We start from the raw sequence: 121,896 nt of genomic DNA, 5'->3' as shown, positions 1-121,896 counted from the left end.
TTCCCAAAAATCTAACACATCTACTATTTTCTTTATTATCATATAATCAAAAACTTTAAAATCACGATCTAGCAAATTATAAAATCATGTAGCACAATAATATATTATTTTTAAAACGCATGCTTTTTTAGCAATTTATAAATTAAAAGCTTTTGCAAAACCAGATGAAATCTGTTTAGAATCTGAAAAATACCTGTGAGTCGCAGGCTCGCAGCAGTAAAAAGCCTCCGTTTATACTGGGCCGCTGTAACAAGGCAATATTGTAATTACATGGAACCAAAGATACCGATTATGTAATAATAAATTCAACCCAAAATTTCACATCACTCGTACGATCAAGACTCGCTGCGCTAATTCAATCTCATACTCTCTGAAATTAGGGCTTTTTAAATCGCTCAATCTTTGTTTAATTCAATTTTCGTACAGTCTCCTCAAGCTATCACACACACCTCTGTGCATAATTTTTTTCCAATTTTAGTTTCCCCAATTTTCAAAAATTAGGGTTTAAGATTGGGAAATTGGGAGTTGATGTAGTGATTTTCGATTTGAATTTGCGATGAATTTGCATACGCACCGTATGTCCGCCCAAGGCGGCGGCGGCGCGGCGGCGGTGCCGGTTTTGAATGGGAGTAGTAATAGTAATCCGCAGATACAAGCTTCAGGTGGTGGTCATGTTAATTTGGAGCCTGATTATGTGAGTGCACGAAGATTTATGACTACTAAAATGTAAGCCTCTCACTCATAAACTTTCGATTATTTAATTACTCATCTGTTTGTGTTTAAATGGACTGAGCTGACTTGTTGATTGGTGTAAGTGTTTCTACTTGTGGATAACGAGCTGTATCTGTTTTATTTTAGTAAACGTGGATGTATGCGGCCACGTGGTAAGTTTACTCGTAATGTGATGTGTTGAGCCCGTGATTACTACTATTTTTGCGGTTGGTAGCTGTTACAGATTAGAGAGAGGAAATGTAGTTAATGATATGCCGACAGAAGTTCTTGTATAGATGATCAATGCGCGAGTTAGCTTCAATTTGGAATTTTGCGACCTGTTCATGTTATAATAGTTGATAGTTCATCCTTTGCTATATGATGTTAATTAATTTATATCGACCGACTTTTTTCTGCCACACACGTGTTTTATTTCTGGTGAGTAATGTTATTAATTGATCTCTATCATTTTTGTTTTATAGCTATGAGTTCCTGATGCGTCGACAGCCACAAGCCAATGATAGAACTACAAGGAAGGTGCTTGATGTAGTAAAACGTTTAGAGGAAGGTCTATTCAGGAATGCTACCACAAAGGTTTAATAGTTATACCTATGCCTTGTGTTTTCAGTCTGTAATTGATTGTTAATACTAACTTTACATGTGTACTGAATTCTGCCCTCTTTTTATATTATATTGAGAGGAATGCGTCTTGATACTTATACATATGGAAACTTAATGTGTTTTTATGCTGTCAACATGTTTTTGATGCAGTGATGTCATGATTTGTATTAATTATGAGATGTAACTTTATTTCCATCGTATATAGGAGGAGTACATGAACTTGGAGACCTTGGAGAATCGTCTTCGGATATTAATTAGAAGAGAACCTATGAATAATCCCAGCCAGCAATATTCTCACCAACATATCAATTCTTCATCTTCTACCAGTACGATGATTCCAACTCCTGGCATGCCTCAAAGCGGAAATTCAAGCTTGATGCATGCATCATCCGTGGATAGTTCCTTGATCGCCTCCGGTGGTTCTAATAGTATTGCATCATCCACTGTAAACACAGGAAGCTTCTTGCCCACTGGGAATACAACATCTGGAGGCATGCACGGTGGATCCTTCAATGGATTATCTGGTACTTTTAAACTTTTGTTACCGCTCTAGTGCATTATGGTACTAATTCCTCCTGCCATTTACCGTAACAGAACCCAATTCTGCAGGTTCGTTGCCGCATGGATATCAGCAGTCCCCTTCTACATTTTCAATTAGTTCCGGTGGCAATATCATTGGTTCATCGGTTGGTGGACAGAGAATTGCAAGCCAAATGATACCCACTCCTGGATTTAATAGTTCCAACAATATAAACAGCAATAATTCTAATGACATGAATAATAATAATTATAATCAGCCTGTCATGAATCTGGATTCTAATAATATGGCGTATTCAACTGTCGAAACTACAATTGCAGCACAACCTCTGCAACAGAAGAATCAAATTGGTGGCCAAAACAGCCGCATATTGCACAACCTCGGCAGTCAAATTGGTGGTGGTATTAGGTCTGGTGTGCAACAGAAATATGGACTGTCAAGTGGGTCCTTGACTACTGGTTTAGGGACGATTGGGAACAATATCCAAATTTCAAAAGGTCCTGGAATCTCTGAGGGCTACATAAATGCCCCACTCTATGGCAACTCATCAAAATTGTTGCAGCATGATCAACATCAGCGACAAATATCTCAGGGTACCTTTCTAAACACTGCCCCCTTGCGATTTGTGATTGCAAGGGTAGTGGATGAAATCTCACAGTGACATGTTTGATCAGTATTTAAGGTGTTGAGATATATGTTAATTACTTTTATCTGTCAATGTATCCCTTTGTTGGTAGGTGTTGGATATGGGAGCTGCACTGCTGATTCCTCCACTTCAGGAAGCATTTATTGCCCTGTAACATCTGCTGAGTTATCGGGAAGTAATCAGGATATAAATCAAGTAAGTTTAGATTATGCTCTAAAACTGAATTTTCCTTCGCTGACTAGTTGGTCAAAATTAATCTCTACATGAGAAAAGATGATTTTTAGTCTTCACATCCACGAATATTATGCATTTTAATCAACACAACTAATTACAGCAACTGCCTCATCATTTACAGCAACAGCGATTTCTTCAACAGCAAAGACAACACAACCTCCGTCAGCAGCAACATGTTTTACTAAAAAATGAAGCAAGTCAAGGTCAGATGACATCCAATGTGGCTGGTCAAGTAAAGTGCGAGCCTGGGATAGAGCGCCAAGCAGAATCCTTGCACTCTCAGTTCTCTGGACAGTTCCAGTCATCCGAAGTACAATACCAGAACCTATCTGAAGACCAATCGGTTGTTAATAAATCACTTTCTCTTCCACCTAGTTCTCAGGAGATTTATTCAGCTCAGACTCAAACGGTGGAAGAGATGCAACAAAGTGTACATCAGCCACCATTTCTTACTGATTCTTGTGATGAGTTCACTAGTAATGATGGAGTTCCATCAGAGAGAGTATTACATGGTCAGTGGCGTTCTAGATCCCAAGATGGACCTCATGTGATGCAAAGCTTCTCTATCTCCAAAGAGCATCATATTCAGGGGGACTTTAGTCAGAGAACATCTGGGCAAGGTGATGCTCTGCAAAATAACCTATCTTCAGGGGGGTCAATTATGTGTCAAAATGTTGCTAATAGAACAGCAGATCCTCGTAGTGGTAATGGTTCTGCTCTTAAATATGGTAATGCAAACTGTGACCGGCAGTTCAAGAACCAGCTAAGGTGGTTATTATTCTTGCGGCATGCTCGTGCATGTAATGCCCCGAAGGGGAGATGTCCAGAGAAATATTGTGTTGCTGCCCAAGAACTGCTGCGACATGTGGATGGATGCTTTCTAGCTCGGTGTCCAAATCCTCGGTGCCCCATGACCAAAAGATTAATTGAACATCACAAGAAGTGCAAGCATCCAGAATGCCCTGTGTGCATCCCAGTGAAGAACTATATAATGATGCATATCAAGGCACGTGCACATCAGGATTCCAAGTCCAGTTTTCCTTCGTCAATAAATGGTTCTTGCAACACTTATGATACCAGAGATGCTCTGAGCAGATTAAATATGAGTCAGTCTGTTGTTTCAACCTCAGAAGATCTGCAACCATCTTTGAAACGCATGAAGATCGAGCAGCAGCCATCACAATCTAATGCCTCCGAACGTGAAAGCTGTGCTCCACCAGTTTCCTCTATCAGTGAACCTCATGTTCCACAGGACATCCTAAATGGGGAAAGCCAAACAGTTGACACTTGTGGGGTAATAAAAACTGAGGTTGCAGAAATTAAGATAGAAAATCTTTCAAGTTCTGCTCGTGGAAGTCCCGGTGTTCTTGAGATGAAGAATGAAAACATTGATAAAACCTTCGTCCGGGTGGAAGATAGTGATTCTGCTATCACAAGTGATCCTGTTGGCTTTCCTAAGGAAGAAAGTATCAAGACTGAGAAAGAAGTTGCTGCTGCTAACCATTCACTTGTGACATTACCCAATGAAAATGTGGCTGCAACCAAGTCTGGGAAGCCAAATATACAGGGAGTATCCTTGACTGAACTGTTTACTCCTGAACAAGTTCGGGAGCATATCAAAGGTCTCAGGCAGTGGGTTGGCCAGGTCAGTATATAGCTGAGATACGTTATCCGAAGAACTTGGCTAATTCTTTATCTTTTTTAAAAATATGGAATATTTGGTAGACGCAATTGCACATTTCTTTAGCTAGGAATTTTTTAGTCCTTTTAAAATGAAGAATATACTTGAAAAAGAGTCATAGGAACATACCCCAATAAGAAGAAGAGGGAAAATAGAGGTATAAAGAGAATGAAAAGCTTCATTAGTTGTTCTTTTAGGTATAGAACAGTCCTTTGTGTTTTGAAAATTTTCCCAGGTGAAAAATATCTTTTAGTATCACTAACTATGCACTCTTTTTTAAACATGGTAAGACAACTAGTTATATATGGAATTGATGAGATTACATTTTGAAGATCATAGAACTTGTTAAGTAAGCAAGATACAAATTATTCTCCTCGTTTGAATCTAATAAAATAAGGTTACTTGTGTAGCAACTGTCCTTGCAACTACTGTAATTGTCTAGAACTTATTGGATTGTTGGACTTCATGGGCTACAGGTGCATGCATATTGATTGAATCACTGCCTTTTAGATTGTGCAAGGAGTGAGCTTAGGTCCTTTGCTATGTATTCATACTCTGTCATGATTTTTGTAGAAAGATTTGGTGTATTTAAAAACCCAGTACAGTGTATGAAGGTATAATCTATACTCTATACAGTTCCATGTCATTGTAACAAGTTAAAAACTGACTCAAAATTAGAAAAACAGTTTAAAGTTAAAATGGGCAGGAGGTACTTTATTAAACTACTTATTTTATTTTTGGTGAATACCATCATTCACTTGTACAACTAATAGATTTTTCTAGAAGAGAGCTCCGTGCTTTTTACTCTGAAATACATGTTTTTATGTATTTCCAAATTGAAAAAAGAGTTCTATTTTTCTTTTTTTTATTGACAGAGTAAAGCGAAGGCAGAAAAGAATCAAGCGATGGAGAATTCAATGAGTGAAAACTCTTGTCAGCTATGTGCTGTTGAGAAACTTACTTTTGAACCACCACCAATATATTGCACACCATGTGGTGCACGCATTAAAAGAAACGCAATGTATTACACCATTGGAACAGGTGATACACGACACTACTTCTGCATCCCGTGCCATAACGACTCCCGTGGGGAAACAATTATTGCTGATGGAACTTCTATTCCCAAGGCAAGATTAGAGAAGAAGAAAAATGATGAAGATACTGAAGAATGGGTATGATATGTGCACTTTCATCTTATACTAATCTGTTCTTGGCACCAGTTTGCCCAAATTTAGACATCAAGCTTTTACAACTTTGTGCAGTGGGTTCAATGCGACAAGTGTGAAGCTTGGCAACATCAAATTTGTGCGCTGTTTAATGGGCGGAGAAACGATGGTGGTCAGGCTGAGTATACTTGCCCAAACTGCTATATTGCAGAAGTAGAAAGAGGGGAGCGTATGCCCTTGCCACAGAGTGCTGTTCTTGGAGCTAAAGATTTGCCTAGGACAATTCTCAGTGATCATATAGAGCAAAGATTATTCAAACGATTGAAGCAGGAGAGGATGGAAAGGGCAAGGGTGCAGGGGAAATCTTATGATGAGGTCTTTCACTTAAGTTGCTTTTTATTTTTTACTGCTGTGCTGCTGTGGTTACATATCTTTAGTTGATTGTTGATGAAGGATGACTTTCATTTTTAGATGATTGATGTACTTTATTGCATTGCTGCCTTCTAAACTGTATGCAGCTAAATATTTGTGCATACAAGAGGCTTAGTTAGAGTATGAATATAAATATGCATTCTTTATCATACCACTAGTACCACTAGTCTGCTATTGAAAGCACATATTTTCCTTGACTCCAATTAATTTTTTTTTCCTCCTCAACTAGTGTTATATAAATTTTGCAGCATGAACTACAATGGAAAGCTACACGCATCCTTAATCAAGATGATTATTTCATTTTATCGCACGCATTTTTAATTTTTTTTTCCTCATGGAGATAATCAAGCAAGGTTTTAGGCAGGAGTGATAGAGGGAGGGGACGGGGATTAGGAATTGGCTTGTGGAGTTGTCCTAACCAGTACATGCCTGTCCTAATTAGCAGATCTTATGTTTCTACCACCTACTTATGGTTGGCTGGATTAGTAACATATTACCTTTTTAATATGCTCTGAAATCCTTTCGTTGTGTTATACCAGGTTCCGGGAGCAGACTTCCTAGTTATTAGAGTTGTGTCATCTGTGGACAAGAAGTTGGACGTGAAGCCAAGGTTCCTTGACATTTTTCAGGAAGAGAATTACCCAACAGAGTTTGGGTATAAGTCAAAGGTACCGATGAATTATGCGAAAAATTTATGACCTTGATACTCCTGCAGAGTATAATTTTTTGGTCTCACTAAAATTTACAAGTCTTCCAGGTAGTTTTGCTGTTTCAGAAAATTGAAGGCGTGGAAGTGTGCCTATTTGGCATGTATGTTCAAGAATTTGGAGCAGAGTGTCAGCAGCCAAATCATCGCCGTGTTTATTTATCTTACCTGGATTCTGTAAAGTACTTTAGGCCGGAGATTAGAACTGTGACGGGGGAGGCCCTTCGCACATTTGTTTACCATGAAATCCTGGCAAGTATTTTGCTCAAGTTATTGCATGCTTTGATTTGTAGTAGCAATTTGCTGTTGTGATGTTTTTTTTTTTGGCTGATATTTTTATTTATTAAGAGTGCACCAGAAAACTTGGTTGATTCTATGATAAAAAAAAACTTTGTTGTCACTTTAAAAAAAAAAAAAAAAAATCTTTTGGGCAGTACTGTATCAAGTTAGCTGGCTTCAATGTATTAGTCCCACTATCTCACTGACTTCTTATACACTTACAATAAGTATAGCTTGTTTCAAATATCTTCCCTTGTGTCTAAGTTTAATATTAGTTCATTACTTCATTTAGGGTTTACTTGGCTAAAATATACCCATTTTAAGTATTCCTTGAAATTTGGGAAGTCAGGAGTCTAGATTATGTAATCAGTACCATAGTTAATAGAGTAGCCTTTTTAGGACCAGAAAATTGCGTGCAAATTATCACGTTTGTTATTCCACTGTTTCAAATCTAAATGTTGGACTTAAACAAATATTGACCTTATATTCTATGACCAATAATAAAATATGGAGCTTCCAACCTCATATAAGTGTGTGTGTGTGTGTGTGTGTGTTTGTGTGACTGTGTGTGCAGACAATGTTGTTTGATGATCCATACACCTAGTTTTTTATAAACACCTAAATAACAAGGATTGCTCAAGTCCTATGAAATTCTTGTGATCTTATATTATTTGATTAGTATATGAGTTTGCACCATTTTGTACCCACCTTTGCCCACATGTAATGTTATGAACAATTGCAATAATGTTATCTGATTCTCCTTTCAGATTGGGTACCTAGAATATTGTAAGAAACGTGGTTTTACTAGTTGCTATATATGGGCATGTCCTCCACTGAAGGGTGAAGATTATATTTTATATTGCCATCCGGAAATTCAGAAGACCCCAAAATCAGATAAGCTACGGGAATGGTGAGCTCACAAATCTATTAATGACAGATCTCAGTTTCTCTCAAGTTTAATTCGGTATACAATTCTTGACAAAAGAATAAAGCTGTATACAATTAAAGTGTATAATTATATTTCTGTTTTTTGTAACAGGTATTTATCAATGTTGAGAAAAGCCGCCAAGGAAGATATTGTAGTAGAGCTAACTAATTTGTATGACCATTTCTTCGTTCCTAATGTTGGTGAATGCAAAGCTAAAGTAACTGCAGCTCGACTACCATATTTTGATGGAGACTATTGGCCTGGTGCTGCTGAGGACATTATATATCAGCTTCAACAGGAGGAGGATGGAAGAAAACTTCATAAGAGGGGATTGACAAAAAAAACTATTTCAAAAAGAGCTCTAAAAGCGTTTGGTCAAGCTGATCTGTCTGGAAATGCATCGAAGGATCTTTTACTGATGCACAGAGTAATCAAAACATACTTTTCCTTATTATTGTCGATAGTCTCTAGGAAGTGGGTTTTATATAATGATTCCTAATAATCTTCTTTTGTTATTGTTCACATTGTTTCTTGAGCTGTACAATTCTTCTTATGGGATCCCACAAGATTGAAATTATTCTTGTTATTTAATAATTAGTAAATATCTTAAGTTCTTATATACAGATATTTTTTTCTTACTCCAAACATATTATCTTATAGTTCATCATTCTCACTTTATGTTCACATTTTGTAGCTTGGTGAAACAATTAGCCCGATGAAGGAAGATTTCATCATGGTTCACTTGCAGCACTCATGCAGTCACTGCTGCATTCAGATGGCATCTGGAAATCGTTGGGTTTGCAACCAGTGCAAAAATTTTCAGCTATGTGATAAGTAAGAATCTGACCTGACTTTGTATTAGTTCTTTTGTTGACTTGCTGTATTAGTCAAATAATCTAGAATTTGTTTTAGAATGTCCACTTGGTTGTCCATATTGACTATATCACACGACCCGAATATTATTATATTATTTTACATATATACAGTATTATGACAGTATTATGTATTATCACTTATAATGTTGTAGTCGCAAGTCCATAGCACCACTAACAGTAATAGTAAAGTCCACTCAACATAGCACAACCAAAATTTAGAAACCCTAGCATTTTGTATCCTAGCCGTGACCATCATATATGAAGCAGTGACCACTGACCAGATCACATTCCATACATATGTCACTAACCTGCAATTACCCCCCCCCCCCCCACTTAAGCTTTCACTATCTATATTTACTAATTACCAACATGCAAGTATATTTTAATATCAGATCTACATATATCTGTGTGTTTTTGTATGTGTCCAAGGTGCATATCTGCGTCTTAATGATCTGGTAATATTAAATGAGGTAGGTTATTAGATATCTGTTTGGCACAAAAAACCGGTCCCTGCTATGGCTCACATTCTGGGATTAATGTGATTCATGTCGGTTTGAGTTTGACGCAATCTCTTTTTATTTGTGTCAAACTCGTCATTTTTGGTTATTTTGGATCGGCATCAGGCCGGGTTCAGGTTGGGATTTTCATCCCGCTTCAGTTTGGGTTTACCAAAAAATAGGACCTCGCACGAACCCGATCCACTACCCAATATTACCATCACTAGAGTGTATTATGGGGTCAGGGTTTGAAACTCCATTCCAAGCTGCTTGTTGCTTTGACTTTGTTTTATGAATTGCAGATGCCTAATATCTAGTTGTTGTATACTAGCTTTGATACAAAACCTCTATGATAATATTCAATTACTGATTCGCTATATGATATGTCTGTGATTCTTGAGATCACATGAAAAAGAGTAGCATCACATGGAGTCGTGGAACATATTCAAGTGCACGATTCGGGTTTCTAGGGATTATTACCTTTTGATAACTTGAGTTGAGCCCTTTTTATTTGGACACTTCAAGAATCATAGACTGAAATTTTAGCATGCTTTTCTGATTTTATTTATTTAATATTTTACTGTCATATAGGTGTTATGAAGTTGAGCGAAACTTGGATGAGCGTGATAGACATCCTATTAGTAATCAAAGAGACTCGCATATGCTTCATCCAGTAAGTTCTCCGTGGTTTCAAATTTTGTGCAAATTTTTCTGTTTTTTCTTTGTAATTCATGTCTGGTTAAACAAAAATTTTCAGGTTGAAATTGAAGGTGTGCCCGTCGATACTAAGGATAAAGATGAGATTCTTGAGAGTGAGTTCTTCGATACGCGACAGGCATTTCTTAGTCTTTGTCAAGGAAATCATTATCAGTATGATACCTTGCGCCGTGCCAAACATTCCTCAATGATGGTCCTTTACCATCTCCACAATCCTACTGCTCCTGCTTTTGTTACAACATGTAATGTATGTCATCTTGACATAGAAGCTGGTCAAGGTTGGCGCTGTGAAACCTGCCCTGATTTTGACGTATGCAATGCGTGCTATCAAAAGGATGGGGGCATCGATCATCCTCATAAATTGACTAATCATCCTTCCTTAGCAGAACGTGATGCACAAAATAAAGAAGCCAGGCAACTACGTGTTCTCCAGGTAGACAACAGCATATTTACAGTTAGCATAGTTCACGTGAACTCTTTATAGAAAATGAGGGTCACGTTTGTAGGAAATCATGCCATGTAGTAGAAAATAATAGTATTGGATAAGGCTATTTAGTTAATTAAGCAGTAATTTAAATTATAAATGAAGTATCTTTTATCTGATTTAACATTCATGAGTTCTCAATGTTTTCTAGAACTTTCCAGAAAATAGTTTTAAAAGTGGATGTCTCAAGGTGATAGTCTTTAGAAGTATACTTAGGGTCTACATACATCTCAACCTACTTCCACGTGGAACTTATTAGGCATGTTAGCTTTTATTATATGTATCAAATAGTATATCCTCAATTTAGAATTTTGGTATATGCTCTGAAATTGTAGAGCTTCAAACATGTTATAACTTGTTTTACCTGGTATTGTATATGGCGTTATTATTTCCTATTTGAAGTTAATAAATTGGTCATTGCTATACATGCTATCTGCGCATAAAGTGTAAGGGTAAATATTTGAGGGAAGCTGAACAGGACATTAATCCAGGTGGTTGGCTTAAATTATACAGTATATGGTTCTAAGTTTCTAACCGTTTCTAAGTTGAATTTTACATTTTCTCTATGCATTATTAATTATTAGACTCTTGTAGATCAAATAATTTCTACTGGTTCTATTTATGAAAATCCCCAGCGCCCCTTCCCCCCGAGGAATTTCTGGATTCACCAATAATGAAAGCATGCAGTAGTTTTGTGAGCTGTTTTAATATGTGCACATAACTCCTGCCTCCTAGTTATATTGATTATAATTTATAAGTATTCATGACTGTCAATATATGGGGACTGAGTTGATTTTATTCACTATTGCAGCTTAGAAAAATGCTTGATCTTCTGGTGCATGCATCTCAGTGCCGTTCCGCACAATGCCAATATCCAAATTGTCGCAAGGTGAAAGGTCTTTTCCGGCACGGAATACAATGCAAAACTCGTGCTTCTGGTGGTTGTGTTCTTTGTAAAAAGATGTGGTATCTACTTCAACTTCATGCTCGAGCATGCAAAGAATCTGAATGTCACGTTCCCCGCTGCAGGTGTGTAGATTGAAACTTTTCCTTTATCTTATGGATTTTTGTACTGCCCTGTATATCCCTAGTGAGTCGAAGTTAAAAGTTTTGGCATCTGTTGGAAAAATAAACTAGAATACCTTAAGATTTATATTAGAGTGTATTCACTGTCTAAAAAACTATCTACTTTATCATCAAACACTGAAATATATTGACATGCAGAGATTTAAAGGAACATTTAAAAAGGCTTCAGCAGCAGTCTGATAGTCGGCGACGAGCCGCTGTGATGGAGATGATGAGGCAACGAGCTGCTGAGGTTGCTGGAAATCCTTGATGTTAAAGATGTGAATAAATATTAATGTTCAGGGTTCAAGTATAAAGAGTGATAAAGGGAGGCATAGTTGTGTTGAAGACATGTGTTGCTTACCATCCAGGCAGCAAGGAACAAAAGTGTTTGTTGCTAATGGGGAACCAGGAAAGAAGTGAAAGGCAAGAACATGTACAGAGCAGCTGCAATGACGAACAATTCATTCATTTGCAGTTGCCGTGTCCTTCACTTGCTACAGCGTTGTGAAGATTGCGGCAAGTGTTTGTTTTTTTGGCCATTGATTTATATCTTTTTAAATCTTTAAAATATATTCTCATCCGGCCTTGATGACCGGTGTACTTGTAACAGTATGTATCTGTATCAGGAAGGAGGGAGGCTTGTTGAGTTGTTTTTCATTTCTTATTTATTTTTGGTTTTTCTATACAATATATCTCCCTCCTTCCAAAGTTCCATATCGGATCATGTAACATACAATTTTGTTGAGTTATTATACCTTTAGTTTTGTTTTGGACATCAAAAATATACCAGTTTTTCTGTTTATTTATTCATATGCATACTAAGGTACAGAATATGGGTGACAGGGACCAAACAGTTCTATCTTTATTCTTTTGTGGCAAAGATAGGCGTATTACAGGACACCTTGGTCTGCCTAAAAACTTGTAAATCGGACTAATCAAGTTTTATCTTTAAAAATAAAATTCTAAATACAATTTCATCCTAGAAGTTTAAGTGCTTCAGTTAGTGTCTTTTTAAACCTAGCAAGATCAATCTTCATGTTCTGCCCATCAATGTACAGAGCTCTGCCAGCTTGATAGTCATTATACAAGACCCGGGTCGGGTCGGTAATAACAGGGTGGTCTCGTTTGTAAGAATTGATAAGTGAACTTTCTTCAGGTTCAATCTTGTACTCCAGGTAATGCACTCCCATATCAGAAGCTGGCTCACCGAAATAAGCACCTGATGCCCAGTCAAGCCCCAGCGGCACCACCTGCACCATAACAGCTCCGGCCGGCAAGAACACTTCATTAGCGAGGCCTGCACCGTGAGCTCCAACCATCACGCTACACGAGCTCACAAGTTTTGCAAATTTTGCCAGATTCGCCATCCTTTTTGGCTTTGCGACGATCACTTGAAACCCCGATGTTCTCATCATATCCACTAACTGGTTTTCGTTCAAAAATGTCCTTGAATGTTGTCGCGATATAAGCAAGAGATTAGGCTTTGTGATCGCAGAAACATTTTGCGCCTTTAGTCTGTAGGTTTGCCTCAGAAAATTCCTGAAGTCTTCCATGAAGTAGCCTCTGGGGATCTCACTTGAATTAAACCCTAAAAATTCATGAAACTTCAGCCCCACAACAGCTCCTGGAAAACAATGGACGATGCTTCTATTTGCAGCCGGATTTATCACTTCATAACGCGATAACTTGGAGAGAAGGCGGCCATATCTACTCACAAACGAAGCCTTGTGGTCAGTAACGACGAACTGGACATGTGATTGAAACTGAAAAGAAGTGAGGAACAAAGGGATGATGATTTCATTCATTTCATGGAACAAATTTCCAGTAAAACCACTCGTCGAAAACAACACTGCTGGAACATCATGATTGTAGTGACAGCCTTGTTTTACAGAGCTATTTTCCTGAGAAAGTATCTCAACTGGTGTCACGGATTTTAGAAGATCCGCGTCTTCTTGCCTAGCATATGGCCTGACAATAGTTCTCTCCCCTGCAGATTGGCTCGATTCGTATACCACGCTGACTCCTGTTGATCCTGAGTTGATAATCTTTACTGGTTTGTTAACCACACAAACAAGGGAGTGAGCTGCAGAATCACAGGCTAAACCGCTTGATTCAAACTCGCTTCTCTGCTCTTCTGTTTCAATCAACAAAAATAATCAAATTATGGATACTTATCTTTCTTAGTACACAATTCCAAGAATCACCAATCAGCTACTAAATTGTGTGCGCGTGTGAATTAATCATCAAAAAATTAAAATTCGCGTACTATCATCTTGAACCGGACCTGGAACGAGCCTCGATAAAAGTACTTCCAGGGAAGAGTCTTGCTTCTGCAATTCATGTTGCAGAGATTCAGATTTTCCCTCATCGAAAAGTATAGTTTCTTCAGAAATATTCGAGTTTTTTGACTTGCTAACTAGTACTTCTGCTGGTGCTGGCTCCGGGGCACTTGTAATATTACTCGAATATGCATGGAGATCAGCGTTACTCTTCCACAAGCGTTGCTTCCCTGTAATCCCAACCAAATATATAATCAATATTTTACGAAATCAGAATATCATGTAAGATAAATCGCACGTACATGGCATAATCTGCGCGGCCTCAAAAGCAAAAAACTCCGTGTAGACGAGATGAATCACGAGAAAGAGGATGAAGACCACCCGGGCTGCGCTGTAAAGCAGCAGACGAGCCTCCTTCATCTCTGGAATAGTCGAACAACAATCTCTGCAATGTTCTTTTGTTCCTGTAGTTCATAATTAGTTATATATGTCTTCAACATCTTATACTAGTCATTAGTTTATTTACATAAACAAGCCAAGTTTTATTCGTACTGGCTTAACTTAAAAACTTGACTAGGGCAGAAGCCTTGAATCGGTTCCAATGAATTTCCGCAAAACGACTTCAAATTATATCTCAAATTCTTTTCGAATGATTTTAATTGGATGATTTATATGTATACAGAAAGTCTCATTATTATTAATGTCAGTGAAATCAATCATATGTTACGAATTAAGATTTAGATAAAAAAAAATTGAGAATATTTTCGAATACTTAGCATTTTTCTTTAATTGGTATGTTGATATTTTTTTTTAACTGTGATGCACCGGATTAGAAATTGTCACATTTTTCAAATTTAAATTCCTTTCGAGTTGTCTAGCGATGAACAAATTTACTGAAATCTAACAGTTGAGTCTGCATCGTTGATTTGTGGTAGTTAGGACTTAATTTTCATATTAATTATAAATATGGTAACGCAGGGTCATTGTCGTATGTCAAAACATTTTTTATTCAAAGAAAGGGTTCTTTCTGTAATTAGACACTATTTCTTAAATTACAGAGTATGATCATGCGCAATCAAGAGATATGTTCCTACAAATTAGAGAAAGCTGATTACAAGATAATTACAGAAAGTTAATTAGAAAAAGATGATGATGAGTTGTATACTGTTGATAAGGAGCTATCAATCTTAAATAATTAGAGACCACTTTAAAACAAATGGAATTTGAAGTTTTGCACCCAGGAAAAGAATGTCGTTGTTTTACATTCACAACCACAGCATATTTGTGGAGAAAAAGTTGATCAAGTTGCGCATATTGGAAAGGAAAAAAGATATATAAACAAGAGATGCATGCACAATTAGATTAAGACCGGATATTTTCTCAGCTAGTGACTAACGGCCGCGCTCAAGAGAGAATTGGTGCTTATATAGATTCATAGAATGACAAAGGTCCTGCTGCGATTTTTAAGATTTAAATATAAATACATATTTTTTTCATCATTTTGTGTGTTTAAAAATAATTTTAAAATATAATACATAGACATTGATATTTTTTATGTGTGAAATTCTGTTGCTGAATCTTCACGAATACGAAATAAGAAATAATGGAAATGTTCTATGATTCTATCTATAATGGTTCTTTTCTTGCCCATGATCCTCCCGGTGACTAAATCATTCTATATATCATTTATCTGAGTGGGACTTGCTCGATCTCATTAATCCACTTTGAATTCACTGGAATCTCTCCGAACAGGCGAACAAGTCTCGCCAGGGCTTCATCCAAGCTCAAATACAAATACCGAATTATCAAACATTACTTTAAATTCTAATTACAAATCCTTGATGTTTGTTTGAATTAAAATGTGCCGTATTTTTCTTTCAAAAGAAAATGTGCCGTATTTTACATGTGAATTTTGTGCATATCTGATTTAAATGAATTAATTAGAGTCAATTGATATATATTCTAAAAGTATATTTTATAGTATAATTCATAAAACATATATTATATGTTTATTTAAAAAATCTTGAAAAAATAAATTAAGAAAAGTCAGCTACCGGAAAATAGAGGAAGGAAAAGCGAGAGGCAGAACGACTAACATAAGTAACATCAAACAAATTCAAATTATTTGATGAATATATGTATATATATTCTTTTCTTGCAGAATATTTTTACTTTTTTTAACAATAGAAGAGGATTCGTACAGACATCACTGTCCAATCGCTCCGACCAACTAAACCGACAAATATACTATGTCATAGATATATTTTTTTCCAAACTTTTAGTGTAGAAAAATAAACTGAAACTCATTCAACAACTTGTTAATTTATAAGATTCGATTTCATTCAGAATGTAAAGTTTTTGTGATGAATGATGGAATCGTTCTGACTATACAATAGTAATGTTTTATGGTCGATTTGTTTGATATAAATCTCGCCGACTATCATAAGTTTAAGGGGTAATTTAAATTGCATCATCAATTTCATGATCAGTAATATATTAACGTGTTAAGTGAACGTGATTGAATATAAGCAGTAAGTTCTATTCACCCCTGTTACTGTATAAATTTAACTTAAAACACGTTTCATATTTATTTTTTTTGATAAAACACGTTTCATATTTATATAATGTTTCTCAAAGTACTTATTTAACACTTAACAAATATTTAATATATATTTTTATAAAATTAAACACCCGCGTACTAAAATATATATATTAGTTATGAATTATGATTGACACAATATGTATACGAAATCGGGAGTAGTCTGATAGCCATGTCCATGTGCCCCGCACACGGCACACCCGTGAAGACAAAAAATGGGAAATACAGATTGCACAGGACACGCTGCATGTGGTTCAAATTGGCCCTTTTTTAACGAGTTGGGTGAGGAGAAAAGGTTTACGAAAATATAATTTAGTTTTCTTATGATTATTTATAATATTAAACACCCGCGTACTATTGAGTGCGTAAATTGTGCCTCTTCATTGAGGGCGTTAATTGGGCCTTATTTAAGGGCGTTAATTGTGTCTTAATTAAGGATATTAATATTTTATTATTATGCCTTAATTAAGAGCTTAATTGTCTCAATCATGAGTTATCATGATTGTGGGAATATTTTGATGTAATTTGTTAAATATATCGACTTATATTTCTTCTTGTTTTCTTGTTTTATTTTCAGGATTATTGGAAGAAGACCGGTTTTCTTTTCGGACATTAAAGTTTTATTGTCTAAATTTCCCCGGTCATCTTGCATGTCCGACGGTTAGATAATAAGCTTTCTTGAATGAAAGAATTATCACGGTGAATTGCCGATTCTCGTTGAGATTTATTCTCATTTTCAAAAAAAAAAAAAAAAAAAAAAAAACACCCGCGTACTAAATTATCCCTGATCATAAGTATTATATAAAATTAATTTATAACCAAGCTATATAAATTATCTTGTTGGTAATTTTATTACTAGAATAGTATACCTGTTGTGATTATATGATGAATCACTATAAACTTTAAAGTTTAATGCTATATTGACGGATGACAATATTATGTTATATATTAAAATATATTAATTTTAACTAATAAAAATAATCAGTATTTAATATATCAATTTGAAAAGTAACGGGCCTCTCCATATTTTTTCATTTTCAATTCTCAAGGTCAATTATTGTTAATTTTCTCACATAAATGAAGTGGTCTTTTGTAAAGTGGTCAATCCATACTGATAGTATTCAACAAATTTAACACTCAATGTTGGGATAATGAAAGGTTTTTTTTTTTTTTTTTTTGAGAGGGTGAAAAGTAATACTTAAAATCTCCTTCAAAGAAAATTGATGGCCCAGGTTATGTATGTCCTCCCAATAAAACCTGATCCAGTAGTCTTGGACTGGACCTTGTGGAGAAGTCCAGTATTATATGTTACGTGAAACTTAGATGTTTATATAAACTTTATCGCTTGGGTTCTCTCCAATAACTATAAGCTATAGCCTATATATCACTTTGATTATCATATTGCGCTGGTTCATCTATGCGCCCTGTATACAAAAGTTGTTAATCGTTGAAGCATATAGACTGAGGGTCGCGCGAGAACCAATGAATCACAGAACCTTATATTTTTCATAAGTTTTCAGAATCTAAATTTAAATACATATCTTTTTGTATGTGTGTCCAAAAACAATTTTAAAATATAATATATAAATAACCCTAACTAATGTTTTTCTTCATTCGAAGTTCTGCCGCAGAAATCTAACTAATACTAGAAATGCAGAACTCTAACTAATACTAGAAATAAATTAATAGTTCTAAGGGTTCTTCCCTGATGATTCCATCTGAAACATGACCCTATACATTAATGTTTAAACAATCAAAATGAAATTAGAATAAGTCAAATGTACATAATTTAGTGCTTATCTACTTACAGGCATACACTACACATCGTTTATAACATCAATTGTGATATCTAAATTTATGTTTTTTTTGAGATTTTTTTTGTGAATGTTATTTTGATTCATAAGACAATAAATTTATATTATATGGTGAAATAATTACATATAATTTAAAAAATAATTAATTTTAATACTTTTCAGCTCTTTAATCGATTTTTGAACAATATTATTACCGTTTAAATCCGATTTCCATTCCTTACGTCACTAGCTAAAACTAATAACATAAAGTAATCGTATGAAACACATGTTTCATACCCATAATTCCATAAAGCTGTGCATTACAATTATTTCAAATTACTGTATAAAATAACTATATAAAATTTAAAATATTTTTTAAATTAATCTTAATAAATAATCATAATTAATTTCTAATCATTTAATTAATTTTTGGACAATATTATCTCCGTTTAAATCCCATTTCCATTTATTGCGTCACCAGCTAAAACTAGTAACATAACGTAATTGTATGAAACATGCATGTTTCATACCCATATAGCTGTGCATTACAATAATTTCAATTGACTGTATATTTTACTATGTGAGAATAATAGATCAATTGCTAGGCGTTAAAACCCCCCTTCATGATTCGTGCTGCACGAAGAGCTGATGTTGTATCAGGAATTGAGCAGCATTGGTTGCTTTTTGTTGGGGGCATGTCTCCGTTAATATGCGTAACGATATGTCAGAATGTGAACTGGGCTCCCCCACGGCGAGGTTCACGTGGGCAGACACGGATATTTCATATTTCTTCTGATTTCCTGGAATATACTCTATCCTATAATACACGTTTAAGGATCCAAATCTGGTAGGATTCATGTTTAAGAACTCTAATTGTAATTAGTGAAAATTAGAAGGAAACGTGCAGAAAAAAGAAAAAAAGAAGAATAAATGGCATATTTAGTTTTATTTCCTTCGTTTCCATTTATTTTAATCAAATATAATAATATAAACATATAAAAATAAGTTATTTTTAGACGTTAAGAATTTAAATAGAAGGATATCATTATAAATCTATACCTTTTTTGTGTTTATTTCCTTTTAAAATGCTCTACGCCGGTTGCTTGTCTCATATATAAAGCGTTACCTTCAAATGAACAAAATTCAGCTCGTACTATTATTCTTGTTAATTTTTTTTTCGATTTTCAAATCTATTTTTACAGATAATGAAAGTTTGAAATCCAAAAGAGCCTACCTAACTTTAAGCTTCTACAACAATTAATTAAGTTTAAAATTCAATTAAAAATAAAAGTAATCATAACCAAAGTGTTAATGAAAATCAGAATTCATATATACAGTTTGATTGGTAAACTCTTAAGATTTCTAAAATACATAAAAAATATATATAAAATACAAAATTGATGATATAATTCTTCAGCTCAATTACAACATAAATCAAAATTAAATTTTGATTTATGATTAATGAGTAAGATTAACGAAAATCTTAATATCAATCCCGCGCACATGATGAATTTCATTTTCGACTCCAATTATCACTGACGATTCAAACGCCTGTAAATCCAGATCAAATTAAAAATACTTGGCCGTACAGCGTACAACAAAATTTATTATATTTACCTTAATAAAAATACTCAAATTACATTTTAAATATATGACCAATATGAGGTAATTTAAATATACGACCAATATCATTGCTTAAAAAAATAAATAAATCATATAATTGCTTGTTTGAAAAAGTCTCCAAACGACTATAAAACGCGTGAAGAAGAGTGCAGCTCTATTCACCTCTCATCGCCTGCCCAATCCAACCACCACCAACCCACCCATCCTCCGATCGAACCCTCGCTCCATCACCAAATCCACCAAAATTCTGATAGTCAGCGGGGCTAAAGCCCAGGCCAGCCAAGTTGCAGACATCACGGCTATATACAGAGCTAATCGTCTCCTTGTTCATGTCCGCTCTCTACGTCGCAAGGGTTGTTTGACTATTTTCACGAATCCTTCGCCGCACGGCGGTCGTGGTGCTCTCCCCTCTGCCGGCGGCACCCCCTCCGATCTCCTCTTCCTCGCCGGCGGCGGTCATCTCTTTTCCTTAGTGTAGATTTATTGTTATTGTTATTATTATATTTGTTTTGAAGTTCTATACCTAATATAAAATCTGTGCACGGTTAAAAAAAGATATCTCTGTTTGTTTGGTTGATTAGTATAATTTTGTGTGAAAATATATTAATTGAATGGAGATGTTGAGGATTAAGAGAGTGCCCACCATTGTGTCGAATTATCAAAAGGAAGAGGGGGAGGAGGGTGCTTGTCGTGTCGGGTGTGGGCGGAATTGTCTCAACACGTGTTGCCTCCAAGGTATTTGTTGAATTTGTGTATTTTTGAAGTTGTTTTTGTTTTATGCTTAAAATTCGGTTTATGATGGCGATGATTTTAGTGGAATTTAGGGGCTGATTGATGATGTTTTGTTCTGATTAGGGGCAAAGCTACCGTTGTATGCATTTAAGAGGGTTAACAAGTGTGGTAATAGAGGGGGATCTTCTGCTGAAGAATACAAGGAGCCTCCGGTTGCTTTTCTGGATTCTCTCATCATTGGGGAGGTATTTATATAGTCCTATCTGTTAGTCTTTTTTTTGCCCTTCCAATTTATTGCTTTAGGGTATAATAACTGAAAAAGTGTGCTGATGAGCGGAATGTTTAGTCATTTTTATGAAGAAAGGAGTTGATTTTGACCAGATCTGACTTGTTAATTTAAAATAACTACAATTCAAGCACGCCCATTGCGAGGAAGATTTACATCACAAATTCTAGAAGAAAATGATTTAATTTCACGAGATTTTTAAATGAGACCGAGTGTATTGTTTACTGTATACTACTAGAATTTGCAAATCTTAGACAATTTTATTTTCTCCTTAAATGATATATAGTGCTTCTTTGGTTCACAGTAGGAATCAATTCCCATGTAAATTGTACGTCCTTGCCTCCTTGCTGTTAATTCCTATATAGAGTTCCTGGGAAGTTGGAAATTGTGTTAGGTTAATATATAGAGATCTGCACTTCCATTTTTGTTTAAATTACTACAGGGGTTAGGTAGGGGAAGCCCATTTTCGTTATTAGTTAGGAATATATACCACTTCCAAGAAAGTTCAACTTCCCCGGTTTATACCAACCAAACAACAGTAATATTTTTCGCTTCCTAGGAATTATAACTTTCTTGTTATTATTATGTAAACCAAACGAGTACTATATTTAGTAACTGCTATTAATTTGAGTTAAGTTTTTTATTTAACGCGTCTCGCTTTGTGCTTCGGCTCTGAGTGCCTGGAGCTTTGTTGAGCATTTCACTTATTAATACTTGAGGTAATTATTTATACTCTTGCAGTGGGAAGATCGTGTTCAGAAGGGGCTTTTTCGCTACGATGTTACTGCCTGTGAAACCAAGGTCGTGTCCTTTTTTCTTTAGCATTTAGGAAATTTAGGTTTATCACTAGTACTTGATGAAATATGATGTTTGTAAAGACTCAATTCATTTTATATATCCGGACAGGTCATTCCAGGAAATTATGGTTTTATAGCTCAGCTGAATGAGGGTCGTCACCTCAAGAAGAGGCCAACTGAATTTAGAGTCGATAAGGTTTTGCAGCCATTTGATGGGAGCAAATTTAATTTTACTAAAGTTGGGCAGGAAGAGGTGCTTTTCCAGTTCAAAGCAAGTGAGGAGGATGAAATTCACTTCTTTCCAGATGCTTCCATTGATGTTGGAAACTCTCCAAGTGTTGTTGCTATTAATGTAAGTTGCTCTGCCTAAGTGTCTATCCCACTTTTCTAGTGTCAGTGCCTCTTGCATAATTGACTTTTTATTTTTCCATAACATAACAGGTTAGTCCTATCGAATACGGGCATGTGCTTCTGATTCCCCATGTTCTTGAATGTTTGCCACAAAGGATTGACCATGAAAGCTTCTTGCTTGCACTTTACATGGCAGCAGAAGCCGGAAGCCCATACTTTCGGTTGGGTTACAATAGCTTGGGTGCATTTGCTACCATAAATCATCTTCACTTCCAGGTCACCCAAGTTTTTAAAACTGTAACGGAGTGCTTCATATGTGAAGTGTCATATTGATTGGTGAATTTTTGCAGTTAATGCTGAATTCCTGATCTTTTATGTGACAGGCTTATTACCTGGCCGTGCCATTTCCTATTGAGAAGGCATCTACTAGAAAAGTTATGAACTTGGATGATGGGGTTGAAATTTCTGAATTGTTGGGCTATCCTGTCCGAGGTCTTGTGTTTGAGGGTCTCTGTACCTTGGAGGATTTGTCGACTGCAGTCTCTGATGCTTGCATTTGCCTTCAGAACAGTAATATACCCTACAATGTTCTTATCTCAGACTCTGGAAGGCGTGTCTTTCTCCTTCCTCAGGTACATATAGTCACTACATCCGATTTTATACTGTGCTCAGTCATTAATTTATTTTGTTATTTTCTTTATTTTATCCTCAATTCTGCTAACCTGTCAGTGCATTGTATAATAAGCAGTGTTATGCTGAGAGACAGGCTCTTGGCGAAGTGAGTCCTGAGCTTCTGGACACCCAAGTTAATCCTGCAGTCTGGGAAATTAGCGGCCACATGGTCTTAAAAAGGAAGGAGGACTATGAGGAGGCGTCTGAGGAGAAAGCTTGGAGACTGCTTGCCGAGGTATCCCTATCAGAAGAGAGGTTCAAAGAAGTGAAAGATATTATATTTGACGCAGTCTCTTCTGCTGCAAATGAAAATGAACTGATCTCACAAAATGATCAAGAACATCATACTAATCAGGAGTCTGGTACCCATAACAATGGTTCCAGCGCTGCTTTGGTTTCACATGAATGCCTAGTTCTGCATTAAGCTCTGGGGTTAAAGAAGAACTGATCAGTGGTATTATGTAAATTAGGTGACTACGTCAGGGCTGGAGTATATACAAAAACTCCTCATTACGAGTCCTTAAATAAAGCGACTGTTGCAGTTTTGCTGCATAATGTATGTAATATCTTCATACTGTGGCTTGTTGGATTTGGCGGTGCTGTCATGCTGTGTAAAATACTTATTTACCATTGGATTACCTGCTCTTAACTCTAAAGAGCTCATTGATGTAATATATGCTTTGCATCTCAAGTTCTTCTTTTCTAAAGTAAACTGGGATGGGTATGAATTTCCTTTCAGGCTTTCACTAGTGAGTTGGATATGGATGATATACAATTTTTTTATATTTAAAATCTGTATTATGCGATTAAAGTTCAACCACTCTGTTTACAAACTGGGAGACTTTGGCTTGTCCATTCATGCAATTTTTTGCATGTAAAAACTATGAATTACTATTGACTTTTAAAAACCGTTTCAAACCAAATTACTATCTATCTTATCAAAAAGAAAAACAATCTAAATTATGTGATCTATAATCTATTACTATAACATTAGTGTCCTTATTACAATACTTGCTATGCCCTCAGTTATTTCTGCACTTTATATTTCTTATGAGTATTATGTTTTGAATTTTAACTTTTTAAATAATATACAGATAATAGATTTTATTTGTTAAAATAACATTCAAAAAAAATAGTCAAAGATATTTTTTCTTACATGTGTCAAAAATTAAAAGTACATGACAAATAGAGTATTAGTAACACGTCAGAAAATTGATATAATATTATTATATGTATATTTCAATTATTAATCACAAAGGACTTCAAAATGGAGAGAGTGAAGACATAGTTTTTCTAGTTGAAACTTGAAAACATATATAATTTAATAAATACACATTTTCCTTTTTTATATATACGGTCCCGAATACTATCTTTCTCATTTTAACCGCTGGACCGTCGGATGGCCGATGAATACTATTTATATATTATTTTTTGATTTAAATTCACCTTCTTTTTTTTTGAAAGGAGATTTAAATTCACCTTAAAATAAACATAAGAAAAGGCAAATTTTATATACGGTTTTTAAATTATAAATAACGAAAAGGCGCACTCAGAAACCCTGCAGAAGAACCTCACGCCACTCGCTCAACTCAGCAACCAATTCGGCGGCAACTCGACTCAGTCCGAGAAGAAAGAGACACAGGTCTCCAATCTATACTTACACTACTTATACACACACACACAAATATATATGCTTAATTGTATCTAATGCTTTTACATGATTATAAAATTTTAATCTTATAACTTTTTAATTACTTATAATAATACAACTCTTTCGTACAAATTGCTGTTTGTAAATCAGTTGTTATAGATAGTAAGTGTAAAATTACACAGCTGCTTATAAACGTTAATTGTTGATTATTATTTCTTTTGATTAATAATGCAGATTTAAATTGTGATAAATTGTTTAATTGTTATAATGCAAATGATATTGTTAATTAACTATGGATGATACTCATTTCAGGTGTTTGTTAATTCTGTAATATCCATGGCTACTGCTGCTTCGTATTCGTATTCAGCATCTTCAATGAGTAAGGTTATGCCTTTTCGCGGAGCAAAAGGAGGTTATCGTAATGAGTTTTTGTGCAGTCAGTCGAAGTTTTTGAGGCAGACAGTTGAGTCTAAGTCGATGTTTTTGTCTGCTGATAATAAGTACTCGAGGAGTCGAATGCAAATCAGGGCAATGAGTGTTGACAAGGCTCCTTCGTTCTCCACGGGGAATAAGTTTCAGCTGAATGATATTCTTGAAGCTCAGCAGTTTGACAGGGATACTCTTACTGCGATATTTGATGTTGCTCGTGAGATGGAGAAGATTGAGATTAACTCGCCAGGCAGTCAGATTCTTAAGGGATATCTCATGGCCACACTTTTCTATGAGCCTTCAACGAGGACTAGGCTTTCGTTTGAGTCGTCTATGAAACGATTAGGCGGAGAAGTTTTGACCACGGAAAATGCACGGGAATATTCATCAGCAGCGAAAGGAGAGACACTAGAAGGTACCCTTTTGTATTTTATATATTATTGCAGTTATGTTAAGTTTGCCAATCCAAGTTAACACTGTAAAATTAAGATAAGAACAACACTTTTAAATATCATGTAGAGCTTTGGAGATGATTAGAATTCAAGACATATCATCAGACCATATATCTGTTAATTCTAATATGGGTTCAAACTGTGCAGATACTATAAGGACAGTTGAAGGGTATGCCGATATAATTGTGATGAGGCACTTTGAGAGTGGTGCTGCCAAAAGAGCTGCAAATACAGCTAGTATTCCTGTTATTAATGCTGGGGATGGTCCAGGACAGCACCCAACTCAAGTATAGAAATCTTCTCTTTCCTTTAAAATATATAGTGCCTCTACTATCACATTTATTGAACTGTTTTGCTTTCAGTTTAGTGTGATATTTTCCACAATTTTTTTGGAAGGTAAAAGGTTCTGGTTCAAAGGTTGATGTAATCTTTGTATAAAGAATATGTTATAGTCTGAAAGTTAATAAGTCTTGTAGGAGGTCTGTCTTTTGACGGTCTAATGAAGAATATGTATGAACTTGATTTTTCGTTCAAAAGTATATGTTTATGTGTTTTCACATTAAAATCTAGGGAGAAGGCCAAATAATGTTTTGTTAATGCTTAGATTGTAATAAAGTTATGAAGGAGAGAATAGAAAAGAAAATTGTCAGAATGGTCTAAGTCATGTGAAGGAGTACTAAATTTGGAAACATATAGTATGTCAGATAGTTAGCTTTATGTTTCTACTTTCTCCGTTTACTAATTACATGTGTTGAATGTGAATTAGGCTCTTCTAGATGTTTACACGATTGAAAGGGAATTAGGTAAACTTGAAGGTATTAAAGTTGGATTAGTTGGAGATCTTGCGAATGGGAGGACAGTTCGCTCACTTGCATATCTGCTCTCCAAGTACCCAAATGTAAAGATCTACTTCGTTTCTCCTGAGGTGGTGAAAATGAAGGTAGGAAAAAAAATGCTGAGGCACTTCCTTTTTGTTCAAATTATCAAACTCTAGTTCTTTTTTGCTCAACTAACCACTTATGAGCATGCATTTTATCAAACTGATACAAGATAAAAGTGAGATATAAAATATTTGGAAAATAATATAATGTTTTAGTTTGACTACCGTTTTTTTTTTTTCAGGATGACATAAAAATGTATCTCACCTCAAAAGGTGTTGAATGGGAAGAAAGTGCTGATCTTATGGAAGTGGCTTCCACCTGTGATGTAGTTTATCAAACTCGCATTCAGCGAGAACGATTTGGAGAGAGAACTAATGATTATGAAAAAGCTCGAGGCAAATACATAGTTGATAAGGCAGTCTTGGGTGTGATGCAGAAGCATGCAGTGATCATGCATCCTCTCCCCAGGCTTGACGAGGTTGGTCTTTAATTCTATAACCCTCAGTTTAAAAGTTTCATCAACTTTTCATTATTCACAATATTATCGTGCTTGTAGATAACTGTGGATGTTGACGAGGATCCAAGAGCCGCATACTTCAGACAGGCAAAAAATGGTCTATATATTCGAATGGCTCTGCTAAAGCTTCTACTTGTTGGTTGGTGAGAGGGGTGATTTCTCATCAATCTGCATTAACATTTATCTCGTTAAAACTTCCCAAGTTCTGGTTATTTGCAGTGTATGAGATTTTTTGAAATGGCATTTGCGTTACTTTCTGCAACCATCATTCTCAATGTTTTGTGAGACATGTTTGTCCTCATTATTGTTTGTTAGGAGATTCCTTACTAGCTAGAAGTAGCCTAGGTTTAATTGCTTGAAAAAAATACTTTTATTTTTGGTGGCTTGCAAGTGATTTCAAGTATAGTCTGTTAACGCTTTGTGGGCCAGATATTTTATTTTTAAAGTTTTGAAGTATACAGAATCAAGTCTCGATTTTTAAAACCAAATGTTTTAATAATTGTCATGGAAGACTTCAGTATAGTCTCAATTTTTAAAACCATCGAGGCTTGCATACAAGAAGCCCATTCGCCTCCTCCATAAGCTCAACTTCAGATCGTTATAGACAGTTACAACATGGTGCTTTGATACCATGTTATAATTTGGTGCTCTAATACCACGTTACATGTTGCTCTGATACCATTTCTTGATACCCCTTTTTGACTGCTAAGCATGCTCTCTTGATATTGTTTGCTTTGAGTCCACCCCCACGGATTTGTTTCTGGGTGCACCCCAAAAGGCATGGTACTTTGATGCCACCAATGGTATGTTTGATTTAGATTTTTGTAGAATGAGATTGGTATTTTAATGTCTTACACACGGTGTTAAAATTTTATAGAAAGTTAAACACTAAATAAAGAGATATTGTTTCAAGACCCGCCACAAATATTATCCCTCGAGTATTGTCGTAGTATTTGAATGTGTATATCCACACTTTATAAAATTTCTATGCACCGAAAATTCTATTGGTGTACATGTACAATGCTACAAGTTAGGTGTGTATGCATTAAATTAATAAGTGATGTATATTTCCCTATTTGTCAAACTATATGCACTATTTGTCAAACTATAGTCCATTTTTCTGCGACGATCCAAGATCTCAATTTAATGTTATGGATTAAATATCTTCACATATAGTCCAGATTATGATCTACTACTCCATATTTTGCCAGAACAAACCTTGATAGACCCAAATTTGCTACAATTTGTGTAGATCTTATAACCATCAATAGTCTGATAGATTCGGTCTATAATCTAAGGGATCGCCATGGCGATTCTAAATGAACTCACAGACTCTCTTGTGAGTTAAATTCTCATAAGGCTCCCCGTCAAATCTCTGATGGGGTGCATACGTGTTTGCAAATCTTGGTACAATTTAATTAGTGATCCGTGCTTCATCCGTTCACATCTGAGTCAAAAATCGGCTGATGAGAAAGAGTATCTTGCCACTGGATTCTTAAGGGATCGTTATATCGATGAATATTACTCATTTCGGTGCAAGGAAACCTTTCTTGAAAAGTTGAAAGTAAACTTTCCAATGTCATGATCAGCATGGTCTTTCAAAATAGCAGGTTGTTGTAATGGTCTTCTTTTGATGTTAAACCTTAATGGCTATGATTCTGATATGTACTTGTGGAATCCTAGCATAGGAAAATATAAGCTTCTCCCAAGTGCTCATGCTACATGTAAAAATAAATATCGTTACGAAGGTATTGGGTTAGCCTTCCTTCCAGAGGTCTGTGACTACAGAGTTATCAGAATTTTGAACTTTTTATTTGATGATTCTAGCATTGTTGAGATCTACTCACTGAGAACAAATTTGTGGACAAGAATTGAAACTCCTGTTATGCGGCTTATGCCCATTTATAAGTGTCCATTATCAGCTGTCTTTGTGAACCCCTGTTTCTACTGGGTTGGGTCAAAGCATCATGACAAACATTGGACTGACTTTTAGTATCATTCGATATGAAGTCTGAGACCTTCGAAGCTACAAGTTTGCCTGTTTCTTGTTTTGATCATGGGAGTCCGGAATGGTCTCTTGCAGTGTTTCAAGAATCCCTGTATTCGTTTGCTTTAACTTTTGGTGAAGGTTGGAGCTTATTGAAGAAGAACGGAAATTGTGGTCTTGGTATGGATTGGTTAAAAATATGTACATTTCAGGACTTGAACCGATTGCCCATAGGATTTATGAAGAACGGGGATGTTATAATGGAAAATGCGGAAAATAAGGTATCTCTACAAGACCCCAGAAATGAGAGTGGTCCAAGGAACACTGGATGCGTGATTGGATGGGGAACAAGATCTTCAGAAGTATATAATTACTCCCCGAGTCTTGCGTTACTCAATCATAAAAATGAGGGGTTTAGTCACATGTTCAGGATTGTCTACATGGGGCGATAGGTACCGTCTTCTTACTTTTTCAATAAAATGCATCATTTGTATGTATTCTATGCTTTTCCTTTAGTTTTCTTGATAAATTTGTTAATCCTGCTTATTATATTTGTTAAATTTAGGAATTAGGTCCATATAGGCTTCAGTTTTGACCTAATTTGCTGTTTGAAAGGCTACTTATTTCTCCTTTTCTTGCCACTTATCTCACATAAATAAATTCCTGAAACTGATAAAGTTATGTGACATGTATTTGCTGGGCAAAAAAATAGAAGTAATGGGATTATGGTTTTTGACCAAGTTTGTTATTAGTATTGTAAAGCCCGAGTCGTTTGAACATGGTGCCGAACAGGGGTGGTAATTTCGGGTAATGGGTTGGGTTGTCTTACCCGATCCAGTTTTTTGGTCAGCCCGCACTTGACCCGAACCCGAAACGGGTCGAAAATTTCAACCCGAACCCGATGTATTTAGTATCCGATTAACCCGAAATTGACCCAAATTTTAATTAAAATCAATTATGCAATTATATAAATTATATTTCATTAAAATATATTAAAAATATAAATAATTTTTTAATTAGATTAGAAGTGGATAATTTTATTAAATGATATATAAATATTTAACAAATGAATGTATTGTCCAATATAAATTTATATATTATACATAATACATTATATATAAAAATATTTCGGGTCGGGTTCGGGTAGACTAGGTCAACTCGAACCGACCCGAGTTTTTCGGTTAAAATTTACCAAACCCAAACCCGACCCGAAATATAAAAATCCTAACCCTAATTTGTATTTTTTTCGAGTCGGGTTTGTGTCGGTTTTCGGGATTTTGCTACCCCTTGTCCTGAACAAGTAGGGTAACAAATTTGTCATCTTGGTAAAACGAACATTAATGTTGTTGAATAAAATTTCAATTTGTGGCGGGTTGACCGATGATAGACATTTGATTTTTTTGTGGAGAATCAGTTTCCTTATATGCTTCTCTTTGTGATGTTTACGGATGGATATATATAATGATTATTCTCGTGAAGTTGTTATAGTTTCCTTCTGGTGACATTGATCTATAATTTGTGTATGTGCGAGTGCAAAACACGGCAGGGTGAGAATCAAGTGTAGGTGTAGATGCAACAGTTTGGGATGGAAAAGTCTAAAGATATGTTAGCTATTATTTTTTCTTGAATAATGATTTGATTGAGAACCTTATAGAGATAATACGTAAGATGGATTTGGCCTTGCTAATCTACAGTTTGTAAAAGTTCATTCCCAATATAAGCTGTATAGATGCATTTGGCCTTGCTAATTTTATGTCAATTTATTATTTCTTCAGCAAAATCAAAAGGTTTGACAAATTATGTCAATGTTTTGGCTTTCTTAAGCACGTATTCTAGTGAACAATTAATATTTTCACAGCAGCGTCCCTCTTGAAATAGTGATTTCATGTAATAGCTTTAAAGCATAACAATCCTAAAGATCGAACGAGTGGCTGATTCATATAGTTCAGTTTCACCGAAAAACATGATATCTCTTCAATAGGTCACTCAGAACATCACACACGAGGCATGAATCCTGAACCTCCAGGTAAAGGAGGCAAGGGTGATGCCTCCAGAGCAAGAGCTCTTTGGTCAATAACTGTATTCTTGTTTCTTAATGTTTGGAGAAGGTGAACTAACAGATTTATATAGTCATCTGTGCAGGTAGAACTTGCAGGTCAGTATAGGGAGTTTCAGGAGCAAAGCTTGGGTCCATGCAGGTGGCTCGAACTTCTGCAATTGTTTTCATTTATTTTATTACTATCCAATAAGCACGACTGTAATGTTCTTAGGGGTGACACTGAACACTCTAAAGCTGCAGTTGTTTAATTTATTGTTATCTAGGAGAAGTCTTATTTGAGACATTCTGTCAGTTTCAGTGTCTTGCTTACCAAAGTGCATATATCTGGACCTGATTATATTTGCACAGAAGGTTTTATCATGTACGCAAAACTTTGTTGGTACTTATTTCCTTTTATTCTATATACCTAGTCCTTTGCATCACTATTCTGAAACTCAGATCAACCTGTTTGGAGCAGCCATGGGTTTCTGTTGGACCTTGCTGGTATACATCCACTTTGCATAACAAGAGACTAACATCAAAGTATGTTAGTCAGTTTTTTTTTTTTTTTGGCCAATTTATATCTCCATTAAAGTGGATGGTTTATTTCTATCGAAAAAGGGTTGATATATTGGTATATTGTGTTGGAATTTTTCATATATTGATAATGTCCCCTGTAATAAAATTTGATTTATGATGCAAATCACAAAAAAAATGTATTGATGAAAGTGGTGATTTGAATATGAATCCCTACTGATTTATGTGTAATTTGCATCAGACACCTGGCTTAACTATACAAATTATCAAAAAGAAAATTCTTTTGCGAATTTAATTTTTTTGTTTTCACTTGGTCACTAGTATGTATAATTGATCCGGAAGTTGTTAAAAATCCGAATCAGCAAGATCGTATAATTATATTAAACCAATCGGTTTTTGGCTTGTTTTTCTGCTCAGTTATTCACTGGACAATTGCTTGATGTTCATTTTCTGTAACACGCCTATCACTTTTAATGCAATGCTTCAATTTTGTGCACTATGGAGAAACTTGTAGACAAGCTGTACTGTTATTAAACTGTTTAGTTTGGTTTTGGAAGAAATGATATGAAATTTGAATTATGCTATGAGATAGATTTATAAAATTATTCTCCCTGTATTAAAAATCACACCCATAATTTTATATATCATTCCATTCCTTACCCTACACCCGTAATCCTATATACTAAAATCACACCAATAATGCTATACTAGAAATCACACCTCTAATTACCACACCAATAATCCTATATTAGATATCACAAAAGTAATACTCAATTCCCTCCTATCCTTAATTTCTTTTCAGATCTTTTTAGAGCAATTTTGCATTCACTCGAGATTTTTCAAAACTTCTCTATTAACTCTATCTTTGTCATCTATTTTTAGTCATTTCATTCTCCCAACCAAACACAACATAAACATTTTAGCAAAATAAGCCACAAGCACGCATTTAGATGTCAACTGGTCAAGTGCAAACATTCCGTGCCTTGAGATACTAGAAATGCATGGAAAATGTACAAGGTGATTAATGAGAAACAACTGAGCTAAGAAGCATTAAAATAGGCAAATTAACCAACAACCAACAAACACTACGAAATTAGTAATTACAGAATGGCAGATCTATTCAGCATTAGCTTCTAAATTCAGATATAAACATTGGGTTCTAGGAAATATTAAAGGAGAAATTTGCCTGCTTCACATTCTTCTACCTAAATTAGCCCACTGATATCACTACAGTCTACAGCACCCAAAACACTTCTGGACGAACTATTCCACCTCTCCATCTACTGGTCTTCACCATCTGAATTGTCGTCTTGGTCATTCCTTGATGCCTGTATGAAGAACTTCATCACATACAATGCAAGGATTTTTTCTTTTGACAGAAAGATTATAAAATTATCATTTCTACATGCGGTTTCGCGAATTTTGAAGAAGACTGCTATGTACCAAGTCAAAATCCAAACCGCAGAGGAAATTTACTAGTAATGATTTACAAAAACTGAAAGAAACCAAGAACAATAGTATAATATAACCTTTATTTTACATAAGAAACAGGATTGACTTCTTGACTTCTATCCAAATATCTTTTTAAGTTACTTGTGTCATGCTGCAAGAAGTTGATTGATATATAACTGAGACACTGCCCTTTATTCTTAAAGGGTTCTCACTATATAGCAAAAAGAAAATGGAGAAGGAAGTAGCTTCTCATCAAATTTACAGTTTAACCGATAAAGCCTAATTCCTGAAATTTGAATGTACATTTCATATTGCTTACCCTCCAACCCAAAGAACAAATAAAATAAAAACCCATCCTGGAAAAAAGTGAACCATATACAACCAAAATGAGGAAACAAAAATAAGGAAGGATGCTTTAACCTTTTTGGGGGAACAAGAAGATATACAATCTAAAGTGACATCAACCAAAGTGATTTTGATATGCGATCTTTATATATAGTAAGTGAAATCGAAAATATAATATAGGAATTTAAACAGATGCCTGTAGTGTCACCTGGCTCACTTCCATGAAGAGACTGTCAATATCCTGCTTTCTAAAGATACCACCTTTCCTGGCAGTTTCTCTTGGTGAAGATTGGGAGTTCTTGCTTGTTACAGATTCATCTTTTCCTCTTTTGTCAACCTCCTTCTTCAAATCATCTACGCCGACAATCTGCAGATAAAAAATTTAAGTACACACAACTCACTCGAAATAAGACTAACACACTATATGCATGGTTGTCACGTGGATAAGTTGAGGCGAGTCCAGCTTATCGACTAGTTACGACTAGTCGAAAAGTCAACAATAATTAATTAAATGATATATATTAATATATATCTTACATACGTGGCTTCCTATAACAAAATTCTAACACTCCAATTCTCATATGTATATCAATCACAAAATAGATATATTAATTACAAACATATCTTTTTCCCCCTTTCATGTACAGACATTAACACACTGACTGTATCAATATATAAACAAATTTATAAACATATTATATTGAGTTTTAATCAACTTATGCATACATAAACACATACACACACAAAGATCTATACACTTAGATTAACATGTTGATTATTGCTGATTTTGAGCAGGTTCGTAGATTTTTTTTTCATTTTAATTTTTGATTGAATTTTGTACTCGTCGACCAAGTCGACCGACTAGTCGACAATTCGCAACTCGACTAGTCATCGACTAGTCGCAACTAGTTGAGCGCCGTGACAACAATGACTACATGTTAAGTTCTCAAAACCCCTATCTGGCAGCACACAGAAGTCGTGCTAGGTAACCCATACAAGGAAACACATCAAAGTTACTTCTATAATAACCTCATGTTTCCCATTTAAACAATCTTCACACAATCACAACCACAGACACACAATCTTGAACATAACAAAAAAGAGAATGGAAAATCCAGGTCTATTTCGTATACATAAGTAACTCTATAATCTAGTGTTGCAAATGCCCCATAAATTCATGATCCATGACCCACATCAAATGCTACCAAACCTAAGCTTATACTTTTTAAACTATGATAAAATTAATCACTACAACCAGTTCACCACACAACATGCAAGCAAGAAGGGCTATGCTTAAAATACATGCACCAAATCTCCCCTCCTAACCTGCTAAAACATTTCTCATACAAACTCCATCTTTTCGGTAAGATATATACTCCCTCTGCGCCTTAGGTTGTTTATCTTGAGACCCTTAAAGAAACAAGAGGGATGGGATGTAACTTTTAAGCTAAAGAACATGTACCCAACTCCCAAGCAACAATATCACCAATTTATCAATTAATTTTTTTCTTAAATTAACCACAATAATGAATAAACTAATAAAACCCTAAAGAAAACAAAACCCATTTGCTAAAATATAAAAAGGGGGGCAAAGTAAAGCTCACCGGAGCGTAGCGAAATTTTCGGCGAGGAAGCTCCTGCTCAGGCTTGACAGGCTTATCAGTAGTTGCAGAAACTGGGGTCCACCTGCAGAGGAGCAAAGAAGGAGCGTTGTTGTTGTGGTGGTGATGGTGGGACCTGGAGTGAGAAACAGGGGAGGAGACATGGACCCACTGCTTCTTCCACTTTCTGACAGGGCCGGTGAAGACAGGAGCGGAGCCGCCGTAGCGGGATGAAGCGCGGCCGAGTCGTGAACTCACTCCTTCCATTTGTTGTTGAGTTTCGAGGGTTTGGCTTAGTTCTTGTCTGAATGATTGTGTAATGGAACTGGGGAAGTACCTGGTACTATGTGAATAAAGTGATATTAAGGTTGCTTTCCTTTGCCTTGTGTGTGTATGATTATAAATTGGCAGAAATTTTAATAAATTGGAAATCTGAATTAATTGTTTAACGTGATTCTGGATTTATTGGGATCTTTTTGATAAATCAAAAAATTAAAATTTAAGTCAGAGTTTAATAAATAAACTGATGAAATAATTTTTATGAATTAATCCGGAATTTTTCGAAGTTTTAGAACGTTCTGATAGATAAAAGTTATTAAGAATTACCTTTACAAGTAGAATTTATCCCCAAATATCTCAAGAATTATTATTATAAATGATAATATTTAATAATTATATAAAATTAAAAGTTTTCATCTGCCTCCGGCAAATTCTATTTGTCTTATAAAATGGAGAAATGTTGTATGAGACTACTTCAAATTTTACAAAATGGAAAATAAAACTAACAAAACTATCTATTTATCTCAGAGTTTCTGAAATTGCATTCTAAATTATTCATCAATGATTGGACTTTAACATTTGGAAGTGATTTGCTCTACCAAATTTCTGTGTAGCTAACATATTATCACCATAAAACTCGGTAAACTTTTTACACCAGTTCAGACTTGAAAATCAAATTTGAAATTACATTGTCATACCATTTGTGAAAGCTCATAACTAGCATTCTTTGACATGCTTGATGGAAACTCATCAACATCATAAACTGAATTGTTCTTTGACATCTGATACTTCTCTCCATCATCCCACAATGCATAAGCTATCTCCCCATGCACTGCTTCATCTCCGATTTCGAGTTCCTCTTCACTCATTCTAAGCGGAACAATGAGCTTAATGAACAAACAGATCACACTTGTTGTCACTATGTTGAGGCACACTATGAATGCTATTCCTAAAAGCTGAACCCCCATTTGTTTGAAGCCTGCTGCTCTGCGGCCTGTCTGGAGGCCATACGCGAGGCCAATGTATTTTTCCCAGTCAGGTACTAGGAAGAAGAGGCGGCTGAGTTTAGGCACAGCAAAGAAGCCGGTGAGGATGCCTCCTAGAGCCCCGGCTATGGCATGCGTGTGGAGGACTGCAAAGGTGTCGTCGACTTGATTTAGTAGGGGTATTTTGTGGTGGAGTATCATCATTGTGTACCAAGGAACACTTCCTGAAATTAGTCCCATTATAATTGCAGCCCAGCATTGTACAACTCCTGCCAGGTTTATTACAAAATCAAACATTTGGCACTAGAATGTTAACAGTATCGCAGAAATTTACTGAGAGCATGTTTGGCTGAGTTTAAAATTGTGACTTATGACTTGACGTAACTTAATGTGATAAGCTGGGAGTTTCAAATGTTTGTTTGTGTAATTTTGAGTTATTAATGATTTATGGGTTATTAAAAATGTAATAAGAAAAATAAAAAGAATAGAACGTGCACGTACCAGCAGCCGGAGTGATGCAGACCAGACCAGTGATCATGCCCTGCAAAGCCCCGATGATAGAAGGCTTGCCAAAGACGGAGAAGTCAAGAATAAGCCAGGTGATGAGGCTGGTTGCTGTGCATACATGGGTATTGAGGGCAGCTAGTGCGGAGTCTGTACTTGCCACGTAGGGAGCACCACCGTTGAACCCTGTCCACCCCATCCATAGCAGGCCTGCGCCTGCCAGCATCATCAGTACATTGTTCGGAGGGAACCTCTCTCTGTCCCTTCTACTCCTAGGTCCGACCTATTATTCACATAATAAGTAGATAAATATCTTGTCGATAAGATTTACAAGAAAATTCATACTGCAATAAACAAACAGACACACAACTTCGAATCAAATTGACCAAATTTTGACTAGTATAAGAAAATTTTAACAAATAATAACATTATAAGGTATATTTGATCTACTTAGAAATGTATTTTTCACTTTCTAAAAATTATGAAAGAATAAATTTTTTATTTACGGTCAACATTAGGCAATTTGACTGATCAAAAGTCAAACAAGACTATTATTTTGAGACGGAGGGAGTACTCTCTAAGGTAGATCTGCCGTGTGTGAGCTTGCATTTGAACATTGTAACTGTAATTCATGTCTTATTATATCTAAATTACTGAAGAGTTCTGGTTTGAATGGTTACCCAACAAGCGGCAGTGAATCCAGCGACACCAGCAGATAGATGAATGACATAACCGCCAGCAAAATCAATGACCCCGAGTTTCGCCAACCATCCATCAGGACACCATATACTATAAGCTCCAATAGTATACGAAAAAGTAAGCCATAAAGGCACAAACAACATCCATGCTACAAAATTCATTCTCCCTAAGAGTGCACCAGCTATCAAAACCAAAGTTATTGCAGCAAACATGAACTGAAACAAGACCATTGTAGCATTAGGAAAGTACCCCAAAAACGCTTGGTCTAGTAAAAACTTTTGGTCTAAAGTAACATGGTCTGGTTTTCCCAGAAACTCCACAAGATTTTGGCCAAATGCCATCTGAAAACCCCATCCGACCCAACAAATCATCACGGCTGCAAAGGCGTATAAGGCCATGAAAGCAGAGTTTATAGCCCATTTCTTTTTGACCATGCCTCCGTAGAGGATCATCAGCCCAGGGACAGTCTGCAGACCAACTAGTGTAGCTGCAGTGAGCTGCCAAGCGTTGTCGCCCTTGTTCATCCATTCTGGACTTGCTTCATCTGCTGCCAGATTCGAAGGGAACTCCATAATTGTATTACAAATTTGTATTTAGGCTATCAGCCTATAGATATTTGGCAAAAACCTTAATGAGGAAACAGAAAGAGGTATCGAAAGATGTTTCCTCTTGCACAAATTCACTCTATAGGCAAAGACTAAAGAGTATCACTTCTGATCAAAATAAAATGTGGGAAATTTACATGAAGATAGCAAATGGCAAATTTCCAGAATCTAGTGCATGGTGGTTTAATACTGTATATTTGTCTAGGGATCGATATCGATATATAAGTTCCTTAGCCGGCATATAAATTTAATTGTAGTATAACTGTATGGAGGCAGATTGTCAGCTTATGTTGTTCTCTAGTCCATAATTTCTTTGAAAATGATATAATTAGCAAATTAGATCCCCTTCTTGTTAGTTTAACACCTGCAGTTAACTAACTCTTGACCTGGTATCAGCCTCTTGAACAGTACTGAGTGTATTTTTAATCTGTATAATCAAGACTTGGAAGCATCGCCTTGTTTTTACAAGTGCATGTCTCTGTCCAGAAGACAACACTTATGCAAGTACGTTTTAGTAATTCTGGAGTCTTGATTCATGCAGGTAGGCTATTGTAAAATTATGATGGTGCATAAATTTACTCCCCATTTTTTTTTATATGACGCTTTGACTTTTGGCACACAGTGCTTTGACCGGATAGTTAAAAATATTAGTTTTTGAATTTTTTTTTCCTGAATATATATAATCAATATTTTTTTTCAGAAAAAGAAAATTCAAAAAATAATATTTTTAACTACTCGGTCAAAACACTTAAAAATATGTGCCAAAAGTCAAAGCGTTATATAAAAAAATAGAGGAAGTAGTACATTTTCGTTAGCCCATTTCTTAAGATAGTAACTTCACATAGTTAAAATTAACCGGGGAAAAAAGTCAAATCTTGATGCCACTATTCCGTAATATCACCAAATTAATTAAATTCCCGATTATTCAATTAAGTTGAAAAATATTTATTTTTGTGATATGTAAGAAGTCCGCTTAAAGTCAAAAAATAACTCAGAAACTGACTTAAAACCAAAAATTAGTTTTAACTTTTTTTTGTCTTGATACTTTTAAATTTATTTTGATAAAAATTATTCATAAGTCATAAATTGTCCAAAAATCATTTTTATTTTTATTTTTTTTTCATCTTTATTATTATATTTTTAATAGTCAATAAGTCATAGTAAACCAAAAAATCAAAAATTTTCGAACAGATATTTTAAATTTCCCATTTGTTATATTAAATTATATTAAATTATAAATTATAATTTTAAAATCCGTCAAACGGGCTTGACGGGCTCTGGAGGGTCCTGAGAGGACATGCATGGATTGAGTCCGGTTCATATTAAAAAGTGGATATCTTATAACTTTGATGGACCGAAAGTTTTGGGCTACACAAGACGCGTGTGATGGTTTTGCATTCGGTGTAATAGCAGTCTTAGCCAGTCCATTTATCTGAGCATTACCAGTTTATATAAGGCCCAACACACTACACAGACTTGCGGAACCCCTTTTCATATCAGCAGTATTATTATTAGCAAAATGGCAAAAAATAGTAATAATTATACAAATTGCATATATTTTTTAAACGGAACGGAACTGTATATATTCTTAACAAAAAAGGATATTCATGTTTCGGTAGCTCTGTTTCTGAAAGACTGAAACCATGTTTTGCTGGTTACAATTTGTTATTGGAAATGTTGGGCAGTTTAAAATAAATTTTCAATCTTCTTTTCAAATTTTAGTTTATAATACTACATGATTTGTTGCGCTTATATTACTAATAATAAAAATGTAACTCAACATAAATCACTTAATTAAAATAATCATTTATATACGTGTTATTTGAAAAAATTAAAAATATGTAACGCTATTTTTTATTATTTAACTCAGAATATTGGATCAATTTCTTAAGACCGCGGTTACAATTTTTTGACTTTGTCTATCACTGTTTTAGAAAAAGAAGTACCTGAGGATCATTTATAATTTTTTTCAAAACTAGAGAAAAACGTTTTTAGAGAAAATTTTAAAAATTTCTTTCGGTATATTTTCTATTTCCTAGTAAAAAGTTAAAATATCCTTTGCTAGGTAATTACTACTTAATGCCACGTGTGTGAAACGGTAAAATTTGTCTCAATCGCGGGCGTTAAGTGTTCACATCCAAAATTCAAAATCTCAAGGACAATTATACTCTCTCTGTTTATGTTCAAAACCGACACACACAGAAACCCACACTCTTATAATTCTCTCACTTTCAGACCGTAACGCTCAGATCTGTCTCAGACTAACTAGCCCCAAATCAGTCCACCATTTTTCTGTAAGTTCTCTCTCTCTCTCACCCTTCTTTCTTGTTTTCTCTCCCAAACAAAATTGCTAGAACTCTTGATTCTGGGTTTATGTTTATTATACATAAACCCTTTTGGGGTTTTACAAATTCGTGTGTCTTTTATTTGAAATTCCCACTTTCTTGATTTTTTTAATTGCCAACATCTTCTTTTCTTAAAACATCTTGTTTTCTTGTTCAGGGTTTGAATCTTTTTGGAAGACAAGATATATAGGTGTTTTAATGTGTTTAATTTTTTGTAAAAAATCTTGTTTCTTGAAATTTGATGTGCTGCAAGTTGCTTTTCTTGAAATTTAATTGTACCCCTTTTGTGTGAATTTCACTGTTTATTTGTGCGGAATTTTTGTTATGTATGTGTGTGTGTGTGAGAATTTATATGGTGCATATTATTTCTAGTGCAATTGTGGTGGTTATCGCAGTTAAAATTCAGTTATATTAGACAGACTGCCCCAGAATTAGATTTTGAAAAACATGATATAATGAATTTAGCGCGGACTTTAACAATGATTGGTTTGCTGTATATTAAAGTAAAGTATATGAACCTGAATTTTTCGTTTTTATTTTTTTGGTTACTTATTGTGATCGACATAAAAGGGGTTCTTAAAATATAACTAATGGTTAGTTTGTAGTCACAAGTAATGGCGGCAGTGGAAGCTCCAAATATTCTTGTTGGAGAAACAACTTGTAATTCTTTGCTGCAGCAGTTGCAGGTAATACATGTTCCAGACTCAGTAATTGTTCCCTGTACGATTTGTAGCTTTGTAAAATAGTAATATTACTTAAATTGTTTCTCAATGCAGCGTATCTGGGATGAGGTTGGTGAAAGTGATAAGGAAAGGGACAAGATGCTTCTTCAGTTAGAACAAGAGTGCTTGGATGTATACAAAAGAAAGGTCGACTTGGCTGCAAAGTCAAGGGCGAAGCTACTCCAGGCACTGGCAAATGCCAGAGTTGAGCTAACAAGTCTCCTGGCAGCACTTGGAGAGAAGACTTTTGTTGGAATTGTGAGTCGACATGTACTTGCCTGATGGAAATTGTTCTTCTTTACCTTTATGTCTACAAGAACTGGAAATAGCTTCCAAAACAACATAAAACAGTTTAGAAAACAGACCCCTTGATGTGATATGGTTTTAGCAACTAATAATCAGAAATGTTCTTTTGTTTAATTTGCAGTCTGACAAGACCTCAGGGACAATCAAGGAACAACTTTCAGCAATAGCACCTGCACTAGAACAACTCTGGAAACAAAAAGATAAGAGAATTAAAGAGTTCGCAGATGTCCAGTCTCAGATACAGAAGATATGTGATGAAATTGCTGGGACTACCGAGCATGTTGGGACCCCTGCAGTTGATGAGTCTGATCTATCTCTAAAAAAATTAGATGAGTTCCGTGCCCAGCTTTTAGAACTGCAAACAGAAAAGGTAAGTCATCATAGATGACATTTATATGCTACACCAGCTTTTAAATCAAATAGGATAATTACTGTTCTATGTTCATGTTGTTTGGCAGAGTGAGAGACTCAATAAGGTCCTTGAATTTGTTAGCACTGTGCATGATCTTTGTGCTGTCCTTGGGATGGACTTCTACGGTACTGTGACTGAAGTTCATCCAAGCCTTAAAGACTCTGGTGGTGTGCAATCTAAAAGCATAAGCAATGACACCTTATCTCGGTTATCTAAGACCGTGTTATCCCTGCAAGAAGATAAGCAAAAAAGGCTGCATAAGGTAGCCACATTCATGCTTGATTTTTTTCATCAACTGCACTTTTTTTGCATGATGAATTGTCACTGAGGTTCAATTGTCTTTTTAGAATTATTTTCTTTTAACAGATTGTTCAATTTATTGTTGAGTCTAGAACGATACCTTTTTTGCTCCATTTGGAGATGGTGCTAAACTTCAGAAAATAGCAAGACCTTGGCGAGATTCGGAGCATATTTTTTCCCTTTGTTATCGAGCAACAGATATATAATGTTATCAAGGCCTTCTAATCATGTATACAATCCTTGTCCAACTAACAATGAGTCCAATATGTTATGATCTGGTAATTGAGTATGCTGAGTTATACAGTATATGATTATTGTCCTTTAAAGGATTTTTTTATATTAAAGGGATGGGCACTTTTTTTTTTTTCGGGGGGGGGGGGGGGGGGGGGGGGGTTGATTATAATATCAAATCAAGTCCGGAAAAAAGCAATAATGCTTAAAGGAAAATTCTCCTTGCAAACAAGCTTTACTCCTATATCAACTGAACCTAGTCGATTATACAGATTTCAGCTGTGTAGTCATCTGATATATCTTTCTTCTACAGCTTCAACGATTGGCAACACAGCTAACTGATCTTTGGAATCTGATGGATACCTCAGCTGAAGAGCAAAGCTTGTTTAATCATGTTACATGCAACATATCAGCTTCAGTTAATGAGGTCACCAATCCGGGAGCTCTTGCTCTGGATCTGATTGAGCAGGTATTTCAGGCTCCCAACCTTGTAGAATTAGGGCTCAAGCTTTCAGTATAATAGGACAGTTGAAGATTGTATATTTTAACCTGTCAGGCCGAAGTGGAAGTTCAAAGACTCGATCAACTAAAAGCTAGCAGGATGAAGGAAATTTCTTTCAAAAAGCAAGCTGAACTTGAAGAAATATATGCTCGTGCTCATGTAGAGGTTGATACTGAGGCTGCTCGTGGGAAAATTTTGGCCTTAATTGATTCTGGGAATGTTGAGCCTTCCCAGTTACTAGCTGACATGGACAATCAGATTGTAAAAGCAAAAGAGGTGGCTTCCAGCAGAAAAGACATACTGGATAAAGTGGAAAAATGGATGTCAGCTTGTGAAGAAGAGAGTTGGCTTGAAGACTATATGATGGTATATTTTTTGTTGACTCCATCTGCAGCATTTACAGTATTGCTAGTGTTATATGATCATATGCAGTCGGTAATTTCTGAAATGGCTTAGGATCACAAATATTTAATACTGGGTCTGCAAGGCCATTTCAGCGATCAGGTATTTAAGATAGTGCATTAGTGACAATCATTATTAAAAAAAAACAGAAAATGTAAAGAATGGATGTGGGTTGTTACATTTATGCTGTCTTTTTAATTGTTACATGGCATCAACTCCAACCTGTCTGGCTTATGTAATCAAGTTTCCAACTCCAGCATAACTTAAAGAAGACAATCATAGCTTTAATATCACTTATCATCTGTCTTTGCTTTGATAGGATGACAACAGGTATAACGCGAGCAGAGGTGCACACTTAAATCTCAAGCGTGCTGAAAAAGCTCGGATCTTGGTTAACAAAATCCCAGGTACTGGATAGTTTGAACCTGATTTCAGATATTTATACTCAGGATCCTTTTTAGGAATTACCTATGCTGTTTCATAATGGGGGAACTGGTGCTTTATATTATGGTTTGTTTTTTGTGACTGCAGCTCTTGTCGAAACATTGGTTGCCAAGACACATGCTTGGGAAGAAGAACAGGGGTTAACATTCACTTATGATGGAGTTCCTCTACTTGAAATGCTCGATGAGTATGCAATGCTCAGGCATGACAGAGAAGAAGAGAAAAGAAGGATGAGGGTCAGTCTTAGCTCTTTCATTGTAATTAAAAGGAAAAAATTCTGACAAATTCCTGTGTTTTCAAAAGCTTCAGCTTTATCAGTGGTGCTCAAAATTTTCTGATTGGTGTTGTACAGGATCAGAAGAAGTTCCATGAACAGATGAACACAGAACAGGAGGCAATTTTTGGTTCAAAGCCTAGCCCAGCACGGCCACTCAGCACAAAGAAGGTGATGGCCCTACGTGCAAATGGGAATGCAACACCTAGCAGAAGATTGTCAAGCGCCCAGCAAAACCTGTCAAGGTCCATTAATAAAGACAGGAAGAGGGACATGAGGCCGGTTGCTCCTGTGAATTATGTTTCTCTATTGAAAGAGGATGCTACCTCCTGCATTTCTGGCACCGAGCCCCTTCCAAGTACTCCTTAATAGTTCAGCATGTGAGATAAATAGGTTTATAGTCCTGCGATAACCAATTGTTATGGCTAGTTTAGTTGCTGTAGTGGAGGGACTCCTTGGGATACATAGTTAAACAGGTAGTGATTGGGAGTAAAGAGACCGGGTTTACTTTAATATATGGGAGAGATTTTATTCTCATTTCTGTAGTCAGACCAGCACCTGGATATCTATATACTTAGCATTTGCAGTTTATGTCAATGCAATACATGTCGGTTTGATACTAAATTTCCTTTATCAGACTTCCTATTTAGATCAGTCCTCAATAAAAGAGTTGAAATTCTATAAAGATATAGAGCCGGAAATTATCATAGATGGGTCCAGGTCTTTGACATCGTATATTAATAGCATACGTTCAACGGAAAAAAAATATTGGACAGCTTAACTCTAAGTTTTTAATGTATACAAGGGGTCCAGCACATTTTTCCCGCTAGACGTATGCAACTATCATTCGTATGTTCTGGACCATCTGTCATCACAGACATACATGGTCACACTCTATGAAGAAAAAAAGTAACGTTGATAGGTCAGAGAGCTGTTCTTGCTCATGAAACTTTCAATGTCATGAACAGGTAGTATCTTGTTAAAGAAAGAAAATCAGGTTTACAGTCAAGTATGGACCTGTTGATGTCTAATACCAGGACCAGCAGATCATCGAGCAATTTTTTAAGTTTTTACTTTTTGTAAACGAAACCGACTAACCGAGCTGGTAAGCTGTTAAGATCCACGTCTGATACAATTACAGGTCAACAGATAATACCCCATGAAAAGGGCTAGCTTCCAAATGTGAATTTTTATTGAAAATTTCGCTATCTGCAGCTGTTTTACAGGAACTAGTCTCTGCCTGTCTGCGGTATTGCAGCTTTATGTTTGAAATGGTTTCTGTATTCTTCTGAGAATGAGTAAACTGCCTAACAAGTTTAACTAGGTTGCTTTCATCATCCATATGTACTTGTGCGGTAGGGTTGTTACATAAGTTAAAGACTTCATTGTTGTATGATTTCTATTTCGGTGAACTCATTCAAAGACTTGATTTTATAAGCCGGCCTGCACAATTTTTAATTCATCTTTAGTCAGCATCTTGTTTCGCATTAACAAAATCAGAGTTATATAAGCTTATCAGCAATGGAAAATCCGACAAAGCTTTGTCTTGAACTAGAATGTATCTTGTTTCTATGCATGCTTGCGTTTCAGAAGGTCTCTATCTCTGACTTCTCAATCCATCTTGATTCAGAGTGAACCTTTATATGTTCCCTATGATTTGGACCTTGACACAGAAAAGCTAAAGAATCAACCCTCTGGTTTACATTTCTTGATCATGTTTAGGGCGAAGAAAGGGAAAAAGGATTCGGGCTTGAGCAGTCCCAGGAAACTTGAGCAGAAGGCGCCTAAAGGATCAGCAGCCCCTGTTTCCAATGGACGGAGAAGCATGAGCGTATCAGCATCAATTATCGGGTTTATAAAGCCTAGATACTCATTCTGGGAGAGCAAGAAGAGTAAAAAGGATCCGGTACCTCAGCCTAAAGTAGAAGAATCAGTGCAGAACATACGTGATCGGAACCTAAAGGAATGGATTTTGAGTTCACCACGTACAAATGCTTCAGCTTCCAGCAACAGCAAGCAATCCTCAACCTCAGGGAGAGTCCACCCCTCGTTTGAGGACACCGTTGAGGATACCACGCCCAGAATCCTGCCTAGAGATACCTTCTGTTTGGAGGGTTCGAGATTGCAGTCAATTGATGATGATGAGGAAGTGGAAGAAAATAATTCAACTGAGGATACCGCCCCTGAAATCCTGCCTAGAGATGCCTTCTGTCTAGAGGGTTCGAAATTGCAGTCAATTAATGATGATGAGGAAGTGGAAGAGAATGATTCAAAAATGAGCCCAAGCGCGAAAAGAAATAGAAAAGTGAGATTTAAGCTCCCTCAAGTGGTTGATATCTTCGTACTTGATTCAGCAGATGGGTATTACTTCTCTAAATGAGATACGAACCCCCCCTCCCCAATTCTTCTAAATTTATCTATGAATCTCTTTTCTGTTCTGCTGATTACTGTATTTGTAAAGTTCTGCACATGAAATCTATTTGTTTCTTGATGAATGTACCGAGTCACTTGGCCTAATAAAAGCAAAACAAACTTAAAGTGTGTGTTGTCTAAGGCCTGGAGTTCTTAAAGTTCACAACATGAAACTTTTCTTTTAGTGCTAGTAGTCTCTTCATGCATGCAATAGTTCAGGATACAAGTGAAGCTTCATATGAATCGATAAGAAAAACAAATACGAAGACCAATAAATGTCTCTAAGGAAGGAGAGGATACTGATTCTTCAATTTATATATCAGATACATAAACTGATATCACTGATCGATTACACAGAAAGAGCTAAAGAGGAAGTAAGTGATGTAACCGATCTACGGGTTTCTAACAAGCTTTATTTTACCCAATTACAATAAGTAAGAGTTAAACCACGCAATTACAATTAAGCAGCAAACTGAAAAGTGTATGTTGTTTATAGTTATGTAAAAGAAAGCGAAGCCACTATATGAAAGAACTGTAACTGCTCCAGAATCTGATTAGCACTAGCCGTGGCTCGGCTTTGGACCCGGGAAAAGAGGTCATGGCTAAGGGACTCACCAATGTGTGCATCAACTAGTACACCACAGACACTCCTGCAAGAGTTGGCTAAGGCGCGGCCAACTTCATTGGCGTCTTCAGGTTGGCTTACGACGAGGGGGCTTCCTCCTCTGAATACTTCCAGCTTGTTGATGGCGAATGAGCCCTCGGCCTCCACCACTTCCTTGAAGTCTTGGAGGCTTGGCGCGTACACTGGAATGTTGAAGCTGTCTCTTTTTTCGGTACTAATCAGGCCCTGTTTCAGTTAAAGTAAAATTAGATAAATGATTATGCGGTCTATGAATGATACGTTTTAGTCTGAGAACACTGACAACAATATCGTTCTACACTTTTCAATAGTGCAAAACAATTGTTCTCACTGTTCTCGAATTAAGAGGCATGAGATAAGAGAGATGATTAGAAATAAGTAGTGAGGACCTCAAGAACAAGATCATTCCAAGCGTCCTGAAAGTGAGTCCCGAAAAGAAGGCCGGCCCCACCTTGGTCGGTGGGGTTCACGGAGGTGCGGCCCAGGCAGACCAGAAACATGGAACCCCCTCTCCGCATCTCGCATTTTCTTGACGACAAAAAGTCACTTAAATCAGACTGCCACCGCTTTCTATAGGCCACCGCTGTGCTCTCTTTGGCGCCCTGTATGAATACCTTCCCTTCGTTGTATGCCGCTGATCTCTTGTCCATCACACTCTCCGGTACCTTCATTCCATTCAAAATCACTTCAATTACTTTAAATCATGCATGCATCATGTAACATTTGAGTTGACAATTTAATGCACACTGGACCCAATAATCCAATCTCGAAGAGCTGGTAATTTTGGTATACATTAACAACGGACCCAATAATCCAGTCTCGAAGAGCTGGTAATTTTGGTATATTAACACCGGACCCAATAATCCACTCTCGAACTAATAATTTTGGTATATACTCCTTCCGTACCAGCAGATTCTTTACAGTTTCCTCTTTGGGATGTCCCATCCAATTGTTTACATTTCAAAACTTACCAAAAATAGTAAATGGGTCCCACCACTTCCCAACTTTTCTTCCCTTTTCACACTACTTTTACTTACTTTTCACACTACTTTTACTCCACCAACTCTCTTTTATACATTAAAAATTAATGGGCCCCACCACTTCACCCACTTTTCTTTCTCTTTCCCACTACTTTATACATATTTCTTAACCTCCGTGCCCAAACCAAACGTAAAGAATTGGCTGGGACGGAGGAAGTATTAGTTATTGACGTGTACCGATTATAAGGGTAAAAAACATCTTATTTGAATTGACCCGTGAATAAACCAGAATTGCAAGACAGTCGGGACTAAAATATGTAACGATAATTTTTGGAAGTAAAATTGTGCAATATAGGATAAAAAAGTGGAGAATAAGTAGTAACCTGCGATAGCCAGTGCAAAGAGAAAGCCGAGTAGAAGAAGTCGACGGAAGCCGAGGGAAAAAGACGACGGTGAAAAGAACCTGGAACCGCGGCGGCAAAGTAAGAGCGGTGCGCATCGGAAGCCAGGCACTCCTCCATGCTGCTGCCTCCATGGTTCGCCAGAGGAGGTAGGAGCTGGAAGAGAGTGTTGAAGTCGTTAGAAGGGAGGTCGGAGAAGAAAGCCGAGAACTCCGGCGGCTCCACGCCGGAGGCCTCAAAGCGCTTGATCATGTGTTTTACGATGACATCAATCATGTATATAGTGTTGCTTCCACATGAGCATCCCAAGTCCACCACCACAAAGCAGGGAACTTTATTTATTTCGACTCCATCTAGGGTTTCTCTCAGAAGGTGAAGCATTGATCTTGCATGTTGAGCCTGCGTAACAAATTAACAACACATGCATGATTTTACATAATGATATATATTTATCGTTACAAGCGATGAATGACCTCTTGATGAGATGGTATCACGTACCTGAGCTTGGGAGTTGTTGGCATAGCTAGCCTCTCCCTTGCCACCTTTCATGCTAAACATTCTCTCGAGCTTAATATTCTTGGAAACAACTAAATTAATATTGTCTGCTGAAGGAGCCATGTTAGAGGATGCTGGAGATGATGTGAGGCTGGAACAAGGTAGAAATAGTTGGATACTTATAGAGCAAGAGATGTGTACGTAATATGTGATGTACAGTGTCAGATATTTTCTGTAATTTCTATTTTAAAAATTAAATTAAAGTAGGGGATATTAATGGCATCTTTGATCTATAGTTAAAAGCTGTTCCGGTTACTTTTTATTTATTTATTGTGTTTAATGTCTTTATTGATTACATTTCTGTTATATAACTAGGTATTTGTTTGGACTTCTTATATATGCCATTCACTCTACTTAAATTTTATTTATTTATTTTTATTAAATGAAAGAGGGTAGTATATATACTCGTGCATGTACTTTAGTCATGTTCGTTTCACTATTAATGAGTTTAAATCGAAATCTTTATCTCCTGTTATAATATTTTGGATAATAATTTGATTATATGAGATTCAAAACCCATTATCACCGCTCATATAATATAATACATTTAGAGCAAGTCCACTGGGAGCTAAAGTGGGTGTTATTGCCATAATATAGTATCCAAGAAAAAAATGCAACTCCAATGGGATGCTATATTTAGATGCAAAATAGCAAAATGTTATACTTGTGCTAAATATAGAACCAAGTATAGATGTTGCTATTGCTATAATTCAAGAAAAAAATGCAACTCCAATGGGATGCTATATTTAGATGTTATGTATATGTATAAGAGGGTAGTTGAAGGTTAGTTAAATATACATCTAATTGGTTCTATTTTGAATCTACCCATTGGACTATAAATTCTATTTTAACTCCAAAAACTACTTTTTGGTTTCAAATTATAACAATAGCTATACACATTTTAGCATCACCATTGGACTTGCTCTTACAAATAAACAAGTTCCAATTTTTATTTTTTAGTAACCAAAAATTTGATATCTATATATTTTTCCCTGCTCATCAGATAATATAAAGTCGAAATATGATTTTGTTGAATTTGATATCTATATATTTTTCCAGCGTAGGATTGCACAATTTATTTTTGATTTTTAAATTTATAATCCAAATCCGTTCCGATATGTTTTTCACCTTTTGTGCGGTCTTAAATAAGAGAAAATAGTTACTTTTGAAAAGAATAAAATGTAAAAGAAAAAAGAGAAAAAAGACTAAAATCAGATTTTATTACTTTCTTCAGTTGATGTATATATGTTTGGGATCGATGCCGTTGATGTATATATATTTCGGATTGAGGGCTTGATACGTATATTCAAATTTTTATAAATTTAAATTGATAATTTATTTTAAATTGTATCTGCATAAAAATTTAATATTTATTTTTTATTTAAAACTAAAAAATTTTAAAAAGAATAATTTAAAAGAATTATATGAATATGAGGGTGGGACTTGGGAGGGAGTATCCCATACTATACCCATTATGTATTTTAGGTTATACTGTAATTTAAGAAGGAATATCAAACGGTTGGATAACTCAGTGGTTAAGATTTCATTTGTGAGGTCATAAGCCATATTTGTAAAAGAAAAAAAGTACGCCAAAGAAATTGGGTGATAGGGTAAGAACACATGTACATATATAGGCAACAAGAAAACAGCAGGCCCAAGATTGACGCCGAATGATGATAATCTGTATCTCCGGCCAATCATGTTGCCGGACTCCGACATTCATGACAGGGACAGATTAGGGGAATCATGGGCTTTTAAGCCCATTTGTTAGGCTTTATCATTTCATTTTTTCTTCTTTCTGTACTGTGTTTATCTCCGCGCTCTCATCCTACGACTTCGCCACATGACACAAACAAACAATCTAGTGCAAGCATATTTTTTTACCATGATTATCACATATCACCCTGTTATGTATTTTAACACTTTTGCTTTTAATTTTCTTAACCACCATTTCAACCCAAAAGACATTTTTGTAATAAAGAATTTAAGTATCTTGTCCCTCGTCAACTAAATCTTTGAAAAGTTGCTGGACAAATTATGCATCATTGTCGGATTAATATTATATATCAATTAGTTACGTTGCTTCAGTTTGATTACGGGACTGACAGTTATTAAACAAATCAAGATACTCAAAAGGACGTAGCTAGGTGTATGATTTATAAATATTTTATTTATCTTACGTTATTTATCTTTATTTATCTTAAGGCTAATAATCATCATCTAATCCGCTTTATTGATGCTCTAGTAATCATACTACGCTAGGTTAATCTAAGTTACTAAATTTTACACACTTGATTGTTACTAGTTAGTTTTAGTGGGTAGGCTTGAATGCTTAATCAACTAGACTATATGCAAGAGCTTTCTTTTTAGAGCCCTCGAATCTAGTTGTTACTTGGTAGCATAATCCTTATTATTTCCTAGAAACTGATAAATTATTTGTAAATTCAATCATGAAATTAGGTAACCTTTTGAAAAGCATGGTTACCGGACCTAATGAGTTGATCTACTGATTTAGGATTAATCGAAAATCGGGGAATAATCGAGAGGATTAATCGTAGTGAAAATCAGATGTATTTTAATATTAAAATATTATTTTATTTAGTTATTATTGTATTTGTTATTTATTTATAAATATATTTTTACTATATCATAAATTCTATAATTGCTCATATTTAAAATGATATAGTATTTTAATAAATTACTATATAAATTTTGATTAAAAAAACTTTATAAGAATTAATCGGACTTCAAAAAAGTTCTTTTTTATGAAAGTAGCTATCATCTTTTCAACACAAAATAATATATATTAAATAGTATAATAAATATAATATAATATATATGTATATTATATATTTATTTATTTTTCAATTTTTGAAATCTGATTAATTCTTATAAGTTTATATTATATATTTATTTATTTATTGTCGAATTCCCTCTTAATTCGCTTCTGTGACCTATATCTAGCCTTATATACGATACGAGTCAAAGGTCCACAGCGGCGTGATAGTCGCCGGTTCACGAAATACAAGGCCGGACCCTATTTCACTCCAACTTTTATCTTCAACATGAAGCCTGTGTTGAAAAGATGATAAGCTACTTTCATAGCCATCCACCAGATCTTGTTAGCTCTGCATATACTTAAATCATCCATAATTATTTCCATCAAAACGGACAAATGCTGGATAACATGTACTATCTATGTCAATGCTGCATGTTACTCCTACTACATTCTTTAAACGAAATGATTGCAGAATCTTCAAATAATCACGGCAAATTTAGCAGTTACAACGGACTTTGACCACATTTCTCGAGTTTCAGCTGTGTTAATTAGCAAAAGAGATGGGTAACTCAAGAGTAAACTGTAAAAGTGGTCAAAAGAGAGATCCTGGAGTCGTTTCAGGACTTGTAGACTAGTACTATACTTTACCAAAGTATGACAGTTTTTCAAAATTTAACGATAATTGGACCCGCCGATTCGTAAAGGATTCAAACAAGGAATTTTTTGGATGAGTTGGCTAGATAGATTTTAGTTGCTATTGTCGATCTCCATAGTTTAGAGTATCTTATCTAACGTCGTGTCGAAGAATTGAATCCGAAAACCTTTGTTTTGATATCACGTTAAGTAATTTCTTTTAAAATATTAGCATACAGAAGATTTGGATAAAAAAATATTATGTTGAGCAATCAGTTATTCTAAAACACTAAAAGTGTCGGGAAAGACTCAACTGAATCTTATATTTTTCATCGATTTTGAAATCTCGCTATGTTTCTAAAGCGTTTGTTATCTTTGGCCTTGAGAATTTGCCTTTTTCTTTTGTACCAGGACTTATAGACCGTAACACTAGCATTTATGCCTGTGTTAAAAATAGATAAAGAGTAAAGAAGACAGTAAATTGGGAGAGTTTTACTCAAATAAAGGGGGCCAAGGGCAGGTGAAAAACGAAAGAAGACTTTTAATCAAAGGAATGGTCAAGTCATTGTCAAGCAAGTCGTAAAAGGAACACACCACCTTTTATTCAGGAAACATATTTATGATTTTGGTTCTGGATTCATCAGGCAAAGCTCTATCACCTACTGTGCCTCAAACTTTTCTTGTCATCAAACAACTTAGCACTAGTACTCTCTATAACTATAGCAAATCACTACTTAACTAACTATTTCTGCACCCTATAGGAACGAAGTCCTAGATACACATTTATTATCTCCTTCTTTAGGTGAAGCCTAGTTCACCACTCTTTCCAGGTCGTTTCCAGATTGTATTCATCAGGGGAACATCTCTGCAACAATCAAGCAAGCACCATAGAAAATTACTGATAAACCGTACTCCAAATATATTGAAATTTTATGAAAATTAGTCACTAAACATGATATCAAAGTTCAGGTGTCGAATTTAGGGATATTGACCCTTATCAGTTAATATCACAATTTTCACGAAAATTGTCTCAATATCATTGTCAGAGAAGATGACCTTGACCCACCATTTTGTAATCCAAAACGCTCGATCGTGCAATGTTTATCCTCTTTTCCAAAATTGTAATCCAAAACGCTCGATCGTGCAATGTTTATCCTCTTTTCCTTCGTAACACATTTTCAAACCCTAACATTTTTTTTTATGTAGGATCGTCCTCCTAAAACGTCATGTCGTGTTACGTTTTGTACAGATACGCGACACCATCTAGCGTTTTCTTTCAAAAATCAAAACACTAGATTATCCAACGTTAATAAATGACATTTTGGGTCATTTCTCTTGATTATGTTACTTTGGGTATTATTTATAAATTTTGTGAAATCTTGATCTTTTCTCCCTTTATTTTAGTCATTTTTCTTTTTCATATTTCCAGAGTGTTGTTAAAGTTGGTTATACGGTGTACCACACAAAAGAGTGAATAATTATGAGAAGAAGATGATGATATTGTCCCGAACAGCCCCAGAGGTTATCCAAAACTCTCGTTTTGTATAAGCTTCATGCCCCGACAACGTAATTATACAATCCGGATAGATGTCACGTTAAAAACAGGCAAGCCTTTAAGCTCTGCACTGTCCATCTCTTTCACAAGTACATGTACATGCATAGAATACAAGCAACAGCCTCTCCCCGTGGAATGTCGAGTCTTGAGCTTTGATAAAGAGAAGAGTATTTGAGTGTATTTAATTTTAAAAACGAAAAATTATGTACATAAATGGGATTAATCTATCTTTGTCAAAGAGAACGAGTAGACGAGAATTATAAAAAGAAAATTATATGCACAAATATCGATTATTAGGTAATAGACTTTAATTGAAAGCTAAGTAGGTTATGGGAATCAGGGAAGCTAATTAGATAGATTTTGCATTATTCCGATGTGTTGAAATCGGCTACCATTACCCGGCTTCTTGTACTCCACATGTTTTTTCTTGTGTCAATCATTTGTTTATTTACTTGACTGCTTTCGGGCTGCATTAACATGTGATGATGTTTATTTTATGTGTGTATCGAGCAGAGGTGGCCAAATGAACGAGTTATCGGCATTCTGAAAACAGGTTCGAGATATTTATATCGGTAATCGGTAATAATTATAATGTATAATTAGTTGCTGTTCATAATATATAGCATATAATTATGTAAAATAGTTATACATTGTAAATTTAGGGGTGGCAATATCGAACCCGCAACCTGATTTACTGAGACAAAACTCAAAAGTGACCCGAAAATCATCCGATTGACACAAAATAGACCCGAAATGACTCGAAGTGACCCGAAATTAGAATTTCGTTTCTAATAACTTCAATTTTCAGATTTTATTTAATTTTAAATGATTTTAACTTGACCTGATTGCTGACACGACCCGTTACCCGAAATTGTCACCCATAATTTAATTACACAACCAGGATGTTAAATAACTAAACTGTGTATACTTCACAATATATTTGAATATGGCTCGATGATCGTTGATTCAATAATTATCTGGTTGAGCTTCAACTCGGAAGATTAGAGTTCTTTTATCAAGCCCAACGTGAGTTGCAGTACTCGCTAGGACTTTCATATCTCTTTTTTTTTAGTTAGAATATAATGATTAGTCTTATTTATTCTTTAATGGAGTTAAATTGAACTATAAAATATATGAACTTCGGACATATGCAGCGGCTAGGTAAAACGTCGAGCACATCAAATTTTACTCGTATACATTTTACAGATGGATCAAATTCAAACTTTTTAGTTGGGTATGAGTGAGTGAGCAGAAACCCAAATTTTGGTTTGGTTGTTCGTCCGCTGCCAGAATATTCGATTGTTAATAATAATATAGATTCAGCGAAGAATGTGTTGGTCGAGACAAATGAATTCAAACAATTTATCTTTAAATAACAATGTAACTCTCCTGTATATCCATCAAAATTTTAGGATCAAACTGGGAAATTCGCTAATAATATATCCTAACTCGTTACTCGTATGACAGGGACCTGAGTCTTTTAATTTATTTCTTGTTAGAATATCAATTCAAATTTTGTAGTTGAATTCAATTTAATCGCGTTCGACTCGATACCATTTTACTTAGTCGAGAACAAGAACGGCACGGAGCGATTATAATATCAAAAAAGTTACCAGATCCCGTAAAGTTGTGTTGACAAAGATAATAAGGCTTCCATATCATCATGTATTAGTATATCTCGGCTCTACAGTACTCTGCGCCAATCTAATGCAATTCCTCCCAACCAAGATGCAACCCCGTTTATTTTTTTATTATTTTACTACAATAGGGCTTCAGGTACAGATCTTGCAATTGTTTGGTGCAAACTTGCAAATATTTTCGAAAGCAGGGCTATCTTATTATCTTATGATATAAAAAGAGGAATAAGAAAACAATAGTAGTTTTTTAAATTGGGAAGAATGCAATTGAGAGAGAGAGAGGGGGAGATTAAAATTGAGAAGAATGAAATTGAGAGGCAGGAATGGAGAGTTTTTAGAGAGAGCGATTGTGTCTCAAAACTTCTGTCACTCCATCCGCGCAGGGGCAGAGAACCCGTCGCAGGCTCCGGGGGGGTTTTTAAAATTGAGAGGCAGGAATGAAGAGTTTTTAGAGAGAGCGATGGTATAAAATCTAACGAAACGAATGGAGGTGAGGGAGGAAGAGGGGGTGGGATAATAAAGCATTGCATTCCGTCTATATTAGTTCTCAGCCAAGACTGCCAAATTGCAAAACTACAGGCAATAACTAGATAGCGGATGGTAGAGCTTATCTTCAAAGTCAAGTTCATTTATCATCTAGCAAAGTAAAATAGTCACAGAAAACATCTTTTGGTATCAGCTATAAAATTTCTATGTAATGACAGACTCTAAGCACTACATGAGACATTAATAATAATCTATTTAAAATGTACAACTAAAAAAGACAATTGCAGACTACAAATTTGAAGCTACATTTGGTACAAGATAATGAGTACTGGAAACTCCAGTAACCTCCACGAAGCCTCCCCGCAATGTGTCGTTCCATCAAGAATCTACAGAAAGTAGTCAAATTTTATATTCATTGTACATACACAAAACCATAAGAGTTCAAATAACCCTACTAAGAGACTAAAACAATGATAACATATGCCAGAGTAGAATGCATTTCATAAACACAGCGAACAAGTTTGTAAGTTTACAAGTACCAAATTGCCATAACTTTGATTCACTATGACCAAGCGAGTAAAGGTTCTGATTATCTAATTACGAAGGCTTATTTTGAATATATATGATGAACGATAGGCACACACATTAATAATCCTGACTATAGGAAGTTGAATATGTCATACATGTTAGTATTTCTACGCGCCATCTTACAGCACAACTGCACAAGCACAATTGGGATATGGCAAAAAGTTAATAATAAAATTAGGGTAACTTTAAGGACATCTATATGTTGCGACTAGTTCAAGGTAGTTAAAATTGTTTATAAACATAATATGAAATATGTACGGCAAACTATTTAGAATGCAAATATCTTGTAAAGGTATCAATATTATTTCATCCATGTTTACAGCTAAACAAATAAATGAAAATGTTTTCTTAGAGAACATGTTTACTATTAACTGATTAATCTCCCTGCAAGCATTATCAAAACCTCATGTATAAGTAAGTCTTTCAACGAAGATGATTAGACTCTAGACATCCACTGTCAACTTACATCAAGATTAGGATGAGGACTCTGAGGCCAGGATCTAGTGGCATGCATGGTTAAATTATACAACTGTACTACACATTGGGAGTACTTGATACTTGATAGAAGCCTAGAGCAAGGCAGCAGTAGCATGCTAACGAGAATGTAAGAACACGAGATATTGTGTCAGGTTGTACCAAAAAATGAGTTCTCAATATATAGACCAGTTTGATTTTAGAAAAACAAATGAGTTTTTGATATTGTGCTGGGGAATAATGAATTTGCCAAGAGTTTGAACAGAATATAGACCAGTTTGATTTGAAAAATACACTTTTTCCTGAATGATATACCACATACTGGTGCTTGCGTTTGATTCATTATCAGTGATTTATTAAATCAGCATTCTTCAACATAATCAATTACTGGAATGATGGTAAAGCCGACAACAGAAACGGGGCTGCTAATTATAGGTAGTTCAGTACCTGATACAGTTGTGGAGGCCGCCGAGTAGCAAATTAAATAACATTAAAACTTTGCGGCCTAGATGTGCAACTAAATCAACTGGTAACATCACGGAAAAGCCCTTTCCGTTCATCAAAGAACCATCTGAGAGAGAGAGAGAGGTGGTAATAGATTAGTAAACAGAGGAGACAAGATAAAAAAAAATTGCAATATTTAGTTAATTTCAAAAAAAAATACAAAAAAATTGTTCTGGATAATCAATTTATATAATTGATAAAGGAGTTCTTCTCTGTTGTATAAGATTATATAATTTGTTACCGATATCATAAATACATATCACTATAAAAGATTAAATTTTAGAGAAGGAATATTAGGAATTTAATAATTAGATGTTCAGAGAAAAGGTAAACAATTTAGAATATTCTATATTTACAAAGTTAACAAGCACTTACAGAAGCACAGTGCTGAAGTTAAATGAAACAAACAAGATTTAATATCTAGCAATAGCCTCTTAATTCAACTTTTCCACTCCTAGAATATCAACTACAAAAGTAAATAATTTGTCAACAAATTTTCCCTTTGTTTATCTGTTTCACCATTCTTATCTGAGTTCAGCTCATCATGTCCATTTTCTCTAGCTTACCTAGTACCATTTCAAGATTTCAAAGTAAATATTTTAGTCTGTATTTTGCACACTTGCTTAACCCATATTTGTACTGGATCGACACCTGAAAAATCCACAGAAAGAAACAGCAACTTACTTGCAAACAAAAAGGGGCTGTAGTCTACCACTGGCTTCCATCCCTAGACGAATTTTCCTTTGATTTTCTTCAGCAAAGAGTCGTGGTGGAAGAACTTTACAGGGTCCTTCAATCAAACCAGCCTTTAATGCAGTATCATGATTAGACTCATATACCTAAAAAATTGACAAGTTGCGCACGATCAATCAAACATGATGCACTTCTCTGTGAATATGCCGGCTTACTTTCAGATTGTCATAGATTCTAAATATCATAGTCATACCAGTTTTACAAGAAACATGTCAAAAACAATTTAAAGAGGATCACCAGCTCTCCATTTAACGGATAAGTCTAAACTTAAAATACCAACAACATAAAAGCCTGGCCAAGTACACATCAAGTCAAGGGCCAAGAGCCTCGATAGTCGATACCAACAGAAACTATAGTATTCACTTGTAGCCATAGTGTCTAGGATCTCATTCAAAATATGTAGACAGACTGCTATGCTAGGTTTCTGGATCTCAAATTACATTTTATAATATTAATACATGTTATTTTATGAGACTGATACAAAAAAAAAAAAAAAGGCATAAAATGCAGGAGAAGAAACACCTGCAAACCTACTCTTGTTTCAGACTTCCAGCCTAGGGCATATGATACGGATATGGTATATAGCATGCTTAAAAAGCAGACAATGTATATAACCTATATATTAGACGATGCTGAACTCTATTCATTATATTCCTACTATGTCAAGCCTTCCAAGACAAACAAACCAAAAAGGCATATTAAATTGAGGATTCACCCTAACTGTATACTTGGAAAAATTCATAAGATCACTCTTTCCAAACAAAGCACATCTACTATCTTACTTACTGACCTCGTTATTATCAGGAGCAAATGGGCGACCAACAGCCTTAGGCAGATCCACAGGAAAGTAGCACCTGGATGCAATAACCCACGTTGATCTTGTTTTGCTATCCTCCCACATACTCTGCAGGCAAACAAGCTTGAATGAATACAGAAGAAATATAACATGGTTTTTACCATCAATTCAAGGCAAGAAATCTGAATTCAATCAGCCGACAAAGGACATATTCAATCTACGTATTCATACTCTAAAAAATGGCAGGGAGACAAGTAAACTGCAGCAGAAATAGGACAGAGTATATACCCTTACAACAGCGACAACATTGCACATGATAACATCAGACTTTAAACCAAAAAGTTCTAACATGAAGTCATTACTGGCATTATTCTCGATAAATGAGGCTAATTTAAATTACCTACAATCTGTTGTAACCAATAAAAGCCTAACATCATGTCTCTCATCACAATAACAAATATATGTCATTACAGAAATAGCTTACCTGAAGCTTAAAGGGTGTCAATATGTTGTCCTGTAAACGAAATAATGCATGATCATGAACTTTATACACGACCCCTTTAATAGAGCAAGACTGGTAATAAGTCTTCTCCTCCACCACGTTAAGTATATCGCCAATCCAGTTAACTTGATGCAAACCATCAGAAAACGCAACATCTTGCTTATTAGGCCCAGAACTGGTTTCAGAAATTTTAACGTGATTAGCATGCAGGGTTCCTTGCTCATCTCGCCTAGCTCCATGAACAATTTCAGAGCCAGATTTATTCAAGTCCTTGACCTTAGAGTTGATGCCAGGAAAATTTGTTGTCGGGTTCACGGAGTTACTAGAGATATTCTCGACTGTCTGAGGGTCTGCCGGAGGATATGAAGCAGATTGAGCAATTACTTTCTTGTCATATGATACTTCATTTGATGAGCCAACAGATTTAATACAGGAATCTGCTGAGGTTTTCATCACATCAGTTGAAACAAGACCAGAAAAATTGTCATCAGTTTCTTTATGCATTACTCTTTTATCTGTCATCTCCGTGCCAGCTGCAAAAGATTTAGTAGTGTTGTCCATAGTACCACCAGGAGCATCTTGTATACCAGACTTCCCATTTCCAGTTACCTTCCCAACAGCCGCTCCCAGTTTGTTGTCTTGAGATATGTCAACTGTTGCAGCATTAGAAGTCACCTTGGGTGCAGTTATTGCATTTCTCAAGACACGGCCATATTTAGGGGGTAAAGCTTTGCCATTGGTTAAAGACAAACACTTTGCACAGTGCCACTCGCCTCTAGGAATTGACTTTTGATTGTTAATCTTAAGGCACTTTAAATGATAACCTTTTTCACAACCGTCACAGACTAAAACATTGTCAACCTCGAGCGAAATAAGCTTGCACAGTTGACAAGCCAAAGACTTGTTCATGTAATCCCTTGAAGGTGAAGCCCAAGTAGGACGCTCATGAAGTGTCGGTTGTAACAGCTTCTGGACTAAATTGGCGATATCAGTGTGCTTACTTTTCAAAGAAAGGGCATGCCCAGGTCCAGTCCTCTGCTGAATATGTTGTGGTTGCACAGATGTCTGATTAGTAATTGATTTCGAGACTTTAGGTACCGCTCGTGACATCTTAGCAGCTTCCTCGACCTTTTTAGAAGCATTACGTGCATTACTGTCTGCTGCATTTTTGGCTGACATCGTAGATTGCAGTGGTTGCACAGACCAAGATACAGGCCTACTATGATTACCAGAAGAATTAACTGCAAAGTAACACCATTATATGAATTAGAAAAGCATCAATGCACAGATGGGCAGCTATAAAAATTAAAATTAATAGATAAACAGCTGCTAGAAACATTTAAATATTTTGCAATTAACATACTCTAGATAAAGATATGCTTGCATGTTAATCTAAGATATTCATGCAATTACCAAAAAAAGATGTATATATTCTATTTTGCGAGAGAAAAACAAATGTTAGTACATTACCTTGAACTTGTGAAGTGTAGGCACCACTAAAATGAGGTCTAGGCAATGCTGATGACGAAGAATCCCTTCCAACATTGCTGCCAGGTGTTTCACCAAGAACCAGAGGTCTTACTTCACTAGTAGGCAGTTGATATGGCAAAGCTGTTGAGTTCGCTGCAGAAACTCGAGCCAACTGGGAAGCAGGTTGGAGGCCTACAGAAGCAGTTGACGCTTGACCTGGTTTCTGTGAAGTTAACATTCGAACAGCATGAGACGATCCACTTTCAGATGCTGGGCCAGGATTTTTTTGCAACTTCTGCGATGAATATGAAGCAGAATGTACAGCAAACTCCTCTGATTTTCCCATCTGAGATTCGAGGCAAGAAGCTAACGTCAAAGTACAAAAATATAATACTACCACTGCACCAATATAGTAGACTTAATCGAATAATGGATGAAAACTGACTAGAATAATTTAGACAGAAATTTAAAATCCCTGCGACCATGCTTTCTTAATTAGAAACACGAGGTCAGCTGGTATAAAATTATCAAACTGTTGCCACAGCCAGGGCCCATTATGTTTAAAACTTTAAACAGTAAAAGGGAATTGACTCTATGCGTTTGATGCTAGCATTACATTAACACAGATTACAAGCGTCTAAATAAGTACTCGGCGAGAAATTAATTACAAGCATATATATATACAAATGATAATATATGCACAACTTCAATAGTGCAAAAGGAGAATAGAAGTGGAGAGGTTACGAAGTCTCGTTTTATGAAGCAGATACACGCACTATTACCTGAACTCTTCACTTTGTCTCAAGTACTCGCAGCAAACACTCACTATTACCTGAACTCTTCATTTTGTCTCAAGTACTCGTGGCAAACACTCGACGATTACACATGGGGGATGGAAATGGACACTCTACTCACTTTAGGCAAAAATATGTAGAATTTCAAATATGGGATTTGTATCCATTTAGAACACTTCTACCCGAGTCCGGGTAACAAAGGAAAAACAATCATATGAGTGACTGAAGCCTGGTCAAGAGAATAATCAGATATAATTACACAACTCGGTTTGATAATTAACCACGAAACATTCATTTGGCTGTTACAAACTCAAACATGTTCATTCTACAAGATTATAAAATCCTCTTCATCGTGGTTCACAATATTCTTAATTAAAATCTATTATGATCCTCGTATTGTTCCTTTATTCCTCAAAGATCTACTCCGCCTCAACAAGATGCATTTCAAATGATGTGCTGCTGACCTTTGACCTTGACGGTCCATGGGATGCTGAACTAGAATAATATTCTTTAATCTCAATCTTTCCTTATTTTAAACATAGTCTTTTAGTTTTCATCTTGATTTATCTTTATTAACTGTTAAAGTCTTATTTACTCTGCCAAAATACTTTTTGTGTCTTGAGACTTCTAATATAATTTTGATGATTGTCAATAAAATCAGTCAATTTTAATAAAGAGGGATCATGCTTTGCAACACACATAAGCACTCTCACTTAAGCTCAGTCACGTTGCTTCACCAAAACAATGCGATGACAGCTCTTTTCACTTCACAGCACTTTTAGTAACTATGGGCAGAAGGCTTCACAAGTTTTTCAAAAAACGACAACAAATCCACTACTGGACCTGGTTGGGCTCATCAGGCCAACTGGACGATGAGTAGGCTACCAATTAAAAATTTAAATACTTGGTATTAAGGAGCATATAAGAAATTTAAAAAGCCCAGCCCAAGGCTATTACAAATATCAATATACCTCACATATATGATTATAAAATATGATTAAACATGTATTCTGTTCTTAAAACACCTTTACAACCCCTCGCCAGCCCTCTCTCTGGCTCCTCACCTCTGATCGGCAACCTGCGTCGATATTCCAGTACGACTGGGCACTCTTATTTAATTACTATGAACCCTATTCTCAATTTTGTTACTTAATTGGATTAAATTGATCAAAGATTTGCTACTCCAGCCACCTCTGCAATCCCCCGACAAGTCTCTTTGGCTTCTCGCAGCTGAGCAGTCCTCAGATTTCACGTGATTACCAGGTAGTTTCTAATCTAATTACCATCACTATTCTCATATTTGATGTTTGTGCTTCCATTAATAATTCCTATATTGGACACTTATAAGTACAAGAGAAGTTAGGGTTTTCAAGAGCTTCTTGATCTATCGGTCACATGTTGTAATTTACTTGACTCTGTTTGGCTAGGGCTATATTAATCTCCGATTCATATTTTATCGACCAGTCTTTCCTAATTGACATTTTTGTTGAAAAACAATTCTTTTGTAATTAATTTTGATGCAAGCCAATTGCCCCTGGAAACTTAAAACTAAATTACACATGTAAGATGTACTTGCCCAGCGTACAAAACCGATTCATAAAAAAAAAAAACCCACTCAAACATTCATACCGGTATAGTGGAATTAAATAAAACATTTCATTTCATTCATCGCAGACACCAAACTCTCACTCCCGCCACTAAACCCAATTTAAATAAAACAATATAGTAACCTTAACCAAAACCAGACATGCCAAAAATTAAATTCAAATAACAGCACATAACAAAATAACAATAACCTCACCTTTTCTTGAGTGAGCTTCAATTTCTGAGCAATAGGAACATTAGGTGCCCGAAACCCTAACATCTGTTCATTCATCTTACTAAGGCCAAGATCATCCATAACCACACCAAATGCCTCCCTTGGAAACACATCTTTCGGCTTAAATTCCCGACAAACCTCCGCCAATTTCCCTCTAGCTTCACTCATCATCTCAACTTCCGCCTCCGTCGGACTCCTTCCTCCCCTCATTTTCCCCAAAGTCTCCAACACCAGCACAATCTCCGCCACTCTCTTCAAATTCCCCCTCACTTCGCCCCCATTCCTCGGCTTCTTCCCCGCCCTACCCTCCGCATCATCACCCCCAGTCCCCGCTCTCTTCTCACCGACACGCACACTCAAATCCTCAGATCGCACCTCACTACCTCCCACAATCTCCATCAATCACGCCAATTCACAGAAACATCACCTCAAAAACCCTCTTTTTCACCGCTTTCCGACAAAATCGAGCAAAAAACCCTAGAAAACCACGCAAAAACCTGCAAAACGGAGAGAAATAAGCAGCCATGGCGAAAGAAATAGAATAGAAACCCTAGAGAGAGAAAGAGAGGGAGAGAGTGAGGAGAATAGAGAGGTAAAAAGAAGAACGAGAAATTACGAAATATAGATCCGTTAATTATATTTATATATAGCTTGATAAATTTATATATACCTTATTTGCGGGTTAATTCGAAACGAGAGAGATTTGAAGCAGAGAGACAGAGAGAGTTAGGCACAAACTTGAGCGGAGAGAGAGAGGACTTGCTTACTATACTATGTGTATTTTTTAAGAGAGAAGTGCTCGTTTATATATTTTTTTTAATGTATTTTCACTTTAATTTCATTCACGAACTTTCCCGAATGTGTCATACGTTACACGATCATTTTAAATTAATAAAATTGTGAAAAATCGAACGAGGTTGCATAGGATGGTACTACCGGACATCAATGTTTAACCACCTCTATTTATTCATATTCATATGTGACTAATAGTAAAATTGGTTTGGAAGATGCTTAATTTTGCATATGAAATGCTTGACATATAGTCTTTTAGTTATGAACACATTTCCAGTAAAAAAAAAAGTATGAACACTTTTCAAAATTTTGTGATTTTAAAATTTTCAAAATATTTAAATAATATTTATATATTACTATATACATGGACTTTTGAGAGTAGCTCTCATTCATCTCATGAATGTATAGTGTATTACATACAATTATTACTGGTGAGAAATTATAAAAAAAAATGAACAAAACAAGACCGATACATGATATAAAGTTTGATTATTTTTTTAAACGTTTTTCATTAACTATTATAATCATATTTTAATTAATACTTGTGATTCAGTAAATAACTAAACACTATAAATAAGTTGTTCTATACTTATCACAAACTTATTTTTAGGGCATTTTAAAATATAGTTTAATAACATTTATATATTAATATTTGAATTGAATTCTCAAAATATAAACAAAATATTATATATTTATATCATCCACAGTCAAGAAAACTTATAAAAATTGAACATTTGTGAAGACTTTAATAAATATGTCAACTCGTAACTGGTTTATAAAAATTAGTGATTAACTAATACTCTAATTATTATCAGTTAATCACATCTCCTTTTTTAAACGCACTTAGGCGGTAGCCTGCAAACTAAGTAAAACGCAGTTAAGTGATAGACTCTTATGACAACTCGGTCAAATTCCGAGATTTTTTCAAAAATCGGGTCAATTCCTGAACTCCGAATCCGAAAAAAAGTCGAAATAAACTGGCCTAACTGCAACAACTTGGGTAATCCACAAACCCACCACCGGCCCCATCATGATTTGTTGGTGCAATTAGTAGTAATACTTATGTTTATCACAAATTCTCCCCCTTCGAGAGTCGAACCTGTAATTAAGAGGATACGAGTCCCCTCTTTAACCAGAATCAACCCTTGCGGGCGGTTAATGACATTTTGTTCGGTGTAAATGGAATTACACTGGAATGATGACAACAAAAGATTTTCTAAAAATTGATCAATAATCAAATTAATTAGTCAAAAAATATATAAAAAATATAAATATAATAAGAAAATTCAGTGTTTGGAAAAAAACTAAAAGTATAAAAACTTCATTTAATAAAAAGAGGGTATAAAAAAGTGCAGTGTTGTAGAATTAAAAATATTTTAACAATTTTAAATCAATTTAATATATCATACATATAAATTTAGTATTTATTTATATCATATAATTGATATTTGTTTGGCGGATAAATTAAAAGTTAATATTGCTTTATTTGTCATATTCATTTTACATGTAATTGATGTTATTCAAGCTATATATAAATTTATTTTGAATTTAGAAAATTATGTAATATTGAATATAATAAATAATATAACATTTATTCAGTGGGTTAATTATATAATTGGGCGCTCACTTCACACCGATATATCATCCATGACACTCTCGAATTTTCGTTCTCATTTGAAATATTGTTTTCAGAAATTGTATCAGTCTTAAAAAATAAAACGTTAAATTTGAAAACAAATCGACAGCTTGGGAAGTGTTACTCATTTGACTTCAACATAGTAGGCTGTAGAGATTACGTGAGTACGGTTAATTGAATTTCCGCGTTCAAAAAATGGGTAAAATTGACGGTGGGAAGAGATGGGTTGTGAAGAACCCTGATAATCCATATGCAGTCATTTTCTGGACGTGAAAATTCAACTAATCGTATCTACATAATCTCTATAACCTACTGTGTTAAAACCCCGTGATTAACACTTCTCAAAGTATCGATTTTATTTTCAAATTTAATATTTTATTTTTAAAACTGATACAATTTCTAAAAACGGTGGTTGAAATGAGACCGAAGATTCGAGAGTGTCCCGGATGATATATTGGTGTGAAGTGAGTGCCCAATTAGATAATTAACCCTTTATTCAATCCAGTAACTCTATTTTAACATTTTAAAATTTTAAACTTAAATTTTATTAGTTTTATGTCAATAATACACGTCCTATTCTTGACTAAAATTTTAAGATTATCCATCTTAAAATATAAAAGTTAAAAAAGTTAATTTTATTGGTTTTATGTCAATAATACACATCCTATTCTTGAATAAGAAACAAGAACACAATACTTATCGTAATATACAATATCCGTTATAATCAGTGTTGTAAAAAGCGGGAATCGGACTTAGTCGGTGAAGGCACCGTCCAGCGATTAATCGGATAATCGGAGATTAATCGGAGTGATTAATCGGATCATTAATCGTAATCAATTTAATATTATTTTTTAAATCATATATATATATATATATATATTAATATAATTATATATAGTATAAATTTATAGCCATATAAGATCAAAAGATTAATGATTTTTTGTAACACAAAACATGTCTTTATATACATACACAAGTCCAGTCATCTCATATATAAACTTGAATTTGATTAAATCTGTGAAGAAAGATATTATAAATTTATGTAATTAGAGATTATGAGCTAATCTTGAAAGAGAGAAAGGTAATAAAAACAACTTTAATTTCCGTGTTTTGTCATTTTCGTGCCTTTTTGTTTTATTTAAACTTAAATTTCAAATTTTAAATTTTTTTTACTTTCGATTTTTAAATTTTTTAAATTCACCGATTTTTGACCGATTTTTTCCGATTAATCCCGATTTTGACCGATTAATCCCGATTTTCAGAAAAAAACGCTTTTTTCACCGATTAACGCTTAATCGAGACGGTGGCCGACCGAACAGCGATTAATCGGCGATTAATCCCGATTAATCGCCGACTTTTAGAACACTGGTTATAATAGATTAAAAATATTTTAAACCACAGTAAAAGTGATACGCACGGTGCGCGTATAAATAAATAAATAATTAAATAAATAAGCCGATAATAATTGAAAATTTTATAAAAGTTAATAATAGAAAAATAAAAAAATTTTGTAAGCTTGCTTTCGTTTTGTGGGCAAGGGTACAACGTAACAGTTAAAGCACTCTTTCTCTCTCTTTCAATTCATCTCACATCCCATCTTTCCGCTTTCTCTCTCTACACATACACATATACATATACATATAGAGAGAGAGGAGAACGCAGGCGCAAGGAATTGAATCGATCGTCCTCGAAATCCGTGATATTTGCTTACTCTCTGGTAATATGATTCACTTGTATGTTTTTATTCCCTCAATTATGTTCTTAATTTCTTGTTTATCTCCTAATTTTATATAATTCTTGATCTAATGTGTTTTTACATGTATTCATGTTTTGTTTGTGTGGATATGATCTTAATTTAGTTGAGTATGTATGTGTGTGATCTTGTGCGTGTATATCAGGTCTTGATTTGTGTAGATTTGTGTATGTGTGCAGAATTGAGTATAAAATCGAGCTAATAGTACCGGATTATGAGCTGCCTCGGTGTTGAGATATAATTTTAAGTGAATTATTAGGTCGTACTGGATTATGTGATACCTCGGCGTCGATATATAATTTTAAGCGAATTATTAGGTCACGGCGTTTTAGATTTTAAATATGTTTACACAAATATGATTGAGTAATCATATAATTGCCCTTTCTATAATGTTTGGTAGGTGATCACGACTCACTAGTACTTAAGTGGTAGGTAATCATGTGTTTATATATTTTGCTTCTTTATTGCGATGATATATTGATACATGACAGTAGGCATTGCTGAAGTTGTAAACAGTCAACGTTGAACATCTGGCTCCTATCGTTGATGGTTTGTATTACTTTGACGAGCGTTAAATGCTATGGATGTATTGGTACTTGGTAGTGAGTTTAACTAGACAATAGCTGCTTTTGATAAACTCCTCTGGCTTACTAAAAATGAATAAAAATGAAAAAGGAAAACCCTAAAGTTGAAATCCATATCTTTTTATTTGAAGTGCAAATATCTCAATCATCTGCTAGTCAACATTATCGAGAATCAAGAAGTGGCCAAACAGCGGGAAAAGTCTTACTAGTGTTAGAAGAGTTTTAGAGTTTTTTCTCACCTCCCGCTATACACAAAAGCATGTCAACTATCAGTGTCATCAAGATGTATCTACTTTATTCTTCCTAAACCCTCATCACAAATATTAGCAGAATGGGTCTTGACGGTCTGATCAGGAGAGACGTGATGCATTTGCTTCACTTTGTGGTTGGTTGACTTTATTGTTTGCAACATGGACATGCTAAGTGAGAATGCCAGTTGTCAATGGTTAGCGGGGACAAATTACAAGATAATGTGCAAACATTACAAGATAATATTGAAGTGGCATAAATTTGAGTTTTTTGTTTGCCTTTTGCGCATCGTGTTATGTGCTGTTAGTTGTTTTCTTGATAGGACAAGCAGTTATCCTGTTGCGAAGTAGACATAAATATCTCTCATGTTACATTTGGTTTTTATATCTTTCACATGTTCATAGTCTATTCTTTAATGTTTTGTAATTTTTTTCCAGATCAATGGCTTCATCCATGGATTCATGGCCGAGGGAGTATAATGAAGCAGTAAAACTAGCTGATGATATATCTGGCATGATCTCTGAAAAGAGTTCGATGCCGACATCTGGGCCAGAAGCACAACGCCATTCTTCTGCAATTAGAAGGAAAATTACGATATTAGGAACTAGACTTGATAGCCTACAGTCTTTACTGTCGAAGATTCCAGGAAAACCACTGTAAGTATGGTCATCATATACACTTATTGTACTACGAGGAATGCTATTGCAGTTAGTTTAAAGTTTCAATTATTAGTGAAGTTCCCATTCTTGTTTTTTATATTCTATATTACTGAGAATCTTATCTATTTAGGTTACACATTAAGAGTTATTTGGATCTATTGGGCTGGGTTTGTTCAACTAAGAAAGGCAGGGAAATGCGTAGTTGTTAGGCCCATGATTTATATTGTAGGGGAGGGACATCTTACTAGTGCTACTATTGATAGCTGACTTGTCCACATGTATTCGTTTACAAACCCCTAAAACATCTGCACAGTGGTTGAACCCCTTAGCAAAAAATATCAGATAAGAATTTTATGTGGACGGTGAATGCCTTGTATTTTCAACTAGATATAGGGATCTGATTTCTTCCATGTTTACTGGTCATCTTTTTTTTTTCCCCCTTGTTTTGGTTTCCAACAAAACTGAGAATTGGCCTCGTAAGCTGGGTTATCATCCTGTGGTTTTAATATTGTTCATTTAAGAATGAAAGTAAGTTAATGCAACATGTTTTTGTGAATATCAAGTTATAAACATTACACATGTTACTTCTTTTCAGCTCGTATATTATATATGTGTTTGTATCTTAACATTTCTTAGTGCGAGTACAAATATATGTTCCATCATTATTGTCCCTACTCCCTTGAGATATACGCTGTTAAAGTTTTAAATTAATGTACACAGAACAGACAAAGAGATGAATCGGCGGAAGGACATGCTTGCAAATTTGAGATCTAAGGTAAACCAGATGGCGTCGACTTTGAATATGTCAAACTTTGCCAATAGGGACAGCTTGCTGGGGTCAGAAACTAAACCAGTTGATGCTATGAGCAGAGCATCTGGTTTAGATAACCATGGTGTTGTAGGTCTCCAGCGCCAAATCATGAGAGGCAAGTGCTTAACGATTTTCAGAATGAGTGATGCAGGATCTTTATACTCAGCGCTTAGAACTTTATACAGAACAGCTTAGAAACTTAATACTAGAATATAGAGTAAAAATGAACTGATTTATGAAAGAAAGGGAGAATAAACTAGGCCTCACACCTAGATTACTTAGGTCTCACACCCAAGAAAGTAATAGAACTCAGGTCTCACACCCAAGAAGAGTAATAAAACTTAATTCATTCCAATCTGCCTCAAACAAACTGAGTACAAGAATTTATAGCTCCCTTTGGAACTTTCTAGCTGAATAACATTTAAGTATTCAATTCAAAGGACCTTCAGACTTCTAAGAGACTTTTAGACTTGTTTGACTAATAGACTTAGGCTTTAGGACTTCTTCATTAATTAATCATGAACTTAGTATTTTCTAGAACATTTCAATTATATCTTGGAACCTTCTGCCTAGTATTTTCTGGAACATTTCAATTATTTCCTGGAACCTTCTGCCTTCTTGAATATGTTTTCCCATACTTTCTTGAATTTACATCATTTCTCCCCGGCTTGGAAAAACTCGGCTCCGACGAGTTGAAAGAGTGATACTTGTTATAGAGATCAGGATCCAAACGTTGAAATTCCTCATCAGAGATCCATGTACAGTCCGACCAAGGTTTATCCTTCCATTTAACCAAATATTTCTGATAACCGCTGTTCCGAGTAGAAACAATAGTTGTATCCACTATATCGTCAATCTCGTCACGGACATTTGAAGCAGGAGGTAGGCGAAGTGGAGGAATAGATTTAGTAGGGTCACTATGTCCGTGATAAATAGTTAAGTCTTCAACATTAAAGATGTTGCTAATTCCCATGTCAGCCGGAAGATCTAGAACGTAAGCGTTGGAATTAATTTTATGGCTGATTGTATATGGTCCCACCCTTCTGTACTGCAACTTTTTGTATTTGCCATTGGGAAAGCGTTCAGGCCGAATGCGTACCATAACCTGATCTCCAACCTCATATTCAGTGTTTTTACGATGCAAATCTGCCTGAGTTTTGTATTTAGCATTACTGGCCGATATTTTGTGACGAACATCAGCATGAATTTGCTGAATATGTTCAGCAAAAGCTTCTGCATCTGCACTGTGACGGCCAGATATAGGTAAAGGGGCCAGATCAATTGGTTTCTTAGGCTGCATACCTAACACAATCTCAAAAGGACTGCGGCCTGTAGTTCGGTTGACGGAACTGTTGTACTCGAACTCAGCCATTGCTAAAATCTGGTCCCAAGTTGTGAGTTTATCTTCAACCAAGCAACGCAGTAGATTCCCCAAACTCCTATTAACAACTTCTGTCTGCCCGTCGGTTTGAGGGTGATAGGCAGAAGAAAATTTTAATTGTGTATTCATCAACCTCCACAATGTTCGCCAAAAATAGCTGGTAAATTTCGTGTCTCGATCTGACACTATAGTCTTTGGCAACCCGTGTAGCCGAACAATCTCCTTGAAAAATAACTTTGCAATGTGGACTGCATCTAACGTCTTCGAACATGGAATGAAATGCGCCATCTTGGAGAATCGGTCGACAACCACGTAGATTGAGTCATGTCCTCGAGCAGTTTTTGGTAAGCCAAGTATGAAATCCATGCTTAAGTCTTGCCAAGGTTCGTGAGGGGTCGGAAGTGGCATATATAATCCTGAAACATTCTTTGTTCCTTTGGCCATTTGACATATACGACACTGAGAAACAACAACAGCTACATCATGCTTTAAACGTGGCCAAAAGAATCTCTCTTCAACCATGGCTACTGTTTTGTCTCTTCCGAAATGACCACGACCATGTAATTCCTGAATAATCTGTTCACGAACTGAAGTAGATGGTAGACAAAGACGATGCCCTTTGAATAAATAACCATCTCGTAAAGAAAAAACAGAGTGTTGTTGTCCGGTAGTTATGCTGGAATAGACATCCTGAAAATCTTTACATGATGGATATTCCTCCTTAAGCCTTTCGAAGCCTACTACCTTGACAGATAACGTATTCATAACATAAATTACTCGGCTAAGAGCATCAGCCGCCTTATTCTCCACCCCAGCTTTATGTTTTATAACAAATGCATATTCTTGCAAGAACTCAACCCACTTGCCATGCTTCTGGTTAAGCTTCTTTTGACTGTTAAGATGTTTAAGAGCTTCATGATCAGAATATAGCACAAACTCTTTGTGAATAAGATAGTGACGCCAATATCTTAGTGCTTGCACTAATGCATAAAATTCTTTCTCGTAGGTAGTATATTTCAGCTTAGCTTCACTGAGCTTTTCACTGAAAAATGCTACCGGATGTCCTTCTTGGCTGAGTACTCCTCCAATTCCAACATGTGAAGCATCACATGCAACTTCGAACACCTTTGTAAAATCTGGCAGCCTTAGAACCGGGGCTTGAGTCATGCACTCCTTAATCTTCACAAAAGCGTTGGAAGCTGCCAATGTCCACTTAAATTGCCCCTTCTTCATACAATCTGTAATTGGAGCCATTATAGTGCTGAAATTTTTAATAAAACGCCGGTAAAAGGTTGCTAGTCCATGAAAACTCCTTGCCTCATGTAATGATTGTGGTACTGGCCAATTGATAATGGCTGCCACTTTCTCTGGATCTGCTGCCACGCCATCAGAAGAAACAACAAATCCCAAAAATACAACGTTGCTTGTCATAAAAGAACACTTTTTCATGTTGATGTAGAGTTTTTCTTGCCGTAGGACTCGTAGAACACGTCTTAGATGAGAGAGGTGCTCCTCCTTGGTCTTGCTATATATTAAAATATCATCAAAATACACAACCAAAAATTTTCCGATGAAAGGCTGAAATATTTGTGTCATTATCCTCATAAATGTGCTAGGAGCATTGCATAAGCCAAAGGGCAAGACCAACCATTCATAAAGCCCATCTTTGGTTTTAAATGCAGTCTTCCATTCATCTCCGGGCCGAATTCGGATTTGATGGTAGCCACTCCTTAGATCCACCTTTGTAAAGATGGTAGCACCTGCCATCATATCAAGCAAATCATCGAGCCGTGGTATTGGGAAGCGATACTTAACAGTAATTTTGTTAATTGCACGGCTATCTATACACATGCGCCAACTTCCATCCTTCTTTGGTGTTAAAAGAGCCGGGACTGCACATGGACTTAGGCTCTCTCGAATGAATCCTTTTGACAAGAGAGCTTCCACCTGCTTCTTGAGTTCAGCATGTTCTGAGGGATTCATTCGGTAGGCTGGAAGATTTGGAAGTTGTGCTCCCGGGACCAGATCAATTGCATGTTGTATATTGCGCATCGGAGGTAAAGCATCAGGTAGTTCATCAGGAGCAATATCTGAAAAGTCTTGCAACAATGTTTTAATCTCACCTGGTAATTCTTTGGCTGTCGAGTCCTTATTCTGGCTTATCTGCTTGATCACCATTCCATAAATAACTCCAGTTTCATTGCTTTCGCGCAAGAACTTCTTCTTTGTTAGCAACTGAAGGACCCTTTTCTCCTTTTTAAATGGCTGATCTGATGTAGTTACTGCAGAAGTTGAGTCAAGTAACTTCTGATCTGTTTTAGATTCTGAAGTTTTTGGCCTGATTTTCTTCATCTTCTTCAGTTCTTCGGAACTTTTAGGATAAAGTGTAATCTTATTACCTTCCCAGAAGAAATGAAAGGTATTCTCCTTGCCACAATGATAGACATCATAATCGAATAACCATGGTCGTCCAAGTAAAATGTGCGTCACATTCATGGGTACAACATCACAATGAATAGAATCTTTGTAACGACCACACATTATTGGAACTAGGCAGCGTTTACTTACCGGAATGGATGTATTATCGATCCAAGCAACATGATAGGGCTGAGGATGTGGCTCTGTAGGAAGTTTTAGTCGTTCCACTGCCGAGGCTGAAATTACATTCATGCAGCTTCCGCTATCAATCACCAGCTTAAGTAACTCATTTTTACAAGTTACTAGTGTTTGAAATATTGTTGTTCTTCTCCAATCCGCCTCCTTAACCTTTGGAGCAGCAAGTATGCGTCGAACAACCATATTCAAAGGGTTTTCCTCGTCTGAATCAGCCAAGTCATCAGCATTGAATTGGGGAGTTTCTTCACCATCTTCGTTTTCAGGCACTTCGTTTTCTTTTGACTCTTCTTCTGAAACACCTATATGCAGATTGTTCCTGGTGGGACATTGATAAGCCTTGTGTCCCTTGCCTTCACATCTAAAACAACGATCACTGTTGTCTGCACCCTTTCCTCTCCCCCCTTCTTTCTTATTTGCTGAAAACTGTTGCTTCGATACAGGGCTGGTGACATTAAACTTTCTTGCTACCGGCTCTTTCATCTGAGCAGATCTTTTAAGAGTTGTCATATTCATATATTCCTCCAAATCAAGTGCAATCTGAAAAGCATTTTCCACACTATAAGGAGTATATCTCAGCATTTCTTTTCTGATTTCAAATCTGAGACCAGATTTGAATCTTGCCAAGCTATGGCGCGGATCTTCAACAATCTGACTTCTTGTTTTTAACTCATCAAACTTTTGCATGTACTCTGCTACCGTCATCGTTCCTTGCTTCAAATTTACAAGTTGTTCACAGAGCCTATCTTCGTAATTTTGTGGCATGTACTTTTCCCGTAGCCTCGCTTTCATCTCCTGCCAGGTTGCTATTGGAGGGAGCCCTGATCTCCGCATGTCTGCTTCAACGCCATTCCACCAGACCTTAGCAAGATTGACCAGCTTCATTTTGGCAAACCTTACACGTCGCTCATCAGTCATGTCGTACCATTCAAAGTATTCTTCAATTGCAGAGATCCAATCGACAAAGTTGGTTGCATTAAATCTTCCGTCAAAGTCTGGTACATCAATTCTCACCTTCTTTGTGATATCCCCAACTGTATCATAAGGTGCATATGGGCCCCTGTTGAAGTTTCCAGAAACATTAAACATGGGAGGCTGCTGCATCCAAGGGAGTCCATTATTCAGCGGTTCCCGCCTTGCATTTTCTTCTTCGTTTGGTTGCTCGCTGCCGTCTTTGTCTGCGCCATTGTTTGCACCAGAGGACTCTCCTTCAGGTGTTTCCACATTTAAATTTGTCCTTGTTTCAATCTGCTTAACTCTGGCATCAATGTTTTCAATCCGCTGATTTAAAATATTAAGACTTTCCATCATTTGAATCAGCACCTGATCTCGTTCCGCATCTGTAAGTCGGCCTCGGAATGAACGTCCCGTGCGTGTCGTCATAGCGCTGCCTGGCTCTGATACCAAGTCTGATGCAGGATCTTTATACTCAGCGCTTAGAACTTTATACAGAACAGCTTAGAAACTTAATACTAGAATATAGAGTAAAAATGAACTGATTTATGAAAGAAAGGGAGAATAAACTAGGCCTCACACCTAGATTACTTAGGTCTCACACCCAAGAAAGTAATAGAACTCAGGTCTCACACCCAAGAAGAGTAATAAAACTTAATTCATTCCAATCTGCCTCAAACAAACTGAGTACAAGAATTTATAGCTCCCTTTGGAACTTTCTAGCTGAATAACATTTAAGTATTCAATTCAAAGGACCTTCAGACTTCTAAGAGACTTTTAGACTTGTTTGACTAATAGACTTAGGCTTTAGGACTTCTTCATTAATTAATCATGAACTTAGTATTTTCTAGAACATTTCAATTATATCTTGGAACCTTCTGCCTAGTATTTTCTGGAACATTTCAATTATTTCCTGGAACCTTCTGCCTTCTTGAATATGTTTTATTACTCTTCTTGGGCGTGAGACCTGAGTTCTATTACTTTCTTGGGTGTGAGACCTAAGTAATCTAGGTGTGAGGCCTAGTTTATTCTCCCTTTCTTTCATAAATCAGTTCATTTTTACTCTATATTCTAGTATTAAGTTTCTAAGCTGTTCTGTATAAAGTTCTAAGCGCTGAGTATAAAGATCCTGCATCAATGAGTGTCTTACTTGTGTGGATTTTTTTTTAATTTTTTATTTGGGCCATCTTGGATTTGACGTTCTTGTTGAAACAGAACAAGATGAGGGGCTTGAGAGATTGGAGGAGAGTGTAACAAGCACAAAACATATTGCACTGGCAGTAAATGAAGAACTCACCTTGCACACAAGATTAATCGTATGTTTTTTTACATATATCAGCTTCGGCTTTCTGTTGAAAGTTATCATTTGATCAATGTAATGATGTTAAAGCTTACATATTTTTTGGTGAAATGTTTATCAGGATAACTTGGATGACCACGTGGATGTTACAAACTCCCGTTTGCAGGTAATAATTGTTTACTGAAACTCTCTCCATCTCATAGTAATCGTCCAAGTTCTTTTATCTGTTTCACAAATTTATGGTGTACGTCAAACATACTTGTGAATATTAATTTATCTTGTGTTCTTTTTGGTATAAAAGTTGAACTTCCTATTTCTATACAAACAACAAGAGACATGATAGATGATTTTTAAAAATATGTTTTATACACCGTAAATTGGGTGAAACAACTTATATTTATTGGGGGACTGAGGAGTTTGATTCTTAGTTGGCCAGTTCTGTGTCAGATATGTCAAGAAAGATAATCTTTCTGTTTTTCTAAATGAGAAACTGGAGAAGTGTGTTTTCTATGTTGTTTATCTATGTGTTTCTATGATGTTACTACATACCTTTAATATTTCAGTCATGATTATTTTCTGACTTGTTTTATTTGGCATTGCAATGTTTACTGCCACTTACTATTTTATTTTGTTATTATCTTGTATAATAACAGCGGGTGCAGAGGAACTTGGCTATACTGAACAAGCGCACGAGGGGTGGTTGCTCCTGCCTGTGTCTCTTGTTATCAGTACTAGGGATTGTTGGTTTGGTTGTTGCTATATGGTTGCTGGTTAAATACTTGTGAGGGGCAGGAAGCCAAGCTGAGCATCCTGCTGAGGTTGTCTTGTTGTGTGCTTGTGCTGAGTTGTTTGTGTGCGCCTGCTTGTGAAGTATATGTTCAGTTGCTAAGCGTATCCCGCCTCTGTAAATTATAGGCATAATCGATATCTGCTGAGACAACCGATCAAGTATGTATTTTATTCTCCGGGTTCTGGACTGGTTGGTTTATTACTGTTAATGATGCAAAACCATATTAATATATGAGCATTCTGCAATTGTTAATGACTACTATATACAAAATTGTGCCGACTTTATGTGTGAATCTAGACCTCAAAATCAGTACATGTTTTCTGTGATATTTTTAAGATTCAGTATTAATTTGCGGCAGACAAGCCAATAGTTTTGTTTTCTTTGGATTATTTTGAAGGCGAGGAGCATAATTTTTAATTACTTTGTACAATTAGAGGTTATACATGGCAGTCAATTAAATTTGAGGCAGAAAAATACATTCAGAAGTATGATTTTATAATCTTTGAAACATGGGAAAGATTATCGTTACAATCCGCTGCGTTAATTTCCACGACCCCTACGGTAAAGATAATGATGATAAACATTTATACCTTATAAATTATTAAAAATGAATATGAAGTAATATGAACTTTTAAAATTATACATTTCAATTAATCCTTGCATTAAAAATGTCATATTACAATACTTTGTTTTTGTATTTTACGCTGCTCATATATGTTAATTTGAATTTGTTGTTCAGACATGGTATATAAAAAGAAAAATACATTAGAACTTAGTAGTTTAATTCTTTCGAGGAGCAAAATAATCGTTATTCGGGGTTAGATTTCGGATTTTGAGGTCAAAGACGGGACATCACTTCCTGGTGTCAAGGTGACCCGATGACCACCCCAGAGAAATGGTAGATTAGTTCAGAAAGTGATAAAATATTGATAACGTTTGGTGAGCACCGGTGCCCAACCGAACAAAACTTATGCAGCAAAATACCTCCCAATGGCGCCTGCTTCTAGGCTACAAATGTCAATCACTATGTCAGCTGCAGTCTTTACGGAAAAAAAGTAGAGGGGGCAGAAAAAAAAGAAGAGAAAAAGTAAGTTGACAGATTGATCATGCAGTAATAAAATTTAAGAAGCTTGATCATGCAAGACAATTTTCAAGACCTGCTCAGTCAAAAAGAAAAAGACTATAGCAATTACAAAAGATAGCTACTAGTTACAAATTTAAGTTCTATCCCGTCTATTCATCGAGCCAACCTGCCGAACTATTCTGCTGAGGACGATAAGGACCTGGAGCAAATCCCAACAAATCAAGCCGTCTTATCGCTTCAGATTGCCTCGGTGTGGATGTCTTGATTTTATCAGCACAAAACTCGTCAGATTGCCTCGGTGTCCTCGTTCCATCATCACATACATCTGCTGTGTGGTCTGACTCTCTGCTCGGCGTGGATGTCTTTGGTATATCTTCACACAACTCAGCACACGATACCTTCGGTCCCCTGCATAGGTGGCCCTGCAGTTGGGCAATTGCCATGTGTTTAGCAGTCCAGTCTGGATGACTCCAAAAGTAGAGTGAGGGTGTAGGTCTGTTCCAGTCATCCATCTGTTCGCCATCTACATCCACAGATCCGGGCAAATAAAAGGCCTGGAACAGCACAGTATTGGTCAGCTTGAACCTTACAACAAACTTATTTGCGGTGAAAGGAAGAAACCCACCAAAAACTTTATAATTATGAGATTGAAATGATACCTTTTCAGCAAGCAATTCATTATCCTCAAAAAGCAGGTCATATGGAGGAGTCTTCCTATCCAACCTGGTCCAGAGAAAAGACATGTGAGTATTTGACTGTGTGTGGGGGAGAGGTGGGGAGGCAGGCATAAACAGAAGTACCTTTCAGTCTCTGATGGAACAATAAGAACAAGGAGTTTCGGCTTAAACTCGAGGGCCTTGTTAATGAACTGATTTGCACGGCTTGCATTAACTCCAAAAGGTGGGCTCAGCCCAATAATCTATTTCATGTCAATAGTCAATTCAAAGCTGTAATAGATCAATTTTATAACTTCACAGAGTATTTAACATATATGAAAACGAACAAAATCTTACCAACTGAGACCCTGGCAGCAATTCACTTGGGTGAACAGACATCCAATTTCTCTTCTCAAAGTGAAAATCATGCTGCAAAGCCGACCCAGAAGCACTTATTAAACAAACAGTGGTATGATATTGACAAATCTTTGAAAAGAATTCATTTCGCTCCTAAAATCTAAATTCTGACTACATAAAGTTGTTATCATTCACAAATAATATACGATAGTTCAGATGACTTAAGAGTGAATGGATGATTTGATTTTAATGACTAAAGTTACAAAAATATGCATAGAGCACTAGCATCACCAAATGTTGGCAAGTCAAAAGTTCCAACATATATGGCTGAACAATTAAGTAATCAATTAGACCTCGCAGTTGAATTCAGGCAATTAATTTGGACAAGATATATGGTTTACCCAACTATTTATTTTAATTACCACAAAAAATATATGGAATTCTGGACAACTGTAGATGTGCATTGCAGAGATCAAATAATAATTGTAATAAAATATATTTTACGAAATTCGGGACAACAGTAGATATGTATTGCAACAAATGAGTCCCGACATTAATTCTGATAAAATATTCTGCTATCAAGACATTTTATATTACTCTCGTATGTAGACATTTATATATATTTAAAGGAGGCCATGCTCAGCCAAGAAGACTACATGCTGGCTCAAACTCTTAGAATTTTAGTAGTCCTCATGGACTCTACATACAAGAAAAATTGGAACGCGTGCGTTCTCCCCGATGGAGCTGAAATTCTTATGACAACGGAGACAAAGGAGAATTTAGAAGAAATAAATTAAGAAGATGATGTATACTAAATGACCTAAATAGTGGAAACAAAAGACACCGATAGTTTACCTTGGGGTATATGATATCATAGTTTTTGTACGAACACTTCTTTCCAACATCATCAAGCTTCTTTTTCACAAGGCAACTAAACTCATTCGCACCGCAACCAAAGTCAACAATCTATCAAAAGAAAACAATACAATTAATAAAATAAAATGAATACATTAAGCACATGATGTTCAAGGCAGAATCACACATGCACAAAAAAATTATATATTAATGAAATTATACTTAAGTGATTTGCACCAGTGACATCACAAAACTAGATTGACCCATACTATAATATAAAATAGTCAAAATGCAAATAAAAATCAAATTATCAATCAGATACAAAATTAGATCAGAGTATCACACTATATAATTCACAAGTAAAACTAGAAAGAATTAGATCAAAGTATCACTATATACTCCACAAGTAAACATAAAGGCAGATGAATTATCGAGATTATAGGAAGACATACATATATTCAATAACTTGGACAGCTAAAAAGAAAGATCAAGAGAAACAGGGAGAGATAGTCAACTAAGATGAACATAGAAATAAAATATAACAAAACTTGAGGGAGAGTGTTTCAGATTTGATATTTTCTAACACTTTACCATTATATCTACCAAATGTGGTATTCACTTCACTCCCACAGACTTTGTGGAAAAATAATCACATTCCACAGCACTGCCATTTATATTTTACTATCAAAATCGAAACCAAAAAGTTTTGGTCGGTCAGTTGGTACTTGGGCCAATTTATGGGCCCCTTTTTTAAAACAAATTTTATGTACTCAAATTAAGACATTCAAATTAAACACATCTTTGGGCCTATTTATTTTAAATCTATTTTGATGGGTCTAATTATTTAAGACTTATTCTAACAGGGCTAATAAAACCATATAAATCCAAATATCACCTGGGCCTATTTATTTAAATTTTGAAATATATTTTGATGGATTGATTATTAATAACTTATTTTAACGAATTTAATAAAAATATATAACTTAAAAAAGGGCCACTTATTTAGACCTATTTTAACAGGTAAATGACACATACTATTCTAACACAATTACACCTCTAAAATAATATTAAATTTTAAAACAAGAGAGCAAATATTAAGTCGCCCATGTGATGCACGGGATATTAGCTAGTTTCATTTAAATGAGTGATGCCAAATTAATTGTACATGCATGGGAAAGCAGATTATGCGATCTGTATCTAATATGAAAAAATGTCAGAGGGGGCAAGCCAAAATAAACATCTTACCATGTCATCCTCCTGAATATAAGAATGGAGAATATCTACTATCTGCACACAGGGGGAATCACGCTTTCAGCCTTCGCAAACAAGAAAAACATAATACAGTAATCTGCAGGGATCTTTTTTGGCCATTTGGACCAGAATGGTTTCAATTATGAGAGATTATACAAGACTAAAACATTCAGAGGCAAAAATAATAACTTCCTTATAAATTGATACATAAGCAACATACATATATATAGTTGCATAAAATTAAAAGCATCAAACAACTGTAGCCTATATTTTTGAGGGAAGGTTCTAATAGAATGTGGTGGAAATTTTTAAACATTGGTCTTTAAACCCTTGTTAATCCCCTGTCCTACATCAAGTATTGTCATGAACAAAGCTTTATTGAGGCCAAGCCATGACCACCCGTAAGGTAATCCTAATACTATTATGATATAATATATAGATTTCATATAATCTTTTTATTATTAAATATACAAGAAAACAATTTTATTTTATGGCCCTGTCCAAATTGTAGAAGTATGTTTATGTTTTAATCTTTAGTGGACTGCTAGAATAGGCCCAAACCTGTGAACCAACAGCAACCACTAAATGCAAATTGCTTCATTAATATCATCAAGACACTAAGTCGCAACAAGATAAATGATGGCTTGCTTGACCAGTGCATTACCATTCATAGTGAAAGATATATAGCCAAAAATACCAGCACAAACTTAATAACAAAAAGATTTTGCAATTTAAGAAAGCCACTTTAGTTTCTGCTTATGAACACAACAAATACACCTTTTCTCGCATCCAGTGGACTCAGATGACCAATCTACAAACAGGTGACATACGGCACTAAAAATACCATTTATAACTAATGTTCTAAAAATCAATGACTAACCGGGATTAATCGCTAGCCTGACAATCATAAATTCAATTGTGCTGAAATCGGGTCAAAAACATTTTTATAGAAATCGATCAAGAATCATTTAATCAGTCAAAAATCGGCATAGTTGGTAGAAATTAGTAAAACTGGTGGAAAATTTTCACAATTTAAAAGGGAGAAACTTTAATGAAGAAGAGTATTATTCTTCTATGCAAGTCCTATTCTAGATGACTAAATAACAAACTCTATCCGCATTTTCTTTCGAATCGGACCACAAACTCAAAAATCAGATCTCTTGATTTTTTCCCCCAATTTTAATCCAGCTTCAAATATATTTGTATAGATATATAATGATTATATAGGTATAGCGAATGATCGGGAATATTATTAACATAAAATCAGTTCTAATTAGTGGTCTGACTAATCCCCAAATCCGATTAATTCGTTCACCAAATAGGTCCAACTCCCGATTTTATAACACTTAATAATAACACATCAGAACAAGTATCAGACAAAAAAGTAAGTACTCAATCATTACAAAAAACTTTATAGATTTAGGCATGTAGTTCACCTTTTGAAGCTTGTCACATTTCGTGAAGTGGCGACCATGCGAGGTATAATGTGTGCCGAGTAGAATTGGTTCCATATAGATTCTGAGCTTGGTCTAAAGAAACACAAGGAAAAATAAATGAGTGTGAAAGTATATAGTATTGATAATATACTTGAACAGTTGCAAATTGCAATTGTTGTTCAAAGCAAAATTAAAATTTTAGTTTAACAATTGTTGACCACTAAATTGTCCAATGTGAGTAATAAATGCCTAAGTATCCAGAGCCATTAGCTGGGATATTGTTTAATCAAATAGATCTCAATCACCAACACCCCTGCATAAAAAGCCATCCTAAAAGAAGAAAGCATATTCCCAGAGGCAGACCTATGTAGGGACTAGTGGAGAGCAGCCCACACTCATGCTCACATTCCTGGTTAGCGCAATATTATGTTTACTCTTACTAGAAATTTTAGGTAGCTTCTATGATATTTAAATTTCAACAAAAGTCTTCTTGTAGTATGGTTATTTCTTTAAATATACTATACATCTTATCTAACCATATTCACTGCACATAAGTATTAGTCCATTCTCATCATTCATTTAGTTCCTTTTAAATATTGTTTCCATTATGATCTCTACATGCTATATGTGCCTGTCTTGTTTGTCTACCGCTTTTTTATTCAACTTCTAGCTTATAAGTCAGAAGCAGATTATTCGTACAGTTTGTGTAAAAAAGATATAAGCCAACTTCTGACTTGTAAGCTAGAAGCCGAGAAGTTAAAAATGTTAGCTTCTTTTGGTGACTCTTTTTTATTTAAAGTGACTTCACACAAAAGTATAGAATCACTTTGAAAGATATTAATAATATTTTCTTATTATATTAATAATTTTTATAAGTAGTAGTAAGTTGTAAATATCTAAAAAATTATCCAAACCCATAAATAAAAGTTACTTTTCACTTACATGTCGCTTCTCACTTATAAGCAATAATTACTTCTTTTAAGCCAAGCCAAACAGCCCCCCATTATATTATTAAAAAAGAAGAAGACAGGTCTAAATTTCAAGATATGTATATATATCTAGGCCCATAAATCTAGGCTTTAATCAACTCCTACATAACCCCAGTAAGCATTATTTCTAGCCCTCCCTGGTATATACTCAGCTGTAAGGTCCACCAGGAAATGTTTCATTTTTTATTACAGCATACCATACCTCTATACTGTGGATCTATGAACTAGATGGTTGAGATCTTAGCTGAAACAGTTTTCAACTAATGTCACCTCCGAATTCTCATTCGCAAATATAATTACAAACAAGAAACTTTGGCAGGAAATGCTATGTTCAACTAAAAAGTCCAACTTTCAGTGAGCCTTCCTGGGCTCTGGATATTAATAAGCAGGTAATGTACTATTACATACTATCTAGTAGTCAATAATTAGAAAAAAGTTAAGTTATTCATTTTTTTTAATAGCATTGTTTCCATAAAAACCAGAGGATGTTTACTAAAAGTTGAAATATATAAGATAGCTCAGTGTTAAAAAATTGTAGTGATAAATTTGGCAAATTACATATATATAGTGATATATGATTTGGCTGGCGGAAGGTTGAAGGGACTAAAACGTAGTATACTAGGCTAACCTGGTAATATTGTATCTTATTGGACGGAGTAAGCAAATAACAAAAAATAAGTACTAAATGTCCAAAACAGTTTATATTTCATTAAATACCCCATCCTTTCTTTCCATTGCACTCAACTTAAATATTATTAGGCTTTAGTATTCTTTTTAATTGATTGAGTTATTGATGTTTGAATGATAATACACATCCAAATGTGGTTTTTCCACATTATATATATTGTGCGTGCTTCGCATTAGTTGTTACTCTCATAAATATTTTGGCTTAAAATTACCTTCCACTGTGTCATTTGGCGAAGAAGCCCAGGCGCGCAAACTGCTTTTGCATCTTCAATACTGCATCCTTCATCTAGCTTCTGTAAAGCTGCGTGAAGCGCCTGCATATGCACAATTGACGGAAGAGAAGTTTTAAACTAATATGATGCATGTTATTACAGAAGTATTCTGGACTAGTAATAGCACATGCCTCAACAGAACCCTGCACTTTTCCCAATGTAATCTTGTCTATGGCATTCTGAGATGAGTTGGCATTAGTTGTTAGCCGCTTGTGCTTTGTATATATGTCTTCAATTGTAATTAAGGATGAAGCGTCTTTTATCAAAGCTGATATGCTGCATCAGAATATTTCAGCTTATGAGTCCCTGACAAATATCAACTTCATGAACATCAGTGCCAAAAAAAAAAAAAAAACCCAGCATAACAATCACCGCTTCTCTGACTCGGCGCCCAAAGTTGGTAAGCCCTCTGTACAGGACTTTATATCCCTCGTTTTATGTTTTTTGGAGGAATCAGGCCTTTCAGGTAAGCAGATACTCCTTTTGTGAGTACACAAATTAGTAGCTGGTGGCTTTTTATTCGTCTGAATTGGTGGTTTCACAGAAGATTTCTCCCTGCAGGCATTCGTAGCTCGAGCTGGAGTTTTCTTATTCAATTCAGCTTTCTCTCCACTTAAAAGCCCCTTCGATGCTTGATTTTTCTTCTTCATAGCTGGAAACTTTACATGGTTTCTTATAGGAGTCCCAAGAGACATGTCAATTTCATGATCTCTGAAGAGAAAGATTATAATATATTGTTAGGGTAAATACTTTATGCAAAATAAACATAATTTTTCTACCTGTGGTATATCATATATGAAATCAAGGGATCAAACATATATATATATATATATATATATATATGTGTGTGTGTGTGTATATATATATATATATATATGTATGTATGTATGTATATAAAACTTACAAACAATATATTAGTATACGTTTCTTGGTCAAAACTGTATCCCAAGCTCTTCTTATGATGCCCTCATCATTCGAAGGTTCAAAAGAGATCTCCCTGGACATAATAGCCAAAGCCTCAGTCAACTATTACTGAATTGAGTTAAAAGAATAAAACTTGTCAACGGAAACAAGAGAAAATAGTGATTAGCATATTAAGGAGTACCTGGGCAAGCACTTTCTGTGGTATGACTTTGGACAACGCCTACACATGGCAAACCTCATTTGATCATCTCTTTCAATTTCTCCCTGATTACAGACAGAACACCTGTGAATAGGACAAGTGAATGATGCCCCGTTAGCAATTCTTTCTTTTAGCATTTGTGCCTCATCTTCACTCCCAGGGTGTAGCAGCTGGGAAACACAGAGAGGATGATAAAATCGGCCACATTCACCGGAGACGCAACGGAACACCTGGTTAACACAAAGAAACCGAAGAGCAAAACTTAGGTTGCACTATATATATGTGATGAAGTAAAAACATAAATGTAAGAAATTAAAGGGATAGCTATGCAGTAGAGAATTAAAACGGAAGTTTATCTTATAAAGCATTTAACTACTACTCTCTGTACTCAAATAACAGCTGTTGACAGTTTGAACGCAAGACTTAAGCAATCTCATCAAACACCAGAAGTGCACCAGAGTTTTCAACTTTTCTAGAAGTGAGAATGCAAGTGACAGAATTACATATGAAGTCTGTAAAATTATCTAGTATGCTCTGAAAAACAAAAACGAAAACAAACAAACAAATATTATATATATATACATACATATATATATATGTATATGTATACACACACACACACACACACACATATATATATATATGTATATGTGTGTGTGTGTAGGGTCGCGCTTAGTGGAGAACAATTTTTAGCGTGAGAATAATATTGTTCCGCTGCAGAACAATAGAACATTGACAAAGTGAAATTTTTTCAAAACAATTGTTCTGCGCTTTCTAAGAAGTGCAGAACAATTGTTCTCACTGTTCTCACAAACAAAATGTTCTCACCTGAATCACTGCCTATATACATATACATATACATATACATATACATATACATACATACATACATACATACATACATACATACATACATACATACATACATACATACATACATACATACATACATGCAAGTGATCAAATAGAAACCAATGATATTCTAGAAACTAGAAACCACTCCTTCAATCACCGTTTATAACTACAGAAATCATGAGTTTATATGTTGTTAATTACTATTTTATGCATAAAAATCATTAATTTTTATTTCTTATAATTTAGAAAATTTACTTATGATTGGTATTGGTGGAGGAGGTCCATGATGGTAGCAAATGACAAGATGAGGTGGTTGTGGTGGTAGATAGTTATGAGTAGCGGTAAGTTATGGTAAAAAGCGACGATAGACATATCATAATTGCAAGTGACGGCGGCAGTAGTGGAATGGGTTGATAATGATGTCTAGTTTCATCAATGTAGCATGAGTAAAGATGATGATGATATACGTTGTATACATGTTTATTTATATTTGTCAGATTTGTTATACATAAAAGAGTGGTATCTGATATACAAATGAGTGATCTTGGTGAAAAATTGGTGAGGGACTAGTTTCTAGGCTAATTTAGTTTCTAGTGGAGAAAGCCCCTGTATGTGTGTGTGTGTGTGTGTGTGTGTAATAATGGCCTTTTATTGTAAAAGATGCACTGTTGAAAGAATGGTAATATATGCAGATGCAAATTTGAAATCTACTTTTTAGGCTTCAAATAATGGAAGTTAGTTTTTGTCCAATTTTATTTAACTTCTCCAGCAAATCTCACTCTCAATTTCTATTTTATCTCTCTTCCATCTCACTCTTATTCATCTATAAATCCTGCCAGTTGAATCTGTGTATAAGCTGATCCTGGCCACGGTTTTTGGGATTGCTAAACTAACATCAACATATTCCAATGATTGCTCAGTCCTTCTGGGCAGGTTTTTGAAGATAGTTTTTGTGAACTTCATAACAACTGGTGCTTCTATTATTGCACTGAACTTTAATATTGTAAACTATTTAGCCCTTAATCCAGATCAACTGGTCCAGAGCAAAAGAATAAAGATTCAGATTTCTCCATTTGTGCTGCCTTTCAGTATGGCACCTTGTATGTATGCAGGGACCCCCAGATACTGGGTCACTTTGATATGTCTAGTTCTCACAAAGCCCGTATCCAGATTTATTAAACCTGACACAGGCATTAATTGCACTCTATAGAAAAGGGATGCCTATGTACGTAGATTACAGTCCAAAGCACTAGGCAGAATGAACTGGATGCAGTCTAGGCCAATGTGTTCACTTATTTACAAACTTCTTTATTTGATATTATTTGTTAAGATATTTAGATATCACAAACCCAAATTGATATTTACAGATGTGTTATTATAAAGAAAAAGTATCGACTTTCCAAGTAAACGCTTTTGGACAACCACACATGAATTCTACAATGTATCAACCCCATATATAAACATTTAGTATAAAAGTATCACATGCGCCTTTGGTGATTTTTTTATATTTTATTTTTCGCCTAGGAATGGCAAAGTTTCAGAGATTGCTTTACTTAATTCAAATCACAATACACTCTCTTATCTCTCTCTCCAGTAACTCTAAAAAGAACCTGAAAAATAAAATTCTCTTGGAATATTGTCCATAAGTGTAGCAAGTAACAACTTCAAATTCCCCCTATCATGCAGCAAACCACTGTTTAACTTACAGAGCATGGGCAAGTGCTTACGTTCATCAAAAAAAGAACATAAAAACCAGAAGGTTGAGGTTCAGAAGCTAACAAAATAGAAACTGGTTTACAGGAAACTAGGAAAGAGAAAGTTCACTTATTAGGTAATATTTAAGGTGACCATATATGGTACAATTTTGTGGCATGGCAATCTGTTTCCTTCATTTTTTTTTAATCCAACTCCCATCACAACTACAACTAAATATTACAATTGAACTGCATAAAAATTATGAGGTGATTTGGTTTGAAAGACAGATCATACCTCTGTAACAGCAGAATCTTTATCAGAAGATCCCAGTTTTCCACAGATGAAGCATTGGTGCCGTTTATATTTGCAATTATTACAGATATAATTGCAGATATCCTTCAAATATATATATATAAAGCCATGGTTTAAGCTACAAAGCAAAGCAAAGTAACGCAGATTCAGCAAGCTCATAGAAAAATGTCATACCTTTACTTCATCACTAGCGAGTCCAAGAGATTTACAATTGTCTTCCGCAGTGGGATGAAATGACCTCAGACACTCCCCTTCGCAACTGAGTGAGATCATATATTTAAAAGTTACCTTTTAGAATAGTAATTTCAAAATTACAGTAAAGCAACTATGACACAGGACCGAATACCGACAATAAAGGACATAAAATACTCAAAAGCTAGATGTAGAGCTGGCTAACAATAGAGCTAACTAAAATAATTCCGAACACTGGATATTTTAGAAAGTATCAGTAAAGTCTTATCATCTAATCTAAAGATTAAGGTACTAAAATCATTTATTATTAAGCTAATCCTTGATTGGCCAAAATCTCTATTTTTTTAGTTAGTGCCTACCAGCAAGCGCGGTGGAAAAATGAAAAAAAAAATAGAAAAAGAATAGACGTGATCAGACATGTGATGAAAAGAGTACGACATGATCCTCTGAAAAAAGCTTTAATCTGCCCTAGAGTATAGCCATGCTACTACAATGTATATCCATCTCATATATAAAAACAACTAGAGAGTATATGAGGTTCTTTTAATATAAAGGACAGCAAGCAGTACAAAAATTTGCAACCCACACAGTTATATTAATTATATAAATACATGATATACATATAAACATTGTAAATGATTATAAAGATCAGTACTATCGGTAAGGAAAGGAAATGATAACTGTAGATGATGTACAAGACTGAATTTAGCAAAAAGTGAAATTTATCTACGAACCATAAAATAAAGCCCCCATCGTCACAAATATCACAAACTCCTGTAACCGATTCATCATCATCATCATCATCATCATCATCATCATCATCATCATCATCATCCGTAGAGCTTCCTTCAACTTCCTAAATCATATCATCACATAAAACTTCAGACATTTTAGTTGCTTTAGTAACCTATAATCGTAAGTACTTGCTAGTTGCTCGTAGACGGAACATTAACCAGGGAACACAAAAAGACTGACATAGATATAGGGCGATGTTTTTACCTCAGCTGAAGCTTTGATTTCCTTGGCCTTCTCATTCTTCTCATCCAGAAGTGTAATCACAAGCTAATAAATAATATACTTGGTCAGTATCATTAACAATACTTCACCAATATTATAAGTAGAGATACATTTACTATCTTTTACTTGCACTAAATCTAATGTTTTACAAATTACAAACAGGTTTGGGGTGTTTATTTAAAGTGCTGGTTTGTTGAATCATAGATATAACCATGATGCAAATTCTACTAGTAATAGTACAAATATCTTCTGCATGGATACGACGCCTGGACCAACAATGCATTCAGACTGTGTTTCCATTTTGAGTAGGTGCAAGTCCTGTTTAACTAACATTTAACTGATGTAAAGGACAATAATCATTTTCTCTGTTTGTCCAAGTGAGTTTTATGCTGGCAAGCTTATAATCAATTATGCAAGTCAGTAGGTCACAGAAATAAATACATAATAATTCATATTTATCTTTTACTTTAAATAATTTGAGTTCTTCCTTATAAATGATGTGTCAATAATGCATATGATTATATCTATATTAAAAGCACAAAACCTAGATGACATGCAGAGCTATTGGTTACATATTTTCTTCTTATTTTGCGGACAGCATCATCTGGTTTTTAATAGTTTACAAACAAAATAATAAATGTCAACTATGGCAAACCTTCGATCTCGCAAGCACTTTATCGTTTTTAACAGCCTCGCGAACTATATCCATGTGATTCAATAAATCACCCTTAGAAGGCCTACGTCCATACCTACCATTTGAAAATTAAATTAGTAATCAAACAGATAGAAAAAAGAGAGATACAACAATATGACAACCTAGAAATCTGAATCAATGTAGTATTTGGAATGTAGAACAAAAACCTGTAAACTTGAGATAAGTGATCAAACAAAGCTTTGTTGAATGATGATCTAGAGTGGTTTCTACAATAATGTAGCACATGCAAAGTTATCAAGATGGTCCTGATAAAATTTTCTGCATAACTCTTTTTGGGAGATTGCAACTTCACCCAAGAATCCTTAGAAAGCACAAATATCTTGAGCTTTGAATCTGAAAGGTCAAACTTCCATGCAGTAGCCGGCGCATGTATGATTCGAATCCCATTATCTACTTTCCCTCTTAAGAAAATACTTTCTATTTTCCCGCCAATGCTCTCACCATCACGCCACTGAAGAGGCAACTCTGCAAACGATATAGGCTCAGACTGCTTATCCTCAAAATAATAATCAGTCACACATCGAGGCACTCGTTCTTCCTCTTCGTCCGAGGATGCCATCTTTGCCTCCCGAATCTATTACAAACCTAAAACCACATGATTACAACATACATCAGACCAAAAAAGCGGCTAAAAACGACAATGCATAACTTCACCGAGAAAATTGTTTTATCCTATCAACAAAACCCGAACCACGACAAAATTTTCAAAAACTTCGACAAAACCGCTACAAATAACAAACAAACTCTCCTCACCGCTCAAAAACCATAATTAACCAAACAACTCCTTTCCACAAAACCTAATTTAAGCAAAAATAAAAACAACTAACACCACAAACACAACAACAACCTGATTCCCCTAACCAAAACCTCCGAGCTAATTAAAACCCTAACAAACTCTTCTATCATAACTCCACAAAAATCCACAAGTCAACAGTACTTCCACATAACCACCTCTAATCAAACACAAAAACACACCGAAAACAAAAAAAGCAAATTACAACAATTTTCCCCAATTAAACACACAAAATGATGCGATTCATACAAAAATACATGCGTTGTGATCACAGCTTTGTGGCGTGAGAGATATACCTTAGGGCTCGGAGAAGGTGAAGTCGCCGGAAAATCTAGCGGTTAATCGGACGGTGAACAGTGAATAAAGAAAAAACCCTTGCTCTTATAGAGCGCAGCTAGTGCATGTATGTATAGATGTATGTATAGGCTGGTATGCAGTTACAGGTGTCTTCACAAATTTCAATGAGGCATTATGTACTCGCATCATATGTAGTACATGTTTATCTTAGGCATGCTGCACAATTTCCTTTTTTAAATTTTACTTGATATTTATCTTTCATATTTCATTGTCGATTATCATATGCGGAGATACTCTAATGATATTATTACCATATACGGCTAGTTTCATATACATTTTTGTTATTTGTTACGATTTTTTTAGGTTAACTTAAATAATTATATTTCACAAATACCGTTATATAATGTATTTAAGTTATCAACATAATTAATTCATAAATTATGTTGATTTATAAAATTTATTATCAACTTTCGAGACATGATTAATATAAATAAATATTATTCATGTAAAATGTAATAAGTTTTGAATAATGTTTATAATTATTGTGTTTTATGTCTCGCATGGATAACAGTTTTACAAAATTTTAGTCAACTTTAGATAATTATAAAAGAAGGATTTAATTTGGCTAGAATTAGTAACTTTTTATTTGCAATGTCATCAAATCTGATTTTATTTTGTATGTTTTATATATCCACAAAATAAATATGTATTATAAATTTATAAATAACTAGAAAGACAATGATTATAATTATATAATATGCCAATGGCATGAATTCAAAAAAAAATTGTGGGTTATATATCCGATGATAAATTTTATGATATAATATATAGAAAAATTAAATATATACGTAACAATGAATCCACAGAATCAGTTTATATATACCCTTTTCCTAGAGTTTTTGGTTTTAGAAATTAATATTTAGAGGGTTGTATGTCTTGATCATATTCTCGTTCTTACTAGTTTCAATGCATGTGTCTCTAAGACTTGGAAATGACTGGAAACGTGAACGTGCAACACTTGCTGTATAAAGCACTTGGAGCTGTAGAAGCAAGTGCAAGCAACGAAATTATATTTATACATGGGGCAAAAAAGTAACAAGGTATAAAACAAGCTCCTTTTTTTTTCCTTTTTCTTTACTATGGCAATATCTGTTGTATAATTCTGCATTTATGGCTCTATCTCATCATTGTACACATTCTATGAAAACCTTTCTGTTGGTTTTGCCTCTTCCCCCCACCTGTTGTTCAAATGACCGCATATATATATAAAGCAATCACTTTTCATCGTTGTAGTAAAGTATGCATATGATCATCGACTTGTGAGGCAACCGCATGTTTTAGATGTTGCTCGAGACTTCATCACCACTAGCAGCACCTTTGTCCTCACCATTAACTTCGTCGCCATTAACGGAAGGTGCAGCTGAGGAATGACTGGTAGCAGAGACGCTGAGTCTAGCTTCCTCGTCAAGTGTCATGTTTGAGATGTCACCGTCCAGAGAACATTCATCCTCGCCATTAACAGAGGGTGCAGGCGATTGATCAGGGGTCATAATGACAGCTGGGTTTGGAGAAGCATCACCATTAATCGATGGTGCAGGAGATTCATCAAGAGTACAGATATCACCATTTATGGAAGGTGCAGGGGATATATCAGGGGTAGTAACTGAAGGAGATGGAGATGACTCTGCTTGTTGTTGAAGGCTCCATAACATGATACTGGCTGTGAGCATAAGCATCATCTTCTGGTTTACCTGGAATGTATTTACCCAATTTAAAAATCCAAACTAAAATCCGTCAAACATTCAACACATCAGTTGATTTAATTAATATTTAATGGGAGATTCATTAGAAATATTTTCATTGATACAAGTAATTACATCTTCAGCAACTATTATGAACTTTCACGGTTTAATAATCCATATAGATTTACAAGCATGAAGTGTGTTTATTATACTACGATTTTATGCATCCAGTATACAGTTAAATCTCAACAACAATTTCAGAATAGAACTTCATATGAAAAGTTACAATAAGTGTACATCATATGTATTATTTGATCATACACATATATACTTTTGCCTTTTTTAATTAACAACGCATGTATTATCAGGATATGAGTATTAAAGAGAAACCAGATTCATATATCAGAAAACAAAAAACCATCAGTAGCTTGTTACCAACAGTTAAATAACACCACAGTATATTTCATACCTCCATAATATCTTCAGGCAACAAAAATATGGAACACCCAAGCTTCCGAGCAACACTAATAATGTAAGTAGCATTCAGCTTCTTCTTGTCATCTGCAAAATAACGAAAGTCAATTTATTGTCATTTGGCTGCAATGATTTATGATATGCATTAGAAAGTATGACAAATCATTGAATATATAAATACAGATCAACCCCACTGGGTTCCACAAACTACATCTATTATATAATCCTAATTCCTTGTAGTGCTTCGTCCTTAAGAGACAGAAGACCAGTATCCTTGATGGTTCATCAGATCTGCTAACTTCCAAGAGATCTCAATATCATTGCAACCAGTACTAATAAAACAAAGTATTTCGTGTGGTGGTCATGAAAAGGAAAACTTAACATTTTGATCTGAACAGTTCATGATAATTTTCACCCCTTCCACAGCTCAAGTTTTCATTTAAAAAAAAAAAACTCCCCTAATTATGATAGTAGTAACCTTATTTCCTATTACACATGTACAGAAAATCTATTGCTTTCACGTAAATTTCCAAAGGAATCATACCAGTTTCACCCTTGGTAACAAGATTCCAATTGACGACCCTTGGTTCTACAGCACTGAGAAGCTCAAGAAAGAATAAGCCATTTGAAAGGCTTTTATCCTAAAATAGATATCAAGAAACAGAATCGGTCAAGGAACTAAACCAGATAAATTAATGACAATTTTCATGTTAAAGTAAAGAGTTACTAAGAATCTGTCACCTTAAAGCTCTCAATTTTAGATGTTCTGCCGGTGCTTTTCACTTTTCTGTTCGCCCAATTCAATATATCAGCATCAGTGATCTCCTTACCTTGAGTGCGCGACCTCAAGTTCTTTAAGAGTTGAAGCATATTGAATCTCATCAACTGCCACAGGAAAGCTGTTTAAAGTCGAACAAAATTAAGTACTTTGCAAGGCCAACTCTGATACTTTTGTAAACACATTAAATAAAATTTCATAACTATGGGTGTTCGCAGTACGAGCAGTACAGTTTATTCCCAAAACCGCGAACCAAAGATAAAAACCATGTAAATCACACCACAAAAATGCAGTGCGGTTTGTGTGGTTTATACATTCAAAAAATAAATGCTTTTAATTATAAATATAATAATAAATTATATGTATTAAAAAAATTATAATAGAGTTATATACATATTTACAAATTTAGAACTACAATAACTCCAAAAGAAATACAAACTAAAATATATGTCTGATGAAGATGAAAAGATATCAATACAAATAAAAAAAATTACAAAAACAAAGTATAATAGTAGTGTTTAATTTGAAGTATTAGAACTAATCTTAATTTATAATGTATATTATTAAAAGTAGTTGAAAAGCTTGGACATATATATATGTACACACACACATAGAGAGCAATAATATAATTATAAATATCATATATATATATATATGTGTGTGTAATATAAATATTTGTAACTATAAGTGATATATTTTATATTATTAGAAAACTGTGGTGCGGTTTGAACCGCTTGTATTATGTCAAAACGCAATCCGCACTGCACAATGACATTTGTTAAAATTTCAAACTGCACCACGAGAAATAAAAACAGTGTTTTGCGATGTGGTGTGGAGTGGTGCGGGTGGTTTATGTAGTTTGATGAGCAACCCTGTTCATAACCAGTTCCAAAATGAATATTCCTAAAGCTAACCAAGTGGCAGCAGAATAGATAGAACAGTACAACAATGACTGCCAAAACCGACACTGGAATTTGTAAGATCTTTTTAAATATGAAAGATTCTGATAATATACGCAAATTACAAACGGCTATTGTGATTGTTCAAATGAGGGAAGTTATTGCATATAGATTTTGTTTTGTTTTAGTTATTTTGGCCTTTGGAAGTCTTACTTCATCTAAAGTTCTAGATTTGGCTCTACAAATGCTTCAGTAAATATATATATATATATATATATATATATATATATATATATATATATATCTCAGGTGGAAACAGAAAAAATTCTTTGACACTTAACATATCAAGTGTCCAAGCAGGACGTATTCAATACCAACTATATTCTGCATGAGTGGAAAGCCATTTGTCATCAACTTAGCTATGGAGATGTATTTGACAATGACGGGAAGCTATAAACATTTTCTACAGCACAGATGCACGTGCGATCATGCACATACGGGGTTATGACTAGACTGAACAGCTTCCAGTTATTCACGACTCACTCAAGCCATCACAATATTCAACACAGAACTAACCCAAATATAGATAACCCAAGCACTGATTTATTCCAAACGTTATATATCTTCTGAAAAGATCGAAAGCAAAGTACACACTATTAGCTTAGTTCCTGCCGTCCTGGAAAATATACACCACTTAACTTGAACAGTACAGTTGGTGAACTTGAAAAGTACAGTTTGCAAACTGCGAGACTTCTTCAACATTAAAATTAGTTCAGACGGACTCGCATGGCAGACACCACAAAAGAACACAAAAATTATTAAACCAAATATGAAATAGTTAGTGGAAATGAAATAAGTAAATTTAGAAAATCAGTTTTCAATTCAAATCATACTAAAACAATGTATACTACTAAGATGAGAATCAGGGAACAGAAAAGCAAGCCAAACAAGGAAAGACACCAGTTCTAAACGAAAAACCCAGTATATTGATATTTGAGAATCAGCAAATTACCGAGTATGAGTTTTTTATTCCCTTGAACAAAATCATTGCCAGCTACATTCACCAAAGAAAATTTTAGCTGCCCCCCAATCCTAGTAACTTGGTTACAGTTCTCTACTTTTCTAAATGGCATTTTGATAGGAGGCTTTGTTGCCTGCTTCCAGTTAACTGATCCTGGAGAAACCTTGTCAAGTGCTTCCAAGAGCATCCATCTGCGAAAGTATATGTTTCAAGAATATACACTCATGCTATACACCAAATAACTATGCGAACTAAAGAGTTATATTTTAACGTAATTACAAAGAAAGTCTTGCACACAAAAAATTGTAAAGATATATTAAGCCACAAAAGTAATAACAAACCAACAATAGAAGTAGACAGGGTATTGCAATCAGAGACAGCCTTAACAAAATGATAAAATTCTGAAAAGAGAAAAAAGATACCCGTTTCTTGCATCCTCAAATATATTATTAACATAAGTAGAAATGCCAAGACTGTTGATCCACAATCTGAAGCACCTTTCATCTCTAGATATCTGCTCATCATCAGTCATCATCTCTGCATACGAAACTTTTTTACTGTCTGCAGACAGGCCACTCCTGTAAGAAAAACTGAAGTTGTTAAAACATGTTAAGGCTGCAAACAGGTGTCAATAAGGAATCAGCCTACAAAAACAAGATACTGGACTGGAGACTTTATTTCACACCAGGCTCACAACAACTAGACAAATTTGAAATTGCACAGATACAGAACATATAAGCTTTTAGGAGAAATTGAAGAAAAAGAAATGCAACTCTATGGTACCCAACATCAAAAGGTACCATTAGTCTTCCAGACAAATTACACCTGCATTAAGAGTAATTACAATCAGGCGGTAGCACTTGACCGCAAATATTCTGTTCATTCACCCATGTTTGCTGAAAAGTGTGGACTCCATTGACAAACATAGTAAACAAAGTAACACAGTAAATATTTTTGTATATACGAGCTATATTATCAAACCGTCAAAAGCAAAAGAACTCCTATAAACGGGAAACAATCACCAATACCCAGTATTACTAAAAGAACTAGAGTATAGAGTTAACTGTTTGACAAACCTTTGATGAAATATCTGAGCAACAAATGCAAGGTTCAGATTTGACGAGCCTTCAACGATGTCTTCTGGAGTTAAGTATCTTTTACATTCCATTTTCTCTGCATGTTCGAGTACCATATTAGCCCTTTCAACAGGATCCTTGGCATCTAATGTATCTGGGTTGCAGTGTTCTGGTGCAAGAACGTTAAGCAAGTAGGCATAAGCTTCCCCATCCTGAAAGACATAAGTTTAACATTTATGTTAGTATATCAAATACCAAGATAAAGAATTGAGTAATTACTTCCAAGCCAGATGACACATCTATATACTGTTGATTTAAATTGTACGCTTCAGCACAGTCAACAAACACGAAATTAAAGTAAAAATTGACTAGAGCTCTATGCTTCTTTCTTTTGTCTTCTCTTGGGATCTAGTACATATATGCATATAAATTTCAACATATATTGATGAGCTTAAAAATTACAGGTGACATTCGAAATCTGAAACATTTGTCAGAAAAGCCATTCATAGAGAGCGGAAGGATGGCTTCTTTTCATGCACTCGGCAGGTTTCAATGCAACTTAATAACAACATAAGTTTTTTAGAATTATTTTAAAAAAAATAAAAATAAAACAAGCGTGCACACTATAAGTCCATTATAAAATGTTCTTACAATTAACAAGCAAAACAATATCACGATTGGATGGTCTACCTTCAAGTCAGAAGAGAAGTTTGCTACAGTTTTCTTATAGCCGGCTTTCTTGAGATGGAAGTTCATCCATTTTAAAAGTACTTTCTCGGGAGGTAATCCTATAAGCTCCTCAATATCCTACATATATATATATATATATATATCATACCTGCCATCAGTATCCCACAGAATTCCAAAAGGATCACGTCAATTCATGCAAAGAATAATTACTATCAACTAACATTGTTTTCTTCCACCAATTCAAGAAGCTGGGGTGTTTTCCTGAGGTTAAGATCTGCCAATAGTTGAATCTGGAAGACCACAATCATGAGTTTGATGCAGACAAATAAGGAAACCCAAAAGAACCAAGTATTATATATGTGTGTGTGTGCGCGCGCGCGCAAGCCCATATCATTAATCTTGTCATCATTATGGAGTCTTCCAACATTTAATAAGAACATAAAGATATATTATCGTAGCCCCCCCCCCCCCCCCCCCCCCCCCCCCAAAAAAAAAAAAAAAAAACAAACCAAATTTCATTGGCAGATTAACGGCAGTCGATAATAGGATGACCTACCTTAATGATTTGAGAGATTAATCCAAGTACCAGATGAGTCTGCATATGTTGATACAAATTAAGTTATCTCATGTACTCAATAAATTTGTGAAAGACACTTAAATTACCACACAATAATCACAGCTTACTCTTCCTTCAACGAGGTCTTGGGTACCAATGTTAACTACGGTACAGCCTATAGCCTTGGCAGAGTTGAGGCAAAGCGTATGATTCTCATTTCTCTCCCATGGATTTAGTACTTTTTTGGTGTTAATGGCTCTTTCATCAATTGTATTCGGGACAGCAACATTGATAAGCTTGCTGCATAAAACCATACATATACTCGTAAGTTCAGATATTAGCACCTTATGTTGTACCAAAGAGTAGACATAAAAATAGCAACCCTGCTTATATACCATAATAGAACTCCATCTTTTGCCAGATCAAATAAAGCATTACTTTTTGGATCTATAGGAAGAAACTGTTTTAAGAAAGGATCATCCCTTAGATAGCTGTTGATATGAGCGACATAACATGATTTCTCTGATTCAACTATAGTGTGAAGGAGAGTAGTTGTTGTGGCCTTAAGGAATGAGCTATTCGAATTGCCCAATTTAGCAGCAGCTCGCGCTTGCAAATCTAAAAAGGTCTGCACACAACATGAATTAAATTAACGTATAAGGTAAATGTCCTTGTAAGTAATTAGGTAACAAAAAGGCTCTCTTCAAGTAAATCAGATACTTTGTAACAATAGCAATAACATTTACATATATTCTCATTTCCATTACACTAGAGTATTGAGTCTAACAAGTATAGATAGCAAAGCGAAAATGACAAAAGAGCAAACAAGATCACATTTAGTAGAATAACCCTCACCCTGAGGAATCCTTCAAAATCGATCACCTTGCTCATATCAGACCCTGATTCGTCCAATAACGCTTTGATAACTTCCTCGGTAAATACCTCACTCGAAGTTTTTCGTTTTGCCAGTACAGGCGGCAAATCCCCAATTGTAACTTTGCCATTCTTGTTTTTTATAGTTGTGAACTGTAATAAAATAAGGATACCTTTGTTAACTTAGTACTGAAACACTGTGAACACATTTCAATCAATGATTCACCATTGTCTTAGGAGGTAGTCAGATGCAAGAAATTGTAAGAATAACAGTAAGCAAATTACTTTATTCTTGAGAGTGCGTAGCTCAACTTGTGTGAACTGGCTTTGAAGCCACTGATCTGATACAAGAACGCCCTGAAATTTAGACATCTCCTGCCCGCGGTTACAGAGCTTGCAACCGGCGGGACTCCAATCAATTACCCCCCTGGGACTCCAATCAATTGCCCACCAGAATCCCCGATAAAAATCCTTTCCTGCCGACCTTCTCTAAACTAGATCAAGACACAAAAAGAATAAACCCCCTTACCCAAATCATGAAATCAATAATATATCTTTGAGCAAAAACAAACACATGCCCACTGGTGCAGACTAAACACTCAACCATGTACTTAAATCAATTAACCAACTGCCATTCAGTCCAAATAAAACCCCAAACATACATTATAATAATTACTCATGTACCCAAAACTCAGGTTCAAATTAAACACAGATAAGGTAAAAAATAAGATACACATTACGCATCCTATATATATCACCGGACTGCTTCAAAGTAAATCCGAAAACAGATAGTCCCCAACTATGCCTATAATTGATAACACAGGACACATAATCCTTTAATACAAATAAGTATAAGTACATACGAAACTCGAATTTCATATTCATGTTACAAATATATGCAGGCAGACTAAAAAAGTTCACCAATTACCATGCACCTCAATCAATCACCCACCCTAGGCTACCTTAGTCCCCAAAACACAAATTATAATCCATCCACATTCACAAGTTTAAAAGATCACTAACTATTCGATTTGAATCGAAAACAGATAACCCATAACTATGCCCAATAACACACAAAAAAAATTCATTCAACGCATATAAAGATAGATGCATAAATGCATACAAATGCCCATCATTGAATACTACAAAAACTCAACAATCCACTAAAATCCCATCCCACTCGAAATAAATCACAAATCATAACAATGACAAGGCCCAACATACAAAACCAAGATCTTTTCTCACACAAAACAACATAAAATCAAAAGGGCATCAACAAAATCGCAAATTCAACGTTCCTAATCCCAGAAAAACCAATTCTTGATTTCTTGAACACAAAGTAACTCAAAAAACACATGAATTTCAGGTGCCCACGTGAAAATAATCAAGAAATCAAGAAACTAGAAAGAACCCATCAACACGTACCTAAAAAGATCAGAGCTTGTGAAGAAACAGAAACAATTCTGTTTGATAAAGTTTGACTAGGTTCTTGAATTTGTGGACCGTCAGAGATTTGCTCCGAATAAAACTCACTGTTCTATTGTTTTCGTGTGCACATATTTTTTTGTGCATCTAATTTTATTATTTTATTATTTTTTATTAGAAGAGTGAAAATATAAAAGGGGATCAATTGTATTGCTTGTACATAGAGGAAATGTAGACCAGTGAGGGAATTAAAGAACATGGGAGTACGCCAGTTAAGCGATCCACATTGGGATTTTGTGGATTGGGTAGTCGCGAGTATGGTCGGTGTTGGTACTCGCTTGATTTGATTGACAGCTGGACATGGCGGTGTGCAAGGTGGACTTGCCACCTGGGTCATGTAATTTGTCTTACTTGAGGTGTGAATGGGGTGTGTTTTTCTGTGCCAAAATCTGTTGGGGATCATGATGAGTATGGGTCTGGTTTTAATGACGCCTAAATAATTTTGATTACTATATGATATTTAATCTGTAGGCTCAAATTTATTTATTTTTGTGAAATTCTTCTCCATCTTATTATTTGATACGTATTTTAATATTTTTGTAAAATATAATTTTATAATTTATTTTAATATTTTTTTTTGAATAAAAATTTAATAATTTATTTTTATATAGAAAAAATTATGGAACTATATTTTAGAGCAACATTAAAATGTGTGCCGCTATACTGAGGGGCGAAAGGAGTAAATCTTAGGCTCAAATTCATTTTATTTTTGTTGTTTGGCTTAAAACTTTGGCAAGAGGTCTATATTTAATGATATATATTATACTTATTGTCAATATTAATTTATAATTCTGGATTATTTATTTTAAAGGACCGAGGCTTCACGCGTTTTAGGACTCTATAAGTGTAGTTTGATAAATTATTTTAATTTTTTTTAATAAAAAATTAATATTTAAATATTTATTAAAAATTAAAGTTTAAAAAATAAATTATGACATTATGTATTATATGTACCTTAAAATATGTGTCAAGCAGCGGGAAAAAATTATAAAAAAATGACTCGAAATTAGAATTTCATTTCTAAACTTGCTCTCAGAAAAAAAAAGAATTTCATTTCTAAAAATTTCAAATTTCAATTTTATTTAATTTTAAGTGATTTTAGCCTTTTACCCTAATTTTGTCTTATTAATGATTCGAGAGTTATTAAAAATTAAAAAAAATTATTAATAATTTATGTCTTATGAGTAATTTTTATAAAAAAATCAAAAAATTTAATTTAGTGAAAAGAATATCTGAAACAACCCGGGTCAAATCCCGAACTTTTTTCGAAAATCGGGTCTAAGTCCCGAAATCCGAATTCAAAAATAAGCCTAAATATACTGGCCCAACCGCAACAACTAGGGTAATCCACAAGCCCCAAAAGATCATGATTTGTTGGTGCACTAAAGTGCACTAAAGTCTCCACACGACTCGATGTCGTCCTCGTCAGGCCAAAACGGATAACCCATAGGCCCAGATCGAACCTCTCTAGCCATTATGGGATAATACCGGCTGGCCCCGAAATCCGAATACCATATGTGACAACCCGGGGATTCCATTATGGGAACCATATGTGACAACCCGGGGATTCCATTATGGGATAATACCGGCTGGCCCCGAAATCCGAATACCATATGTGACAACCCGGGTCAAATCCCGAGCTTTTTTCGAAAATCGGGTTAAGTCCCGAAATCCGAATCCGAAAATAAGCCTAAATATACTGGCCCAACTGCAACAACTTGGGTAATCCACAAGCCCACCACCACAGGCCCCCAAAAGATCATGATTTGTTGGTGCAATTTGTAGTAGTACTTATGCTTATAAACTGAACTAAAGTCTTCACACGACTCGATGTGGGACTGGGGTGTTAACATATCTAAAACTAATTTTTGATTTTAAGCCAATTATTTATACAAACATTTTTCAATTTAAAGCTGGAACAGTTAAATTCCCCGGCTAAATCCCGGGACAAGCAGGCTACCGGAAGGGTTGCTATACAACTAAAATGTGCAAGAGATGGCCGAAGTTTAACAGTTTATCCTCCTCTCCTGTACTAGCCAGCCCGAAATTTATTTAAAGTAAATTAACAAATTGTTTTAAAAGTTTGCATGCCCAGAAAAAGGCTGTGCACTTGGTATTGAGTAGGATCCAACTTTTTATGCCATTTTTTTTTTCCAAATAGGGTGCAGATAAATGACTTATTTTGTTTTGATTCGATGACTTATTTTATTTTGATTAGTATTATTTGAATATTTCCGATATCAACATTTGAGGGTATTTTGGTTTTTGGGAATAACTTTCGGCTAACTTTTAACCTGGTTAACATCCCCCAGATTCTAAAAATCTCTCTCCCAGTTATAACATATATTTTACTTCAAGTATCCACTGCAACAAAGAACTACAAAAGAGAGAGCCACGCAGGTGAAGAAATTTGAATGAGATACACACTAGCTGAAAGAGAGGAATTGTCTAAGAAACAAATGTGATAAAAGAAGTCCCTGAACTTGCTAAAGTTCCAATTTTAAACAACTATGAATTAAATTAGAAACTTCTTAGACATATAAACTTTTTGCATCCTGTGATCCTACTAACTTCATTAGACTTCCACCATGTCCAATGTAAATTTATACACTCCATAAGGATCAACGCGGCTCATTATCTCCTGAATTTATCGTCTTCCGAAACTATTCAGGCCATTCTTTGCGGATGTCGAATGTGTAGTTCAGTTCCAAGTAACACTTCTTGTCATCATCAATAAACTGATTCGAAAAGCAAAATAAATTCAATCAAACGATGATATTATATAAGAGAGTTGGTCCTGACAGTCAATGTTTTTACTGACATCAGATTTTTGGGCCGTTAGGATGAATATCCAGCTTTTAGGATTATAATATTTTTTTAACATGTTCTGCGCTTTTTTATCGTTGGACAAGACTCGTCTAGCGCTTTTTAACCGCGGAACGGGGTCATTTTACCCGTCCAGCGGTTAAAAATCGCTGAACGTATTGAAATTTTGTTATAATTCTGGCCGCTGGATATTCATCTAACAGTCCACAAATCTGATGCCAGTTAGAACGTCAATGGCAGACCATGACTGATTATTTAAATGCTAATGTAAAAGCTCAGATAAATTTTGAAAGATAACCTTTGTTTTTGCTGTGTAAGACCCTCTGGCAAAATAACCAGAGGGGGTAGTTTCTTCTGGCATTACATGTGTGTAGGGCTCTGCTTGAGGACTAAATGTTCCCAGCATTTCCTTCGAGCTGTCAACTAAATTATCATGCACAACATTATTGTTTAGACATAACGATCAGCCTCGTACGTGTAAGGAAACGTTAGACATTTCAAATGGAAACCAAAAGGATGGTTAATTACCTTTGACACCAGTTTTCCAGACAGTGTTGGTGTATTTGAGGCCACAGACAATATCATTGCTGACCTTAATTGAAAATCTCAAGCGGTATTTGCTACCTTCCTTTAGTGTAAACCATAAGCCATCCGGGTTCCCAGATTCCGGGATATCAAGAACAAGATCACGTCTATCAGCAGTAAGGATTGTGAGACTTAGTATTTTCACATCTGGTTCTTCAACTTCTACAATGAAAATGCATGTAGGGATTTAGAGAAAAAAAATTAATTTTTGGTCCTATTTTCGCGGTGCAAGTATCAGAAACATAACCTTGGCTTGCATCTACGCTTCCAAGAAGTTGCTCCTTCCACCTCCTCAAACTCTCATCATCCTAAACCACACGGTTTTATCATGAAGAAAAAACTAAACAACACAAGTTTATATAAATTTAATTATATGCTGCAATCGCGTGATGGATGAATGAATGGACTGACCTTGTCGATCTCAAGATGTTGTCTGATACTCATTTTGGGACCCAATGCTACCTTTAGGTCTTCCTCATCTTCAGTTTGACACAGAGATGAATCACTCGGCTGCCTGCTCAGCGTCCCTCCCTCAGAGTCAGAGGCTTCCTCTGTGTTCACCGATGTTGTTGCTGTTCTTTCATCCGTCGCCATCCTGTCACACTTCAGTTGCAAAATATTTTTAGGAATTATCATCTATCAGAAGCAAGACTAATGTAACTAACATATTAGATTGATCTATTTATATACAACTGTTGCAAAAAAGAAAAAGACGCCTAGAATTCAGACACTCTTGAAACTTCAACATCTTAGTTCTCAGTCTGAAACTTCACATTTTTATATATTTACCGTGAAATATGATTATCCGCTATACTAAAAAACGAGGAGATACATACAGGGATGGATCTAGGATTATTTTCTAAGGGGGGCACCCCGCACATTTTCGAAAACCTATATATTTTCAGATTTTGTGGGGCACTTATATCATTTTGTAAAATTTAGAATGGTGAAAACAAGTTAAATTTTTTTTAAGGAGGACAATGTCCCTCGTGCCTCTTACTCTTACTACACAGGAAATCAGCCAATCAGTCAATCTAGCTTAACTGCTGCAGTTATCTCTGTGATTTTTATTTTAATGAGACGATAGCCTGATCATGCACATGCATGGCAATAGAATCTCTGAATTGCATATACATTAAGCTGCAAACATGGTAGAAAACTAGAGTTTTTCGAAGATAACAAGTTGAAGAAACAATGTACCTGATGAATGAAAGATTAAAGATGGATGATGAAATGTTAGATGAAATAGTCCATGAGAAGCAATGAATCAGAAAGAAAGAAGAGCTTTATGGAGAGTGAAAAGTGGTGATCTAAATAAGAGTGATAGTTTGAACAATTAAAGTGGAGAAGAAATGGTCGTATGGTGATCCGGATACTCATGTGGGATAGATTGAGAAAAACAGGGAAGAAGTAGTTGTATACAATGAAAACAAAATATATATAGTGAATTTTTATTAACAAGAAAATATACTCGATTAATTTTAGTATCTTGCATTATTTCAAGAAAGACAGTAACAAAGAACAAAGTAAAATGAAATCAAAAAATGTTTGTTTTTCTAAAGTCTCACTATTATAATAAAATTTGGTCCTTCAAGGTTTTTTACAAGAATAATTGTTGAATGATTTAAAATTGGATTTACTAAGCGAGTCTAACTCCACTCTATTTTGAGCCGCGCCTACGTGACTTTATTTTTTGCTCCTCCCTAAAAATTGGACATAACCTGTAAATGGACGTTAGGAAAACATAAGCGAGGCGGGCCTGTTGCCTATTGCCTATTAGGCTATTACTGGTGTCGTTAGACTCGTTACTATCGAACACCACCAACAGGCATAAACGAGCAAAGCTGAACTGAACGTTATCAGGCTCAGGTTTGAGCTTAACTAAATAGTTCGTGCTTGAGCTCGAGTTCCTCGAGCTCGAGCTAGAGTTCGAGCTAGATCCATCCATAGTATTCAAGTTCGAATGAAGCAAGGCTTGACAAAAGTTCGCCAGATTCTTTAGCGCGATTTGATTCTATTAGATATCAAGAAAAGCCGAAATATTACTCATAATGTGTAATTTTTATTAAATATTTATATGATAAAATATGTAATATATAACTAATATAAATAAAATAAGGCACTCGAGAGCCTTTACGAGTCAAGTAACATAAATCTCTAGTTGGGCTCGATAAGGTATTATAATAGCTCAAACTAAGCTCGATTATTGTCCAGCTGAATTTCAATATTATACGTGCCGAAGTCGAGCAGCTTGCTAATAGTTTGATTAGTTCGCACCCCTGCGGCCCAACCACCCCTCCCGTTTCGCTAATACTTTTCATTTCTTCTCCATGAAACTGGAAACAGTATTAAGCTATAAGTTTCATTAACACCATATATTCCTTTACGTTCTGTAGAATTCGAGATATAGTTCTCCAATGTCGGTTTGGATGATAATTTAGTTTCTTAAATACTGGCATGAAAGATTAATTATGTTTTTTGCATTTCCATGAAAGAATATGCCAATATTCTTGTTATACTGTCAAATTTGCTTTCTATAGCTTGATCAAATCGAATCTGAATAATGCAAATGAGATCTCATCTCCCTTTCTGCTTCCCAAAGAGACAAATCTTGACACTGTGGATTCACATGTCTTCCCCTGTATTCAAAGTAGCTCATTTTTGGGCCGAAGTAGTTTGAGCTCTGATATCATGTTTAAGTGACCAGTTCTCTCAAAATCTCGAGATACTGGGAAGAGGGCTTATGAGGATCATAGTTCATCTTCTGACTTGACAAAAACCCGATTCATCCGCACACATTTCATTCAGCAGAGTTCAATGGTTACGAGATTGGATGCTTTACATTCCCTTCGCTGTCATAATTCTCGTGAACAGACTCACAGGACATTCTTAGAGAATTAAACTAAGAGCAACCAAAGTTCACATGCTGAATAATTCCAAAACAAACTCCCTATAAATCAACACCCCATTAGCCTAACAAAACATACTCTAAAATCCTAAATCTCAGCATTAAGCAACAAAAAGTCATCAAAACACAATGCCTTCCACTGGCATTTCAGTTTCTTGCTTGATGGCATTGGTTGTATTAGTAGCCGTGGTGTCTGCAGACAAAGCTCCTACCATATGCAACGTGGGAGTTTCCGAATTAGGCCACTGCCTCCCGGCAATCACAGGCGACAAGCCTTCTTGGCCAACGAAAGACTGTTGCAAAGTCATGCACAAGGTTAACTTGCCATGTCTCTGCAACTACAAGGACAAGTTTCTCAAGTACGGAATTAGTCCGAAAAATGCCTTGGCACTGCCTAAGAAATGTGGTCTCAAACTCCCTAAGCAATGTCGAGGCAAATACTGAAGTAGCACGCTTGTCAGCCAGGCATTGCCCTTCTCTGGTCTGATCTGAAGCAAGTTCCAATGAAAATTTTATGTTTCTTAATAATTTTTCGTAACAAAATAAGGTTTTTTCCGTAGCAGGAGTGTGTATGAAAATAGCACTTTTATGTTTTGAGTGTCTGTGAATCAAGATTTGACATACAGACGCATGTTGTATTGTTTTTGCTAAACATATTGACAATTCTTTTTTGTCTGTCTGAAGCTGTATAAGCATTTTCTTTTAGTGATCCGTCTACGCGTCTTGCAAATTAATATTAATTTTAAGAGATTTTGGAATGAGCTAGATCCCAGCCGGACAACTGATAACATTTGATTTGCGATGTTAAAGAATCTAAACACAGAATTTAATAAATCATAATAAAAATTGTAAATAATATATATTTTATTGAAATTTTAATATTTAGTAGAAACATCAGGGTGCCTTGGTCAGGGGTTACTAAAAAAAGAGAAGGGGGAAGAATTGGCCTGAATTCTGGGTGTTTGTTTTATAAAAAATAGTACCATTCTCTTTTCCTTTTTTTAGATTTTGATTTATCCAACGTCCCTTGTAATCCATTTTCCGCCCAGTTCATGTATTTTTATTCTCTTTCATTTTTTTTCATTTTTATTTGTAATTTATTTCAAAATTCATTAAAATTAAAAGTAATATGTAAAATATTGTTGTAAATCAATAATAAATTTTAATTTAGTTTTTATAAATTAAAAAATTGATATTATTTACATGCCAATGTATTTACAACTCTAGTGACATTTTTAAATAATAAATTATATTAAATTATAAAAATATAAACAAATTATATTATCATAAACATTAAAATAATTGACTCTTTTGATATTATTTAATATATGAAAAATTAAATATAAAAATAATTATATTATTTTTCGTTCCGTTTCTGGATCAAAATCAAATTTTAATACAATTCAATATCATTCTTTTTCTATCATTTCATCTCCTTTCTAAATTTCATTTCACTTTCCTGAATTGAACCAAATGTCCCATGGTATCTCTGTCCTGCTCATTTCTAAAGGTTGTTTTCACTGCCAGCCACACAGCTATATTCATGTAAAGTGTAAACTGTACTCCTTCCATCCACCTGAACTGCCTTCCATCCACCTGAACTGTGTGTACAGTGGGACCAAGATGCTGCACGCATTTCGGTGTTTTTTTAAAATATAATTCTATAATTTATTTACAAAACTATATTGCATAAGGAGTGTGTAGAGTAGTAAAAAAATATATATATAAATGAGTGAGATAGAAGGAGTCGTTCTGTAACTAACTTTTAAGATTTTATTTTTTGAATAAAAATTTAATATCAATTTTTATTAAAAAACAATCTTAAAAATAAGTTATAAAATTATTTTATTAGAAGACCGACGGACTATCTTCTAATAAACGGCGGACCTCCTGAAAAAAAATTTAGCATTTATTATTATTAAAACTTTTATAAAATATAAGAATTGTGAGATTTTCAAAATACAATTTATTGATATCCCTTAAAAAATCTCATCCAACAATATTTCATGCTCTTTCAATATAAGTTGAAACTTGGGCGTGATAAAATGCAAGATCGAAACGTTTGGTTAAGATTGAGAAGAGAAGAGTGGACTTGAAAAAGTAGTTGTCATGTAGCAAAGTAAACCCTGATTGTCTCGATTCGTAGTTTGGAAGTGTTATATAATTCGAGTGGAATACAGGCAGCATTTGTGCCGCTATGTGGCTGAGCGCACCTTACCACTTATCTTCTTCACTAGTGCGACCAGGTCACAAAGGACCACAACGCCTCTGTTTTTTTACTCAATATTTGAATAACCGAAGAAATTAAAGAAATAATTCGAAGAGAGGAATTAAGAGTGACGTCATGCAAATACATTATCAGTAGGGTGACCATCGTCACTTCCAAGCGATTTTAAATTTTAATTAGCCTGTACGATATTTATAACATTAATTAAGATATATTGGGTAAAATTGAAAGATAGCAATTACTTTTACAAATTTAGAGCTTTTGGTGCGTTTGGATGGCATCAAGATTCAAATTTCCAATTTGATTGATTACAATCATACTAATAAATAACGTGAACATATCAATCATCTAAACAAAAATTAATTATGTGTTTGTTACATTATTTAGGAAAAGAATTGGACCATATGTTTGATGGATAATATTTTCATTAATAAAAAAATACTCCCTCCGTCCAAGTCATTTTGTTCACATTTTGTTTTGGGTACGAAACTTATAAAAAATGAATAAAGCAGTAAAAGAAAAAGAACAAGGTGAATGAAGTGGATAGACACTTATTGATTTTAATGTATAAAAAAAAATAATGCAGTAAAAATGTAGTGTGAAAACAGAAGAAAAGTGAGGAAGTGATGGACTCATCGACTACGTTTCATAAATTTTGAAATATAAATAATTGGATGGGAAAAAAAATGACGTAAGACAGAACGAGTTAGGAAGAGAAATCCGAGCAAGTGTAGGAGAAGGGCAGCAGCAAGGATGTGACGAAGTGCGTGTAATTACTGCATCGGAACTTTACTAATAAATTTGTCGGGTTCCTGATTATGAAGTCGAGGCAAGTCAATTCTATCTCCGAATTTACTTAAACACTCTGTATAAATTGCAAATAACGCGTGACATCCTATTCTACTCGCTGTTTATTTTTCTCCTTATCTAACTACACCACTTATTTTGCCACTGCTTTCTCCACTCAAACCAAACTAAGAAAAAGCCACTTCTCGTCACCTACAACCAACTTCACCTGCGCCGGTGAACATTCCGGCAATGTGGAAGCTGCTCATATCCTTCCTTTACTTGGCTGCATTTGCTGCTGCTCAAACATCAACTAAAAAACCCAGTCCATGGCAGACTCTCAAAGGTGCAAAAAAGAGCACTTTGTGTTCATGATGTATTTTGGACTTGGCACTCGTAATACTGTACTTCTAAAATCTACATATGCAGTACCACTTTATAGGATTTCTCAATTTTGTGTATTTCCGTCTAACGAGCTTAAAATGCAAATAGACAAACATTTTACGACACTCATGATATTACTCGTAATATTCATGTCATCTATTTGCATTTTAACTAACGTGTTTAATAACACTTTACGGAAGTACACATCCGAGGAAATATTTTAATCATTGATTTTTGAAGTGCCGCAGGAGTGGTGAAGTCCAAAATGTAGGCACTTAGGATTATAAGTAGCAAACTTATATTTAATTTTTTTTATTTATGTTGAATGTTTGCTGCAACTAGCGTATCTGTTTTTTGCTTGCTAAATGTTGTAATATGCTGGTATGTGTTTGTGTGTTTACTCTGTTTGTGAGGTGAGTGGCTTGAAGTATGTGTAAGTTGGACATGTATCTCTTTCTTTATCAGCCTCTAGATTTTGTAAGAATAATGGTGGTACTGTATTCTGGTTCGAGATCGAGACCGCAGGTATAACCTTAGCTTTAGCTCTGATATCATGTTGAGTTTGAGACTTTTTTGTGATCTTTAAGTTTTTAGCAGAAGACTTTGAGTGATTGGATCATGTACCTTTTATAAGACTTGCACACAAGTTTAACTTCGATTGATCAATGCAAATTGAAGGCTGGAAACTAGTATATAACTAACATATCTATATTTCGATTGACTAGTCCAATTGAAAGGTAGTAAGGTAATACATGTATATTTGGATTAAGGACAAAATCAAGTTCTGTCAAAATTTTTTCTATTACTAAGATTTTACAAGTTTTTTCGAGCACACTGCTTAACCTTTTTTTTCCCTTTTGTAGGAGATGCACCTTTGGTGATAGCAAATGGAGGCTTTTCAGGATTATTTCCACATTCTAGTTCTATTGCTTATGCTTTTGCATTACAAACTGGTTTGCCCAACACGATATTGTGGTGTGACGTCCAATTAACAAGTGATGGATACGGTGTCTGCCTTCCAGACCTTTTGCTTAACAATGGTTCCGACACTGGTGATCAATTTCCAAACAAGAAAAAGACCTACCTTATCAATGGTAACCGTACAACTGGATGGTTTTCAGTGGATTTCACCTTAAGCGAACTCTCAAAAGTCTCTTGTAAGTCTGGTCTCTGATAAAGGCCTGTTCGTTCCAACCATTTATGTTAGAATCTTAGAGATTTGTTGGTACAGCGACGAAGGGCATCTTACATACTCCATCTATTCAATACAGTTGGTTGTTCTTGTATTATTTACTTATCCCTTTATATTGAAGATTAATAAGGGTTAGTATAAAACTTAATGCCACAGATATGTTTTCCAATCATAATACATAAATATCATAAAGCTTCAGAGGGTACTTCAATATGTTGTAACTTTTGAATTGTAATTAAAGCAGAGTTAACAAGCCTAGAATCATAGAAACAATAATCTGAGATCAGTTGACTTCACTGCAGTTGGTAGACCATACTAACAAGCTATTCTTTACACTGTGCAGTAATCCAGGGAGTTTATTCACGGACGTTTCAGTTTGATCAAAACCTGTTTCCAGTAATGACTATTCAAGAAGTGGTAAAGCAGGTTAAACCACCAGGATTATGGTTGAATATCCAGGTAACAATAAGTAAATCCTTAGGTTTCGTGGCTATATAGATGACCATTTCTTCAATTGAACTTTTGTATTTCCATTTGCCTTTGCAGCATGCTGCGTTCTTCGACCAACATAAATTAAACATAAGAAGTTTTGTACTTTCTACATCCAGAAGTTCTATTGTGAATTATATTTCATCGCCAGAGGTGAACTTTCTTAAAAGTATCGTGGCAAGACTTAAAGCAACCCCAACAAAGCTTGTCTTTCGGTTTCTTGGGAAGAAAGATATCGAGCCTTCAACCAACCAAACCTATGATTCTCTGTTAAAGAATCTGACATTTATTAAAACATTTGCTTCTGGAATTCTAGTCCCAAAAACTTACATATGGCCTGTTGATCCAAAACTGAATCTGCAGCCATCTACCTCAGTTGTTATTGATGCTCACAAAGAGGGGTTAAAAATATATGCATCGGATTTTGCAAATGATGTACCTCTTGCATATGATTTTAGTTATGATCCTGTAGACGAATATTTAAAATTCATTGACAACGACAACTTCTCCGTGGATGGGGTGCTATCTGACTTCCCAATAACTCCATCAGCAGCTATAGGTATGTCTTATCAACCATAGTTCTTTTTCTCAAAATGGCCATATGCAGAAATTTAACACCTAGGATTTCTTGAACTATGTAATATCTCAATACTCAGAAACCCATGCCGAACCCTCAAACATTTTGTTACCAAGAGAAGAGTAGCATCTCTAATCCAGGCTCAGTAACTTTTGTGTCTATTGACGTGTATTATCAGCATGTGGTTATATCTGTGAAAACTTTTGTAGTGCACTGTAGTGATTATATGATTAAAAATCACTTGAATGTATACTCTGTGAAGTAGCTTGTGATAGATCATCTGGAAGTCATGTGTTCTCTTTTCTCCTTCTAATATTCTTACATATTTGTAAATTCTTTTTAAATAAAAAAATCCGTAATAGTTATGATAGGCTGGAAAATGTATTTCGGATATAGTTGAATAAAGCCTAAGCCAACTCATAACCAGAAATTCATGTGGCTAATAACATTAAGAAGATAGCTTGTGGATTATATATGTGCATATTTCAGTAGGTGAAGTCTAGCAACCCAAAGGTTTAAGGTAAATTATCAATTGCACTATGATCTCCATTGTTTTGTTCATGGAGTAATATAAACATGCTTCACAAATTTTCAATCTGGTCTGCAATCATTTTAACTCTTCCTTATCTATATAATATGCATATTCATATTACAGGGACAGGAGCGCACACATAGAAGTTCCTATGCACAGAAATGCTTTATTTTCTTCCGTTTTGGATGAATGCTTGAGTTACCTATGATATTGTGATATAAACTTCCTTAATGAATTTTTTTCTTTTCCAAATTACGAATTCACTTCAACTTTGAGATTAGACAGGGGAACAGAAAGTACTAATGCTTCTATAAAAATATCTGATGCAGTATATATATAGTTCAATTTTGTTAAAAATTACCATAGTTTTTGCTATTTTAGTACCATAAAATAATGCATCACCCTTAAATGTTCTCATGCCCATTGCATCATTGAACATTATATGTGTTGATGACCTCTAGACATCTGAAACTTACTAGGTTTGCATTACTCAGTCCTTTTGATTGTTACTTTCTTGTGATACTGTAGATTGTTACTCTCACATGGATAAAAATGACTCAAGTCCAGGTATGTCCGTATTATGTCTGCCTTTTGCTGCTCTCCTTGTTTACTTGAAATGGTGCTAAGCAACTGAGCCTAAATCTGATACCCTTTCGTATCAACTAATGATTACATCATGTTGTTTTATTTCATATGGGCTACCCTTGACTCAGCGAAACCTTTGATTATCACTCATGAAGGAGCAAGTGGTGACTACCCAGGTTGCACTGATTTGGCGTATAAAAAAGCAATTACTGATGGTGCTGATATTCTTGACTGTCCAGTTCAGATGACGAAGGATGGACTGCCATTTTGTTTGGGCTCTATAAACCTTATAGATAGAACCAATGCTGTTCAGGCTTACAGTACCCTTACTATGGATATTCCTGAACTTAATGGTGCAGGGATATTTTCCTTTAACCTAACCTGGAAAGAAATTCAAGATCTGAAACGTAAGTTTATATACTCCATCACACTGGATTGGTTTCAAGTCATTTTCGTTTGCCATAAAAGTAAAGTTTCTTTGAATTATAATAATCTCTTATTAATTCCTTAGCTTTAACTGTTAGTCACTTTGTTTGATCTCCTTTCATAATTAAAGAGTAAAGACTTCAATAATTTTCATCACTAAAAGTAGGCTGACCTATAATTTGTGTGTGTGCACATTTCGCATGTCAACACAAGAATCGCGGTGTAATTATGTGCTAAATATATGCATAATAATCTGGTACCTGTACATGTGGTTGCAAAGAGAAAGCTTTGAAGAATAACTGCAGGGTTTACACATTATTAAGATTCTTCTCCCAACAATTAAAATATCTTCCAGCGCAAGCAATATCCATGATATAAAATCTAGCTTGTCTTGTGTTCTTTATATATGAAAATGGTTTCGATAGTTTATCCGTATTCTGATGTTTTAAAAATTATGGCAGCGCAAATATTTAATCCATATGCAGAGGAGAAACTGTACCGGAATCAAAACAACAAGAACAAGGGAAATCTCATGTTGTTGTCCGACTTTTTGGGTTTAGCCTACAATGCAACTTCTATTTCAGGTGTTGTGATTAGCATTGAGGTGAGTTTTATGCTAGATATTCAAACTTTAACAATATTTTTACTCTGTAACATATATAGTTCATAATTAAAAATCGAGAAAATATCTGAATGCAATTATTGTTTCTTTGTGACCTCTTCTTTTTAACAAGGTTAGTTATTAACAACTACATAAGAATACTGTCAGACAAATTGTGTCAAGTAATTGATAATTTTCTATATGTTGATTTAATTTGATGACACAAGCACTGACGGAAAGAATAGGGGAAGAATCAGGTATGCATTAGTTAATGCTGAATATATCATAAACAGGCTTATATGTCATGTGGATTTTGGAGCTCCAGAAGTGAAAGGGCCAAGAAAATTGCACTACACACACACATATATTTATCTAAACATGATTCATAGGTAGTTGAGTGGCTTAAGTGGTTGAGCCACTATGTATCATTATATGTTCTGTAAAATTGTTTCCAGGACTGTATCAGCATCATTCTGCATTTAATCTTTCTCCCTGTTCTTTTGGCTTAATATTTTTCTCCCTTTTTCACTTTATAGCATCTATATGTTACAAGGGAATAGCTTACTATATAAATCAATTTTTAATAGTTGGTATTTTAAAGGTTCCATATTGTGAAACTTGTAAGGTACAGTCAGAATTTGTTGCATTTAGTTTATGATGCATGAGGTTGATCTTTATTTTAAGTAATATTACATATTCTTTCTTACAGGAAGCATCTTTCCTAGCCAAGCAGGGTTTGAGTGTGACAGATGCTGTTCTTGATGCTCTGAGCACAAACGATTATGATAATCAGACGATAAAAAGGGTTATGATTCAATCAACTAACAGTGCAGTGCTTACTAAAATCAAGGAGAAGAAAAACTTTGAATTTGTTTATGAGGTTGATGAAGTAATACGTGATGCACTGAATTCAACGATGTTGGACATCAAGAAATTTGCTGATGCCGTTGTGATCAAGAAGAAGTCTGTCTTCAGCCGAAATAATATTGGATTCCTTATTGGGACTACAGATGTCGTGCCAAAGTTGAAGGCATTTAAGCTACCTGTCTATGTAAAACTCTTCCAGAATGAATTCTTTCCTCAGGCATGGGACTTCTTTTCAGATGCACGAGTGGAGCTAAATTCCTTTGTTGTTGGAGCCGATATTGATGGTGTCATTACTGAATTCCCCAGAACTGCAAATAATTATAGAAGTAAGTTCACTCTTCGTGCTTACATACTTGGTAAACTGTAATCTTTTACTACTTTCATTATTCTTTTCCATCATTGGTGCCATTTAATGTGCATATAGAGAGGTGAATTATACGGGGCAATTACTTTTCTCTGTCTGTCTGCAAATCGACAGCCAGTACAGAAATTCTTGATGCATTTTTCAGATGTTAAACATTAAATTCCTAGCAAATGATCACCTCCTAAAATGAAGAAATTTGAACACCCTTTAGGTTCCTTGTTCTGGATTGCATCTAAATACACAACTAACTGTCCTTGTTCAAAGACTTTTTAATTGTTAGTATTATATGATAGCAGAGATAGCTCTTCTTACTGCTCGGTCTGTTGCATGCTCAATACTCATGCATGTTTGTGATCAACAGGGAACCGATGTTTAGGGTTAGGGACGAATACACCACCTTACATGACTCCAGTAGAACCGGGTAGCCTGTTAACAGTTGTTCTTCCTCAACCACCAGCGCAAGCTCCTAGCCCAGTCTTGTCCGACTCCAACGTGCTCGAGCCCCCATTGCCTTCTGTTGCAGTTGCACCAACTACCGCAAATACCACTACTCCAGCATTGCCTCCAACCAATCCACGTAATGGACAATCTAAACTAGTTTTGAGCGTTCTGGTTGCCAACCTGCCTCTTCTTCTAGCTGCTATTTTATCATTATGAGTACAGGCCAAGGCAGTTGCCCGTTGCCACATTCATTATTTTGCATATATTATTATTTGCAAATATCATTGTATAATATTATGGTTGAAGCTTCATCAAATTACAGATAATTCATTTGGCGCTGCTCATAAGCTTCTGTGTTATTATACTAGGCATTTCGCTTCAGGATCTGTTTAGTACTATAATTTGCATTTTGTGTGTGAAGTACTTGTTTAGCCCATCTTGTGTTACAGTAATTGCAAATTAACATAGATACTTCGGGAGTTTGGGTTGCAATTCCAACCCGTGATATTACTTATCAGTATGAATATTATCGAAAGTTGATACAAGAAAGTTTAACTCCTCCGTCCCATTATTTTTATCACAAAAAATCCGTCTTTTATTCACTCACATAAAATAAATTGATACTTATCACAAATTTATATTTATATTCTTTTCTAAATGTGAACAATAATTTAGGGACAAGCAGAACAGAGAATGAAAATAAGAAAACAATGAGTGGATCAAGGGAGTAAATACATTCTGAAATTTAAAGCTGATTTCCAAACGTACTTCCAACAAAGAAATAAGCCGTTTACTTGTAGGTCAGGAATTTAGGTGCGCGGAACAAAATACTTGTGCAGGTTTACTTGCAAGTCAGGAATTTAGGTGGGCGTGAAGGACAAGTTACAGGGAAGAGCTTGCCCCTCTACCTATGAGAAAAAAACAGTTTCCACCTGGAATTTACCAGACAAAGATATGTGCACTTCTCTCACATTAGACATAATAGACACCTAAGATCAATGGAGACATATAGACACCTCGGATCAATGTTAAATTGCACCACACAGCTGTTTAAAAGTTTAAACCAACTAAAACGCTTCAGCAAAGAGTGCAACAATGGAATATTTATGCAAAATCAAGTCATCACACCTGCCATAATAAGCTGTAGTCCAATAATTGTGAGAAACAACATTTAAATAGACTTCGGGGTGAATATTTCTCAAGGTTCCATACAAAGAAAATTACAAAAAAGAAAGTGACGCAAAAACATTCTCAATCTAACTCCATTTAGGCTGCTGCACCCTTTCCTTTCTTCCTCTGGAGTTTCTTCATGTAGAACTCCAACTCCTTGCCTTCCAAAATGTACCTATTATTATAAGGGTAACCGTCATTAAGAATCTTTAAGATATTCAAATATTGATTTCAGAGTCAATTATCAAAGGCAACTGTTCTGTTTTCCTATCATCCTCAGTATTTCATTAAAATGCAGAAAAGATTTTGGGTGAAAATAACTAGGCATAAAATTAACTAAACCGTCAATAATGTGATAGGCCGGCACAGTCCCCTCAAAAACTCTGGGATAAACCCATGATAAACTCTAAGATAACATAAATGTCAAAAATTCCAGTTCATTATCAAATAATTTTGACACACCGTCTGTCTGTTCCTCCAAAAAAAAAGAAAAAAGAAGCAAGAATGAAATTACATACCCATCAGCGCGACCGCATTGACCGGGTCGTGATGAGATTGCAGCTAATAGACGACCACCTCCAAACTGCTCTTCAATATGGGCGTCAATCTTACGATCCTCTTGGCGACTCTGTATTTTCCTCACGACATGATTGCTCTTTTTTGCCTCCTCGGTAGCAGCCTCGCCCTCCTATCAAGATGTTGTGCATCACATAGCAATGATGTATCAGTAAAATACAGCCAACTTAAACCAACTATCAAAATACATTAGCAAATGCAACACACAGCACCAATACTGAATGAGCATTTTTCAGATATTTAAACCACATACATGGGTATTTAAACATAAAAAATTATAAACATGATCTAATTAAATTAGCAGTGCTTATCACCCGGAATAATAGTTTACACTAAATATCCATGCAATTGATGTACATAACTTTCACTTGCCACTTGACTGTTGTAAAATAGTAATTTTTTAATAAGAAATTAACAGCTGGTACCCAGTGTGATATCAATACAATACTAAAAACACTATCATACTTGCCTGATACATATGTACTTACTGTACTATCAATGTGGACTAGACATGATTAGTTAATTTAAACATATATTGTGCAACTATATAACACGAAATGCACCTCAACAATTAACATACAGTTAAGCCCAGTAACTTATGATTCCTTAGTGCACAATGGTTTGTGATAATAAAGAATTAACATACCTAATTACCTATGCTATCTGGCCTTCTATTGAAGGGTACAAAGATACATGTCCAAGGGAATATTTAAAAGCAAGCAACAAATGAGTTGGCCACAATACTGTAACAAGTGGAAAGATCCCATACCTCTCCTTCTTTCTTAGCAGCAGATTTCTTCTTGCGGCCAATTTCAACACCATAGTGCTGAAGATACCATTGCTTAAACGGTGCAGCATCAACCTGAACAATGGCACTCTTCACCAAAGTTTGTGTCCTGACCAGCTCATTGTTGGATGCATTATAAACAACATCCAGAATCCTAGTCTTGCGGGTGACAGCCTCACTACCCCAAGAGTAATTTCCAGTGTCCAACCTCAAAGCACGCCACTTGACATTCCCACCTCGAACACGTACCCTCCTAACAGTCTTGTTGCTCGACAACTTAGTGTTGGCAGGCTGCCTTCCCAACTCATACCTGGTAATCAAAAACAATGCTAAAGTCAGCCTTCAAAGCTATAAATCTGAGAACTCTATTACCTAGAAAACAGATCACCGAAACACCAATTCAGCATATAATCAGAACCTCTATCATCTCGGGAACACTAAACTAACAACCGGTCTTGAATTAAAAGTAAGCTCCAACATACAGGTTCGTCTCACATAATAGTCCTAATTCTAAAATCCATCAAACATCTTTTGTATAAAAAACTTTATGGCGATTAGTAATGCATATCGATTAAAAGTCTAATTTAAAAACGAAGCATAAAATATTCAAGCACAGACATATAGATATCACAGATAAGAGGGAAGAGAGAGAGAGAGAGAGAGAGAGAGAGAGAGAGAGAGAGAGAGAGAGGACGGAGAGTGAGAGATGGAGGGAGGGGGGGAGAGAGAGAGAGAAAGAGAGAGAGAGAGAGAGAGAGAGAGAGAGGGAGAGGGAGAGAGGGAGGGAGAGAGGTTACTTTCTCTTCTTCCTCCAGGCCTTCTTCTTGCCACCAGTGGCACGCCTCTTGTGCATGGAATCACGAGAAATACCTGGTTAATCACCATTAAACAACCACCAACATTCATCATCATATTCAACTTATAAAAAAACATATTGAATAACAAACAGATAATGAGAGTGATTCGATCATTTGAGAATAATAAACATACCCATGTTTGCGAAGCTTTGATTACAAGCTCGAGCTGCTGCTGCGGCGGGATAAAACAAATGAGAGGGTTCACAAAGAGCTGCCTCTCCCCTCCTTTTACACTCCTCCTAAACCCTACTTCAATTGGGCCTTCTTTTAATCGCCCAACGCCAGGCCCAATTACAATATCCGCCGTGGTCTATTTTATATTTTCTTAATTTATTTTAATATTTACCCAATTAATCTAAAGAAGAAATTTTAAAGCCGGTTTCATTTTTTGTTGTTTGTTCTCAAATTACACTTACTCCTCTATCTAATTCCTTTTATATAAAAAAACTAACACAACATCTTAATATTTTTTTGTTGTAGTAAGCTAATGATTACATTATTTAAGCAAAATGAAATCTCAAGGTAGCCTCTGAATTTTCATAATATTCATCAATTCATGAACATAATATAAATTATATAGTTAATTTGCTCAAAAACAAAAGAAATTTAATTGAATTGAACATTAAACTTGAAAAACCACCAGTCTTTGTGAACTTTGTTGACAACTATATTCCTTCTTTTATATTTATTCTCGTGTGAATTTTTTTTTCATATACAATATACAATAGTATTGTTTACAACTATATTCCTTCTTTTGTGAAATTTTTTCATATACCATGGTATTGTTTACAACTATAATCTACTGGTTCTGATTTTTCTTTAAAAGTTATACATTGTGAAATAATTATAATTTTTAAATGGTATCTACAAACCAGAAAACCGAAGAAAACATAATATTCATTATTACAGTGGTATCTACTAACAAAAATTATAATTGAACCAAAAAACTGAAGACAGCATGATATTCCAAAAGGCTTGTCGTTGTAATTCAAAAGGTTCAGCTAAACAATTTCCATCTCAAGGAAACTGCTAGAGTACTAGTTCAGCATTGATTAAGATGAAACTCCAACATCACGTTTGCTGAGGGATTTTACAAAGAAAGAAAACGACTCCTTTAGCTCATTTGGCAGCGGAATTGACAAAGGAGGGAGTGGACCATAATGACTAGTTTTGGTCCTTCGTGGAGATGCAAGAGCCAACGCTGGTTGCTGCTTGTTCAGGCCTTCAATAATGAAGGAAAATGCTCCAAAGGTCAGGCAACCCTGGAGAAGAGCCTGTGGCGCACCTGTAACATAAACCATACAATTTTTATAGAATCTTTAGAGACCTCAAAGGTACTAACAAGTATTATGTACATAATATAGAATATAGCAAAAATAATGTGATTGTAGACATGAAAAACTGTATAGTTTTTCCTTCAAGGCAAAAGAAGATTGTACTTTATGAATACAAATTCTACCAGGAGAAGTCGGAAAATAGATAAGAAAAAACACTCCGCCCAAACCCCTCTCCAAAAATCAAAACAAAAATGGATTAACATCTCTCGTAGTCGTAGGCAACCATCAGTAAATCACTGACACTGTGCTATTTGTGTTTGTGTTCAGGTTTAAGTAACAC

At 35.2% G+C, this 121,896-nt stretch overlaps 16 protein-coding genes across 20 annotated transcripts in view; 6 read left to right on the top strand and 10 right to left on the bottom strand.

Moving 5' to 3' along the window:
* Positions 1–322: 322 nt before the first annotated feature.
* LOC108218452 (histone acetyltransferase HAC1) lies at positions 323–12,384 on the top strand. Its single transcript, XM_017391385.2, has 17 exons — positions 323–726; positions 1,194–1,305; positions 1,538–1,856; positions 1,942–2,463; positions 2,608–2,711; positions 2,872–4,395; positions 5,307–5,603; positions 5,694–5,972; positions 6,569–6,697; positions 6,787–6,987; positions 7,782–7,924; positions 8,054–8,369; positions 8,637–8,776; positions 9,906–9,987; positions 10,072–10,464; positions 11,327–11,544; positions 11,740–12,384. The coding sequence occupies exons 1-17, from the start codon at positions 557–559 to the stop codon at positions 11,849–11,851; spliced, it is 5,061 nt and encodes a 1,686-aa protein (XP_017246874.1). The 5' UTR covers positions 323–556; the 3' UTR covers positions 11,852–12,384.
* A 41-nt stretch (positions 12,385–12,425) lies between these two features.
* Positions 12,426–14,396, bottom strand: LOC108218453 (alpha-1,3-arabinosyltransferase XAT2). The gene is made up of 3 exons (XM_017391386.2): positions 14,165–14,396; positions 13,868–14,092; positions 12,426–13,717 (listed from the first exon to the last, which is right to left on the bottom strand). Exons 1-3 carry the CDS (start codon positions 14,280–14,282, stop codon positions 12,558–12,560), a joined length of 1,503 nt encoding a protein of 500 aa, XP_017246875.1. The 5' UTR covers positions 14,283–14,396; the 3' UTR covers positions 12,426–12,557.
* A 5,574-nt stretch (positions 14,397–19,970) lies between these two features.
* On the top strand, positions 19,971–23,406 carry LOC108219028 (GDP-L-galactose phosphorylase 2). The gene is made up of 7 exons (XM_017392262.2): positions 19,971–20,612; positions 20,733–20,854; positions 21,637–21,696; positions 21,802–22,044; positions 22,134–22,319; positions 22,427–22,675; positions 22,792–23,406. Exons 1-7 carry the CDS (start codon positions 20,489–20,491, stop codon positions 23,137–23,139), a joined length of 1,332 nt encoding a protein of 443 aa, XP_017247751.1. The 5' UTR covers positions 19,971–20,488; the 3' UTR covers positions 23,140–23,406.
* Positions 23,407–24,211: 805 nt separating this feature from the next.
* On the top strand, positions 24,212–27,059 carry LOC108219482 (aspartate carbamoyltransferase, chloroplastic). Its single transcript, XM_017392956.2, has 6 exons — positions 24,212–24,357; positions 24,679–25,210; positions 25,395–25,534; positions 26,014–26,187; positions 26,370–26,606; positions 26,685–27,059. Exons 2-6 carry the CDS (start codon positions 24,703–24,705, stop codon positions 26,790–26,792), a joined length of 1,167 nt encoding a protein of 388 aa, XP_017248445.1. The 5' UTR covers positions 24,212–24,357; positions 24,679–24,702; the 3' UTR covers positions 26,793–27,059.
* A 5,184-nt stretch (positions 27,060–32,243) lies between these two features.
* On the bottom strand, positions 32,244–34,975 carry LOC108216762 (uncharacterized). The gene is made up of 3 exons (XM_017389600.2): positions 34,609–34,975; positions 33,213–33,371; positions 32,244–32,535 (listed from the first exon to the last, which is right to left on the bottom strand). Exons 1-3 carry the CDS (start codon positions 34,870–34,872, stop codon positions 32,488–32,490), a joined length of 471 nt encoding a protein of 156 aa, XP_017245089.1. The 5' UTR covers positions 34,873–34,975; the 3' UTR covers positions 32,244–32,487.
* A 498-nt stretch (positions 34,976–35,473) lies between these two features.
* On the bottom strand, positions 35,474–37,878 carry LOC108217481 (ammonium transporter 2 member 4). The gene is made up of 3 exons (XM_017390310.2): positions 37,055–37,878; positions 36,372–36,657; positions 35,474–36,139 (listed from the first exon to the last, which is right to left on the bottom strand). The coding sequence occupies exons 1-3, from the start codon at positions 37,643–37,645 to the stop codon at positions 35,577–35,579; spliced, it is 1,440 nt and encodes a 479-aa protein (XP_017245799.1). The 5' UTR covers positions 37,646–37,878; the 3' UTR covers positions 35,474–35,576.
* Positions 37,879–39,831: 1,953 nt separating this feature from the next.
* On the top strand, positions 39,832–44,240 carry LOC108215906 (65-kDa microtubule-associated protein 1). 2 transcript variants are annotated; one of them, XM_017388527.2, is made up of 10 exons: positions 39,832–39,972; positions 40,622–40,709; positions 40,800–41,003; positions 41,173–41,421; positions 41,510–41,725; positions 42,308–42,463; positions 42,551–42,862; positions 43,218–43,305; positions 43,430–43,578; positions 43,695–44,240. In XM_017388527.2, exons 2-10 carry the CDS (start codon positions 40,638–40,640, stop codon positions 43,983–43,985), a joined length of 1,737 nt encoding a protein of 578 aa, XP_017244016.1. In that variant the 5' UTR covers positions 39,832–39,972; positions 40,622–40,637; the 3' UTR covers positions 43,986–44,240. The 2 variants fall into 2 exon arrangements, with proteins under 2 accessions (XP_017244016.1, XP_063948570.1); XM_064092500.1 differs by having other exon boundaries at positions 39,839–39,972; positions 40,629–40,709.
* A 2,064-nt stretch (positions 44,241–46,304) lies between these two features.
* On the bottom strand, positions 46,305–48,711 carry LOC108216756 (indole-3-acetate O-methyltransferase 1). The gene is made up of 4 exons (XM_017389596.2): positions 48,551–48,711; positions 48,035–48,451; positions 47,061–47,336; positions 46,305–46,878 (listed from the first exon to the last, which is right to left on the bottom strand). Exons 1-4 carry the CDS (start codon positions 48,668–48,670, stop codon positions 46,525–46,527), a joined length of 1,167 nt encoding a protein of 388 aa, XP_017245085.1. The 5' UTR covers positions 48,671–48,711; the 3' UTR covers positions 46,305–46,524.
* A 7,107-nt stretch (positions 48,712–55,818) lies between these two features.
* On the bottom strand, positions 55,819–64,196 carry LOC108219167 (uncharacterized). Of its 2 annotated transcripts, XM_017392465.2 has the most exons (8): positions 64,068–64,196; positions 63,380–63,894; positions 60,785–61,130; positions 59,297–60,555; positions 58,807–58,920; positions 57,948–58,102; positions 57,207–57,330; positions 55,819–56,083 (listed from the first exon to the last, which is right to left on the bottom strand). In XM_017392465.2, exons 2-7 carry the CDS (start codon positions 63,794–63,796, stop codon positions 57,282–57,284), a joined length of 2,340 nt encoding a protein of 779 aa, XP_017247954.1. In that variant the 5' UTR covers positions 63,797–63,894; positions 64,068–64,196; the 3' UTR covers positions 55,819–56,083; positions 57,207–57,281. The 2 variants fall into 2 exon arrangements, with proteins under 2 accessions (XP_017247954.1, XP_063947779.1); XM_064091709.1 differs by lacking the exon at positions 64,068–64,196 and having other exon boundaries at positions 63,380–63,946.
* Positions 64,197–67,337: 3,141 nt separating this feature from the next.
* Positions 67,338–77,211, top strand: LOC108218938 (syntaxin-51-like). 2 transcript variants are annotated; one of them, XM_017392123.2, is made up of 6 exons: positions 67,338–67,542; positions 68,849–69,067; positions 69,791–69,996; positions 76,045–76,145; positions 76,251–76,295; positions 76,783–77,211. In XM_017392123.2, the coding sequence occupies exons 2-6, from the start codon at positions 68,853–68,855 to the stop codon at positions 76,912–76,914; spliced, it is 699 nt and encodes a 232-aa protein (XP_017247612.1). In that variant the 5' UTR covers positions 67,338–67,542; positions 68,849–68,852; the 3' UTR covers positions 76,915–77,211. The 2 variants fall into 2 exon arrangements, with proteins under 2 accessions (XP_017247612.1, XP_017247611.1); XM_017392122.2 differs by having other exon boundaries at positions 67,398–67,558.
* A 784-nt stretch (positions 77,212–77,995) lies between these two features.
* Positions 77,996–91,679, bottom strand: LOC108219272 (protein ENHANCED DOWNY MILDEW 2). The gene is made up of 19 exons (XM_017392628.2): positions 91,505–91,679; positions 90,562–91,000; positions 90,356–90,449; positions 89,683–89,745; positions 89,418–89,539; positions 88,666–88,750; positions 88,474–88,575; positions 85,612–85,859; positions 85,411–85,503; positions 84,879–85,217; positions 84,638–84,782; positions 84,447–84,548; positions 82,559–82,651; positions 81,117–81,158; positions 79,872–79,982; positions 79,017–79,088; positions 78,804–78,922; positions 78,663–78,726; positions 77,996–78,557 (listed from the first exon to the last, which is right to left on the bottom strand). The coding sequence occupies exons 2-19, from the start codon at positions 90,972–90,974 to the stop codon at positions 78,153–78,155; spliced, it is 2,712 nt and encodes a 903-aa protein (XP_017248117.1). The 5' UTR covers positions 90,975–91,000; positions 91,505–91,679; the 3' UTR covers positions 77,996–78,152.
* Positions 91,680–92,558: 879 nt separating this feature from the next.
* LOC108219116 (fimbrin-1) lies at positions 92,559–101,262 on the bottom strand. 2 transcript variants are annotated; one of them, XM_017392403.2, is made up of 15 exons: positions 101,040–101,262; positions 99,900–100,108; positions 99,597–99,767; positions 99,137–99,369; positions 98,870–99,041; positions 98,742–98,780; positions 98,407–98,475; positions 98,186–98,302; positions 97,496–97,707; positions 96,842–96,997; positions 96,411–96,610; positions 94,463–94,620; positions 94,266–94,362; positions 93,717–93,808; positions 92,559–93,256 (listed from the first exon to the last, which is right to left on the bottom strand). In XM_017392403.2, the coding sequence occupies exons 2-15, from the start codon at positions 99,984–99,986 to the stop codon at positions 92,843–92,845; spliced, it is 2,217 nt and encodes a 738-aa protein (XP_017247892.1). In that variant the 5' UTR covers positions 99,987–100,108; positions 101,040–101,262; the 3' UTR covers positions 92,559–92,842. The 2 variants fall into 2 exon arrangements, with proteins under 2 accessions (XP_017247892.1, XP_017247893.1); XM_017392404.2 differs by having other exon boundaries at positions 99,900–100,103; positions 101,040–101,181.
* A 2,238-nt stretch (positions 101,263–103,500) lies between these two features.
* On the bottom strand, positions 103,501–105,852 carry LOC108218034 (rho GDP-dissociation inhibitor 1). The gene is made up of 6 exons (XM_017390956.2): positions 105,711–105,852; positions 104,922–105,113; positions 104,758–104,818; positions 104,454–104,672; positions 104,224–104,348; positions 103,501–103,837 (listed from the first exon to the last, which is right to left on the bottom strand). Exons 2-6 carry the CDS (start codon positions 105,102–105,104, stop codon positions 103,763–103,765), a joined length of 663 nt encoding a protein of 220 aa, XP_017246445.1. The 5' UTR covers positions 105,105–105,113; positions 105,711–105,852; the 3' UTR covers positions 103,501–103,762.
* A 4,671-nt stretch (positions 105,853–110,523) lies between these two features.
* LOC108219128 (glycerophosphodiester phosphodiesterase GDPDL3) lies at positions 110,524–117,270 on the top strand. Its single transcript, XM_017392418.2, has 9 exons — positions 110,524–110,777; positions 111,679–111,972; positions 112,351–112,466; positions 112,554–113,055; positions 114,134–114,172; positions 114,319–114,597; positions 115,078–115,220; positions 115,927–116,410; positions 116,810–117,270. The coding sequence occupies exons 1-9, from the start codon at positions 110,684–110,686 to the stop codon at positions 117,103–117,105; spliced, it is 2,247 nt and encodes a 748-aa protein (XP_017247907.1). The 5' UTR covers positions 110,524–110,683; the 3' UTR covers positions 117,106–117,270.
* Positions 117,271–118,044: 774 nt separating this feature from the next.
* Positions 118,045–120,567, bottom strand: LOC108219610 (small ribosomal subunit protein eS8). Its single transcript, XM_017393132.2, has 5 exons — positions 120,413–120,567; positions 120,220–120,292; positions 119,405–119,732; positions 118,578–118,747; positions 118,045–118,234 (listed from the first exon to the last, which is right to left on the bottom strand). The coding sequence occupies exons 1-5, from the start codon at positions 120,414–120,416 to the stop codon at positions 118,156–118,158; spliced, it is 654 nt and encodes a 217-aa protein (XP_017248621.1). The 5' UTR covers positions 120,417–120,567; the 3' UTR covers positions 118,045–118,155.
* A 646-nt stretch (positions 120,568–121,213) lies between these two features.
* The window catches only part of LOC108216284 (chloroplastic import inner membrane translocase subunit TIM22-2), a 3,284-nt gene continuing 2,601 nt past the window's right edge, over positions 121,214–121,896 (bottom strand). Inside the window, exon 5 of the mRNA XM_017388999.2 lies at positions 121,214–121,564. Coding sequence (XP_017244488.1) covers positions 121,332–121,564 — 233 coding nt within the window. The 3' untranslated portion in view covers positions 121,214–121,331. The remainder of the gene's footprint in view (positions 121,565–121,896) is intronic.

This window comes from Daucus carota, chromosome 4 (genome assembly GCF_001625215.2).
Source record: "Daucus carota subsp. sativus chromosome 4, DH1 v3.0, whole genome shotgun sequence".
NCBI lineage: Eukaryota > Viridiplantae > Streptophyta > Magnoliopsida > Apiales > Apiaceae > Daucus > Daucus carota.
Note: the sequence above shows the minus strand (reverse complement) of the source record. Positions and strands in the feature narration are given on the sequence as shown.

Bases quoted from the DNA above. Each gene is read 5' to 3' on its own strand.
- LOC108218452 (XM_017391385.2), top strand. From the start codon at position 557: ATGAATTTGCATACGCACCGTATGTCCGCCCAAGGCGGCGGCGGCGCG. The intron at 5,604-5,693 runs GTATGATATGTG...AACTTTGTGCAG, and splicing joins ATGAAGATACTGAAGAATGG to TGGGTTCAATGCGACAAGTG. The intron at 10,465-11,326 runs GTAGACAACAGC...TCACTATTGCAG, and splicing joins GGCAACTACGTGTTCTCCAG to CTTAGAAAAATGCTTGATCT.
- LOC108218453 (XM_017391386.2), bottom strand. From the start codon at position 14,282: ATGAAGGAGGCTCGTCTGCTGCTTTACAGCGCAGCCCGGGTGGTCTTC. The intron at 14,093-14,164 runs GTACGTGCGATT...TTGGGATTACAG, and splicing joins GGCCGCGCAGATTATGCCAT to GGAAGCAACGCTTGTGGAAG. The intron at 13,718-13,867 runs GTCCGGTTCAAG...TGATTGAAACAG, and splicing joins TTTATCGAGGCTCGTTCCAG to AAGAGCAGAGAAGCGAGTTT.
- LOC108219028 (XM_017392262.2), top strand. From the start codon at position 20,489: ATGGAGATGTTGAGGATTAAGAGAGTGCCCACCATTGTGTCGAATTAT. The intron at 22,045-22,133 runs GTAAGTTGCTCT...ATAACATAACAG, and splicing joins CAAGTGTTGTTGCTATTAAT to GTTAGTCCTATCGAATACGG. The intron at 22,676-22,791 runs GTACATATAGTC...TATAATAAGCAG, and splicing joins GTGTCTTTCTCCTTCCTCAG to TGTTATGCTGAGAGACAGGC.
- LOC108219482 (XM_017392956.2), top strand. From the start codon at position 24,703: ATGGCTACTGCTGCTTCGTATTCGTATTCAGCATCTTCAATGAGTAAG. The intron at 25,535-26,013 runs GTATAGAAATCT...AATGTGAATTAG, and splicing joins CAGGACAGCACCCAACTCAA to GCTCTTCTAGATGTTTACAC. The intron at 26,188-26,369 runs GTAGGAAAAAAA...TTTTTTTTTCAG, and splicing joins CTGAGGTGGTGAAAATGAAG to GATGACATAAAAATGTATCT.
- LOC108216762 (XM_017389600.2), bottom strand. From the start codon at position 34,872: ATGGAAGGAGTGAGTTCACGACTCGGCCGCGCTTCATCCCGCTACGGC. The intron at 33,372-34,608 runs GTGAGCTTTACT...TTTTATCTGCAG, and splicing joins GAAAATTTCGCTACGCTCCG to ATTGTCGGCGTAGATGATTT. The intron at 32,536-33,212 runs GTGACACTACAG...TTCTTCATACAG, and splicing joins TCTTCATGGAAGTGAGCCAG to GCATCAAGGAATGACCAAGA.
- LOC108217481 (XM_017390310.2), bottom strand. From the start codon at position 37,645: ATGGAGTTCCCTTCGAATCTGGCAGCAGATGAAGCAAGTCCAGAATGG. The intron at 36,658-37,054 runs GTAACCATTCAA...TGTGAATAATAG, and splicing joins GATTCACTGCCGCTTGTTGG to GTCGGACCTAGGAGTAGAAG. The intron at 36,140-36,371 runs GTACGTGCACGT...TAAACCTGGCAG, and splicing joins CTGCATCACTCCGGCTGCTG to GAGTTGTACAATGCTGGGCT.
- LOC108215906 (XM_017388527.2), top strand. From the start codon at position 40,638: ATGGCGGCAGTGGAAGCTCCAAATATTCTTGTTGGAGAAACAACTTGT. The intron at 42,464-42,550 runs GTATTTCAGGCT...TTAACCTGTCAG, and splicing joins CTCTGGATCTGATTGAGCAG to GCCGAAGTGGAAGTTCAAAG. The intron at 43,579-43,694 runs GTCAGTCTTAGC...GGTGTTGTACAG, and splicing joins AAGAGAAAAGAAGGATGAGG to GATCAGAAGAAGTTCCATGA.
- LOC108216756 (XM_017389596.2), bottom strand. From the start codon at position 48,670: ATGGCTCCTTCAGCAGACAATATTAATTTAGTTGTTTCCAAGAATATT. The intron at 48,452-48,550 runs GTACGTGATACC...TTTGTTACGCAG, and splicing joins CCAACAACTCCCAAGCTCAG to GCTCAACATGCAAGATCAAT. The intron at 47,337-48,034 runs GTTACTACTTAT...AATGGAATGAAG, and splicing joins CTTTGCACTGGCTATCGCAG to GTACCGGAGAGTGTGATGGA.
- LOC108219167 (XM_017392465.2), bottom strand. From the start codon at position 63,796: ATGGAGATTGTGGGAGGTAGTGAGGTGCGATCTGAGGATTTGAGTGTG. The intron at 58,921-59,296 runs GTAAGCTATTTC...GTTTGCCTGCAG, and splicing joins TGACACCCTTTAAGCTTCAG to AGTATGTGGGAGGATAGCAA. The intron at 57,331-57,947 runs GTAAGTTGCTGT...TCTCTCTCTCAG, and splicing joins CAGCCCCTTTTTGTTTGCAA to ATGGTTCTTTGATGAACGGA.
- LOC108218938 (XM_017392122.2), top strand. The intron at 69,997-76,044 runs GCAAGTGCTTAA...TTGTTGAAACAG, and splicing joins CCAGCGCCAAATCATGAGAG to AACAAGATGAGGGGCTTGAG. The intron at 76,146-76,250 runs GTATGTTTTTTT...AATGTTTATCAG, and splicing joins CCTTGCACACAAGATTAATC to GATAACTTGGATGACCACGT.
- LOC108219272 (XM_017392628.2), bottom strand. From the start codon at position 90,974: ATGGCATCCTCGGACGAAGAGGAAGAACGAGTGCCTCGATGTGTGACT. The intron at 82,652-84,446 runs GTAATTTTAAGC...GTGTTTCTTTAG, and splicing joins GCCAAATGACACAGTGGAAG to ACCAAGCTCAGAATCTATAT. The intron at 79,089-79,871 runs GTAAACTATCGG...TCGGCTTTGCAG, and splicing joins ATGATATCATATACCCCAAG to CATGATTTTCACTTTGAGAA.
- LOC108219116 (XM_017392403.2), bottom strand. From the start codon at position 99,986: ATGTCTAAATTTCAGGGCGTTCTTGTATCAGATCAGTGGCTTCAAAGC. The intron at 98,303-98,406 runs GTTAGTTGATAG...ATATATATGTAG, and splicing joins AATTGGTGGAAGAAAACAAT to GATATTGAGGAGCTTATAGG. The intron at 96,998-97,495 runs GTTTGTCAAACA...TTTTTCTTACAG, and splicing joins GCTCAGATATTTCATCAAAG to GAGTGGCCTGTCTGCAGACA.
- LOC108218034 (XM_017390956.2), bottom strand. From the start codon at position 105,104: ATGGCGACGGATGAAAGAACAGCAACAACATCGGTGAACACAGAGGAA. The intron at 104,819-104,921 runs GTCAGTCCATTC...CGTGTGGTTTAG, and splicing joins AACATCTTGAGATCGACAAG to GATGATGAGAGTTTGAGGAG. The intron at 104,673-104,757 runs GTTATGTTTCTG...TTTTCATTGTAG, and splicing joins AAGCGTAGATGCAAGCCAAG to AAGTTGAAGAACCAGATGTG.
- LOC108219128 (XM_017392418.2), top strand. From the start codon at position 110,684: ATGTGGAAGCTGCTCATATCCTTCCTTTACTTGGCTGCATTTGCTGCT. The intron at 113,056-114,133 runs GTATGTCTTATC...GTGATACTGTAG, and splicing joins AACTCCATCAGCAGCTATAG to ATTGTTACTCTCACATGGAT. The intron at 114,598-115,077 runs GTAAGTTTATAT...AAATTATGGCAG, and splicing joins AGAAATTCAAGATCTGAAAC to CGCAAATATTTAATCCATAT.
- LOC108219610 (XM_017393132.2), bottom strand. The intron at 118,748-119,404 runs GTATGGGATCTT...ACATCTTGATAG, and splicing joins CTGCTAAGAAAGAAGGAGAG to GAGGGCGAGGCTGCTACCGA. The intron at 118,235-118,577 runs GTATGTAATTTC...TTATAATAATAG, and splicing joins CAATGCGGTCGCGCTGATGG to GTACATTTTGGAAGGCAAGG.